Here is a 144,179-nt window from a genome sequence, read left to right on the forward strand (position 1 = left end):
TGGTAAGTGGAGCTGATAAAATGGACAGTGAGTGTAGAAACAAGGGGGTGGTTTTAATGTTATGGCCTTGCTCAAGGGCCCAACAGTGGCTGCATGGCCAAGCTGGGATTTAAACAGATGACAATTCGACTGACAGACCAAAGCTCTACCCACTACCCAATCTCACATATCAATATACTGTATTATTATATAACTAAAATAATTGTTAGTTGAAGCCCTCGCTGCTGTTTTCTTTTTGTCGAGGGGCTTCATGATTCACGAACGATGGTTGTCAGGGTGACATGGTGAGGAACAGAGCAAGGACTGAAATATCTTTCATTATAAACACTGAAACACATTCAAAACCGGCAGAAAATTACATTGTCTGCACGGGCTTGTGAAACGATGCTGCGATTATGGAAACGTTTCCTAAATAAAACAATTTCCTTAATACAAGCTTAAAATAATAAGTGAATGATAATTTCCAGCCTGTTTTAATCAAAAAGTGGGCGCTCGGGTGCTAGCCCACTAATGCCAAGTTCACACTACACAACTTTCAGAGCTGTCAGGTCGCTGTACAGTTCACACAACACGACCGGATCTCTTGTAATCGGGAGTCTTTTAAGTCATTGTGTATTTCACACTGCTCAACTGATCGGCGATAGGGGGTCACACACTATCACCAAGAGAAATCGCAGATGAGTCTGTCTGGTCTCACAAACTACATTTAGTCACGAAAACACACTCGAGAAGTGATGAGGGGTTTAATGATACCTTAAAAAAATGCACGTTGACAAGAAGCGAGCGATCTGAGTTGTTTGTGCGCTGATGTGCAGCTTAAAAGTCAGAGGTTAATAAATATTTTTTGTAATGCAGCGTGGGTGTAATGGTTTGGTGTGGACAATAAGATCATAAAATACTGTAAAGCTTGTGTGTGTGCTGATGTATTCTGATAGAAACTATATTACGCCGCACACATGTACAACTCCTCCCCCGGGTTTCCCCTAACCCCATATCTTGCGTTCTCATTGGCTGTAGTTCCACATCGAACTCGCTGCCACTCGCAACCTACTTTGCAATGCTTTTTATACTACACTATTGTAGCTTACCGACTGGTTCAGATATTTAACATGCTGGATATTTTTCTTGAGTCTGCGAGCACTCAGCGAGCCGCTCGGGTCGAGTTTTTGAGTAGTTCACATATAGCGGTCGAGAGCCGAGTTTCGTTCCCCGAGCGAAAAATCGTGTAGTGTGAACTAAGCATAACACTGACTTCTCGGAATATATATCTCAGCGGTGCTGTCAGCCAGCCGGTCATCTACACAGGCATGATTGGCTATGTTTTAGGATGGCGTTTTTCAAAAAGTTTGGGACGCAGAGAAAAATAATTATAATTAAATAAACTCATTTTAAACACGAAATGAACTTGTCCACGTACGCCCCCATGTGGAGACTTTATGTTACATCTTGTAAACCACAGTGGGACCAGATTACCCTTATTTTTATTAATTAAGTATATTTCACTTTGTGTTTCGTTTTGATGCATTGTTTGTGTTGCCTGGGTCGTGGTAAAAAGCATGGACAAAATGTGGGTCACTTGTTTGAAAACCCCTGTTTTAGGAGATGGGGGTGCACTTGGGTGTGCTCTCAGCGCTGGTCCCAAGCCTGGATAAAATAAGGAGCATGCATCAGGAAGAGCACCCTGCATCAAAACTGTCCCAACTCAGGTATTCAGACCAGAATGATCCACTATTGCAGCTGAAAGAAATAAATACATTAAAAAAATTACTCAAGAAGAAAGTTGTCCAGTTTCCTGTTGATTAATTCGTCTGTACATTTTGTCGATGACCTGACAAAAACAATGGACGTGACTATTTATAACGTAAAAACCGTCTGGCACTGCGGAGATGACCTTTGTGTAAGTGACTCCATCCTTCTACATGTGGTGTCTCAGTAGGATCCCTCGAAAAGGTCCAGCGATGATGGAGTGATTAGATGAAGCTTGCAAAGTTCAGTGACACTTAAACATGTCAATCATCATTTTTATGACAATATTGTTCCATCGGACCTAGGGACATTCTTACAATTGATTTAAAAGGTTTATGGACAAACCAAATATCACATCTGGAAAGGCAGGATTTTAAAGCATGACTAGTGGGATTTAATTACCCACTAGGATTAGTGAAGCTGGACACTGATGAGAGGCTTGAGGTCAGATCAGTTAAGTTCTTCCACACCAAACACAACAAAGCCTTTCTAAATGAAGCTTGTTTGCTGAAACACATTCACTAAATAAACAAAATTAGAAGCTCAGGTGGTGCAGCGGTAAGACACGCTAGCGAACTGAACACATTCTAGCCCACGCTTGGCACTGTGCAGAGTGATTTTATGCTTAAATGTGGATGCCAACCATGGAATGCCTTTAATGTTATTTATAAATAACACATATACGTAGATGTATACACTGATCAGCACTGTCACTGCTGGACTTAGTCCACCAACCAAATATATCCAGCCATCAGCACCCCGTGGGCAGCGTCCTGTGACCACTGATGAAGGTCTAGAAGATGACCGACTCAAACAGCAGCAATAGATGAGCGATCGTCTCTGACTTTACATCTACAAGGTGGACCAACTAGGTAGGAGTTTCTAATAGAGTGGACAGTGAGTGGACACGGTATTTAAAAACTCCAGCAGCGCTGCTGTGTCTGATCCACTCATACCAGCACAACACACACTAACACACCACCACCATGTCAGTGTCAATGATCCACCCCCTTTTGCTGCCCCATACACAACAAACTGTGATGCTCTGTGTATTCTGACACCTTTCTATCAGAACCAGCATGAACTTCTTCAGCAGTTTGAGCTACAGTAGCTCATCCGTTGGATCGGACCACACAGGCCAGCCTTCACTCCCCACGTGCATCAATGAGCCTTGGCCGCCCATGACCCTGTCGCCGGTTTACCACTTTTGACAGATAGTGACCACTGCAGACCGGGACACACCCCACAAGAGCTGCAGTTTTGGAGATGCTCTGACCCAGTTGTCAGTGCTCATAATGTTATACCTGGTCGGTGTATACCCTCCTCAGACACGATTGAGGTCTCCAGCAGCAGAAGACTTTGAAATTGGCTATGTTTAAATTAGGCGAAACCGGCCGCTCAGGTGGCGCAGCGGTAAAAACACACGCTGGAACCAGAGCTGGGATCTCGAATACATCATATTAAATCTCAGCTCAGGCTAAGCGGCCACATGAACAACGATTGGCCAGTTGTTCAGATATGGGTGGGACTAAGCTGGATGGGGTCTCTCTCCCATGACTGGTGCAATTACGACCTCTGCTGGCTGATTGGTGGCGCCTGCACAGAGACGGGAAAACAGTGCTCTCAGGGTGTGTCTCTCCGTACACATTGCTGAGCTGCACTGCACTCGTCAGGTGAAAAGATGCATACGGCTGCTGCCCACGTGTCGGAGGGGGCGTGGGTTAGCTTCGTTCTCCTCAATCAGAGCAGGGATCGGCATTGGTGGAGAGGTGGCATGACGCAATCGGGCAGTTGGACGTGATGAAAAAGGGGAGAAAATGCATAAAGAAAATATTTTTTAAAAATTGGAGAAAAAGGGAGAGAATGCATCAATAAAATAGAAAAAAGAAGTGGCACCCAGTAAAAACAAAGACAAATGTTTTGTTTGATGTTTCATTTAGTTTAGAAAGCTAAAAAAAAATTTATCTCATGATTAAAATTATTTTAATTTATTTTCCAGGCTTGCGTGTGGTTGTAGAAAATAATTCATCCAGTAAATTTCACGTCCTTCAAGTAGTTTTCTGTAACTCAGTGGGCCTCAAGCTTTCCACTGATGTTTTGGCAAATAATTTGTGCAGACGGTGACAATAAATGAAAAGAAAAACAGGCAAAAACTGGCAAGAGTCGATTCATCTTTGCTGTATAAATGAGGCTGCAAAATAAATCCTGTAGATGTCTCATCTCTAACAGTAGAAGACCAGTCGAATATCAAGCTGTTTATTGGCAATATTTTGCTCCCCGCTGGCGCTGAACCCTGCAGCAAAGTGCCATTATATTCCAGAGTGATAATCAGTTTAAACGGCAATAAAGTTTATATGTTCAGATGTTCATGAGCGTCTCTGATGAATGAAGTGTTATTGTAGTTGGCGGTGGATCAGATTCTAATTAATTCTCCTTTTAAAACCTTCATGAAAGTGAAAGAGCTCGTTATATTATCCTCTCATCATTATAATCTCTGTAACATCCTGCCCTTCATCAAGATTTATTTGAGGTCTAATTCATCACCATAATAAACCTAACCTCACCACCCTACACAGACCAAAACATCACGTGTTTTAATGTTCCAAAACTCGGTAATAATAAATATATTTTAAACTTAACATTGTGCTTTGGTCTCGTTATGACCCTGAGCAGAATGAGTCACAGAAATAAACATGTAAGAAAATACAGCAATACAGTTTTGGCCACTCACTCACTCGCAGGGGGGTGCTGAAGCCTATCCCAGCTTTTCAATGGGCACAAGGCACACAGTAACACCCTGCACGGGGTGCCAGTCCATTGCAGGGCAGACACACATACACACATACACACACACCCATTCACCTATAGGACAATTCAGTATCTCCAATTAACCTGGCTGCATGTTTTTGGACTGTGGGAGGAAACCGGAGCTCCCGGAGGAAACCCACACAGAAACGGGGAGAACATGCAAACTCCATACAGAAAGGACCCGGACCGCCCCACCTGGGGATCGAACCCAGGACTGAAGGAGGCCAAATCAACTTAAATAATCAGAGGTGGCCCTATAGAAAAGCAAAACAACAAATAAACAGAATATTTATTTAATTTATTACATGCGTTTTAAATTACAGACAGTTGTAGCCTAGTGGTTAAAGTACTGGGCTAGGTTGCCAGATTGCTGCTGTTAGGCCCTTGAGCAAGGCCCTTGACCCTCAGTTGCTTGACCCTCAGTTGCTTGACCCTCAGAGGCGTCTGCTAAATGCCAAAGATGTAAATGTGTTTATATTTAGGGTGGCACGGTGGCTCGGTGGGTAGCACTGTCACCACACAGCAAGAGGATTCTGGGTTTGGCTCTAAGGTTGAGCAGTTAAGGTCCCTTCTGTGTGGAGTTTGCATGTTCTCCTCATGTCTGTGTGGGTGCTCCGGTTTACTTTAACAGGTCCAAAGACATGCAAGTGAGGTTATCTGGAGCTACTCCAACTAAATATATATATATATATATACGAGGGATTGTCAAAAGGTTTTCTCACTTTTATATTTTGGTTATAAGCGGTGAGGGTGGGAGGAGTAATCGGTCATGACTGAGAGACGCTTATAGTCCGGATTTAGCTCCATCTGATTTCCACCTCTTTGGACGCTCAGAGAAGCTTTAAGGGGAAGAAGATTTTTATGTGATGATGATGTGAAAGCAGCGCTGCATCAGTGGCTACGAGCTCAAGCAAAAAAATGTTTGGCATTAAAAAGTTGGTACGACACTGAAAATTTTTTTTGTAGATATTAGGGCTGTCGCACGTCATCTCTCATTAAGACAGCGTTTCTCTAAGTGTGGGGCGTGCGCGTCTGACTGGTAGAAGCAACGTTTTAACGTCGGACTTGCCACCGTTTCATTTGCGGTTTGTTAACATAATGTAACCGAGCGTCGTAGTGATGCACTTGCTTAATAAAGAAATAAATACATGGTATTCACAAATTATCGGGAGTCATCGCGTTAGCCAAGCATGCTATTCCATGAACTATGGAAGCCCCAAAGGGTCAAAACACACTCACTTCTTGTAGAAACGTCCATCAAACCATTGTCACGATACAACCACGGAAAAGTTACAATAACTATGCCTTATCCCACCTGAAGCACCGCTGATCTACAATGTTTGCTGATGGAGAAATTTTACCCTACAATCTGACATATATACGAAGTCAAGGGTCTCTGCTGGATAGTATTACTGCCTAGTATGTGAGTGAATAAAACTTCCTTACAGTTTTCTCTTGTCCCAGCAGTTTGTAACATAAGTACATTTAACATAAAATGTGTTCACCATTTTAATTGTAACATTTCACTTAAAAATCCTCGTTTTCTATAACATTTACACAGATTTTTTTTTAATGCGATTAATCGCGATTAACTATATGAATTTCTGAGATTAATCGCGATTAAAAATTTTAATCGTTTGACAGCCCAGGTAAATATGTATATATGCACTGATCAGCCATAACATTAAAACCACCTCCTTGTTTCTACACTCACTGTCCATTTTATCAGCCCCACTTACCATATAGAAGCACTTTGTAGATCTACAATTACTGACTGTAGTCCATCTGTTTCTCTGCATGCTTTGTTAGCCCCCTTTCATGCTGTTCTTCAATGGTCAGGACCCCCACAGGACCACCACAGAGCAGGTATTATTTAGGTGGTGGATCATTCTCAGCACTGCAGTGACACAGACATGGTGGTGGTGTGTTAGTGTGTGTTGTGCTGGTATGAGTGGATCAGACACAGCAGCGCTGCTGAAGTTTTTAAACACCTCACTGTCACTGCTGGACTGAGAATAGTCCACCAACCAAATATATCCAGCCAACAGCGCCCCGTGGGCAGCGTCCTGTGACCACTGATGAAGGTCTAGAAGATGACCGACTCAAACAGCAGCAATAGATGAGCGATCGTCTCTGACTTTACATCTACAAGGTGGACCAACTAGGCAGGAGTGTCCAATAGAGTGGACAGTGAGTGGACATGGTTATTTAAAAACTCCAGCAGCGCTGCTGTGTCTGATCCACTCATACCAGCACAACACACACTAACACACCACCACCATGTCAGTGTCACTGCAGTGCTGAGAATGATCCACCAACCAAATAATACCTGCTCTGTGGTGGTCCTGTGGGGGTCCTGACCATTGAAGAACAGGGTAAAAGGGGGCTAACAATGCATGTAGAGAAACAGATGGACTATATTTATATATATACAAATTTTACTCACCTGCCCCCTCACATTCTCAATATTCACATGACTTTAATTTAGCATATCAATGGTATCCATGAGGCTTATAAATGCTTCTTTTATTTCCTGCTCCTTGTTCATAATGGCAAACACAAGAGAGCTGTAGCCGTCTGAGCAGAGCAGAAATGCTATTATCACAGAACACAAGCAGTCAAAGAGGTACAGGATTATCTCCAAAGAGCTCAGCATCCCGGCTTTAACAGTTCGAAATGTTATCTAGAAGGTTGCTACTCATGGAACACTTAAGAACCTTCCAGGACGTGATGGAAAGAGGAAAATTGATAAGAGATCTCTACCAAAGGGGGTTCGGAATGTGGCAAAGAACAAAAAAATACCTTTTTTTTTTTAAGCGACCCACATTTTGTCCTTGATTTTTACCACGACCCAGACAACAGATTAACTTCATTAATAAACATGGTCGCAATCTGGTCTCACTCTGGTCTACAAGATGTAATGTAAAGCCTCCACAAGGGGGGCAATCCTATACAAGTTTATTTTGTGTTTGTGTGATTTAATTATTAATTTTTTTCTCTGTAACCCATTTGTTTTGGCTCACGACCCACCCATGGGTCACAACATACAGCTTCCAGAGAACTTCAGGCTGAGCTGAAGAGATCTGGAGTGATGGTCTCAACCCATACTCTACACCGCACACAGAACACACAGAGCTCTGTTAGTGAAGGACAGGGAGGATCCCACTGCTTTAATTACACAAACCACAGTCCTTCTAAGGAAATGTTCTATAGACAGATGAAATTAAATTAGAGCTCTATGGTAAATGATTACCAGCGTTATGTTTATAGATGACATAAATGAATTAAGCCTACACCGATCAGCCATAACATTAAAACCACCTCCTTGTTTCTACACTCACTGTCCATTTTATCAGCTTTACTTACCATATAGTAGCACTTGGTAGTTCTACAATTACTGACTGTAGTCCATCTGTTTCTCTGCATGCTTTGTTAGCCCCCTTTCACCCTGTTCTTCAATGGTCAGGACCCCCACAGGACCACCACAGAGCAGGTATTATTTAGGTGGTGGATCATTCTCAGCACTGCAGTGACACTGACATGGTGGTGGTGTGTTAGTGTGTGTTGTGCTGGTATGAGTGGATTAAAGAAGTTTTTAAACACCTCACTGTCACTGCTGGACTTAGAATAGTCCACCAACCAAATATATCCAGCCAACAGCGCCCCGTGGGCAGCGTCCTGTGACCACTGATGAAGGTCTAGAAGATGACCGACTCAAACAGCAGCAATAGATGAGCGATCGTCTCTAACTTTACATCTACAAGGTGAACCAACTAGGTAGGAGTGTCTAATAGAGTGGACAGTGAGTGGACACGGTATTTAAAAACTCCAGCAGTGCTGCTGTGTCTGATCCACTCATACCAGCACAACACACACTAACACACCACCACCATGTCAGTGTCACTGCAGTGCTGAGAATGATCCACCACCTAAATAATACCTGCTCTGTGGTGGTCCTGTGGGGGTCCTGACCATTGAAGAACAGGGTGAAAGCAGGTTAAAAAAGCATGCAGAGAAACAGATGGCCTACAGTCAGTAATTGTAGAACTACAAAGTGCTTCTATATGGTAAGTGGAGCTGATAAAATGGACAGTGAGTGTAGAAACAAGGAGGTGGTTTTAATGTTATGGCTGATCGGTGTATATTAAAAAGTGCAATGTTGTGGGGCTGCTTTGCTGCCTCTGGGATTAAAGGCATTGAATGTGTTGTAGGAACAATGAAATAAAGGATTATTATTCATTTAGAGCAAAATGTGATCCAAAGTGTATGAACACTTGGTTTGCACGGGTCCATCCTCAGGATAATGACCCAAAGTGCACATCCAAAAATGGTTAAGAAGGAAAAATGGACTGTTTTAAACTGGCCAGCAGCGAGTCTTGATCTCAGTCCAATTTAAAAACTTTGGAGAGCTAAAATCTGCTATTAGAGAAGGAGAAGAGCTTGAGAGAACTGCAAGGAAAGAACTGAAACAGAGTCTTTTTGGCCTGAAGTACACGCTCTAACTGAAAGTGGATGGTATCTGGTAGCTTTGTGGTTTTGCGTCCCTGCTGGTGTGAGCGCAGGGTTTGGGGTATCAGGTTGACTGTCTGCACATTGTTGAAGCAGAAGTCAGGAAGGACTCTGTGAAAGTAAGGAAACACAGGGGTACCTTGAAACTCAACATCAGCTGGTTTTGGGAATGGTGTTGAGTTTAGAAGACGTTGAGATTCAAGGTATTTTTTCCCATAAGGATGTTTGGGAAACCTGTTAATGCATCCATGGTCCTGTGGAACTGCATATATTGTAGGCTCATGTAAAATAATGGGGTTGTGTTTGACACTTATACACTGAAAATAATACAAATATAATATAAAAACACTGAAATACAATTAAAAACAGTTTAAATATTAATACATTTATTTCTTTATTGTTTCCTTATGCTTCTTAATCGTGGAGTTGCTTGATTTTGGAATACCGTATTCTGTTCAGTACCGGCGCATTCACATAAGAATGCACAAAGCTTCAAGTGACTTATCATACTAAAACATCGAGTGAATTTCATTAGTGGAGAGAACTTATGATCAGTAATAATTAAGAGACGTTTAGTGTTCCTGTGTCGTTCTTATACATTCAGTCACATTAAGCTTTTTTAACGAAGCGTTTTAGACTTTAGGAGAAGCTGATTCTGATTCTCACAATTTCTCAGAACCTCGAGCTGTAACACAAGTTTAAAAGTGAAACAGGGAGGCCGCTCAGGTGGCGCAGCGGTAAAAAGAAACGCGCTGCAACCAGGGCTGGATTCTGAGAAGCGTGGTATCGAATCCAGCCTTGCTTTACCGGTTCGAAGCTGAGTGGCTATATGAGCAACGATTGGCCGGTTGTTCATGTGGGGGGTGGGACAAAGAACCGGATGTGGGTCTCTCTCTGTCAGAATGCGATTGCGTTCTCTGCCGGCTGATTGGAGGCGCTTACACAGAGATGGGAGAGGGTGCCCTTAGGGTGTGTCTCTCCGCATGCAATGCTAGGTGGCGCCAAACTCGTCAATGTGTGGGTGGCAAAGATGCATCTGGCTGCTGCTCGTGTTTCGGAGGGGATACGGGTTAGCTTCAATCACCTCCGTCAGGGCGGGGTTCGGCATAGACAGAGAGGAAGCACGATGCTAATTGAACAATTGGATGCGCTAAAAGGGGAGAAAAAGGGGTAAAAATTTATTTAAAAAAAAAAAAAAAAAAAAAAAAATGTAATGGTACAAATTTCTTGACGAAGGTTGTTGAGTTTCAATGTTTTTGAGTTTAGGGGACGTCGAGTTACAAGGTACCGCTGTAATAATAAGAACAAATAACTACAGAATGTGACAGAGGACCCCTGTATACGTATATACAACAAGGATTTAGAAAAAAACAGAGGAACATCCATTGAATGGATTTCAAATTTAACCAAATATCCGGTCCGATTGTTTACAATTCCCGCAAGAAGCGCACCAAGACCAGTAGTTCAGTAACTGTCCGCTAATCTGTGCACGTCTCTCTGTTTACATGAGTTATAGGCTTTATTTTGTCTGTAGGCTTGTTTTGTTTTCATTCTTTTCTCTGTGTTTTAAGCTTAGTTTTGCACCAGCGCTGCTAAGACTAATAGAGTAATAGAAACTCCCCACTATATGATCACGGCAATAAAAATCTCCTCCGTCACACAAGGTAAATGAAATTCGTCCCCAGTAGTACAGTACACCAATTTTAATATTTATTTATATTTTTTACATTACATACTTACATAGCTACAGGGGATCTTCATCAGTGGCTACGAGCTCAACCAAAAAAATTTTTGCTGATGCCATTAAAAAGTTGGTACGACGCTGCATGGAAAAATGCATCTGAGGTGACTGTGTAGAAAAGTGATGCTATTTGTGTGGAAACTTTTTGATAAACCCTCATATTTACGCTATCCGGGCTTTAACAGTTCGAAATGTTATCATGAAGGTTGCTACTCATGGAACACTTAACAACCTTCCAGGGCATGGTGGAAAGTGGAAAATTGATGAGAGATCCCTACCGAAAGGGGTTCAAAATGTGGCAAAGAAACAACATACAGCATCCTGGGAACATCAGGCTGAGCTGGAGACATCTGGAGGGATAATTTCAACCCGTATCATACGCCTCAAACAGAGATCTGTAAGTGAAGGTCAACGAGGATCCCACTGCTTAAAGAAAGGCATAAAAAGACCAAAATTTTCTTAGACAAACCTCCGTCCTTCTGGGAAAATGTTCTATGGACAGATGAAATGAAATTAGAGCTCTTTGGCAAATTAATTCTAGTGTTATGTTTATAGACGACAAAATGAAGCGTTGTTCATTTTACTGTTTATTCACTGTTTATGTTTATTTTTTTCCCCAAATTTCTTCCCTAATCTAGTCGTGTCCAATTACCCCGATTGCATCCTCCACTGATTTAACCCTCCACCGCTGACTGAGGACGCTTCTCAACGGATACGTGTTCAGTACAGACTGCATTTTTCACCTGCACGAGTCGAGTTCATACACCGATCAGCACTGTGCACGGAGAGCCACACCCTGAACTGCATTATTCCTCAGCCCTGTGCAGGCGCCATCAATCAGCCAGCAGGGGTCATAATTGCTCCAGTTATGAGGACCCATGATCCGGCTTGCCCCTGACCCTGTATGAACAACAGCCAATCGTTGTTCATGCAGCCGCCCAGCCCAGCCGGATGGCAGAGCTGAGATTCGATACGATGTATTTAAAAACCCAGTGGCATTTATTTGACTGTTTATGTGCATGTAATATGTGCATGGTTTGCACTTTTGTGGACCTGAGTGCTGTGTTTTCAGATATTTTCGCACCTCTTTTTCAGACAATTGCGTTTTACAAACCATTACAAACCTTTTAGTCCATTAAATGATGGTGCAACTATTTTTAAATTAATTCTGTCAAATTACTTATAGTTTTATTCTCTTTAACAGGTACATGAATGTTCTTGGTCTGACTGGAGGATATACCCAAGCCAGCATGGGTCCTTTAGACCCAGTTAACGCCACAGGTGACGTCACTAATGGAGAAGGAGACTCCACCGGTTGGCAGCAGGAGCACATGAGCAACGTTAGCACGGACTCCCACAAGCCTGCTTTCGTGGATGACATTACCAAACACTTGAGCGTTCAGATTGCTCTCATAACTGCTTATTCGCTCATAATCCTCCTGGGTCTGGTGGGAAACGCCCTGGTTATTTACATGATCATTATTTACAAGAACATGCGCACCGTTACTAACTACTTCATCGCCAACCTGGCTCTGGCAGACCTGATGGTGGATACCATGTGCTTGCCTTTTACTCTGGTGTACACTTTAATCGACGAGTGGAAGTTCGGGGCGGTGATGTGTCACATGGTGCCTTACGCGCAAGCCCTGACCGTCCACGTGTCCATCCTGACGCTCACGGTTATCGCTCTGGAGCGCTACAGGTGCATCGTGTTCCACATGAACGAGCACCTGAGCAGGTTTGCCAGCTTCACCATCATTAGCCTGACGTGGGTTTTCGCTGCCATTCTAGCCGGACCCTTGGCTATCTTCCGGGAGTACCGGTACGAGGAGATCACCTACATCAACCTACGGATAGCGGTATGCTCTGAAAAATGGCCTCATGGGACCAACCGGGATGCCATAATATACAGCTTCTCCATGCTGGTTTTGCAGTACGTGCTTCCGTTGGGCATCATCAGCTACGCGTACATGTGCATCTGGGTTAAACTGAAGAACCACGTCAGCCCGTGCAACCGTAACGACCACATCATGCGGCGCAGGAAGACCACCAAGATGCTGGTCCTGATGGTGGTGGTTTTCGCCGTGTGTTGGCTTCCATTCCACGTGTTCCAGCTCGCCAGCGACCTCGACCTGGTCCTGAAATTTAAAGAGTACAAGCTGCTTTACACTCTGTTCCACATTGTGGCCATGTGCTCCACCTTCACCAATCCGCTGCTCTACGGCTGGATGAACAAGAACTACAGGAACGGCTTCCTCATGTTCTTCCGCTGCCAGCACAAACCCGACACCATACATCCAGAGGGTTCGTTCCGGACTCGGTCCATGCGGGGCGTGGTTGTGAACGGCTACAATACCAGACAGCCGGCGACTGCTGTCTGAACGACAGACGGACTGGATTTATTTCAGAGATCAGGCCTGCTGTGAATATTCTGAATCATACAACCAAACAGTTGCATGCTTTCCATTCTGATGATGCACTGTGTTCAGAAACCTATTTATTATTGGTCAATTTTACACGTGGTGAACAGTAAAACTGCTAGGTGTCTCTGCATTGCTTATTTTTTGTGATTTTTTAGTTTGTTTTAAGCAGTTATACAGTAATATAAATAAAACTAAGAGAAACAATAGAAGCCTTTTGGAGATATTGGCTGGCGGCTGTTATGTTGTTTGAATCTTTGCGTTTACTGTCAATGACGTACCCCTTCTTGACAGGCAGGTAAAATCTAACTAGAGTGTGGGGGGTTGATGTACCAGGGGGATGCTGGACGGAAAATATAAGGGCTCATATTACAACCCCAAATCAGAAAAAGTTGGGACAGCATGGAAAATTCCTTATATTGACTTTGACTTTTATTTGATTGCAGACAGGATGAACCTGAGATATTTCATGTTTTATCTGCTCAACTTCATCTGCTCAACCTTTATTCCTGCATTTCAGTCCTGCAACACATTCCACATTCCAAAAAAAGTTGGGGCGAGGGTAATTTAGAGCTAGTAATGAGGCGAAAAAACTAAATAATGATGTGATTTTAAACAGGTGATGTCAACAGGTGATTGTAAACATGGTTTGGTACAAAAGCAGCATCCAGGAAAGACTGAGTCTTTGATGAGTAAAGATTCTCTCAGTACATTCTCTCAGTCCTTATATAAAAGTTAGTGCCACAGATGTTACCGGAGCACCCACAGGAAACCCATGCAGACAGCATGCCAAAAAAATGTTTCCAGAGGCAGGGATAGAACCCAGTTCCTTGGGACACTCACTCCACCAGCTGCGCCAGCATGCCACTCTCAGTCGCTGAAGCTTGAGATATTTTTGCTTGTTTTCATACTGAAATTTGCCTTCAGAAGGGAAAGCTTGTGGACTCACTAGACGCACTAGATTTAATCCCGTTTAACTATCAACGTTTAAATAGACATTTTGCACACATAGATTTATTTATATTATTTGAACATGTAAAACACGTGCCAAATCCGGCCCGCCACGTCATTTTATGTGACCCACCAGTGCTTAAAAGACGTATGATTGTCTTAAAATACTGTAAAATCGTACGTAAACTGCATCTCCCACAATGCATGCCGATTTTGATCATGCGGTGTTTCCACATCAGCGTTTAACTGAGGCGATTTTCCAACAAGTGATGTTGAGAAATATTTACAAATAATCCCAAAATGTACAAGAACAGAAGATTGAAGCAGAAGGAGGAAATTTTATGAAAGATGGGAAAGTGAACACAAGTCTGTTCGGTACGTCTCTTGTGTTATGAGGCCGTGTCTGTGGTAAAGGAGGACAATATAAATGTAGATATACATTATAAATATACAGAATAAATTTGGCATTTTTACACCAAACACAGAATTTGTATTACATCCTGGCTACACAAACACCCTTTCTTGTGTCCATTCTATTCACATCAGTATATGTATAATGTGCTCTGAATACAGCATGGATTGCTTTATGACAAGTATAAACCAGTAATAGCTCTGTGCGATCGTAATTGTGCTTTATTACGGCCAGTGTACAATAAAATGATACAGACTCTTCATCTAAAGTCATTAAAATGAGCCGATGTGGTTGTTTGGAAGTCATTACTAAATAGATACTAAAGGGGAGAGAATGGGTCGTTACGCAAGCTATAATTTACTCTGTCACATTCATACAGTTAGTCAGATGACAATAAATATATGATCAAAAGTATGTGGACAACTCTCCTTATAATTGCAATCGGGCCCATTTTCTGTTCCAGTATGACCGTGTTCTTGAGCACAAGACAAGGTCCAGACATAATGACATAATGGAGTTTGGAGTGAGGAAACTCCAGTCTAAACTCCAATAAACACCTCTGTGCCCACAAGTGCTCCTTGAAAAATTCCCTCAGACACACTCCAAAATCTTGTGAAAAGCTTTCCCAGATAAAGCAGAGCTTCTCAAAGTCTGTAGGGGGCAGAACAAATCCACATATTTGTGTATTTACATTGTCAGCGTTTAGTAGACGCTCTTGTCCAAAGCGACTTACAGTACTGTGACAGTATACAGTCTAAGCAATTGAGGTTAAGGGCCTTGCTCAAGGGCCCAACAGTGGCAACCTGGCAGTGAAGGGGCTTGAACCAGTGACCTTTCCATTACTAGTCCAGTACCTTAACATTTTTGCACATGCTCATGGACAGGTGCTCACATACTTTTGGTCAAAAATTGTAAATTAAAAGTTTAATAAAATGAAGTAGTGAACAGTTTGATGGTGAAATGATTAAATAAACACATCACAAGTACCTAAACTATAATCTACTCACTGTTTTATTATCTATTACTGATACAAAAACCCTGCCGCCAGAATCGGCCATAACAGACAACATGCTTACAAAGTTATATTTCTTAAAGGATCTGTACAGAATTTATACACTCACACAATCACTTTCTTAACCGCTTATCCAATCAGGGTTGTGGGGGGTGCTGGAGCCTATCCCAGCTTTTCAATGAGCGCAAAGCACACAGTAACACCCTGGACGGGGCGTCAGTCCATCGCAGGGCAGACACACACCCACCCATTCACCTATAGGGCAATTCAGTGTCTCCAATTAACCTGACTGCATGTTTTTTTAGACTTTGGGAGGAAACTGACCTGGAAAGGACCTGGACCGCCCCGCCTGGGGATCGAACACAGGACCTTCATTCTGTGAGGTGACAGTGCTACCCACCGAGCCACCGTGCCACCCGGAATTTATACAGACACAGCCAATTTAGTGCCTGTAAACCTTCTGGTTTAAAACTGTACTTTATTATTCTTTTGCCAACAAAAATTATAAAAAATAATTAGTAATATTTCATGAATATTAATTCACACTAATTACATATTGTAGCCATCTGATTGCAACCATCAGCAACTGATTGTAATTATGTCAATTGTGTCGAATATGACAATTAGGAGGGAATTCAAAAAGTTTAAAAGAAATGAAAAGATTCACACTGCTCTTAAAAATAGTTGATTTTTAATCCTGAAAGTAAAAAAGTATAAGAAAAGTATAAGTATAAGAAAACAGTATGCTCTCATAATGTGTGTAATAATCCCAGTAGTGGGGGGGGGGGGGCTTTTCTTAAAGAACCCACAAAAAGACATACATTTGACTCATAATGAAAACATGGGACATAATTAAATGTGAAATTTAAACCCTGTGTTTGTAATAAAAGATCTGGTGGAAAAGTTGTGGCTCTGGGTGTGAATTTGTAGGTAAATGCGCCCCCTACAGAAATCACGTGGTACTGCATGCTGACTGAAACTGAACCACTTAAGTTTCTTTGGAAGTTCCTCGAATAATGACTGATACTCTGTTTGATTTAAAAATGTGGTTCTTCATAATCTTCCATAATTATTCCATATTTAAGTAAAAGCAACGAGATGCTCGAATTGTCCAGTTACAAGAAGAAAGAAAAGAGCATATCAGGTGGAGGCATACTGGCCTGAAATGGAACCCTGCTCTCATCCTCTATTTATTCTTCCTAAGAAAGTTCTGCAATCACTGGGTTTAATCCAGTCACGTTTAGGATGGGTTTTGCATGTTCTTACTGTGTCCACATGTGAAAGAGGAAATGGGGTGTTGAGGTACTCTGGTTTCCTTCTACCTCCCCAAAACATGCAAAATGTGGATTGGCTGCTCTGAACTCCCTAGTTTAGAGCAGCCAAATTCAACAGGCCACCAGACCCACTGTGACCCTGAGCACTGTGACTGTGTTGCCCTGCACAGACTTGTGCCCTATTCAGTATGTATTTCTGCTGTGCATCCAATTTGTTTAGATGGTGCCAGATCTACAGCAACCCTACCCAGGACATAGTGGTTGGACAAACAATGCAATAAAGAATGACACTGAATTTAATATATTATAATTTGAAATACTGTTTTTCCTGTCTGGTTGGGTTTCCTCCCAACTGCCAACAATCCAGAAGGTGGATGGGCTGCTCTAAATTGCTTTTAGATGTTAATTAGTAAATGAATAGTAGTGTGGCCTGCCCGTAAATGAACTTGTGCCCAGTACAGTATACTTTGACCACAATGAGACGATTATTAAAAATGAATAAATTAATGAACCTAATGCACCTAATGTAGGAACCCAATTATGATTCACTTTAATCTTCAGCTGGTAGTTTTATCTTTATATTATTTATTATTTATCATTTAAAGCTGCACTTTACACAACTGTAAATATATATATATATATATATATATATATATATATATATATATATATATATATATATATATATATATATATATATTGTGTATAGATAGATAGATAGATAGATAGATAGATAGATAGATAGATAGATAGATAGATAGATAGATAGATAGATAGATAGATAGATAGACTGTGTATATATTGTGTGTACATAGATAGATAGATAGATAGATAGATAGATAGATAGATAGATAGATAGATAGATAGATAGATAGATAGATAGATAGATAGACTGTGTATATATTGTGTGTACATATATATATATACACACACAATTATTAATTAGTTATTTAGCTGCATCTTTACACAATTATAGTTACACTTGTATATTTATTTATTTTAAACGTCTTTATTATTACTGTTATTATTATAATACATACCTAACTAATCCCATTTTTATTCATATGCTTATCATTATTATTATTATTACTATTATGTATATAGTACTATGCACTGTACATAGACATAATACCATATATGTAAATAGCTGTGGTTATAATTATATATTAATCCCAGATATATACTTTTACCATTACTCTCTGTTTTTTGCACAATGCTACTATTTGCACTTCTGGTAGCTGACTGCATTTCGTTGCCTTGTACCTGTACTGAACAATGACAATAAAGTTGAATCTATCTATCTATCTATCTATCCATCCATCCATCCATCCATCCATCCATTTATCTATCTATCCATCTATTAGTTAGGATCGTTCTAGAAAACCGAGGCTCCGTCCCAAATCGCACACTGCTTCCTAAACATCATGTCAAATTTGAACGCAAACCAACAGTGCCGTTACCATGTAAGCTCACTATTTAGTAAAAAGTATGCGATTTGGGACGGAGCCTAAATATTCCATTGAGACTGACCGTTACGTAATTAAGGCTGTGTTCCAAACCATATGGAACCTCACTATACGGTAAGTGAGTACTGACTATCAGAGCCGTAGAGAGAGAGAGTTGCGACACTCCTTGATCTCGCCGCTACGCGGTCACGTGGTTCATGTAACCCTCCAATAGTTCCAAACAAACCCGGCGCTGTCATGTTCTCATATGGGACCGGCAGCAGTGAGTGAAATATTACACATTAAATAATAAACATTTGTACAATTTCTGGGTATTTTCACCTGCCTTTACATTTACTGCATCTGCTTTAATATCAATTTGGTATATAAAGTGGAAGATTGATGTTTATAATGACTTAATAGGTCGTTCTTGTTAACACACAGTACATTATATTAGCATACATTACATAATGCCATATCATTAAGTAGTAGAGACAATATACAGTACAGAGATTAGACAGTTTTTTATGTTTTGCTTTTTACATAAACTAATCTCCCTTCACTTTCCTGAGGATTCATAATAATAATCATTTTGGTTAAACACTAAGCCATGTGGCTGGATTCATAAGGTTTACCTGCACTGAATGAACAGATTCATAAACACACTACCGTACCAATACCTTTAACATTATAGTGCAGGTACATGAAATAGCATTAAGTCATGTCTTATTTCATGAGTAAGTAATAATTTATTCCTACATGTAATACATGAATTAATTCAGAATAATTATGCACTAGTTCATTTTGTCTAATGTAAGTGGTGGACAAGGTACACAAACCATGTAGTTGAGTTGAAGTAGAGATATCCAAGGTGACATATTACTCCAGTAAAAGTAGTAATAAAAGTAAAAATACTCTTTACCTCCACTAAAGTACTAAACTAAATTTACCTTCAAATGTACTTAAGAATGAAAGTAAAATTAGCATGATTTATTATGGCTCTGATGTTGTATTATCATTTCTGTAACAAGACTCTTGATTAATCAACTTTTAATTAATCAATTTTAGGTGAAAAGACTCGTGTCAATAATTTAGCTTAGCTGACTAAGCTACATTCAGTTATACCTATTAATTAAGATAAACATGTAACATTTAGTGCTGAGCAAATGCTAAACAATAACAGTATTAAGTATATTAATGACATCAAATTCATTATTTTTTTAAAACAAAGCAACAAACAGCTAAAAATGCTTGATAAGTAGTGGAAATGAATGGGGCTCTATGGGATGTTTGGAACTATACAGAGCTCCACAACCCGGAAGCTGCACAGAAAATATGTCCCGCCCCCTTTCCAACGGTTCCACTCTGTTCTCTCTACCGCTCTGCTGAGGACGTGCAGGCTTTGGTACACTAGTAATGGCGGTCAAAACGGCACCATGGTGTACACTTTACCGGAAGTGTCGTGTAGTCCATGACCTTCCTCTGGTTCATCACGTAGGAGGGAAGGCTCCTGACATGTCGGACTGGAGGAGATGGAGAAGAACTCAGAGTAAATCCAGTCCTCGATCCTGGTGAGAGTTTAATTCATTATTATATCTATATTGTTAGAGCAGTTTTGTAAGATATTAGCGTGTTTTTCATTCAGAAATCATGTAGCATGTTGGCTAATTGCATCAGCGGTAACCATGTCGGCGGAACCTGCACCACGTGACACCAAATTAATCCGTTTTTAAGGGTAAATGAAACATAATTAAGTCGAATCACGTTTTTAAATGATTTGTTAACAGATTATTTAATGTAGAATTCATTATACAGCCCTTCATATTAAAGTTAACATAACGGTGTTACTCAGTGTGATGACACAGCAACTGGGCTAGTTGTCTCAAACTTGCATTTTAAGCCGTAATATAATAACATAATAACATTTAACCTGCTTTCACCCTGTTCTTCAATGGTCAGGACTCTCACAGGACCCCCACATGAGTGGATCAGACACAGCAGCGCTGCTGGAGTTTTTAAACGACGTGTCCACTCACTGTCCACTCTATTAGACACGCCTACCTAGTTGGTCCACCTTGTAGATGTAAAGTCAGAGACGATCGCTCATCTGTTGCTGCTGTTTGAGTCGGTCATCTTCTAGACCTTCATCAGTGGTCACAGGACGCCGCCTACGGGGCGCTGTTTGTTGGATATTTTTGGTTGGTGGACTATTCTCAGTCCAGCAGTGACAGTGAGGTGTTTAAAAACTCCAGCAGCACTGCTGTGTCTGATCCACTCATACCAGCACAACACACACTAACACACCACCACCATGTCAGTGTCACTGCAGTGCTGAGAATGATCCACCACCTAAATAATACCTGCTCTGTGGTGGTCCTGTGGGGGTCCTGACCATTGAAGAACAGCATGAAAGGGGGGTAACAAAGCATGCAGAGAAACAGATGGACTACAGTCAGTAATTGTAGAACTACAAAGTGCTTCTATATGGTAAGTGGAGCTGATAAAATGGACAGCGAGTGTAGAAACAAGGAGGTGGTTTTAATGTTATGGCTGATCGGTGTATAATACTTGTTAAGCTACTCTAGTTAAAGCTTAATGACTAAGGTACTGGACTAGTCATCAGAAGGTTCTGTTTCAAGCCCCAACAGCCACATTACCCCTGAGCAAATGCCCTTCATCGGTTCACAGAGTTACTTTGGATCAAAGTGTCTGTTAAATTCTATTAAAATACACTTTGACTGTTGTTCTGTACACTTAGAGCCCCCACTGACTAAATGTTATTTGGGTGGTGGACCATTCTCAGCACTGTGTTTGCACTAACATGGTAATGACATGTTCTGGTATAAATGTACTTGGTGCAGCAGTGTTGTTGGGATTTTTTAACAGTTGTAAAAAGAATGCAGTACATGAGGTAGCTCAGGTAAGCAAAGCAGTGGCAGATAAACATCTAAACGGCTACAGAAAATTAAAAACTATAGCAAGTAATTGTCATGAAGTTGCTATTGTTTAGTTACCATCAAGAATGGCGTCACAGCCTCACTTTGAGCAAATTCCACCTACTTTCACAGGTTCCCTTGTACAGCACAAAATCGTGAAGCCTTACCATATTTTTTTGCCGGGCGCGGTGGCGCGTGCCTGTAATCCAGGGCTACCGGGAGGCTGAGGCTGGCCGTAGAGTTCGAGCTCAGGGGTTCTGGGCTGCAGTGGACTGTGTCGATCGGGCGTCCGCACTAGGTTCGGTGTCGATATGGTGCTCCTGAGGGGGCTCGGTCGCCTGAGGTCGCCTAAGGAGGGGTGAACCGGCCCAGGTCGGAAACGGAACAGGTCGAAGCCCCCGTGCCGTGGGACGGGGGTAGCATAGTGTGTAGAGCTTTGGGCTATCAATCGGAAGATTGGCGGTTCAAATCCAGGCTCTGCTATGCAGCCACTGTTGGGTCCTTGAGCAAGGCCCTTAACCCTGTCTGCTCCAGGGGCTTCCAAACAAGCTGCGATATGTGAAGAAAGAATTTAATTGTACTGTACACCTGTATATGTATATATGACAAATAAAGTATTAGTATTAGTTCTGGATTTGAATGTGTATCGTGCCGTACTGTAAGGTACTATGCAATAAAAAAGAGGATTTACACAAAGACCCAATGAGAACTGAATGAAAGAAAATTACAACTTTGAACAGACTTTGTATTAAATATACTTTATTATTTGAAACAGTTTGTGTATTTAGTTTCTTACCTAACTCTAAAATATTTTAAGGAAGATTTGATTAGTTCAGGTTCAGTTATTAATATTTCTTCTTATGTGTTTGATTTTCTCGATAGAGTTCTTCATAAACAAAGACACTGAAGTGGGAACGATGGTGAAATATTTCGGCTGTGTCAGTTCTCTTAAAGGCACATGGGACCAAGTTTCTCTCGCATTCTGGCAAAGGTACCCCAACCCTTACAGGTAAGAACTGCAGATGCAAATTTTAACCACATTTTAAGGGCAGTAATAGCTCAGTGGTTAAGGTACTGGACTAGTAATCAGAAGGTTGGCCGGTTCAAGTCCCGCCACCACCAAGTTGCCACTGTTGGGTCGCTGAGCGAGGCCCTTAACCTTTGGATAAAAGCGTCTGCTAAATGCTGAAAATGTAAATGTAACCAATAAACAACTGTCATTAACCTCCAGTTAATCATGATCATCTCATTAGATATAAATCATATCACAGTGTTTATAATGTCAAGCCTTTATCGAACAATAAAAACAGCGTAAAGTAGCGAGTGTGACAGTGACGTAGAGTTACACAGTTATAAACCTCATGAACAGAGCTATCAGCATTCAAAACGTAGATTTAAAACTAAACGTTGTTGATAGTTAATGGTCAGTTAGATTAAACAAACTAAACAGGTTCATCAAATTGCTGGTACAGCTGTGTGAACAGTAACTCCCCTCTTTCTGATCACCTGACTATATCTGATTTGAGGCTGATGAATAAAACGCGATGATCCTCGAGTAAACATTTTATCTGGTCAGGGTCGCAGTGGGTCTGATTTCCCCAGAATTACTAGGAGTCACCTTGACCACCCCTTCTTTTTATGCAGACACAGCTAATCATATCTGTCATAGCACCTCTGAGGATTCGAACCCTGGATCCCGTTGTAGTGGGCTACCGTAATGTAGCACCACTGTGGCACCAATTTAAGCTTGAGTGGGTGGCACGTTGGCTCGATGGGTAGCACCGTTGCCTCACAGCAAAAATGGTCCTGGGTTCGATCCCCAGGTGGGGCGGTTGGGTCCTTTCTGTGTGGAGTTTGCATGTTCTCCCCGTGTCTGTGTGGGTTTCCACCTGGAGCTCAGGTTTCCTCCCACAGTCCAAAGACACACAAGTGAGGGGAATTGGAGACACTGAATTGTTCATGAGTGTGTTTGACATTAAAAACTTGAACTGATGCACTGAGGAAACTTTTTTCTCTTATTAAGCATATAAGCTGTGCTCACACAGGCCCAGTTTGAGCAAAAAATGATTTCTCTTCAATATATCAGCACATCTGACTCAGTTCAGTTCAGACTGAATGTGTTTATCTCCTGACAAAACAGCTTTTGAAGGAACTGAGAGTTTGCATGTCCCCCCTTCTCTCTTTTTTTTTTTGCTTTTTATCTTTGTAGTGTGTCCTGTGTAGGTTCACCACAGTCACTAGACTTTGACCCTGTGTGAATCTAATCTTGGGTTGGTAGTCAGCAAGCTCACTACTGTCACACCGCTACTGTCTTGTGCTGCACATAATGCACAGATACTATAAACTCTACAGCCTGAATAAACGAATAAGATTTCATTCTTACTGGTATAATCTCACAGCCACTTTAGTTCAGGTGGATGATTAGTAATGAGGGTTCTTAACCACCTTAGTGTGGCATTTCTGGGTTTGATTTTTATACAGAATAACTAACAGCGAACAGCTAATCACAATTCGTTCCTACTAGGTCTGAGGCCACAAGTTTACTTGCTTCTACTTTACTTTTTAAGTTTAACACATTACGAATCATGTATTTGCCATGACAGTTTCTGAAAACTTTAATCTTTAAATATATTAAAGTCATAATTTTTAAGTAGTTGGTGCTACTAAAGGAAGTTTGTAAAGTTTTGTGCACGTTTGTAAAAGGGACCACAGTGTCAGTTCCTCTGTCTTTTCCTTTAAGTTGAATTACATGCTCAGATGACTGGGTGGATATGATGTACTCATCAGTAACTTAAATTTAAACCAATACATAAAATTTGTGGTGGCGCAGCGGTAAAACACACTCGTCCACTACCGTTGAGATCTGGGGTTCGAGTCACACAGCACCACTGCTTACTACACACACACATACACATGATTGGCTGTGTCTGGTGTGTTATTGAACAGCCGAGCCATTGGAAGGTGAACTTGTCAGTGCGCTCTCAGTGCCAGTCCCAGACCTGGGTTAAATAAGTAGGGTTGCATCAGGAGAGTAAAAACGGTGCCAGATCAGGTATGCAAACCAAAAGGATCTGCTCTGGTGACCCCTAAATATGGAAGCAGTCGAGAGAAAGACTGATCGATTCCAGATTCATCCTATTATTAAAATGTTTTTTTGTTGTTGTTTTTTTTATCAATTTTTTCCCCCTTTTTTTCCCCCAACTTTTATCCCCCTTCTAATCGTGTCCAATTACCCTGATTGCTCCTCTATACTGATTCGACCCTTTTGCCACTGACTGAGGACGCCACTTAACTGACTTGCGCCCCCTCCGGCACGCAGTCAGTACAGCCTGCATTTTTCACCTGCACGAGCCGAGTTCACACACCGAGAGACACTGCGCACGGAGGGTCACACCCCCCTCAATGTTATTCCTCAGCCCTGTGCAGGCGCCGTCAGCCAACCAGCAGGGGTCGCAGTCGTACCAGTTATGAGGACCTACGCTCCGACTCTACCCCTAACCCTGAACAACAGCCAAACGTTGTTCATACTGCCGCCCAACCCAGTCGGAAAGGTAGAGCTGAGTTTCGATACGACGCATCTAGAAACCCAACTCTGGTGCGCTAGCGTACTTTACCGCTGCGCCACCTGAGCGGCTATTATTACAATGTTATGCTGATTAATTGATTTACAATTTAAAAAACAGTAATAAAAGCTTTTTGAAAAAGTTATTTATTAAGAATTTAAAACACAAATAACACCACTTTTCTACACAATCACCTTTTGAAGCAGTTTTCTCAGCATCGTACCAACTTTTTAATGCCATCAGCAAAAAAGTTTGTTTGGTTGAGCGTGTAGCCACTGATGCAGTGCTGCTTTCACATCATCACATGAAAATCTTCTTCCCCTTAAAGCTTCTTTTAGTGTCCAAAAAGGTGGAAATCAGATGGAGCTAAAGCCAGTTTACAAGCTTCTCTCAGTCTCTCATACATGACCGATTACTCCTCCTCCACCCTCACTGCTTATAACCAAAATATTAAAGTGCAGAAACTTATTTTCTCCGATGGTCTCAGACTTTTAGCCTCCACTGTGTCTCTGGTTTAAAATCTAGGACATTTCAATCAGATTGCCTGCTTTTGTATTTCTGTTATTTTGTATGTAATAGTTTTGATGTCGAACGTGTGTGATAAAGAGCACAACATAAACTCAAGATCTGTACTTTCTATTTCTAAGCTATAAAAATTCCACATTTTCTTTCTCCACAGTAATCATGTTCTGACTGAAGACATCGTCTTCCGGGAGGTGACCGTAGACAACCGCCTCATTTCCCGGAGACTCCTGACCAAAACTAGCCGAGTGCCTCGATGGGCAGAGAAGTTTTTGCCCGGTCACATGGCACGCAAGGCGTACATCATCGAGGACTCTGTGGTGGATCCTCAGAAAAGGACCATGGTGACGTTCTCCTGGAACATCAGCCATGCCCGGCTCATGGTGAGATATAAGAATGTAGCGGGCACAGTTGTCCAACGAGTCTGCTCGGTGGGAAAAGACCGGACTAAGTGGGTGGGGTCTTCAAACGCTGTGTGAAAAGACCCTGGTTAGCAGACAGAAGCGGATGAGCCTCGTGTGCGAATCCACGGAGGCACAGGCGAAAAAGAAGTGGTCGAGGGACTACGTACGCATCTGAGGGGGCGTAGAGCAGGCGAATATACCCTCCTCGAGCGCAGTCAGGATTCCCAGCTGCGGCTATGCTTAATTGGGAGGAAATGCAAAAATAAACAGAAAAAAGAGAAGTCAGGACTTCTCGAACCCATCTGTCATATGTAGGTGGGCTACATAGACTGTGTTTTCATTTGAGCAGAACAGTGCGTCTAGTCAACAAGGTGGTGATGCGCCTGGTATTGATGCTCCCGGATGGACGCCAAAAAGCTCTGTTGAAGAATTAGGACTAATAGCTCATAATAAAGCCTCACCATACCTTAGCAGTTTGCTCCAACCATACTCTTCATCACGCACTCTCCACTCATTACGTTACCAGCTTCTAAACTCCGTACTGTTGGCGAGCGGGCATTCAGTATTGCTGGCCCAAAACCCTGGAACAGTCGTCCTCCAGAGCTGCGTGCCTGTACATCTGCCACTGTCTTTAAAACCAGCCTGAACACACACCTGTTCCAGCTAGCTTTTGGGTGAACACAAAGTTGTATTTTACCCTTATTTATTTCATTTAGAAATATTTTATATACTTTTTTGTATTTTCCTATTGATATTTAATTCTATATCTTCATCTTTTAGATTATATCATATTTTATCTTTACCATCTCATTATGTCTTAATTTGCCTGTATCTTAATTATTTGTTTCTTTGTATTTTACTATTTTTATTGTAAAGTGTCCTTGGGTGTTTTGAAAGGTGCTTATTAAATAAAATATTATTATTATTATTATTATTATATAATATCCAGAATTTTAACCAGAAATCCACCAGTTTAGGTCGAAAGCTTTTCTAACCTTCACTGATGTTCGGCTCCGGAATGTAATTATGATGAGGGAGGATGTTGTTCTCCCTGCAAAAGTTCAGATTATGTGCAATCTATCATCTGCTCATAAACAAGAGCAGTTACTGCCAGCAGAACAATGTGAACCCTGTCCCGTTAAAGAGTGATTTATTAAAGTGTCGCTTCACGCCAGCTGGCTCTGACTCGGTGGTAAACGTGGTTTGTTTTCTCTCTTCAGACCGTAGAGGAGCGCTGTTTGTACACGGTCAACCCCGACAACAGCAGCCTGACGGAGATCAAGAGGGAGGCGTGGATCTCCTCCAGTCTGTACGGCTTCTCCAGAGCGGTGCAGGTCAGTGAGACGGAATGAAAAGTCACGGCGGTTTTAAATAACCAGGAGGCAGCGAAGTCTCAGGTCTGGAAATAGTAACAGAGATGAGTGTGCAGAGTGTAACTCCACTGACCTGCTGACAGATGAACAGCTGACTGGTGTGAAGTTTAATTGCTGCACTTAACCTGCACATCGTGCACCAACCAACTGTGTCAGGTCAATTTTATTTGTAAACACTTTTTACAGTAGACACGCGGGGTCTGTCTGAACTCAGCAGAGAGGATTAAAACTCATAAGGCAGATTATTTAGACGCACTACTAGACAGAGATTACATCACTTCAGTTTACGTTTACTAAGCTAACACAAACCAGCGAGCTCAGGCAGCACAACCCGCTAGCACGCCACCTAACGTCTCCCTCCGTGTACCGAAAACGCTTAAACTGTCCCTGACGAGCCTGAATTCACAAATAAACGTCACTTATATAATTACACCTTTATACAAGTTAAAATCAATGAGAATTTATTTACATTTGAAAAGAACTCCGTTGGTTGCTCCGCATTCGTCCCCGTGTTTGTCGTTTTTGTGAGAAAAGTCGTGCCGCACTGAATGCTGGGATTGCCTTCAGCGCTGAGAAAGTGTCGGACGCTCCCTCGTCATTCAGTCAGATCATCACTCAGAATTAAGGCGCCTCAGTAGGAGCATTATAAGGAATCTAAGAATTTAGACACGCCCTCTTCTCAGGAGTGTAGGATAATGTAAAATGCGTCTGTGTAGAGAGAGAGCTAGATCCACAAAGTTGAATCAGTTCATCTGGACACAAGTTTGTCGTAGAGATACGTTTCGCCACTCAATCCAAGTGAAGAAGTCATTTCAACTTTCAACTGATTCAACTTTGTGGATTTGTGTACCTGGATTATTGAGCATGCATCAAGAGAGAGAGAGCGCTAGAGTCTCAGACAGACCCGGTGTCTCAAAGCAGCGTTACAGAATCCAGGACAGACAGACTAACCTTAAGAAGAAGCACGGTGGCTCGGTGGGTAGCGCTGTCACCTCACAGCAAGAAGGTCCTGGGTTCAATTCCTAGGTGGGGCGGTCCGGGTCCTTTCTGTGTGGAGTTTGCATGTTCTCACCAGGTATGTGTGGGTTTCCTCCGGGTGCTCCGGTTTCCTCCCACAGTCCAAAAACATGCAAGTGAGGTGAATTGGAGATACAAAAGTGTCCATGACTGATGAATCTTGTGTAACCAGTAACTACCGCCTCCTGTCATGAATGTAACCAAAGTGTAAAACATGAGGTTAAAATCCTAATAAATAAATAAGAGGAAGCAGACTCAGCAGGGACCTCCCTCCTTCTTGGGTGACCTGTAGAATAATTTGAATCACTAGGATTTAGTGAACATTTCTGCTTCTCTAAATGGCATTTTTATGTATTTATTTTCTTAGGAATTTGGTCTCGCTCGATTTAAGAGCAGCGTTATGAAGACCATGAAGGGGTTTGAATACATCCTGGCCAAAATGCAAGGTAAGATATTGGTATAAAGAACGCTGACTTTACTGTCTATATTTTATATATTTTAAGTTTCAGTGTAAATATATTTTTGCGTTTTAGTGTGTTTATTCAATTCTTATATTTTTCATATATTTTAGTGTTTATTTAATGTTTATTGCTGCACCACGGGTCTGAGAGTAACGTAATTTCAATCCTCTGTATGTCCTGTACATATTGCAGTACTGACAATAAAGCTCCGACTCTGAATCAGTGAGTAGGCCTGTCTGTTTAGATCAGGGCTTTCCAGTCGTGAGCCAAAAAAAATAGGTCACAGAAAAATTATAATAATTAAATTAACTTGTATGAGAATGCCCCCTTGTGGAGGCTTCATGTTACATCTTGTAAACCACAGTGGGACCAGATTGTACAGTGATCTAGATTATTACAATATTTTTACAATTGTTAGATTTCTTTCTTTCTGTCGGCTGCCCCTGTATTTAGGGGTCGCCACAGCGGCTCATTCTGGTCCACATACCTGATTTGGCACAGTTTTTACTCCGGATGCCCTTCCTGATGACGGGCACTGACACTCCTCATCCCTCACCCCCAAATTATGTCTGTGTAGGGGCGGCACGGTGGCTCAGTGGGTAGCACTGTCGCCTCACAGCAAGAAGGTCCTGGGTTTGATTCCCAGGTGGGGCAGTTCGGGTCCTTCCTGTGTGGAGTTTGCATGTTCTCCCCGTGTCTGAGTGGGTTTCCTCCAGTTTCCGGAGGTGAATTGGAGATACTAAATTGTCCATGACTGTGTTTGAGATTAAAACTTGTGAACTGATGAATCTTGTGTAACCAGTAACTACCTGTCCTGTCATGAATATAACTAAAGTGTAAAACATGATGTTAAAATGTTAAATAAATAAATAAGTCTGTGTAGACGTCCCACAGATAGATAGAACAGATGTCTGACTGACTGCAGGTCTGTGGCTAAGCTTCATGTCGTTTCTGTACAGGTGAGACACCCACGAGGACCCTGGCAGAGACGGCGACGGAAAAGGCTCGAGAGACGGCGCTGGCTGCTAAAGAGAAGGCGAAAGACTTGGCCTCTCAAGCTCAGAAGAAACAATACGTATGACGTGGAGAGACTTTGAGCATATTTGGACTGATTGTTCAGATATGCAGATCATCATTTTACACCTGGAGTAGTCAGAGTCACTGGAGATCTTCGTCACCCTGATTTTACTCAGTATTTTAAAAGCATTTGGTTCTTTTTCTTAATTGTGTTTGTGATTTTGTGATTTGTTTGATCCTCCGGTTCAGACTGAAAAAGCAACGTTTCCGTCGTCTGTTTTTCTGTGTTTAATTATTTTGGTGCTTCAAATTGAAGTGATACGAGGGTCCACGTTACCGGCAGCCATTGACATCGTAAATACTGCATAATTAGGGGGTTGATTACAGGAGAGGATTGCAGTGGACAACAATGTCTGTGAAAATGCTTGAAACCGTTTGATTACTGTCAATAAACATTTTCTATCAAATGTAGAAATCTGTTCATATCTGTTCAACATTTCTTCAGAATTCTACTCCATTTATCTCTGTCTAGTCATTTACAAACCTGATTGTGAATCCGCTGCTGCTTGCACAACCTGATCTGAACAAGGAAAGCCGTGTTCTATCTATCACCACGTGCTTCCTCTGTCACGTATCCAATCTGCAGCCGCTGCTCATCACATGAAGGTGTCGGGTTCACACACAGAGCCGTATCACGTACACAGAGCGTCATGTGAAATGATATTGGGTCTACACAGACGCACTTTACATCATCCTACACTCCTCCTACTGAGGCGCCTTAATTCTGAGTGATGATCTGACTGAATGACGAGGGAGCGTCCGACACTTCTTTAGCGCTGAAGGCAATCCCAGCATTCAGTGCAGCACCACTTTTTTCACAAGTGTAAATAAATTCTCATTGATGTTTAATTTGTTTAAAGGTGCAGAAGTCGGCCGCTCAGGTGGCAAAGCGGTAAAAACAAGCTGGAACCAGAGCTGGGATCTCGAATACATCGTATCGAGTCTCAGCTCTGCCTACCGGCTACGCTGAGCGACCACATGAACATTGATTGGCCTGTTGTTCAGATATGGGCGGGACTAAGCCGGATAGGGTCTCTCTCTCTCATAACTAATGCAGTTACGACCTGCTGGCTGATTGATGGCGCCTGCACAGAGACGGGAAAAGAGTGCTCTCAGGGTGTGTCTCTCTACACAGTGCTGATCCGCATTGCACTCGTCAAAGTGTAGGTGATAAGATGCATACGGCTGCTGCCCACGTGTCGGAGGGTGTGTGGGTTAGCTTCGTTCTCTTTAATCAGAGCGGGGATCGGCATTGGTGGAGAGAAAGCATGACAATTGTATGCGCTAAAGGGGAGAAAAAATGCATTAAAATAATAATAATTTTTTTTTAAAGTGCAAAAGTGTTGTTTATTTGTAAATTCAGGTTCGTCAGGGACAGTTTAACCGCTTTCGGTACACGGAGGGAGACGTTAGCTGGAGTGCTAGCGGGTTGTGCCGCCTCAGGCCATTCAAACCAACTGTGTTAGCTTAATAAGCTAAAACTGTGGTGACGTAATCACCGTAATCTCTACGTAGTGCGTCTAAATAATCTGCCTTATGGGTTCGATGTCTTATTAGAATCCTCTCTACTGAGGCAGCTGATCAGGTAGGTAGTAGATTTTCGAACAGACCCATTATAAACCTTTTTACTTCACCAAATGAATAAAGTCAGGTGTCGATGTATTTTTAACCCAGCAGATTTCCCCATAATGGAAGAAAAAATGTGAATGATTATGTTAAAAGTTTGGGCCAGCCAATCCACCTACTACTATATGGCCAAAAGTATCTGGACACCTGACCATGAGCTTGTTGGACGTCCCATTTCAAAAACCGTCAATATTAAAATAGTGACCTTTAACGGCAGCCACTTAACTGATACACTCCACATATTTTGTTGCACATACAGATAATAAAAGAGTCCTAACTACAGTATAAAGACACACCTGCCAGGTGGAAACTAGCTACTATATTTTAAGGAGGGGGCTCGACTAGTCTACTTTTTATCCAACATTTTATCTAACATTTTAGTATAAAGGTCTAAATGGCACCAATAATTAGCTTACTTAATAAAAATTTAATAAAAATAGTTACATTAACAGTTTTGGGTAGCCAATCCACCTACACTATATGGCTAAAAGTATTTGGACACCCGACCATGAGCTTGTCAGACGTCACGTCTTAAAATGAAATGGTATTAAAATAGTGACCTCTGTGGGATCTATTCAGCTATAACAACAGCCACTCTTCTGAGAAGGCTTCTCACAAGACTTTGAAGTACAGTATGTCTGTGGGAATTTGTGCCCATTCAGTCAAACGGTGACCACATTTTTAATGGTTGGGCACCTTAGTTGATGTTCCAGTTCATTCCAGAGCTGTTCAATGTGGCTGAGGTCAGGGATCTGTGCAGGACACTGGAGTTTCTTTAAATCAAGCTTTGCTTCACGGAGCACAGTCATACTGGAACAGGAATTTCCCTCATATTATTAATTTATTACACCTGTTAGCACCTGTTGTGGCTGAAACACTTGAATTCAATAGTTAGAATGGGGTGTCCCAATACTTTTGTCCATTTAATGTGCAATTCACTTTGACAGGACAGGACAGATAGTTACTAGTTACACAAGATTCATCAGTTCAAGTTTTTAATCGTCAAACACAGTCAATTCACCTACTGTGGGAGGAAACCCACACAGACACGGGGAGAACATGCAAACTCCACACAGAAAGGACCCTAACGGCTCCACCTGGGAATCAAACCCAGGACCTTCTTGCTGTGAGGTGGCGGTGCTACCCACTGAGCCACCCCAAACTGTATTATAATAGTGACCTCTGTGGGATCTATTCACCTATAACAACAGCCACTGAGAAGGCCTCTCACAAGACTTTAAAGTCTGTCTGTGGGAATTTGTGCCCATTCAGTCAAACAGTAACAACATTTGTATGGCTGGACACTCAACTGATGTTCCAGATGATTCCAGAGCTGTTCAGTGGTCAGGAGGTGCAGGACACTGGAGTTTCTTCAAGCTGAGCTTTTCCTCATGTCTTTATAGAGCTTGCTCATGCTGGAACAGGGAAGGTTGCTGCAAAGTTGGAAGTATATAATGTCCTTTATATAATTGATTTATTAAAGCTGATAATAAGTGTTGTGGCTGAAACACTTGAATTCAGTTGTTAGAAGGGGCGTCCCAATACATTTACATTTACATTTTCGGCATTTAGTGGACGCTTTTATCCAAAGCGACTCGCAGTTGTGGCAGTATACAGTCTAAGCAATTGAGACCCAACAGTGGCAACCTGGCAGTGGTGAGGCTTGAACCAACAACCTTCTGATTACTGGACCAGTACCTTAACCACTAGGCTACAACTGCCCAATACTTTGTCCATATAGTGTATGATTCACTTTGGGATTTGGGTTTAATCCTCAAGTGGTCACTGCGGCATGATTGGCACTAATAATTAGCTTACTTAATAAATGTGAATAATTATGTTAAAATTTTGGGTAGCCAATCCACCTACATTATATGGCCAAAAGTATTGGGCAGTTGTAGCCTAGTGGTTAAGGTACTGGTCCAGTAATCAGAAGGTTGCCGGTTCAAACCTCACCACTGTTGGGCCACTGAGCAAGGCCCTTAACTCTTAATTGCTTAGATTGTATGTCGCTTTGGATAAAAGTGTCTACGTAAATGTAAATGTATTGGGACACGCCTTCTAACAACTGAATTCAAGTGTTGCAACTGACAACCTTCTGATTACTGGACCAGTACCTTAACCACTAGGCTACAACTGCCCAATACTTTTGGCCATATAATGTAGGTGGATTGGCTACCCAAAATTTTAACATAATTATTCACATTTATTAAGTAAGCTAATTATTGGTGCCAATCATACACTATTGACACTTTTATCCAAAGCGACATACAATCTAAGCAATTGAGGGTTAAGGGCCTTGCTCAAGGGCCCAACAGTGGCAACCTGGCAGTGGTGAGGCTTGAACAGGCAACCTTTCGATTGCTGGACCAGCACCTTAACAACTAGGCTACAACTGCCCAATACTTTGTCCATATAGTGTATGATTCGCTTTGGGATTTGGGTTTAATCCTCAGGCGGTCACTGCGGCCAAACCATCGTCTGCATGACCGCGCAGCACTCGCACCACTGCTAAAAAAAAAAAAACACACTAGTCCCAAAATGAACGTGAACCAGGAGTCAAGTTAAATACGTAAAATATTTATTTGTACAAAAGGTTTACAATGATAAAAAATGCTACATATGAGTACAGAGAGGGCAGATAAATATAAAGACGGTGTTCCAAAGTCATACAAAAGTTCATAAGGCTTTTGGTGTTTAATCACATGGACAGTGTAACTGATCAAACTGTTAAAGTACATCGTTAGCATTGTTGCATAAACGCTTCGCTTCAGCATTCTGTTCCACATACACGTAGTAAAAGAGTCCTAACTACTGTATAAAGACGCACCTTCCAGGTGAAAACTAGCTACAATATTTTAAGGAGGGGGCTCGACTAGTCTACGTTTTATCTAACATTTTAGTATAAAGATCTAAATGGCACCAATAATGAGCTAATAATTAGCTTACTTGAGAACAATTAGTGCTGCTTTTTCTCCTTTTTCGACCAAAAACATGCCAGATCAAACCAGCTGATCACTAAATTGTACGTATAGCAAGTTTGGGTGGAATTATTCTATAAAATTACAAATAGCTACCTGTGCTATTGTGCTACACTATTAATAAAAGTGTTCACTACTTTCTTTAAGCCACAGACGACATATTTTTAATACTTGCTGCACAAACCTAAACGTCCACGTGTTCTGGAGCTCATCCCGGAAAGAAAACAAGCTTAATACACCGATCAGCCATAACATTAAAACCACCTCCTTGTTTCTACACTCACTGTCCATGTTATCAGCTCCACTTACCATATAGAAGCACTTTGTAGTTCTACAATTACTGACTGTAGTCCATCTGTTTCTCTGCATGCTTGTTAGCCCCCTTTCACCCTGTTCTTCAATGGTCAGGACCCCCACAGAGCAGGTACTATTTAGGTTATTTAGATGAGTGGATCAGACACAGCAACCCTGCTGGAGTTTTAAATCACCTCACTGTCACTGCTGGACTGAGAATAGTCCACCAACCAAAAATATCCAGACAACAGCGCCCCGTGGGCAGCGTCCTGTGACCACTGATGAAGGTCTAGAAGATGACCGACTCAAACTGCAGCAATAGATGAGCGATCGTCTCTGACTTTACATCTACAAGGTGGACCGACTAGGTAGGAGTGTCTAATAGAGTGCACAGCGAGTGGACACGGTATTTAAAAACTCCAGCAGCGCTGCTGTGTCTGATCTCATCCCAGCACAACACACACTAACACACCACCACCATGTCAGTGTCACCGCAGTGCTGAGAATCATCCACCACCTAAATAATACCTGCTCTGTGGTGGTCCTGTGTGGGGGGCCTGACCACTGAAGAAACAGATGGACTACAGTCAGTAATTGTAGAACTCCAAAGTGGAGCTGATAAAATGGACAGTGAGTGTAGAAACAAGGAGGTGGTTTTAATGTTATGGCTGATCAGTGTATGTCTAAACAACACTGATAAAACGCGTGAATATGATCTGCGAGAGACGTCATCGTCCCGTGCACCGGGCTCCAAATCGAAACGACACAAGGTTAAGTGCTAATGCAGTCGTTTTTGTGCAATTTGGAAAGAAAATGTACATAAAAATCAATCAAATAAACTCACAACAAGAGGAGGAATAGATAAATAAGTGAAAGCTATAAGTGCAAGCAAGTCTGTACTGCAGTTTCTCCGACAGAGCCTGTTAGCTTGAAGTGAGAGGAACGATAAGTGCAATGTGAACAAAGGATAAAATAAGGAAAAGAATATGGCAGAGTTTTTATCGATCGAGTCTGTGTGTGTGTGTGTGTCTGTGTGTGTGTATATCTACAGCACCGATTTATCATCAAAAATCATAGATCTTGATCACCAAAAATTCCAGTCACGCCTGCAGACAGCCCGAGTCTGACGGTTCAATGTTTTTTGTTGTTGCAAACCTTCAGATATTTTGGTGTTTGAAGCTCGTTTTTTGCTCCCCCTCGACCTCGCCGTACTGTTTTTGGAATGTATTTTAGAAAACGAACGAACGAACGAACGCCGGCCGCTTGGAAGCGGTCGTCATAACCAGGAGTGATCGGAGGAGGAGTAACTGTGATCGGCGTCCATCTGCGCCGAGTCCAGAGTCCAAACCACGCTCTCCACGTCGATCTCCACGTCCTCTGTAATGACAGAAAATAAATGTAGATATTTAAGAAGATGTGAGAAAAAAAGACCTGTAGACAGAATCAGAACTTTTTTTGGGGTCTGTTGGCGTGTTCCCTCACCCAGTAATTAGCTCTTCCTATCCTGTATGTGTGTTTAGGTAGTGTAAATGGGCTCAAATTAGCCACTATTGGCTTAAAATCCCAGAGCATCAGTAACCTAATGATTTATAGTGTATAGTTTTATTCATTCATTCACCTAATTTTAATTTTTTTCTGTCCCGTACAGCACATTGAACTACTGTTGTATAACAGGTGCTACATAAATAAAGAGTATTATTTATATTATTGTTAGTATTAGGGCGGCTCAGTGTGTAGCACTGTCGCCTCACACCAAGAAGGTGGAGCGGTCCAGATCCTGTGTGTGGAGTTTGCATGTTCTCCTCGTGTCTGTGTGGGTTTCCTCTGGGAGCTCCGGTTTCCTCACACAGTCCAAAGACGTGCAAGTGAGTCGAATTAAAGATACAAAATTGTCCACGACTGTGTTCGATATAAACTTGTGTGATGAGTAACGACCGTTCCTGTCATGAATGTAAAACATGACGTTAAAATCCTAATAAAATAAATAAATTGTTATTATTATTACTCTGTATGATTATCACTTTGGCTGGTTACCCATGATTCATCAGTTCAAATTCAATGTCAAACACAGTCACGGACAATTTTGTATCTCCGTCTTTGTACTGTGGGAGGAAACCCACACAGACACGAGGAGAACATGCAAACTTCACACAGAAAGGAACCGTTCATCCTCTTAAACGTACCTCTGTCCGAGTCGGATCTTTCGGAGGAAATGGTCGAGCCCAGGCTGTCGTTGCGCATCCTTTCCGTGCCGCTCTGCAGCTGCTGCAGCCGCAGACGCAGCTCGTGCTGCTCCCAGCGCAGTCGGTCCTTCATTACCTCGGCGCGTTCGTTCTGCTCCTGCAGCTTCTGCAAACGATCCAGCAGCGGTGTGAGAGATTTGGTAAACTATACACTCAGTGCTACAACAAACACACTCGTAACAGCACCACACACACTGTGCACAATATCTGCGCTGTGGTGGTACGAGAGGGGGGCAGTTCTGCATAGTACCAGATCTGCTACAGTCATAAACTGTAGGGGATAAAATGACCTTTTGGTGGACATACAAGGTATTTACAATGAAACACGAACAGCTTCAGTCACAGCAAACACTTGCCAGTCACTTTGCTTTTTCATGAGAGCTTGACGAGACATTTACATGTTCGACGATTGGTAGACGCTTTTTTCCAAAACAACTTACAGTACTGTGGCAGTTTGCTGTCTAAGCAATTGATGCTTAAGGGCCTTGCTCAAGGGCCCAACAGTCACAACCTGGCAGTGGTGGGTCTTAAACCAGCGACCTTTTGATTACTAGTCCAGTACCTTAACAGTTAGGGCAGTGATAGCTTAGTGGTTAAGATACTGGACTAGTAATCAAAAGGTTGCCGGTTCAAGCCCCACCACAGCCAAGTTGCCACTGTTGAGCCCCTGAGCAAGGCCCTTAACCCTCAATTGCTCAAAAAAAAAGCGTCTGCTAAATGCCGAAAATGTTAATGTACTAAAGTTAGGCTACAACTTCTATGACCATCAGTAATTTACTTATTATGATTTTTGATTGTCTTGAAATTATTAATAAAAATAAATCAGGTCCAAAAGTTGAATGTATTAGCTGTTTGTGGCAATACGAACGTTCTCACCTTTATGTGCATCTGTGCCCTCCTCAGCAGGTTCAAAGTGGTGTTCCTCGACGAGTCCGAAGACAGCGGAACCTGTTGCTTCAGCTGCTCCAAGTGATGCCGCAACTGTGCCCGCCTGCACGAGGAAACGGAGCAGAAACACACAGATCAGATCGTTACAGAAATGAAATCACTCGTTTAACTGCACACAAGGCAGAAATCGCCCACTAGAACCGAGAGTAAAGTGAGGAAATGCGTCATACCGGTGTTTTTCTAGTTCGTTATGAACTGACCTGAAACAGACAGAAAAAAAAACAGCTGTTATTCAGGGTACAATTATTATTCACTCATAATGAAGGGTTATAACATTACATAAATATATAAAAGTCAAAATTTTGTCTGTGTTTAAAAAGCCAACACATAATACTGTGCACCCTGAATAACAGGTTCATCCCAACCTTGCCTTAACATTTTTTTTTTTTGCAATACCAGATGTGCATAGCCAAACATTTTAATGCAGAACACATCATGAAATGTTGGTACTAGTATTAAATATGTAGATACATTATAAATTGTATACTGAAACTGTACTATATTTGAGACTTTATACTTCAAACTTTTATACTGCATCTTCCTGCACATTCATTTACATATTTAAACATTTGCACCTTGGTTTTGTTTATTTATTCATTCACTCATCCATTCATTTTTGTAGTGTGTACTTTCATTGCTGTATAATGCTACTGGGGCTTTAATTTCCTTCGGGATCAATAAAGTATCTATCTACACCGATCAGCCATGACATTAAAACCACCTCCTTGTTTCTACAGTCCCCCCCACAGGACCACCACAGAGCAGGTATTATTTAGGTGGTGGATCATTCTCAGCACTGCAGTGACACTGACACGGTGGTGGTGTGTTAGTGTGTGTCGTGCTGGTATGAGTGGATCAGACACAGCAGCGCTGCTGGAGTTTTTAAACACCGTGTCCACTCACTGTCCACTCTATTAGACACTCCTACCTAGTCGGTCCAGCTTGTAGATGTAAAGTCAGAGACGATCGCTCATCTATTGCTGCTGTTTAAATCGGTCATCTTCTAGACCTTCATCAGTGGTCACAGGACGCTGCCCACGGGGTGCTGTTGGCTGGATTTTTTTGATTGGTGGACTATTCTCAGTCCAGCAGTGACAGTGAGGTGTTTAAAACCTCCAGCAGCGCTGCTGTGTCTGATCCACTCATACCAGCACAACACACACTAACACACCACCACCATGTCAGTGTCACTGCAGTGCTGAGAATGATCCACCACCTAAATAATACCTGCTCTGTGGGGGTCCTGACCATTGAAGAACAGCATGAAAGGGGGCTAACAAAGCATGCAGAGAAACAGATGGACTACAGTCAGTAATTGTAGAACTACAAAGTGCTTCTATATGGTAAGTGGAGCTGATAAAATGGACAGTGAGTGTAGAAACAAGGAGGTGGTTTTAATGTTATGGCTGATCGTTGTATATTTACTAGTGGCATGAGAAACTTAAAAATTAAAGTTTTATTTATTGCAACTGTTTTATGTGTACTGATTCCATCATATATTGTGTCATGTTGTGGGGCCAAGCAAAGCTTACAGTACTCAAACCTTGTTGTAAGTTATAAGTATAAGTGTGTAAGTGTATAAGTGTAAGTTATAAGTATAAGTGTATAAGTGTAAGTGTATAAGTGTATAAGTGTATAAGTGTAAGTGTATAAGTATAAGTGTAAGTGTGTAAGTATAAGTGTGTAAGTGTATAAGTATAAGTTATAAGTGTAAGTGTATAAGTGTATAAGTATAAGTGTAAGTGTGTAAGTATAAGTGTAAGTGTATAAGTGTAAGTGTATAAGTGTAAGTGTATAAGTTATAAGTGTAAGTATAAGTGTATAAGTGTAAGTGTGTAAGTGTAAGTGTATAAGTTATAAGTATAAGTGTAAGTATAAGTTATAAGTATAAGTGTGTAAGTGTATAAGTGTAAGTTATAAGTATAAGTGTATAAGTGTAAGTGTATAAGGTATAAGTGTAAGTATAAGTGTATAAGTGTAAGTGTAAGTGTATAAGTTATAAGTATAAGTGTAAGTATAAGTGTATAAGTGTAAGTGTGTAAGTGTATAAGTTATAAGTATAAGTGTAAAAGTATAAGTGTATAAGTGTAAGTGTAAGTGTATAAGTTATAAGTATAAGTGTAAAAGTATAAGTGTATAAGTGTAAGTGTAAGTGTATAAGTTATAAGTATAAGTGTAAAAGTATAAGTGTATAAGTGTAAGTGTGTAAGTGTAAGTGTATAAGTTATAAGTATAAGTGTAAAAGTATAAGTGTATAAGTGTAAGTGTATAAGTGTAAGTGTGTAAGTGTAAGTGTATAAGTTATAAGTATAAGTGTAAAAGTATAAGTGTATAAGTGTAAGTGTATAAGTTATAAGTATAAGTGTAAGTATAAGTGTATAAGTGTAAGTGTATAAGTGTAAGTGTATAAGTTATAAGTATAAGTGTAAAAGTATAAGTGTATAAGTGTAAGTGTAAGTGTATAAGTTATAAGTATAAGTGTAAAAGTATAAGTGTATAAGTGTAAGTGTGTAAGTGTAAGTGTATAAGTTATAAGTATAAGTGTAAAAGTATAAGTGTATAAGTGTAAGTGTGTAAGTGTAAGTGTGTAAGTTATAAGTATAAGTGTAAAAGTATAAGTGTATAAGTGTAAGTGTGTAAGTGTAAGTGTATAAGTTATAAGTATAAGTGTATAAGGTATAAGTGTAAGTGTATAAATGTAAATAAGTAAGTGTATAAGTGTATAAATGTAAATAAGTAAGTGTATAAGTGTATAAATGTAAATAAGTAAGTGTATAAGTGTATAAATGTAAATAAGTAAGTGTTCTGGACTGCTTTGCTTGGGGGGGCAAAGACACAATTTGGGGGGGCAATGCCCCCCTCAGCCCCCCCTAGCCCCGGTTCTGGACTGCTTTGCTTGGGGGGGCAAAGACACAATTTGGGGGGGCAATGCCCCCCTCAGCCCCCCCCTAGCGCCGGCCCTGAGTATAAGTGTATGTATGTGTTGGAACTAGCCTAACCTGTAGTAACCTTTATGAACGAAGACAGAGCGGTCGGCGCATGCGCAGTGACTCACCTGCTGTTCCCCGCTGCACCCCGTTTGCTTTTGGCTTTTCTTCTCTTCTCTGTAGATTTATTGTAAAAGGGCAAAACTGAGGCGTACCCATGTTCAGCTTCTGCAAAATAATATATATATAAATATATAAATATAGATACAGATAAACTGTGATAAAAGAGAAACTGTGCATAGTCTGCACTTAAAATAATGAAAAGAGAAAAAATGAGCATTATTAGTAATAATTAATAATAATAATAATCTGTATTAGTGTTATTAGTGCTAATATGCATGCATAACTGAAATAAATGGGATTAAATAAGCACACTGGTTCTGCACTGATGTTTTCTTTTATATTTTGGCGCCACAGGTTTATTCTGCAAATCAATTTCATGCAAAATTTGTGCATAATTTATGTGGGAAAATGATGAGAAAAATATATCAGCTTGGTGTGATGATGTATTTGACTGATTTGATGTTTAATCCCAGTACAACGAGAAGAGATGTTTAAATTTGCCGCGGTTCGCGCCTTTGTGTACAATAGAGGATCTAAAAATGAAGCTCCTACCCACCAGCACACAGAACCAAAAGCAACTTTCTGTACACACATTCTGCAACTGTTCCACCACCACTGTGTAGGTCATGATCATGTATGTCTGCACTGAAATATTGGGGTTGTTTTGCATTACAGTAAACAAGAACCTCTCGACTTGATTGTCTCGAATTGGGGGTTGAAACTCATCAGACTTCAAACCCCCCCAAAAAATGAAAGAAATTTGAATCAATTCACCTCTTTCTCTTCTTTCCAGATATTCAGCAGCCTGCAGAAGGACTTGAATATTGCACACCTGGGCCTCCATGCCGAATATGAAGTTTAATCGCTACTTTAGGACTTAAAAAAAGCCTGAGCCCACACCCCTTCAGCTCTGTGTGTTTTTGTCACTTTGGATTTCATCTGCCACGTTAAACACGTCAGTGTGATCACGCCCTTTGACTCGATCCAACCAGACTCGACTCATATGAACAAAGAATCGACTCCGAGTCGGGCCTACAGGCTCAAAACAGCGTCGTTTGGATCCGTTTAAGACATTTACATTTACATTTACATTTTCAGCATTTAGCAGACTTTTTTTTTATCCAAAGAGACTTACAGTACTGTGACTGTATACTGTCTAAGCAATTAAGGGTTAAGGGCCTTGCTCAAGGGCCCAACAGTGACAACCTGGAATTGTCCATGACTGTTTGTTTGTTTGTTTGTTTGTTTGTTTATTGGGATTTTAACGTCACGTTTCACACTTTGGTTACATTCATGACAGGAACGGTAGATACTCATTACACAAGATTCATCAGTTCACGAGGTTATATCGAACACACTCGTGGACAATTTAGTGTCTCCAATTCACCTAACTTGCACGTATTTGGACTGTGGGAGGAAACCGGAGCTCCCGGAGGAAACCCACGCGGACACGGGGAGAACATGCAAACTCCACACAGAAAGGACCCGGAACGCCCCGCCTGGGGATCGAACCCAGGACCTTCTTGCTGTGAGGCGACAGTGCCGCCCGCCATGACTGTTTGACATTAAACTTGTGAACTGATGAATCTTGTGTAATGAGTAGCTACCGTTTATGTCATGAATGTAACCAAAGTGTGTAAAACATGACATTAAAATCTTAATAAATGATAAATAATACATAAAAGACGCATTTTTCCCAATTTTCCTCCCAATGTAGTTGTAGCCAATTACCCGATCGCATTTCGCTTCCTCCACTGCTGCAGACCTCCACTACAGACTGGGGAGGGTTGTGACCATCGTTGTGCTGCACGAGGCGGGTTCATATGGAGATCAGTATCGCGCACGGATTCTTATTATCCCGTGGTGCAGGCCAATTATTGTCAGTGTGAACGCTCGGTAGCAGAGCTGAGATTCAAACTCACGAACTTGAGATGTCAGCTCGGGTGGGCTAGTGTGTTTTACAGCTTCACCAACCAAGTGCATTTCTTAGTTCTTACTCAGTTTCTGACCAAGAATTTGATGTTAGGACCAATTACAGGATTTTGAGGTTTGAACTTTTTTGCCCAGGAGTTTAATTTGTACAGAATGAGTGTAAAGTTCCTTCAGAGGTCAAGAGAGCAAAGCAGTGGTGCTATTGGTCACAGACATGAATTTGTAGATTAAGGTTAGACAAATTAGACCGAAATTTCACCCATTATTTCATTCACACACACACACCCTTCACACTGGAAGCGGAATTTCAAACGAATTCTAGTGTGACCAGGCCATAATGCCTAATAATTAACTGCTACAGCATGGTCAGAGGCATGGTTGGGCTGGCGCCATTTGAAAATAGTGGACACAAGACACATTCACACTGTCAATGCACTTCCACTTCGTCGACTTATTAACTCATAGCTAAAACAATTTGTAAGGTGTAGAGACATCGACATTTAGAAAAGATAATGTAAATAGGAACAGTACACTTAATATACACCGATCAGGCATAACATTATGTCCACCTTCCTAATATTGTGTTTGTCCATTGTGTTGGGCCAGCCTTCACTCCCCACGTGCATCAATGAGCCTTGGTCACCCATGACCCTGTCACTGGTTTAACACTGTTCCTTCCTTGTACCACTTTTGATAGATACTGACCACTGCAGACCGGGAACACCCCACAAGAGCTGCAGTTTTGGAGATGCTCTGACCCAGTCGTCTAGCCATCACAATTTGGCCCTCGTCGAACTCGCTCAGATCCTCACGCTCGTTCATTTTTCCTGCTTCTAACATCAACTTTGAGGATAAAATGTTCACCTGCTGCCTAATATATCCCCCCCACTAACAGGTGCCGTGATGAAGAGATGATCAGTGTTATTAAACTTCACCTGTCAGTGCTCATAATGTTATGCCTGATCGGTGTATATGAACGTATTACGAAAAATATGCTTTAACATTAATACAACAATAACTAGTACATGTTAAAAATATCGAATATCAAAGAAAGAACAAAACCAGAGGAATTACAAATCATTTAAGGAATCGTGTTCCAATAGCATAAGATATAAAATAAAAGAGACAATAAAATAAAACCCACCTTAGAAATGCGTTATCTTTATATACATCTGTGTGCTTTAGGACAGTTAATAATCTACATAATTTCTTGTTTAAAGAGGCGCTCAAGAAATTTACTGTTTGCAAATATGTAATCAAATCAGCATTGGGAAGCACGGTGGCTCGGTGGGAAGCACTGTCGCCTCACAGCAAGAAGGTCCTGGGTTTGATTCCCAGGTGAAGCGGTCCGAGTCCTTTCAGTGTGGAGTTTGCATGTTCTCCCCATGTCTGCGTGGGTTTCCTCCAGGAGCTCCGGTTTCCTACCACAGTCCAAAAACATGCAGTCAGGTTAATTGGAGATACAAAATTGTCCATGACTGTGTTTGATATTAAACTAGAACTGATGAATCTTGTGTAAGTACCTGTCCTGTCATGAATGTAACCAATGTGTGTAAAACATGACGTTAAAATCCTAATAAATAAATAAATAACAAATCTGAATTTATAAAAGAAATAAAAGATGGCAATTTTTAGCATTTTAGGCTTGATGAATATAGTATTTAGCTAGTAATATAACTAGGTTAATTATATAAGATTGAATTGGCTGAAATAAAAAAAAACAGTCCTCTGTACATGAACTTGAGCTTGACTTTGAAGAGTCGACTCCAAAGCTGTGAAGTCGACTCTTACTTAACAATACTAGGGAATGATGAATCGACTCTTTCCAGCCCCCTTTCAGGATTATGGATGCGCTGCTCGCTATTTCAAAATAAAGGTACAATGTTTCTTAGCTCGGCCTAGCTGCTTTACCGTCAGTCCTGGATGTTCTGCAAAATGTTCTGCAAAACGTCACTTTTCTTCCTATCATGCCTCCAACTGAGTTGAATGCATGATATGTTTGAAAGTCTGAAGCACAGTGAGCTTTTAAGACTATAAAAAAAAAGCCTAAGACTGATTATGAGAAAGCCTGGCCTTGACTGACGCTAGCCAACAAAAACAAAACAAACATTTACACCCTCCATTAATACACCAATTAATTAATATATGCATAATAATAAGTATTCATACTAGAAATATAGTAAAGTTAGGTTCATTTCCCATTTAATCTGTAAAACAGAGTCACTAATTTATCTTCAGTCGCCTTTTCCTTCTGGTCAGGGTCATCTGGCACAAGGGGCAAATAATTCTCATTACAGAACGCCATTTGCAGTACATGACACATTCCTCAGCCAAAAAACCCTGGATGTGTTATACAGAGGTGGGAAAAATGCTTATGCAGACACGAGGTCAACATGCTGAACTACTCACAGGCAGTGAATGTAAATGTACAGTGGGGAAAAATATTCAACCCCTTTTGTTTTAGTTATTTACATTTCTGCTGCTGGGTCTCCACACAGACATGAACCCTAAACACACTTTTTAAACTCCCTGCACTTTACAATGTGAGAATTAGATGTTGCAGTAATCTACATATAATATAAATTATTACAAAAGAATACTGCACATACAATGCTCATAATACATAGGTTAAAAGGGGCGGCACAGTGGCTAAGTGGGTAGCACTGTCGCCTCACAGCAACAAGGTCCTGGGTTCAATTTCCAGGTGGAGCGGTCCGGGGCCTTTCTGTGTGGAGTTTGCATGTTCTCCCCATGTCCGTGTGGGTTTCCTCCCATAGTCCAAAGACATGCAAGTGAGGTGAATTGGAGACACTGTGTCCATGACTGTGTTCGATGCAACCTCGTTTAATGAGTAACTACCGTTTCTGTCATGAATGTAACCGAAGTGTGAAACATGACGTTAAAATCCTAATAAACAAACAAACAAAACAGTGGCCCTAATACGCTGTCGTACTAATTTTCCAATCTATATCATAATATAAATTATTTCAAAAGAATACTGCACATACAATGCTCATAATACATAAGTTAGTAGGGGTGGCACAGTGGCTAAGTGGGTAGCACTGTCGCCTCACAGCAAGAAGGTCCTGGGTTCGATCCCCAGGTGGGGCGGTCCGGGTCCTTTCTGTGTGGAGTTTGCATGTTCTCCCCGTGTCCGCGTGGGTTTCCTCCAGGTGCTCCGGTTTCCTCCCACAGTCCAAAGACGTGCAGTGAGGTAAATTAGAGACACTAAACTGTCCATGACTGTGTTTGATATAACCTTGTGTAATGAGTAACTACCGTTCCTGTCATGAATGTAACCAAAGTGCAAAACACGACATTAAAATCCTAATAAACAAACAGTGGCCCAAATACGCCGTTGTACTAGTTTTCCAATCTATATCATAACATAAATGATTCCAAAAGAATACTGCAGCTGGTTTAGATATAATATTCCTTTAAACAATGCTCATAATACATAGGTTAGTAGGGGGTTCGATCCCATGTTTTTGAAGGATGTTCTCTGATTTGTGTTTGTCAAGGTGTGCATGCCTTTGGGTCTCCATCATTCATTTCCAGAGTATAATCTCCAGCTGATGGTGCAAACACGGCACACTCTCATCCCTCCTCTGTACCTGCCTAAACCATCTCAATGTGGAATTCCAAAATGTCTGTCCCACATATCTGGTGTGATTAGCGCCTTTACCATCATTTTAAACAAACTTGCCTCACAGCAAGAAGGTCCTGGGTTCAGTTCCCAGATGAGGCCTTTCTGTGTGGAGTTTGCATGTTCTCCCCGTGTCTGTGTGGGTTTCCTCCAGGTCCAAAGACGTGCAAGTGAGGTGAAATGGAGATACTAAATTGTCTATGACTGTGTTCGATGTAACCTTGTGTAATGAGTAACTACATGTCCTGTCATAAATGTAACCAAAGTGTGAAACATGACGTTAAAATCCTAATAAACAAACAAACAAACAGTGGTCCTAATACGCCGTCGTACTAATTTTCCAATCTATATCATAATATAAATTATTTCAAAAGAATACTGCACATACAATGCTCATAATACATAAGTTAGAAGGGGCGGCACAGTGGCTCGGTGGGTAGCACTGTCGCCTCACGGCAAGAAGGTCCTGGGTTCGATCCCCAGGTGGGGCGGTCCGGGTCCTTCCTGTGTGGAGTTTGCATGTTCTCCCTGTGTCCGCGTGGGTTTCCTCCCACAGTCCAAAGATGTGCAAGTGAGGTGAATTGGAGACACTAAATTGTCCAAGACCGTGTTCGATATAACCTCGTGTAATGAGTAACTACTGTTTTCTGTTATGAATGTAACCCAAGTGTAAAACATGACCTTAAAATCCTAATAAACACACAAACAAACATAGATTAGTAGTTTTATACCTATAAAGAGCTGATTAGTACGGATTGGGGCTCACTGTAAGAATGGAAACGCTTTTATTTTGTTTGGAGGAAGAGGCTCGGTGACGTCACTTTTGTTATGCACACACCAGCTGATCACCAGTTCGGGGCAGCAACCGAACCGCGACGATGGAAACAGTTTAAACCCGCCGTGTTTGTGCTTGTTTTCTTGCTTTCTGTCGCTTTGTTTGTTTAATTACGTTTAGGGCAGAATTAGGCGTGATAAAAACGTTGTTTAGATGAAGAGCTGGACGTGTGTCGTCGTGTTTTGCAGCACTCATGGAGATTCTGCTGGGCCAAACCAAACTGCAGCTCTGGTGTCATGGCGTCATGTGGATCAGCTGAGAGCATGAAATACTATTCGAAATAAAATATTAATAATATATGAATATTAAACTGGGTGTGACAGGCACTGTCTATTAGAGGAACAGAACAGCAGAAGAGTTGTGCTGTTTAAATCGGTTGCTCCTGAGTGCCAACCAATGTCAGACAAAAAGTTCATATTTAAATCATATTTGCATTTGTTTATAGATCTGGCAAACATTTCAGTTCCATCAGGCTTTGGTAGAACTGTTCTTCCTTTAGGAACTTGCTCTGAGCTGAGCTCCCCCCTACAGCCAACCTTTGCCAGTCTTGGGACTTGAACTCACAACCTTCTGATTAGTACCACTGCTTTCCCATACCACACAAACAGCAATTACAATGTGGTTAAAATTATTCTTCCTGCTCCTTTACTTTGTGGTTTTGTTCATCCTGGCTCGCTTTTTCGAAGCCATGGTGTGGTACGAGACTGGAATATTTGCCACCCAGCTGGTAGATCCGGTCACGCTGAGCTTTAAAAAGCTGAAGACCATCCTGGAGGGTAGAGGGATCGGGTACTCCGGACTGGCCGAGAAGCGGGACGTCCGAGAGCTGGTCCAGAACTCCGGTAAGTTTTATCTTTAGGACCTTGATTACTGTTTTATCTCTTGACCTGTCACACTTGATAATAAGCCTTGTCATTAACTGTTTGAAATGTATGAAGCATTGTATTCTGTTTCTGTATTGTGATATATCTTGATGCGTGCTCAGTAATCCAGGTACACAAATCCACAAAGCTGAATCAATTCATCTGGACACAAGTTTGGTGTAGAGAAACGTTTCGTCACTCATCCAAGTGACCTCTTCAGTCTGAGCTGGTGGTGAATACCCCGACCCTATATGCTGTCGATTTTTATTTACATTTTCAGCATTTATCAGATGCTTTTATCCAAAGCGACTTACAGAAGTGCTTCCATAGTGAACATTACCTTAAACTAGTTTAAAAAGACAACAGTTCGTCACTCAGGTGGCGCAGCGGTAAAAACACACGCTACCACAACAGAGCTGGCATCTCGAATACATCGTATCGAATCTCAGCTCTGCCTGCCGGCTAAGGCTGAGAGGCCACGTGAACAACGATTGGCCTGTTGACTAAGCCGGATGGGGTCTCTCTCTCATAACTGATGCAGTTACGACCTCTGCTGGCTGATTGATGGCGCCTGCACAGAGATGAGAAAAGAGTGCTGTCAGGGTGTGTCTCTCCGTACACAACGCTGAGCTGCACTGCACTCGTCAAAGTGTAGGTGATAAGATGCATACGGCTGCTGCACACGTGTCGGAGGGGGCGTGGGTTAGCTTCGTTCTCCTCAATCAGGGTGGGGATTGGCATTGGTGGAGAGGAAGCGTGACGCAGTCGGGCAATTGGACGCGCTAAAAAGGGAGAAAATGCATAAATAAAATAAAATAAAAAGAATACAAATCTGCTGAAAACCCTGTTAGAACCTAAGGTGTTTTTTTATATATGCAAGAAATAAATAAGAGCATTAGTAAGTACATGTCAGCTTAAGTGCTTAGTAAAGAGGTGATGAAGGTTTTTAATCGTCTTTTGAAGACAGCGAGAGGCTCAGATGTTCGTTCCACCACTCGGGTGCAGGTACAAAGAAGAGCCTTGATGCTCGTCTTCCTTGAGTTCTGGGTGGAGGATCAAGTAGAGCAAGTGTTTTAAACTGAATGCGTGCAGCTACAGGAAGCCAGTGAAGAGAAGGCAGCAGTGGGGTGATGTGGCAGTGTTTAGGTTGGGATAGGTTGGGTCGATTTGCATAAGGACAGAAACCGGCCCGTTGCATAAAAACGGGTCTATATGCAAATCACAATGATCATTAATTACAATGGCCATGTGACCATTCATTACATATCACATCTCTACACCAAACTTGTGTCCAGATGAATTGATTCAACTTTGTTCTAGTTATAATGTGTACTCAATGTGGCTGTGTGTATATAACTGTAAAGTTCATCAGTGTTTGATCTTATCCAGGTGAACTGATGCAGGGGGAGCTGTATTCAGCCATTAAAAATGAAAAGGAAGAAGCGGAATCAGATTCCAGCACCACTTTCAGTGGAGAGATGCACTTTTATGAGCTTGTGGAAGACACTAAGGATGGAATCTGGTTGGTCCAGGTAGATAAACTGCCAATGCAGTCAGCATGCTTTGTTTAATGTTGAAAACTGTATGTTGATTTTCTGTCACCTTACTGCCATGTCTCCAGTCTGAATAATCTACATTCGTAATTCTATTTAATATGTTTACATAAAATAAACAAATGTCAAGCAAAAATACAATTAAAGTGCAAATTTACAATGTGGTACAAAGTACAAATTTAATGTGGAAAACGTGTATTTTGAAAGGCATGTACACTGATCAGCCATAACATTAAAACCACCTCCTGGTTTCTACACTCACTGTCCATTTTATCAGCTCCACTTACCATATTGAAGCACTTTGTAGTTCTACAATTACTGACTGTAGTCCATCTGTTTCTCTACATATCTTTTTAGCCTGTTTTCACCCTGTTCTTGGTTGTTGGACTATTCTCAGTCCAGCAGTGACAGTGAGGTGTTAAAAACTCCAGCAGCGCTGCTGTGTCTGATCCACTCATACCAGCACAACCCACACTAACCCACCACCACCATGTCAGTGTCACTGCAGTACTGAGAATGATCCAGCACCTAAATAATACCTGCTCTGTGGTGGTCCTGTGGGGGTCCTGACCATTAAAGAACAGGGTGAAAGGGGGCTAACAAAGCATACAGAGAAACAGATGGACTACAGTCAGTAATTGTACAAAGTGCTTCTATATGATAAGTGGAGCTGATAAAATGGACAGTGAGTGTAGAAACAAGGAGGTGGTTTTAATGTTATGGCTGATCAGTGTATGTAATGTGTATTAAAATACTTTGATTTGCTGTAAATGTACCAGCAGAAACCTTAAAAAAACCTGTGTGGGTTTTTTTTCTTTTCTTTTCTTCCATAATTTGACCTTTTGTTTGTACAGGTAATAGCACAAAACAGAAATCCACTGCTCAGCACAACAAACTGGGGCAAGATGGTACAGAAAGTCTCTCGGTTTGGCATTCGCACTGGCACTTTCAACTGCTCAAGTGACTCGAGGTGAGGATTCGCTCTCCTAATGTGCTCACTAGCCCTAAAAATCCAAACTGTAGTTAGTGTTGCTCTAGTTCCAGCAGCTTTTAATTCAATAGAACCTGTTTTGGTGCTTCTTGGATTACATTTAACCATCTAGACTAATTACCTGTTGCATAATATGACAGAATAGTCACCAGAGGTGTGCGGGAGCTCAGCTTACCACTGCTGAGAACTGAGTTTCAATATCAGCTGTGCTATCGTCTGGCTGGGCAGCTACACAGATGTGATTGACCAGTGACCCTGACCAGTATAAAGCTATTGATAAAATTGAAATGAAAAAAATTAATTAAATTAAAAGCATCAGAAGTCAAATGTGTTCTGAAGGAAGTGATTCAATCACAGAAACACAATTAAAGAACTTAGTGAAACCCCAAGACTACCTTGAAATACGCTATATGGCCAAAAGTATGTGGACACCTGATCATAAGCTTGTAGGACATCCATTGTTAAAACCATGGATATAAATATAAATTGATAAAATTTTATTTATTTATTAGGATTTTAATGTCATGGTTACATTCACGACAGACACGGTTACTCGTTACACAAGATTCATCAGTTTTCAAGGATATATTGAACACAGTCATGGACAATTTTGTATCTTCAATTCACCTCACTTGCACGTCTTTGTACTGTGGGAGGAAACCCACACAGACACGGGGAGAACATACCAACTCCACACAGAAAGGACCCGGACCGCCCCACTTGGGGATCGAACCCAGGACCTTCTTGCTGTGAGGCGACAGTGCTACCCACTTAGCCACCGTGCCGCCCAAAGTAATAAAATAATATTATATTATAAATTGTGCTGCCACACCCTGTTTGCAGCCTCCTTTCTTTATGGAAAGGCTTTCCACATGATTTTAGGGTGTGTCTGTGGGAACTGGTGACTATTTATTCAAAAGAGCAATTGTGAGGTCAGACACTGATGTAAAGACAGTAAGGTCAGGCTTGCATTCAGCATTCCAGTTTGTTCCAGTTGCGTTCAGTGGGCTCGAGGTCAGGGCTTCTGGCGTGCAGGCAACTGGAGTTCCTCCTTATCAAACCCATTAAATTATGGCTCTGAAGCTTGCTTTGTGAACAGATCACAGTTATGCTGGAACAGAAATGTAAAAAAGCTTTTAATTGATTTTATATACAGTACGTGTTAGCAGAAGGTTTTACTGAATATGAAAACCTTTATTGTTACTGTAACAGTACAATGAGATTCATTGTGCTCCTCTTAGGAAATAGATTAGATAAATGCAAAGTAGTCGGTGTAGCAGTGGAGAATGTATGCAAAGTGCAATGCATCATTTGTACATATGCACAAGCATAAAATATGTGTGTATATGCAAATGAGAAATATGAGGAGCAGAAGGCTGCGGTCCGGGTCCTTTCTGTGTGGAGTTTGCATGTTCTCCTATTGTCTCTGTGGGTTTCCTCCAGTCATGTGATATCTACACAGACATGATTGGCTATGTTTGAAGGGAGGGGGTGGCTAAAGCCCTGGCACCCTGTCCGGTGCATGGACCCACCGTGACCCTGCCGTTCAGGATAAAGCAGTTGATAGAAATGAAATGGACCATGAGCTACTGACATTGAACATTTGTAAGGTCAAGCACAGCTCGCAATTTGTGTTAAAGTTGTTCAGGGGTGGCTCGGTGGGTAGCACTGTCACCTCACAGCAAGAAGGTCCTGTTCTTTCCTTGTCTGGGGCGGCACGGTGGCTTAGTGGGTAGCACTGTCTCCTCACAGCAAGAAGGTCCTGAGTTCGATCCTTTCTGTGTGGAGTTTGCATGTTCTCCCCATGTCTGCGTGGGTTAACTCCGGGTGCTCCGGTTTCCTCCCACATTCCAAAGACGTGCAAGTGAGGTGAACTGGAGATACTAAATTGTCCATGACTGTGTTTGACATTAAACTTGTGAACTGATGAATCTTGTGTAATGAGTAACTACCGTTCCCGTCATGAATGTAACCAGTGTGTAAAACATGACGTTAAAATCCCAATAAACAAACAAACAATCCCCTTGTCTGTGTGGGTTTCCTCCAGGAGCTCCAGTTTCCTCCCACAGTCCAAATACATGCAAGTGAGGTGAATTGGAGACACTAAACTGTCCATGAGTGTGTTTGATAGTGTGTAAAACATGACGTTAAAATCCTAATAAATAAATAATAAGGAGGTTCACGTTTGGCCATGAAGTGTAGATGTCTCCTACAAATGCATGTAATGTTTGACTGTTTATGTTCTTAAAACTAATGATGTTTTTTCTCACTTAATTTGGTAAGATATTGCCGTAAACGTGGCTGGATGAAGTCCACTCTGATCATGTCAGTTCCTCAGACGTACGCCTCCAAGGGAAAGGTCATGCTGAAGGAGTATAACGGTCGGCGCATCGAGACGGAACACATCTTCAAATGGATGACCGCACACGTGGCCTCCCGCATCAAAACCATCCAGTTCTCCCAGCAGCTGATGGACGACTGGTATCAGAGAGACAGGCAGCCCGTGAAGATGTTCCTGTTCGCCAAACTGCTCCAGCCTCCCGCCTTCTTTTCGGCGCTCAGCATCAAATTCACCGGCCGCATCGAGTTCATCTTCGTGGACGTGCGCAACTGGGACAACGTCACCTGCTTGGAGGAGATCGGGGTGCGGCAGACGCCCTCGTACGTTCTTAAAACACCGGAGGGTATCTACAGATATGGCAACAGCACGGGCGAATACATCTCCCTGCAGGCCATGGACACGTTCCTGCGCTCAGTCCAGCCCGAGGTCAATGACCTGTTCGTTTTAAGCCTGGTCATGGTCAACCTGATGGCATGGATGGACCTTTTCATAACACAAGGAGCCACTATTAAGCGCTTCGTGGTGTTGATTAGCACACTGGGCACTTATAATTCTTTACTCATCATTTCTTGGCTGCCCATTCTTGGCTTCCTGCAGCTGCCGTACTTGGATAGCTTCTACGAGTACAGTCTCAAACTGCTGCGCTATGCGGACACCACCACCATCGCCTCCTGGGTCAGGGCCGACTGGACCTTCTACTCCTCACACCCGGCACTTTTTCTGAGCACGTATCTCGCCCACGGCCTCCTCATAGACTATTTCGAAAAGAAGAGGAGGTGTGCCAACGAGGACCAGAACGCAAACAACCTGGAGTGGCTGTCCAGTCTGTGGGATTGGTACACCAGCTATTTGGTTCTTCCGATCGCCTCTTTTCAGAATGAATCCGACTGGGACGACGATCCTAATTTCCTTCTGGAAAGGCTGGCGTTCCCAGATCTCTGGCTTCGGCCGCTCGTTCCCATCGACTACATCAAAAATCTGCCGACTTGGAAGTTCAGGCGCACGCAGTCTGAGAAGAGGGTCTCGCAGAATCCAAAAAATCCGGTGCACGCATCGGTTGACGAACCAGGTACTGACCGGCATCATCACAGTTCGGATGGCACGAAATCCCACGAGTCCTGCTCTTCTGGAGAAGACCTGGACACCGACTGGTCCCAGTGGCCCTGTGGAATGCTTCACTGCACCGAATGTGTCGTATGTTTGGAGAACTTCGAACCTGAATGTCTGATCATGGGACTGCCGTGCGGTCATGTTTTTCACCAGCAGTGCATTGTGGTCTGGCTGGCAGGTGGGCAACACTGCTGCCCAGTGTGTCGGTGGCCATCTTATAAGAAAAGACCGGTCAGACAAGTTTATGCAGATTATCCTCCTGAACCAGAGTAGCTTAAACCATTAATACAAATGAAATAATTCTTGTGTTCATTAGACTGTAGGCCTGGAGATCCATGTTATCATTTTCTTTTTATTTTGGTGGTGTCCACATACATACACGTAGATCTGTAGGTCTGTTCGTAAACCTAGTGAGGTGCATACCTGGATAGCTGTCTCAGCAGAGAGGATTCTAATATCGAACTTCTAAGGCAGATTATTCTATAGACGCACTACTTATACAGCGATTATGGTGGTTACGTCACTGCGGTTTTAGCTTCAGGCCGTTTAAACCAACGGGCTGAGGCGGCACAACCCTCTAGTACACCAGCTAACGTCTCCCTCCGTGTATCGAAAATGGTTAAACTGTCCCTGACGAGCCTGAATTTACAAATAAACGACACTTAATATAATAATCACACCTTTATACAGATTAAACATCAATGAGAATTTATTTACATTTGCAAAGAACTCAGTTGGTTGCTTCGCATTATATTCATCCGCCACGTTTGTAGTTTTTGTGAGAAAAGTCGTGCCGCACTGAATGCTGGGATTGCCTTCATCGGATACGCCCTCGTTATTCAGTCAGATCATCACTCAGAATTAAGGCGCCTCAGTAGGAGCATTTTAAAGAATCTAAGAATTTAGACACGCCCTCTTCTCGGGAGTGTAGGATGATGTAAAATGCATCTATGTAGAGAGATCACCAGGTTTTCGGACTGACCCTATATTGGCCTTTTGGGGGCGTTAGACATTTTTAGTCCATGACTATGGCTGTGTTCACAAAGATATTGTCAGCATCCATCAGAAAAGTCACTGATCTGCACAAACAACCCAACATAGACATGCTCACACACACACACAGTTACGCCAAGCTGAAACCCGCTGTAAGTTGCTTTGGATGTAAACAATGACTGTCATTAGTAGAGACAGGCTCATTTGTCGTCTGTGATAAAAATCGAGGCGTTTTCTTCTTTTTCTCGCCCAGTTAATGAGGTATAAGGTGTGTGACATAAAAAGTGTGTTATTTCACCCTGGATAACTAAATAAAACACACACCTATCAGTATTGATCCTCGTATTTACTTGTTCAGATGCTTTTATTCAAAGCGACCTACGGTACTGTGACAGTATATTGTTTAAGCGATCAAGGGTTAAGGGCCTTGCTCAAGGGCCCAGCAGTGGCAACCTGGACCAGGTGGAGTACCTTACCCGTAGACTACCACTGCCCTAAAACTAAAAACCCTGCTTGATGTGACGTTTACACTGCATTTACATTTTCAGCATTTAGCAGACACTTTTATCTACAGCGACTTACAGTACTGTGACAGTATCAGTCTAAGCAATCGAGGGTTAATGACCTTGCCCAAGGGCCTGACAGTGGCAACCTGACAGTGGTGGGGTTTGAACCAGCAACCTTCTAATTACTAGTCCAGTACCTTAACCACTGAGCTGCAACTACAACGTATAATTAATAATAATAATAGTTAAAAAAACGATTTTGTCCATTGCAGATCTACATTATGCTCACACATATCAAACACATGTTAACCCAGGTAGGAACTGAAGTGGTTCTTCAGTAATGCTAAAAGAAAATTCGGTACAAAAAATGATCATTCATCCTATAACACAGTTCTACATTTATAAATGAAGAACTGGAAATTAGAAATGTCTATTTATTGTTTTTCCTTCCTTCTTCCTTTTTGGGGCACAAAACCAAAGAAATTGATCTGTCAGAATTAAAAGAACTCAGATTGATATCATCTATACCATACAGCCCATAAATGCTAAAAACTGACCTGGAAGTCAGATTTTTGGCATCTAGTCAAATATGCAGCTTTTTTACAAGTCAGCACAGCACAGTGGCTCGGTGGGTAGCACAGCGAGAAGATCTTTGGTTCTTTAGCATGTTCTCTCTGTGTATGTGTGGGTTTCCTTCGGATGCTTCGGTTTCCTCCCACAGTACAAAGACGTGACCATGTTTGATATTGAACTTGATCTGATGAATCATGTGTAACCTGTGATGACCTGTGGCGTCATGAAAAGAGCCGAAAGTGTAAAACACGACGTTAAAATCCTAATAAATAAATAAATACATTTATACTCCACACTAGGGCGGCACAGCTAACTGGGTAGCACTGTCGTCTCACAGCAAGAAGGTCCTGGGTTTGATCCCCAGTGTCTGTGTGGGTTTCCTCCGGATGCTCCGGTTTCCTCCCACAGTCCAAAGACGTGCAAGTGAGGTGAATTGGAGACACTAAATTGTCCAAGACTACCGTTTCTGTCATGAATGTAACCAAAGTGCAAAACATGACGTTAAAATCCTAATAAATAAATAAATACATTTATACTCCACACTGCAGTTTTAATAAATGAGTGATCAAACCAGTGAAATTTTGCTGGATGCCTGAAATGTCTTCGTGAACACAGAAAGTTTCATCTGTACCAAAAACTGGCTTAATAGAAACTAAAAGATATAAAAGCTTACTTATTTATTAATTGGCATCAAATGCCTTTCATGTACTTGGGGTTAAAAAAGAGTTTGTGCAATTGGCCGAGAGGTTGAGAAGTATAAGCACTGACCGGCACTTTTGAGTCATCCAGGTAAGGTGCATAACATGCACAACATTTAAGAGAAGACTAAGTAAGTCTGCTTTTGATGCCTCGCAGACTGTCGATCAGATATTTGAGAAGTCCCTTACATCAGCGTAGCGACCATAGCAAAAACAATGGAACCTAAGAAGCGGCTACAAGCCTCATTTTTCCTCTTGCTTGTAAGACAGATTTAACCTCATTTGCCCAATCATCAGCCTGCTTGTGAGCTTTATATACATGTTCATTGTGTCTTTTTTAATCGTTATCAGTTATATTACATGCTAAGTTAAGTTGCTTAATTTAGATCAGGCAGTCATTAGTAACACTAATAAATAAATCATTAGACACTTCTCAGAGTCGCAGTGCTGATCAGGTTCAGGAGAAAAGGTTTCCTTCGTGGTTTCAGTACACTAAAATAAAATGAGGCACATTATGGAAATGAGGTCTGAAACCACTAAGCAATATACACTACATGGCCAAGAGGGATTCAGCTTCGTCAGCCACACCTATTTTAAAGTAAATACGCTTAAGCATATAGCCGTGCAGTCTCCAAAGACAAACACAGGCTGTAGGTAGTTTAATTGGTTCTACTTTGCCATTGCAACAGAGTTCAAACAAGTCAGTGTAGGAAATTTTGCTCACTAGAGCTGCTATTGTGAAACTGGAGAAAGAAAACAGCCCAGCTACAAAACTCCCAGGCCGATCTAGACTGCAGAGTGCTTAAGTGCTTAACATGAAAAAAAAATTACATTTACAGCATTTAGGGGGCAGTTTTACTCAACGCAGTTTACTAGTGTGGTGAAAACATTCTAAGCTCAAGGGCTTAACAGTGGAAACTTGGCAGATGTGGAACTTAAACCAGCAACCTTCCAATTTCCAGTCCAGTATCTAAACCACTAAACTACCTGGGTATGAAATTTTGCCCACTTGAGCTGCGATTGTGAAACTGAATTCCATCTAGGAGGAAAAAACAGCCCGGCTAAAATCTCCCAGGACGATCAAGGGCGTAGCATTAAAAGAAGAGCATAGCATTTCTCTGAGCTGACATGAGAATGCTTTGAGTCAGGAGCCTAAACTCACTAATGCTTCAGTGGAAGTGAATCCCTGGAGTCACGGTCCAAAATCTAGTTGAAGTACTTTCCAGAAAAATGAAGGATCTTGTAACTGTGAATATGGATCAATCCCATATTAGCACTCGTGATTTTGGCTGTGTACTGTGTCTTGCTCTTGGATGAAGCAAACTGGGTTTTTTTTTGATAAATCGACACCACGAATCGAAGTGTCATTCCAAATATTAGCAAGCAAACAGATGCAAATCCTTTAAAGCACATGGAATAGGGCAAAAATGATGTCCATATACTTCTGCTTGTCTAATTAGCTTTCCACTTTGATCAGATCATGAGTATGTGTGCAATATATATGGAAAATGTGCTAAGAATTCTGCACATTGGAATTAAATTGGCCTTGTGGTTTGTCTGCCTATGTTACTGAGATCTAAGTAAACACAGTCAGGGTTTGGCCCTGATAATTTAATGAGAGAAGATTTTACAAGAGAGATTTTTACCTCCTCTTTATCCTGGTCATGGTTGCAGTGGGCCCAGTTTTACCAGAAACACTTGGCACAAGATGAAATACACCCCTGACAGGGTGACAGGGCACCAATCCTACGGGCTTCAGGGCTATTATCCTGCAAACCACAAATCTCTTTAACAGTTCATGATTTTATTTCATGGTTTTAATTAAACCCACTGCTAAGGCTACAGAAAAGCACATTTTCGAATCTGGCACATACCTAAAGCAATTCATCAAGTGCGCTCAGATCAGTGCTTGTTTTTCTCCCCTGTGACATAATAATCATAAATCTTTTCGAGGTGACTGTATCTGTGCTTGTTTTTATGCAGCTGTCATCAATTAGGCACAAAGTACAGTACAGTCTCATACCCCTGCATTTTCAACAGTGTATTTCTTTAAAGTGATTCTTTTGTTAAATGCACATAGAAAAAATGCACATAGAAAAAATAGGCAAACTGAGTGGTGTAATATTAAAATCCATTAATATACACTTCAGTAATTCTGTTCCGGTGTGTTCTTTTGATTCTTTTTTTAAATGTTGATTAAAAGAGGTCTTGACTTACCAGCATTTATTATTTGAATTGAATTAGATTGAATTTGGAGTACATACAATTGCTGTATTTTGTGTTTCATGCCAACATAAAGATGTTTAAATATGATATGGAATATGATCATTGTATTAGATTTCTGATACAATGAATTTAGAGCCTTGTGATGCAACATTAATGAGTTTATACAGTCTAAGTATGAAACCTGTTGGGCATTTTGAAGATATAATAGGATTTAGCTTTATTTCAGTCATCATAACCTCTGGCAATGTGGACTTACTATTTAACATAAACACCTTAAATAACAAAATGCTCAAAGCTTGCACAAAGAGCAAAATAGCAAAAAATTTAGACCAATCCAATTGTTTCACTTGTGCTGAATTGCTTAAGTAAAGCACGACTGAATCTTTGCATTGTAATAACAATATTAATGTTACAGACTGAATCCCATTGACTTACTCTAATGCTGTAATGAATCTGAAACTGAACCTGGGAGCTTCTGTCTTCTTCTGTGAGGTTTAAATCATTAAAGTAGAATTTTCATGGTTTCGTGTGTTTTCATTCTTGCACAATAACTGAAACCATCAAGTCAATTTTATTTCTATATGACATTTTACAGTGGACATTGTATTGCTTTCGCCTCACGGCAATAGGGTCCGGGTCCTTTCTGTGTGGAGTTTGCATGTTCTCCCCGTGTTTGCGTGGGTTTCCTCCGGGAGCTCCGGTTTCCTCCCACAGTCTAAAGACGTGCAAGTGAGGTATATTGGAGACACTAAATTGTCCATGACTGTGTTCGATATAACCTTGTGAACTGATGAATCTTGCGTAACGAATGTAAAGTGTGTAAAACATGACGTTAAAATTCTAATAAATAAATATTACAAAGTGTGGCTGCAGGTTTATATACCAGCCAAGCACAAGGACACCTGATTCCACCTGTTTAATCAGTTGATCTTGGTCTGCAAACACCTGATCAGCTGTATCAGGTGAATCTCTTGTCTGCTTGGTATGAAAGCCTGAAGCCACACCGGTCCTTTGAGAATAAAATTAGAGACTTAGGCAGTAAATATGTAGAGCGTTGGGCTATCAACTGAAAGGCTAAGGGTTTGAATCCCAGCTTTGCCATGCAGCCACTGTTGGGCCCTTGAGCGAGACCCTTAACCCTTTCTGCTCCAGGGGCGCCGTACGATGGCTGACCCTGCGCTCTGACCCCAACTTCCAAACAAGCTGGGATATGCGAAGAAAGAATTTTGTTCTACTGCACGTCTGTATATGTATATATGACAAATAAAGGCGTTCTAGTCCTTCTAGTGGTGGGCGGGTCGATCCAAATATCGATATTATCGATACCAACATTGGTATTGGAATTGGATTGATACTAGTGTGATGGGACTGATACTTTAGTTTGACTTTTTCTCCGCTACATTCAGCACGTTTCTCCCGTTTCATCAAATCATGTGTGTACAGACTCGCTCCTCTCACATCTTACATACACACCTCGCTCCTCCCCTCCGGCTCGGCTAGGTTCGAATCCATCTTTGGGAAAAATTAAGGTAACACAAGCAGGGCCGGCTCTGTGGGGGCGCTGGGGTGGGCATTGCCCCCCCTCCAGATTTTCTCACTGCCCCCCTAAGCAACGCAGTCCAGAACCGGGGCTGCATGTCAGTGTGAAGATGGATTATGTAAAAATGTTGTTTGCACTACTGAGAAAACATGTTACACGATGTTCTTTATGCATGTTGTTTTGCCTAAAATATGGTTCTGATTTATTATTATAAAGAATGAAAATAATAAATGTTAAACAGCCTAAATAAAACATTTTGATAAGGTTCCTAAGACCCATTATATTTTTTATAGGTGCAACCCTAACCGCCTACGCCCCGCTCCCGCTCAGGTAAACACCCACCATACCACCCCCCACCCTATGCCTTCCGTCAGCCCAGGGTGTTCCTCATTTCCAGTTCCGAAAGTTGGCAACCCTAATTGGAGCAGCTAGCGATCTCGTCAACATGACCACCATTACCTCAGGATCTGCTGCACCTAAAATGAAATGCTGATGAAAACTGAATTAAATTGTTAGTGTGAAGGCTTTACTTCATTTTATGATTAATGGCAAAGCTGGTCTCTCTCCGTGTTCAAAGTTATTTGTGAGGGCAAACTGACAGATGACTTAAGATGTTAATTATTTAAAGCTTTGATTTACCCACTGAACGGGTCACCTTGGCCATCATCGCAACAATTGCCCCCCCCTGAGAGATTTGGCAGGAGCCGCCACTGGTCCTGAACATCGAAGAACAGGGTGAAAGCAGGCTAAAAAGGTATGTAGAGAAACAGATGGACTACAGTCAGTAATTGTAGAACTACAAAGTGCTCCTATATGGAATAGGCCTCCAAATCTCTCCAGCATGCTGCCGAATTTTCCCTTCTGTCACGTGACTCGGATGACTCGTTTTGGCAGTTGGGCCGGCGCAGGGCGCATGCGCGGGTTGTCCAGCACTGAGTGAAGCGGCGCTAGCGCGGGGTGAAACTGCCGTTGACATTTAATCACTTGATGATGCTTTTTCTGCTCTGAGGTGTGAAAACGTTGCTTAGACTCGAGATTTAACGGGAACAAGAGCTGCAATGCTGCGCGCGTGTGTGAAAGGCGCAAACACAGCGGCGCGGGTGAGTTCACGTTTACCTCGGAGCCGCTGTTAGCCGCGGTGCTAACGGTCATTCTGTGGCCCGCACTGTAAGGCCTGGCGTGTGTTCGGTGTCCTTGGGGTGGCGGTTATTTAATCCTCATTTATTTGACATTCATATTTAAGAACGTAAGTATTGTGTTCATTTGCACCGGTGGTGTTTGTTTTGTTTAAGCTTAGCGTGTATCTGCTAGCTGGGACACTTTCTCAAGAGTACGCCAACAGCGTAAGTTGAAGTACAGGGGGCGGGGTTTGCGTAGCCGAGTGACAGGTGGCTAAACCAATTGAATTCGAGAATACCGTACCTCCAGCCAATCAAAAGCTTGCAATCCGTTTGCACGTAACTTCAGGCGGTCCATGTGTGATTCATGTTTTCCATAGTTTCATTTTACCTATTTGTCATTCAGAGACCACAGGGCTGTCTGTGTTAAAAAATACAGTTTAATATGTAATATTTGGAGCAACTGAGGTTTATTTAGGTGCAACTAGATGAAATAAAAACAAGGCACATGTAGATCTAACGTTTTTTTATAGTTTGGTAAGGTGACCTTGCCAGAAAAGTTCCCCCATTAGAGATTTTGTGACTTAAAATAATCCAATCGTGTGGAGTATGCAAGCAGGTCCTGGGTTCGATCCCCAGGTGGGGTGGAGTTTGCATGTTCTCCCCGTGTCTGCGTGGGTTTCCTCCGGAGGCTCCGGTTTCCTCCCACAGTCCAAACACGTGCAAGTGAGGTGAATTGAAGATACTAAATTGTCCATGACTGTGTTCGATATAAACTTGTGAACCGATGAATCTTGTGTAACGAGTAACTACCGTTCCTGTCATGAATGTAACCAAAAGTGTAAAACATGACGTTAAAATCCTAATAAACAGACAAACTAGTGGGTTTGCATGTTCTCCCGTGTCTGCGTGGGTTTCCTCCCATAGTCCAAAGACGTGCAAATGAGGTGAATTGTGTAAAGTGTGTAAAACATGACGTTAAAATAATCATAAATTAATAGTAAATAAATAAACACCTGTAGAGGACGTATATATTTTGTCCATCTTATAATATTAATGATTTTTGCAACCGATCTTTGTTGTGGAACACTCAGTGTCACATACGTTTCAACAACCTTTTTTATTTGTTTGTTTATGCATTTTAGCGTATCCAATAACCCAATTGCATTATTCTTCCTCTCTACTGATCTACCCCGCCCTGATTGAGGAGAGCGAGACTGAAACACGCCCCCTTCGACACATGTGCAGTAGGCGAGTTCCTATGCGCTTTGTATACGGATGTACGGAGAGCCACACCCTGATTAACGCATCAGGCGCCATCAGTCAGCCAGCAGAGGTCGGAATCGCCTCAGTTATGACGTCCCTATCCGGCTCCCATCCCGTATGAACAACAAGCCAATTGTCGTTCATGTAACGTGTTTCACCTCTGTGCCACCTTAGCGGCCAACCACTTTAAATGTGTGCTGTCAAACTAGTTTTGTTTAAAGGGACACAGAAAAGTTCAAGTTTAATGACATTATAGAACCTTCCATGCACCAGTGCATTAGTATTTTAAGTTTGTAAGAGCCGTTGTCACACATTTATTCTTTAAAGGTAATTAGTTTTCGTCAGTCATTGTGTATGTTTTCTTTCTTTTGTGTCCTCAGAAATGCCTGTGCGGAAACGTGGTGGTCCACCCCCCGCAGCAGTGCCGTCGCTACACCTCAGCGGGAAACTCTGGGTAGGAATTTGCGTCGTCATTCAATTTAAAGAATGTATCATACAGTATTATATTAAAATAAATAACATTTGATTGCTCTCCTTGTTTGTGTGGTCCAATTTGCCGCGGCTGAATTATGTGCAAGAGAGGAGGAAAAGAAAAGATGTTTGTGATAGGGTTTCCTAATTAGCAGAGCAGAAAACCAATCAATGCTGATGGGTTTAAACTAGGGCTGTCGAAGTTAACGCGATAATAACGCATTAACACGATCTCAATTTAACGCGATTAAAAAAATAGTGCCGTTAACGCAAATCCGTAGTTCATGTTGAGACTTGACCGTGCACGGCATCTCTCATTAAGACGGCGTTTCTCAAATGTAACCGAGCATCGTAGTGATGCACTTTACTAATAAAGAAATAAATACACGCTATATTCACAAGTTGTCGGGAGCAGAACACTTTTATTACTTCTTCTGTTACGGTACCGAATAGCGGACAGCTAAAATCGTTAGCCAAGCACGCTATTCCATGAACTATGGAAGCCCCAAAGGGTCAAAACACACTCGCTTCGTGTAGAAACGGCCATCAAACCATCGTCACGATACAAGCACAGAAAAGTCTGTTACAATAACTACGCCTTATCCCACCTAAAGCACCGCTGATCTACAATGTTTGCTGATGGAGAAATTTTACCCTACAATCTGACATATATACGAAGTCAAGGGTCTCTGCTGGATAGTATTACTGCCTAGTATGTGAGTGAATAAATCTCCCTTACAGTTTTCTCTTGTCCCAGCAGTTTTTAACATCAGTACATTTAGCATAAAATGTGTTCACCATTTCACTTAAAAATCCTTGTTTTCTATAACATTTACACAGATTTTTTTTAATGCGATTAATCGCGATTAACTATATGAAATTCTGAGATTAATCGCGATTAAAAATTTTAATCGTTTGACAGCCCTAGTTTAAACTATGCTGTATTTCATGTATACTTGAAGTTGGACCGATGTAATTCCAGTAACCCCTCGTAATACAATGCCAGACACTCTTTGCGTCTGTGAGCTCATGTATAAATAAATAAGTAGAGTTAGTTCCTTCTCTAAGATTCTGATTCTTCTGTGAGTCGTTCTGGGAAACTTGCAATCCTAGTCACATGGTGTCTAAAACTGTCGCCTCTGGTTCACAGGTGTAATGTTATAGTTCCGATGTACAACTAAATAACTGTAATAGCAATACTGGTCAAATGACATGTTCAGTGAAGAAGCAGTGTGGCATCCTTGCAGTTATTATTGTTATGGCATGAATTCTATGAGGGTGCAATTAAGTGTGAACATTCTATTTCCTCGGCTGCTCCCGCCGACGGATCGTGATCCGCGTTATTGATCTGGCACAGTTTTTACTCCGGATGCCCTTCCTGACACGACCCTCCCTATTTATCCGGGCTTGGGACCGGCACTGCAATGCACCGGTTTATGCATCCTAGCGGCCGGGTACCTATAGGACAATTCAGTGTCTCCAATTAGCCTGGCTGCATGTTTTTGGACTGTGGGAGGAAACCCATGCGGACACGGGGAGAACATGCAAACTCCGCACAGAAAGGATCGAACCCAGGACCTTCTTGCTGTGAGGCGACACCGTGCCGCCCACTTAAGCGTAAACATTGTTCCCATAAAATGAATCTGCGCTGAGCTGGATGGACGCTTGTGTGTGTCGCAGGTCCGTTGCTGGGAAGATTGTAGCTGCCAGTCTTCTGACAGTCGGTGGAGGTGTAGGCGGTACAATCCTGTATGCTAAATGGGACCCTAAATTCAGGGCCAACATTGAGAAGAATGTCCCCTATTCTGACCAGCTGTTTGAGATGACGCTCGGACCACCTCCACCACCAGTAGTACCATTACAAAAGAAACCGGTAAGACACAAACTCTTACACAATGAATATACAACGATCAGCCATAACATTAAAACCACCTCTTTTGTTTCTACACTCACTGTCCATTTTATCAGCTCCACTTACCATATAGAAGCACTTTGTAGTTCTACAATTACTGACTGTAGTCCATCTGTTTCTCTGCATGCTTTGTTAGCCCCCTTTCACCCTGTTCTTCAATGGTCAGGACCACCACAGAGCAGGTATTATTTAGGTGGTGGATCATTCTCAGCACTGCAGTGACACTGACATGGTGGTGGTGTGTTAGTGTGTGTTGTGCTGGTACGAGCGCTGCTGGAGTTTTTAAACACCTCACTGTCACTGCTGGACTGAGAATAGTCCACCAACCAAAAATATCCAGCCAACAGCGCCCCTTGGGCAGCATCCTGTGACCACTGATGAAGGTCTAGAAGATGACCGACTCAAACAGCAGCAATAGATGAGCGATCGTCTCTGACTTTACATCTACAAGGTGGACCAACCAGGTAGGAGTGTCCAATAGAGTGGACACTGAGTGGACACGGTATTTAAAAACTCCAGCAGCGCTGCTGTGTCTGATCCACTCATACCAGCACAACACACACTAACACACCACCACCATGTCAGTGTCACTGCAGTGTTGAGAAGGATCCACCACCTAAATAATACCTGCTCTGTGGTGGTCCTGTGGGACAGCATGAAAGGGGGCTAATAAAGTATGTAGAGAAACAGATGGACTACAGTCAGTAATTGTAGAACTACAAAGTGCTTCTATATTGTAAGTGGAGCTGATAAAATGGACAGTGTGTGTAGAAACAAGGAGGTGGTTTTAATGTTATGGCTGATCAGTGTATTTATCTTACATTCCACTATACCGTCTTTAAGCTCTAGCTCAGACTCCTGTTTTTTTTGTTTTGTTTCTGTGTGCAACAGCTTAAGCTTGAACCACTGCAGATATCTTCAGTGTCCGAAGCATCGAAAGACTCCAAACAGGCCAAACCGAAAAGCAAAGCTAAAGAAAAGAAGCTTGAAGCAGCACCTGCTGTAGAGGAGACCCCAGCCCAGCCGCAACAGACCTTAGAGGGTGGGTGGGTGTCTGTCTGTCAGAGATCTGTTGTAGTGTTCTCTGTGGCTTTTATATTCGTTATGATCTTAGTTCTTAGCAGTTGTGCTATTTCTTTACAATTTCAATTTGTTTAGGCTTGTAATTATCATATACCTGAGACCAAGAATTACACCGTCAGCAAACGTGGCTTTAAAAGTCTGCAGTTTCTATATTTAAGGCAATTCAGTGCTTTTTATCAATGAGGTACAGAGTAGGTTCAGTCCTGTGAAAGACTCTTAATTTGATGAGGATGATGAGATGTACATAGTGTTGCTGTATGAACTGTGTCAAATTTAAAATGTATTTGTGTAGCGCTTTTTACAGTAGACATTGTCTCAAAGCAACTTTACAGAATCCAGGACCGACAAACCAAAATCCCCTTTTGAGCGAGCCGAGGGCGACAGTAGCAAGAAAAAAACACCCATGAGTTAGACGAAACCTAAAGAGGAACCAGAGTCAGCAGGGACGTCCATCCTCCTCAAGTAGCCTGGAGAATAATTTGACTGAAGTAGACTTACACATACACCGACCAGGCATAACATTATGACCACTGACAGGTGAAGTGAATAACACTGATTATCTCTTCATCACGGCACCTGTTAGTGGGGGGGATATATTAGGCAGCGAGTGATAATTTTATCCTCAAAGTTGATGTTAGAAGCAGGAAAAATGGGCGAGCGTGAGGATTTGAGGGCCAAATAGTGACGGCTAGACGACTGGGTCAGAGCGTCTCCAAAACTGCAGCTCTTGTGGGGTGTTCCCGGTCTGCAGTGGTCAGTATCTATCAAAAGTGGTCCGAGGAAGGAACAGTGGTAAACCATGGGCGGCCAAGGCTCACTGACGCACGTGGGAAGCGAAGGCTCCTACAGACGAGCTACTGTAGCTCAAATTGCTGAAGAAGTTCATGCTGGTTCTGATAGAAAGGTGTCAGAATACACAGAGCATCACAGTTACAGGGCGGTTTTGGTAGCACATGGGGGAACAACACAATATCAGGAGGGTGGTCATAATGTTATGCCTGATCGGTGTATCATACATACACAAAATAATTTAAACTGAAAGTTATGACTAGTGGTAAAAAAATACACAAGCAATTCGAGTTCTTCATTGTTTAGTCCAGTCTGTGATAAAGTCTGTAGTGAGTTCTGGACATTTTCAGTACAAACACGCCAGGTTCATATCTAGAAGGAGCTGCGTTTTTGGCACAGCAGTCTCGACTTGCAGGATTCAACCTCGGGTGGGTAAACGGGTTTCCGTCAGAACCACCTCGGGGTAAAAAGAAGAGGAGACGTAGTCAAAATGTGAGTCCTGCTCTCCTCAGTCAGAACTGGAGATCAGCATCAGTAGAGAGGAAGCGTAATGCAATTGGGTAATTGGATACGACTAGATTGAGAAATTATGAAAAGTAAAATGAGACTCCTAATTATTACAGCATAACTAAAAGGGAGAGCGAGCAGGTAACACAGTCATTAGCGCTTTCACAGGACATCAGCGCCCACCTCCCCCACCGTCATCAAACCTGAGTGATCGGACAAGAGAGGCAGAATCCCAAGCGCTTTTGTCTGTAGTCAGGGTGGGCAGTTCTGGTCCTAGGGGTCAGAAACCAGGCACAGCCAGAAGCCAACATGTAACGGCTAGGAAATCCGACAAACATGAGCGCACCAGACTTCCCAGGCACCAAATCCCCAGGATCTGAGCCAAACACCACTGGTTTGGAAAGACTAAACAAAAGCCTGAGTAAATATGTATGTTAATTCCACATAAACACAAAATCAAAATTGCTGTCTGCTTTGGTACTGCAGAACAGATTCAGATCTCACAGGTTTACGTATTTTTCCCCATCTGAAACATTTTTGAGCTCGTTTCTTAGTTCAAGGACCGCATTCTAATGCAAAGTTCCACTGTTGTTGCAGAAGCCTCGGCCGAGGCAGCCCATATCATTTCGGCCATCAGTGAGGTGCAGTCCGTACCCGCACCGGGCACCCTCGACACACCGACTTCTCCAGCTGCGCACGTGGCAGGTTAGAGGAGCTCTGTGTCCTCCAGCAGCTTAAACAGCACCAGTGAGAAAGCTCTCGCTGTCTCTCTTTTGCACTCTCTGCTTCTGGACCAGCTAATCAGACAGCATGGATACCTGCTTTGTCCACATCTGTGTGATTTTTGTCCAACTCATTAATTTCTACTCATGACTACCCCACTGCTTCATTTTATTCAGCATGATCGTGATCAGAGCACATTTCAATAGTCCAACTAATCTAACTCATTCATTGTTGCTCACTGGGTGTGTTGCATGTGTTAGCGTTTGGGGGGGGGATCTTCAACTGGATTTAAGGTTTTATACCCCTTATCCTTACTTTTATGCTTTGTGTGTTTGTAGGAGAAGAATGTCACGAATGTGCTCACCACGAGCCTGCTCTGAAAGAGCGCTCTGTGGAGGAAGTCACTGCCCGTTTGGCTCAGCAGGACCAGGCCGAACAGGACACTCTGGGAGGTGGGTAGCCTTGTCACACAAACCAAACACGCCTGCTTCACAGTATATGGATGGATGGATGGATGATAGATAGATAGATAGATAGACAGATAGATAGATGGATGGATGGATGGATGGATGGATATATAGATGGATGAATGGATGATAGATAGATAGATGGATGGATGATAGATAGATAGATAGATAGATGGATGGATGGATGGATGGATGGATATATAGATGGATGAATGGATGATAGATAGATAGATGGATGGATGATAGATAGATAGATAGATAGATGGATGGATGGATGGATGGATGGATATATAGATGGATGAATGGATGATAGATAGATAGATGGATGGATGATAGATGGATGGATGGATGGATGGATATATATATATATATATAGATGGATGAATGGATGATGGATGGATGGATATATGGATGGATGGATGGATATATAGATGGATGGATGGATGGATATATATACAGTGTATCACAAAAGTGAGTACACCCCTTACATTTCTGCAGATATTTAAGTATATCTTTTCATGGGACAACACTGACAAAATGACACTTTGACACAATGAAAAGTAGTCTGTGTGCAGCTTATATAACAGTGTAAATTTATTCTTCCCTCAAAATAACTCAATATAAAGCCATTAATGTCTAAACCACCGGCAACAAAAGTGAGTACACCCCTAAGAGACTACACCCCTAAATGTCCAAATTGAGCACTGCTTGTCATTTTCCCTCCAAAATGTAATGTGATTTGTTAGTGTTACTAGGTCTCAGGTGTGCATAGGGAGCAGGTGTGTTCAATTTAGTAGTACAGCTCTCACACTCTCTCATACTGGTCACTGAAAGTTCCAACATGGCACCTCATGGCAAAGAACTCTCTGAGGATCTTAAAAGACGAATTGTTGCGCTACATGAAGATGGCCAAGGCTACAAGAAGATTGCCAACACCCTGAAACTGAGCTGCAGCACAGTGGCCAAGATCATCCAGCGTTTTAAAAGAGCAGGGTCCACTCAGAACAGACCTCGCGTTGGTCTTCCAAAGAAGCTGAGTGCACGTGCTCAGCGTCACATCCAACTGCTGTCTTTGAAAGATAGGCGCAGGAGTGCTGTCAGCATTGCTGCAGAGATTGAAAAGGTGGGGGGTCAGCCTGTCAGTGCTCAGACCATACGCCGCACACTACATCAAATTGGTCTGCATGGCTGTCACCCCAGAAGGAAGCCTCTTCTGAAGTCTCTACACAAGAAAGCCCGCAAACAGTTTGCTGAAGACATGTCAACAAAGGACATGGATTACTGGAACCATGTCCTATGGTCTGATGAGACCAAGATTAATTTATTTGGTTCAGATGGTCTCGAGCATGTGTGGCGGCAATCAGGTGAGGAGTACAAAGATAAGTGTGTCATGCCTACAGTCAAGCATGGTGGTGGGAATGCCATGGTCTGGGGCTGCATGAGTGCAGCAGGTGTTGGGGAGTTACATTTCATTGAGGGACACATGAACTCCAATATGTACTGTGAAATACTGAAGTAGAGCATGATCCCCTCCCTCCGGAAACTGGGTCGCAGGGCAGTGTTCCAGCATGATAATGACCCCAAACACACCTCTAAGACGACCACTGCTTTATTGAAGAGGCTGAGGGTAAAGGTGATGGACTGGCCAAGCATGTCTCCAGACCTAAACCCAATGTAACATCTTTGGGGCATCCTCAAGCGGAAGGTGGAGGAGCGCAAAGTCTCGAATATCCGCCAGCTCCGTGATGTCGTCATGGAGGAGTGGAAAAGCATTCCAGTGGCAACCTGTGAAGCTCTGGTAAACTCCATGCCCAGGAGAGTTAAGGCAGTTCTGGGAAATAATGGTGGCCACACAAAATATTGACACTTCAGGAACTTTCACTAAGGGGTGTACTCACTTTTGTTGCCGGTGGTTTAGACATTAATGGCTGTATATTGAGTTATTTTGAGGGAAAAATAAATTTACACTGTTATATAAGCTGCACACAGACTACTTTTCATTGTGTCAAAGTGTCATGTTGTCAGTGTTGTCCCATGAAAAGATATACTTAAATATCTGCAGAAATGTGAGGGGTGTACTCACTTTTGTGATACACTGTATATTAGGGCTGTCAAACGATTAAATTTTTTAATCGCGATTAATCTCAGAATTTTACATAGTTAATCGCGATTAATCGCATTAAAAAAAATCTGTAAATGTTATAGAAAACAAGGATTTTAAGTGAAATGTTACAATTAAAATGGTGAACATGTTTTATGCTAAATGTACTTATGTTAAAAACTGCTGGGACAAGAGAAAACTGTAAGGGAGTTTTATTCACTCACATATTAGGCAGTAATACTATCTAGCAGAGACCCTTGACTTCGTATATATGTCAGATGCGTAGTTATTGTAACAGACTTTTCTGTGGTTGTATCGTGACGATGGTTTGATGGACGTTTCTACACGAAGTGAGTGTGTTTTCACTAGGGATGCATCGATACCATTTTTTCCCAACCGAGTACAAGTACATGTATTTTTGTACTCGCCGATACCTATTTAGAATGATGCAATCTGGAGCATTATGGAATAGTGTAGTTTTTAGTGTAAAATAGTGCAGTGGAACAGTTGCTTGCCATCACTAATTGTAAAAAAAAAAAAACACCACACAGACATTATTGAGAAAGCTTCTGACAAGCTAACGTAAACGTTCATTAATAAACGCACGTAATTAACGTTGTGCACATCATACATGCGATGCGATTCTGCTGATTGAAATATTTACTTTAAAAAGATAATACAGTCCGATCCCATCTGAGCCGATTCTATCAGCACGTTCGTGGTTCACCTCGGTAAATCGTAAACGACTCTGAGTCGACTCCCGCTCTGTGGTAATAACCAGTATAATTAAGCCTGAGCTTTATAAGGTAAGCGAGTCACACAAAATGTTCTGTAGTATTTGGTGTTTATTTACAACCGCATCATTCATTATAACAGTAAACACGGAGAGATGACTGAGAAAAGAAATTTACGCTGCGCTTACAATGAATCGATTCCTGAATCACTTGTATCGACACTGTGAACAGAGAATTGAACACAAACAGCGGTCGCTGCTTTTGTAACCGGTTATCTTCACTGTTAGCTCTATTTTTAAGGGGTTTTTTTGTCAAACGGAACTAAATAACATTAAACGTGCGTGTGAGCGTGGTCAGTGAGAATAATTCAATCTGTCTCCCGTGGGTGAAAAATGAATTGCTTTAGTTTTAGAAGTGAAAAAATCTCGTAATGTAATTAGTGCGTTAACGGCACTATTTTTTTTTAATCTCGTTAAATTGAGAATGCGTTAATGCGTTATTATCGCGTTAACTTCGACAGCCCTAATATATATATAGATAGATGAATGGATGATAGATGGATGGATGGATGGATGGATATATGGATGGATGGATGATAGATAGATAGATAGATGGATGGATGGATGGATGGATGGAATGAGATGGATAGAATGAGATGGATGGATAGACAGACGGACGGACGGATGGATGGATAGATAGATAGATGGATAGATAGATGGATGGACGGACGGACGGACAGACAGACAGATAGATAGAGACAGATAGATAGACAGACAGACAGACAGTTAGATAGTTGAAAGGAGGGAGGGAGAGAGGGATGGATGGATGGATAGGTAGATGGTAGATAGATGGATGGGAGAGAGGGATGGATGGATGGACGGATGGATGGATGGACGGATGGATGGATGGACGGATGGATGATAGATAGATAGATGGATGGATGGATGGATGGACGGACGGACGGACAGACAGACAGATAGATAGAGACAGATAGATAGACAGACAGACAGACAGTTAGATAGTTGAAAGGAGGGAGGGAGAGAGGGATGGATGGATGGATAGGTAGATGGTAGATAGATGGATGGGAGAGAGGGATGGATGGATGGACGGATGGATGGATGGACGGATGGATGGATGGACGGATGGATGGATGATAGATAGATGGATGGATGGATGGACGGACGGACGGACGGACAGACAGACAGATAGATAGACAGACAGACAGACAGTTAGATAGTTGAAAGGAGGGAGGGAGAGAGGGATGGATGGATGGATAGGTAGATGGTAGATAGATGGATGGGAGAGAGGGATGGATGGATGGACGGATGGACGGATGGATGGATGGACGGATGGATGGATGATAGATAGATAGATGGATGGATGGATGGATGGAATGAGATGGATAGAATGAGATGGATAGACAGACAGACAGACAGATAGATAGATAGACATAGATAGATACAGACAGATAGATAGATAGATAGATAGATAGATAGATAGATAGATAGATAGATAGATAGATAGATAGATAGATAGATAGATAGATGTGAGAGAGGGAGGGGTGGATGTGAGAGAGGGAGGGGTGGATGTGAGAGAGGGAGGGGTGGATGTGAGAGAGGGAGGGATGGATGGGAGAGAGGGAGGGAGAAAGGGATGGATGGATGAATGGATACTTTATTGATCCTGAAGGAAATTAAATAAATTTGGTGGCAAAAAATCCCATCATGGCAGTAAAGCTATTTCATATTTAGCTATTTATTTTTATAGCTATATCAGGCACAACTCTAAGTCATTTTGGACAAAAGCATCCTCTAAATGCCAAATACGTCACTCATGTGCTTTGATAGGTGCTGGACTAGTAATCAGAGGGTCCCTAGGTCCCTTAGAGCATTTTGCATAAACCTTTTGTGTACTGAAAGTTTTTTCCTGTGTAGTTTTAAGAGGATTATTGTGTCTCATTAAAGTGCTATCTGTGCTCATCCAGCTTTGTCATCTGGCCTGGAGGAGGCTCTGGGTACCTCTGCCAAGCTCACTGTAAATGCTATCGGGGCCCAGGAGGCAGCACTGTCAGCCATCAGTGCCCACACACAGATACTCCGAGAGGTCATGGACTCAGAGGTGAGTCGTCCTTTTCTCTCTCTCTCTCTCTCTCTTTCAGGAGAATGGGCATGTAAAAGCTGTGATAAATAGAAGGGGGACAGGTATACAGTGAAGTCGATAAAGGATTAGAGTGATATGAGCTCAGCTGATTTTTCAGAACATTAAAGAACTCGAGCAGCAGAATGTTAAACATATTGAATCTTAGGGTTTTAACCAAGGCCTTAATATGAGGTTCAGAGGAGACGGAGGAGTCAAACAGCACCCCCAGGTTGCGAACCACCGGAGATAATCTTACAGCCACACCATCAAAGGTCGGCTTTGGGCCAGCAAGCAAAACTTCAGTTCTCTTTCTGTTGAGTTTAAGAAAATAAGCCTGCATCCAGTTTCTAAGATTAGAGCTGCAGGAAATAAGGGCAGAGGGTGGCAGAGTAGAGGTCGTTTTAGTGCTCACATAGATACTGTGTGCATAACAAATGCCTGTATTTGCAGGATTCTGAAGATAAGCAGTCTGTTGAGCGGAAGGATCTGGAAGACGCGCTAAGCCATCGCTCACATGCTGTGGACCGAGCCAGCCAGGCTCTCCTTCAAGCCAAGTAAGCAATTCTGCCTGACAGATGATTGAAAATAATGCACATTGATTTGTGTAAAACTGGCAAGGTTTACCCACAATGCAATCTGGAGCTTTGGAGCCTTTTTAGTGTTAGTATAGATCAGTATGGCAGCACAGAGGCGCAGCAGAGTCAGCCAGTCACCCTAATAATTAAGGAATGTGGATAAATGTTGGGTCTGTCCACACTTCTGTTTGTTTGGACTAGATTAGGCATAACATTAAAACCACCTCCTTGTTTCTACACTCACTGTGCATGTTATCAGCTCCACTTACCATATAGAAGCACTTTGTAGTTCTACAATTACTGACTGTAGTCCATCTGTTTCTGTACATACCTTTTTAGCCTGCTTTCACCCTGTTCTTCAATGGTCAGGACCCCCACAGAGCAGGTATTATTTAGGTGGTGGATCATTCTCAGCACTGCAGTGACACTGACATGGTGGTGGTGTGTTAGTGTGTGTTGTGCTGGTATGAGTGGATCGGACACAGCAGCGCTGCTGGAGTTTTTAAACACCGTGTCCACTCACTGTCCACTCTATTAGACACTCCTACCTAGTCGGTCCACCTTGTAGATGTAAAGTCAGAGACGATCGCTCATCTATCGCTGCTGTTTGAGTCGGTCATCTTCTAGACCTTCATCAGTGGTCACAGGACGCTGCCCACGGGGCGCTGTTGGCTGGATATACTTTTGGTTGGTGGACTATTCTCAGTCCAGCAGGGACAGTGAGGTGTTTAAAAACTCCAGCAGCGCTCGTACCAGCACAACACACACTAACACACCACCACCATGTCAGTGTCACTGCAGTGCTGAGAATGATCCACCACCTAAATAACACCTGCTCTGTGGGGGTCCTGACCATTGAAGAACAGCATGAAAGGGGGGTAACAAAGCATGCAGAGAAACAGATGGACTACAGTCAGTAATTGTAGAACTACGAAGTGCTTCTATATGGTAAGTGGAGCTGATAACATGGACAGTGAGGTGGTTTTAATGTTATGGCTGATCGGTGTATGTGCCTAATGTGATGAATTCTCACTGTCGATAATGTGGTCTGTGTTTTTAGGACAGTCTAAGCACATGTTATTACTTGGTAATGAACCTTTACTAGTTCTGACTGCTGTGCTATATTTAACACATCTGAGTCTCCCCAAAACCTAATTTCTGTCTGTTTTGTGTGTGTGTGTGATCAGAGAACAGCTTGAGAAGCTTAGAGTTATCATCAGCAGTGCCAAGAAATCCAAAATCGATGCAGCCAGACCCCAGATCCTGGCTGCTGAGGAAAACTTGCACGACATGGCCGTGGACTTAGACAAAGCTGTAAACAAAGTAAGTTCTGGCATCTGACTCGCACGTGCCATACTGAATCCCTTATAAAGAAAAGTAAGTATTTAAATAAGCTTTAGGTAAGCGTTTTACCATCTCTACTTCTGTTCAGGTGCGGATGGCCCAGACCGAGGCGAAGATTGTATCTCAGTACAGTGAGCTGGTAAAGGAGGCCAAGGCTCAGTTCCAGAAGGAGCTGAGCAACATTACACCTGAAGTACAGTCCAACTGGAAGGGTCTTGGTAAGCTCCTGCACACGTACACCTAACCACACACACCCTTCTGCTTTAACATGGGCTTTTCTACCAACGCAGAAGAGCAGTGTTAATTCTCCTGACCTAAATGCAACACTAAGGGCGCATTAACATGTCATCAAATTGCGAATATTAGTGTGGAATTAGCATCAAATCCAGTGTTACAGCTCCACATGTATCTGTGTTTATCTGGATTTTCCTCCCTGTTTCACTTTTAAACTTGTGTTACAGCTCGAGCTTCTGAGAAACTCAGAATCAGTCTAAAACATTTATTGTTAAATAAAAGCATAACGTGGTTTAAAGTATTAAAAGAAGGAGACAGGAGCACTAAACTTCTCTTCATTATTACTGCTCAGAAGTGTCTCCACTAATGAAATTCCTCGCTCGCTGTTTTAGTACAATAGGTCACGTTAGGGCGCCCAGGTGGCACAGCGGGATATTCCGCTAGCACACCAGCGCCGAGATTCTGAACTCCTCGGTTCGAAATTCGGTGTTGCCACCGGTCGTCTGTGCGCTATCTGGTGGGCATGATTGGCAGTGCCTGCAGCAGATACTAATTGTCACCATATCCGCTAAGGAGGGACGACTGGACTACGTGAAGGTGGGGTCTTCATACCTTGTCTAAGGTGGAAGAGGAGACACCTGTGCAGAATGCAGGGGCGAGAAGAGGAGGGCTGTGCTCTTCTCGGATGCAATCGGGTATCCCTCAGCAGCGGAGGACAAATTAAGGGCGCTAAATCAAGAGGAAAATGCATTAAAAAAATTATTAAATAAAGAAATAGTCACGTTAAGCGTTGTTTGTACTAGGGGTGGGTTTATAAAATCGATTTTTCGATTCTAATGGATCTTTATTTGAACGATCCGATATCGATTCATATAAACGCGAGATCGATCTTTTAAATACGCCCCTTTTTACGGTGCACACGGAAATGTGTTACCCCCTTTAATTTCGCGTGACCAGCCAGTGGTTTTTTCATGCAACGAGATCTGACCTGCGCATCAGTTCAGCATGGCAGAAGCTCAAGTTATGACCGCTACACAACTTTCTGCCCTGATTTTCGCTCGCTCGGATTCGGGAGGAACTCGGTGTTCGCTCTGCGATCAAAACTCGGCTCTCGATCGATGTGAGAAACAGCGAGGGGAAACACCAAACAGGTGGTGGAGAGCAATATAGTTTCTATCAGAATACATCAGCACACGCGAGTTTTACAGTATTTCTGACCTGATCGTTCTCTACAAAACAAAATATTTATTAACCTCCAACTCACTATAGAACGATCCATGCTGCTCGCGTTGCCAAATCCACTCGGATTCATTTATTTCATCAGCGCGCACTTTTTGATCGCTCGCTACTTGTTTGGACGTGGTATCATTAAACCTTTCATCACTTCTCACGTGTGTTTTCGTGACAGAACGTAGTTTTGGAGAGCAGAGAAGCTCGCCTGTGATTCCCCCTGGTGATAGATGGTGTAAAACCCCCCATCGCCGATCAGTCGTGTAGTGTGAACATTACAGCGACCAGGTGTTAATCAGTGTCGTGTCGTGTAAGTTTGGTATAAGCTGTTCAACAGCCAGGTGTATGTTTACATTACATTTACACTGTTGTAGCGTGTCAGACATATAAAATAATAATAAAAAATGAACGTTACTGTTTTCTGTTTTGGATTCATTATTTATGTAAACAAAATACACAAATATTTTTAATGATGAGTGTTTTTTGTACAATTATCACATTCGTTCTCTGAACATCTGCACATATTTAAACAAAACCTGTTAATGTAACTCAAATATGCCTAAATGTGTTGAATCGAAGATCGAATCGAATCGGGAAATTAGTGGCGATACCCAGCCCTAGTTTGTACAGCCCGAGTTTTTTTTTTTACCAGGTCATATCAAACAGTTTGTCTCACTGGAGGCGCTTTGAAAAGTCAGCGGCAAACTGGGTCAGAGTTCAATCAACTGCAAACCCAGTGTGTGCGCCAAAAGTGCACGTGCGCGCCACTTAGGCAAGCGCAGCAGCAAGCTAAGCAGCACCGCTACACTCCATAACAAACAACGGCACAGTCGGCGCAAAGGCGGTTTCACCTCTTCTCATGTGAACGCGCCCTAACGCGCCCTAACGCTGTCTGGTCAAGGCTCTGGCACAAATGAGCTTCATTACAGAGGAGCACGCAGTTGCTGTGCCGTCACCGTGGGGCACCCAGCCAGTGCCGAGACAATAGACCACTGTGCCATCTTTCGTTTTTTGTACTGGTCTCTCTCTCTAAGCATGAACTCACATCCTTTATGTTTCGGCACCTACAGCAGGGAAGCTGAGCCCTGACGATCTGAACTCTCTGATTGCTCACGCTCACCGCCGGATCGACCAGCTGAACCGCGAACTAGCAGAGCAGCGGGTGCGCGAGCAAATAAGCATCGAGACGGCACTCGAGCAGCAGAAGCAGGAGAACCAGACGGCCGTGAAGAGGGCAGTGACCACTGCACTCGACCACAACCAGGAGCAGATTAGACTCGAACAGGAGAAGAAGGTACGGGCTTCAAACCCCTGCAGGTCCAAGCTATTATGGATATTTGCCTTATAAAAAGAACTATTGTACAGCTCAAATGTGTGAGCTAGATGTGAGATAAGATATTATATGGAAGATACACTATATGGCCAAAAGTATATGGACACCTGACTATGAGCTTGGCATTAAAATAGAGTGACCTCTGTGTGACTTTGAAGTATGTCAAAAGATGACAGCATGTGTATGGCTGTGCACAGATGTCGGTCAAGGAAGCCTCAGTTGATGTTCCAGTTCATTCCAGAGCTGCTGAGTGGTGCTGAGGTCAGGGCTCTGTGCTGGACACTGGAGTTTCTTTAAACCGAGCTTTTCTTCATGTCTTTATAGATCTTGATTTGAGGGGCACAGTCATGCTTAAACAGGCAATGCCCTTCCCTAAACTGTTGCTAAAGTTGCAAGTATAAATTTTTCTTTATATGCTTGATTTATCACACCTGTTGAGGCGTGTCCCAATACTTTTGACTTGGCACAGTTACACCAGATGCCCATCTTGACGCAACCCTCCTAATGTTTATCCAGGCTTGGGTCCAGCACTATGAGTACGCTGACAAGTGCACCTCCCAATGTCTCAGCCACCCCACCCACATTAGCCAACCAGCCGATAGCACGACTAGGATTCGAACCCCTGATCTGCGGATCTCCGTGGTAGTGGGTAGGGCTGCAACTAACGATTATTTTAGTAGTCGGCTAATCTGACGATTATTTTTTCGATTAGTCGACTGGTCAACGATTATTTATGTCCTACCCTCCATCTCTGCCTTAACAAAACAAAACTCTGTTATGTTATTTAAGTTCCAATATCAAATTAAAGTAATGACCCATGAAACATGAATATGAAACTTAAGCTTGATAGTTTGATTAAATATATTTGAAACATTAATACACAATCACAATAAAAAAAATTCAATGAAATAAGAAAGCTTTGGACAGAATTAGAAACTGTTATGTTTCAGAAGTCAAAAACATTTATAACATGTGGTTGAGAAACATGTGAATGCTCTCTGTGAAGATCTCAGCCATCTGAGGGGAGCATGACCCTCTTCTCTTCTCATCCACACTCCACTGCTTAGTGCTATTAATAGAAAGAGCAAAAGAGAAAGCTGTATTAATGATCACAAACTGAAGGCTATGTATCATAGTTTATTACAAATAGTGTACCGGCTATGCCAACTAAACCATAACAGGTTAAATATCTTAACTGAATTATCTGCCGAGCTAACTAGCGATCATTAAGTGGAGGAGGTTTAAAAAATATGGAAGACGAGACAGGGTAACGTTAGGCTATAATGTTAAGTTATATAACGTTACTCGTATAAATGACTGATTAACTATTGCACTTAATGCGTTAGCTAGCTAACAAACCTGAAAAACAGCGAACTCTTAGATGGTTTTCCGACAAGTACTGAGGGTGCTGGCGTTTCACCGTAGTGCTGGTGTGAAACCACGACTCTGCTCTGTAGCGTCTGTGTCCAGCTCGTTTCTTTGGGTTATTTTGGCTGAAATACTTTAGAAAGTTTCTTTGCCTCTCTGTCTTCATAAACTCCCCGCTGCGCCATGGAAGCGATGCTGCGCCCCCTGCAGTCCCTTTAGTGCGTTGCAATAATAACGACGCGCCGACAATGAAATTCCACGTCGACGAATTTTTATAGTCGACGTAATCGATTATGTCGACTAATCGTTGCAGCCCTAGTAGTGGGCTAGCTTACTTTCATCGCTGTACCACCTAAGCGCGCCCACTTATACATTTATATCAGTGTATACAGTGTGTGTGTGTATTTATATCAGCGTGTGTGTGTGTGTTTTAGGTGCAGGAGATACGGGATGTAATGGAGGTGGAGATGAGGACTCAGCTGCGTAGACAGGCGGCCGCACATACTGACCACCTCCGTGACGTACTTAAAGTGCAGGAACAGGAGCTGAAGGAGGAGGCCCAGGAGGTGAGGGTCCCAATAAGCAACAGGGAATTGGAAACAAATCAAATCTCCGCTGGTGGTATGACCACAAATGACCACAAATGTCCTAATCGTTTCGATATGATGCCAACTAAATAAACCAGATGTTATTAATGTTCTGAATAAACCGACCAGGCATAACATTCAAGACATCCACCTAATATGCTGTCAAAGAGCTCTGACCCGCTAAGACATGGACTCCACAAGACATCTGGTGAGTGGATCAGACACAGCAGCGCTGCTGGAGTTTTTAAACACCGTGTCCACTCACTGTCCACTCTATTAGACACTCCTACCTAGTTGGTCCACCTTGTAGATGTAAAGTCCGAGACGATCGCTCATCTATTGCTGCTGTTTGAGTCGGTCATCTTCTAGACCTTCATCAGTGGTCACAGGACGCCGCCCACGGGGCGCTGTTGGCTGGATGTTTTTGGTCGGTGGACTATCCTCAGTCCAGCAGTGACAGTGAGGTGTTTAAAAACTCCAGCAGCGCTGCTGTGTCTGATCCACTCATACCAGCACGACACACACTAACACACCACCACCATGTCAGTCTCACTGCAGTGCTGAGAATCATCCACCACCTAAATAATACCTGTAATAAGTTATGTAAAAAAACATATGGACTACAGTCAGTAATTGTAGAACTACAAAGTGCTTCTATATGGTAAGCGGAGCTGATAAAATGGACAGTGAGTGTAGAAACAAGGAGGTGGTTTTAATGTTATGGCTGATCGGTGTTTATTCGTGTGACCACGCCTTGATCTCCGGGCTCCTTCACTTTCTGTACAGGCACCCTGGGCTACTTACTGGAGTCCTTACACATCGTTGAAGACCCCACCCTCTTTTCGGTCCAGTCTTTCCCCAATCAGCAGACGTAATGGCCAATTTTGCTTTCTGCTGCAGGCATTTGCCAGTTATGCCCGCTAGGGGGCGCTCAGCTGATCGGTAGCAGGGCTGAGTTTCAAACTCCCAGCACTGGTGTGCTAGCGGAATATCAAGCTGCACCACATGGGCGCCTGACGTATTTAAATAAAACGCCGTTACCTGTTGGATTAAATGTAGATCCCATACCAAACGTAATCGACGCAAACCGATGTGTTGGCAGATTTACAGGTTTGTTTTACTGCCGTTCTTACTTCGTAGGCTCTGAACGGTGAGCTGCAGGAGCAGGAAACGCGCTTCCGCCGCCTGGCCCAGGAGCAGCTGGACTCCTTCACCCTGGACATGAACTCTGCCTATGGCAGACTCAAAGGCATTGAGGACGCTATAGACAGTGAGTCTAATTTTAATCAGACTTGCGACTGTTTAAAAAACAAAAAAACAAACGAAATAGATCTGTCTGCTGCCCCCTACAGGTCACGCGACTGCAGAGGAGGAGGCCCGTAAATCTCACCAGCTGTGGTTATCGGTGGAGGCTCTGAATCACGCCATGAAGACCGCCGCCGCCGATTCTCCCACCGAGCCTCTAGAAGGCGCCGTGCTGGCCGTCAAACAGAGCTGCGCTCACGACGAGTTCGCCCAGGCCCTGTCCTCGGCCATACCCGAAGAGTCGCTGAAGCGCGGCGTCTACAGCGAGGCCTCGCTACGCGCGCGCTTCTACGAGATCCGCCGGCTGGCGCGCCGCGTGGCGCTGATCGACGGGTCGCGCGACAGCCTGTACCAGTACTTCCTGTCCTATCTGCAGTCCGTCCTTCTTCTCGAGAAGGAGCAGGCGGTGCCGCCTGGCAAGCTGGCCGCGGAAGACCTCGACGCGTTCAAGCTGCTGGCCTACGCCACGTACAGCGTGGAGCGGGGAGACCTCGAGCTGGCCGCGAAGTTCGTGAACCAGTTGCGGGGCGCGGCGCGTCGCGTGGCTCAGGACTGGCTCACGGAGGCCCGGCTCACTCTGGAGACCAGACAGGTGGTCGGTCTGCTGTCGGCGTACGCCAACGCCGTAGGTTTAGGCACCACGCAGGCTTCCTAAGACCCGCCGCGGCATTAAAATCTAAATTAATAATAACTTAGGAGGACTGATGCCCATCTGATGCCCGTCTGCTGCTAACAGCAAGCTGCCGCTCCTGATTAATTTATACATCGTGGCATATCGGCCGTGTTTGGTTTCTTTTCTTTATATTTGTTTAAAGCACTTTCGAAAGCAGCTTTCGCTCACAGAATTATGGCCTTCCATCCGAACACGCTGTCCTGAACGTCTGTGCACGACTCCCAGTTAGAGATCTCTCAAAGGTCACTGTTGGCAAGGCGCTCAACACCCCGCGGTTTAATTTTGTGAGGGTGTTTAGCAGGCAGAAGGTCCTCTGGGTCACTGCTGCTGTTGATGTTAGCTCCGTTCATCATCTAGAAAGGTGTCGTTTCAGGTTCGAATCCAAAATGTTTATTAAGCAAAATGTTTGAAATGATTCAGATCTATTTTGTCATGCTATGATCCTCCGCATAAATACTGGATATCAATAAATCATGGATGTTGACGACTCGTTTTTTTACCTTATTGAAAGAATCACTTCACTAATCAGTCTTTGGTTCGGTTCAGTTCATTTTCATCAGACGACTCGTCGCGGCGGGTTAGCGGGGAAACACTGGGTTCAGGGCAGGAATAACTTTGGCCTCACTGGTCTCTGTGTATTGTAGACCCCAAGTCCTCATATGGCAAGCGGCCCACACACCCAGGATATGCCAAACATCCAGCGACATATTCCTGTGGTGACAGCTCAGTTTATACCGAGGACAATTATCTGGATCTGGTCTCTCTGGAGTCTCCTTCATCATCCGGTACCACCTTGGATGATGATGAGGAACAGACTTACTCAGCGCTGACCTACAAATCAGTGACTGAGGTCTTCAATACACAGAGACCAGTGAGGCCAAAGTCATCATATGGCAAGAGGCCCACCCGCCCAGGATACGCCACCTTTGTTACTGATAAGGAAAAGACCTACACATCAGTGAATGAGGTCTACATTACACAGAGACCCGCTAGGCCAAAAACATCATATGGCAATAAATCATGGATGTTGAAGACTCGTTTTTTTTTTGTTTTTCAGGGTTAGCGGGGAAACACTGGGTTCAGGGCAGGAATAACTTGAAGATGTGATTGGAACACAGATGTTAGACTGCTGTTCCACCAGAATGCATAGTTTTGGCTCAGTTTTTAACTTATGTACATGTTCTTTTACCCCCAAAAAGATATCTAGCCAACAGCGCCCCGTGGGCAGCGTGACCGACTCAAAACGGCAGCAATAGATGAGCGATCGTCTCTGACTTTACATCTACAAGGTGAACCAACCAGGTAGGTAGGAGTGTCTAATAGAGTGGACAGTGAGTGGATTTAAAAATTTAAAAACTCCAGCAGCGCTGCTGTGTCTGATCCACTCATACCAGCACAACACACACTAACACACCACCACCATGTCAGTCACTGCAGTGCTGAGAATGATCCACCACCTAAATAATACATGCTCTGTGGGGGGTCCTGACCATTGAAGAACAGGGTGACAGCAGGTTAAAAAAGTACGTAAAGAAACGGATGGACTACAGTCAGTAATTGTAGAACTACAGAGTGCCTCTATATGGTAAGTGGAGCTGATAAAATGAACCGTGAGTGTAGAAACAAGGAGGTGGTCATAATGTAATGCCTCATTGGTGTATGTTAGTATCGATAATTTCTAAATAACTAAAATAATAGAATATAATAGCAATAAAAGATGAATAAGATATAGAAGCTTTATTGCTGTTAATCTCAGCCACTCTGCAGCACTGTGGAATCTAGTGATGTCACAATAGTGCTGAGCTCTATAAGCAGTCGCGCTCCGTCAGGTTCCCTCATTCTTCAACTGCGCATCGTGCTGTTCACATCCACTAAACAAGTACCGTTGGAAAGACTATGGCGAAACGCCGCAACAAGCTAAAAATCCACCCACTGCCGACCGAAAAGATCAAGGAAGGGCAGCAGGAGGTGGTGAAGGAAAAGAAAGAAAACCCATTTCTGGCTGCTCTGCTGAAACCATTTCGGAGGATGAGAGCGGCTCTTCTGAGCAAAACATCGACATCCAGCAACACCGTGAGCTCCCCACGTGCTGGATGTTCAAAAGACTCCCGAAAGGAAAAGACTCACCCAGACTCTTCTGATAACCTGAGGTCTGTTGGATGGTCTTCTGTCAGAGCCAGATCACACATCGATGAGGAGACGAGCTCAGGTTTAACTGAGGACATCGTCGAGAGAGATCTGGCTCTTGAGTCCTTGGAGTCGTGCTCTCTATTTTCCAGAGACAGCTCAGTTAATACTGAGGAAATAAATGAAAATGATCTGGATCTGGTCTCTCTAGAGTCTTCTTCATTATCCAGAACCACCTTCATTATTGAAGAGGAAAAGACTCACCCAGAGCTGACCTACCCAGAGGTCTACAATACCCAGAGACCAGTGAGGCCAAAGTCCTCATATGGCAAGCGGCCCACACACCCAGGATATGCCAAACATCCAGCGACATATTCCTGTGGTGACAACTCAGTTTATACTGAGAAGAAGTATCTGGATCTGGTCTCTCTGGAGTCTCCTTCATCATCCGGTACCACCTTGGATAATGATGATGAGGAAAAGACCAACTCAGCGCTGACCTACAAATCAGTGACTGAGGTCTTCAATACCCAGAGACCAGTGAGGCCAAAGTCATCATATGGCAAGAGACCCACACACCCAGGATACGCCATAAATGGTGGCAGCTCAGTTTATACTGAGAAAAAGTATCTGGATCTGGTCTCTCTGGAGTCTTCATCATCATCCGGTACCACCTTGGAGGATGATGATGAGGAAAAGTTTTACTCAGCGCTGACCTACAAATCAGTGACTGAGGTCTTCAATACACAGAGATCAGTGAGGCCAAAAACATCATATGGCAAGAGGCCCACACACCCAGGATACGCCACCTTTGTTACTGATAAGAAAAAGACCTACACATCAGTGAATGAGGTCTACATTACACAGAGACCCGCTAGGCCAAAAACATCATATGGCAAGCGGCCCACACACCCAGGATATGCCATCCATCCATCATCATATTCCTGTGGTGGCAGCTCAGTTTATACTGAGGAAATAACTACAAACGATCTGGATCTGCTCTCTCTGGAGTCTCCTTCATCATTCTGTACCACCCTGGATATTGATGAGGAAAAGACCAACTCAGCGCTGACCTACAAATCAGTGACTGAGGTCTTCAATACCCAGAGACCAGTGAGGCCAAAAACATCATATGGCAAAAGACCCAGTCACCCAGGATATGCCATACATGGTGGCAGCTCAGTTTATACTGGGAAAATAAATGAAAATGATCTGGATCTGGTCTCTCTAAAGTCATCTTCATCATCCAGTACCAGCTTGGATATGGATGAGGAACAGACTAACACAGAGCGGACCTTCACATCAGTGAATAAAGTCTACATCATGCATAGATCAGCGAGGCCAAAATCATCATATGGCAAGCGTCGCACCAGCCCAGGATATGTTAAACATCCATCTACATATTCCTGCGGTGACGGCTCGGCTTTCCCTGATATGCTTTTCAAATAGCAAATTCTTCTGTAAATATTCATCTATTATAGCAAATAAAAATACCAAAAAAAGCTTCTTGTTTGTCATTATTTAGTCTTTGAGCTTATAGGGCAGTGGTACCACAGTGGTTAAGGTACTAATGAAAGTAGTAATGAAAAGGTTGCCCCACCACCACCACCATGTTGGGCTCCTCAGCAAGGCACTTAAGCCTAAATTGCTCAAATCGTGTTCAGTCATAATGGTAAGTCGCTTTGGATGAAAGCGTCCGCTAAATGCTGCTAATGTACAGTCATGTGAAAAAGTTAGGACACCCCATGAAAGCCTTTGTCTTTTTGAACATATTTAAACATGAACATTTGAGCTTCATTTAAACAGTACTGAGAGGTGGAGTTTATTAGATTAGATTAGATTAGATTCAACTTTGTCATTGTGCAGAGTAAAGTACAAAGCCAACGTAATGCAGTAATATTATATAACTAAACAAATAAAATGTTAAAAATTACTATTAAACTCAAGTAGTAAAATGTAATGAACAAAAATGGAAATTTATTGTGAGGAAAAAGTTAGGACACCCCCACTTGATTTACTACAGTAGACCCTAGACTTACAAATTTAATTGGTTCCGAAGGGCTGTTCTCAAGTCAAAATGTTCGTTAGTTAAACCTGTTTTTTCCATAAGAAATAATGTAAATAGAATTCATTTATGCCAGACCTCCCAAACCCCCCCTTACCCCTAACCTTTCTAATGTCTTAAATGGTGTTTTGTTATAAATACAAGTATATTTTCCCTTAAATCTTAAATTATAGAATAGATGTTACTGTAATAAACAATAATAAACAATACACAGTAGTACTGTACATAAACACACACCACATTTCAGTACAGTACGTGTGCTTTACCATACACCATACCTTCTTTTTATATAAAATGTATCTACCAGAAACAACAATAACTCTCATATTTCTTTATTATTTCCTTCTTTATTTCAGTAGTGTTGTATTTTGTAGGTGTAATTGCACAAAAGAAAGAATACTTTACTGAGCCGAATTCCTTCTTCTCTCTCACTCACTGTCCCCTCTGTCTGATACACAGTGACACCTACTGGCAGGAGTAATTAAACAACAACAAAAAACTGCGCTTTCTCTGCACCTTCTTTGGGGACATTTTAATATTGAATTTTACAAAATATAAAGAAAACACAGAAAAAACACTGTCCGCTGTCCGAATGTTCGCTCACTGTATATATATATATATATTCTAACATCCGAAATCTTGGTGTAATTTTTGATAGCAACCTCTCTTTTGACCGCCATGTAAATCACATCACCAAAACTGCTTTCTTTCATCTAAAAAACATAGCACGTCTACGTCCATCACTCTCTTTTTCTGCCGCCGAAACCTTGATTCATGCTTTTATTACATCCAGAATTGATTATTGCAATAGCATCCTTTATGGTACATCTAACAAAATCCTAAAAAAACTTCAGTATATCCAGAATTCAGCTGCTCGCCTCCTTACTCATACTCGCTCCCGTGATCATATTACACCTGTTCTACAAAAACTTCATTGGCTTCCCGTTGCTCAACGCATTCAATTCAAAATTCTTCTATTCACTCACAAAGCTCTCCATAATCAGGCCCCATCCTACCTCACCGACCTGCTCCATCAGCACATTCCCTCCCGTAGCCTTCGCTCTTCTGAGGCTAACCTACTGTCCATACCCTCTAGGACCAAGCACCGGACCTGGGGTGACAGGGCCTTTTCCATAGCTGCTCCATCTTTATGGGATGCTCTCCCCAAACACCTACGAGATTGTCCTGACCTGTCCAAATTCAAGTCACTTCTCAAAACTCATCTATTCAATATGGCATTTAACTTGTAACAACACGAAATAAATGCTTTTATTTTTGCTATTCTTTTTAATAGTTTTTATACTTAGATCACGACAGAAATGTGAAGTCCTAGATCCTAAAACTTGTAAAGTTTTCAGTTTCCTGATTGCATGTAAATCTGTCCTGTTTCTGTCTAATTTTAAGAAATTGTTCTATATTTGTTGTTCTCTCTCATAATTTAGCTAATTTTTAATGAACTGTCTTATGCTGCTCTCTTTGTTTTTATCTGAATTATTCTTGATGTTGATGTACTATTTTGATTTTGTACTATGATTTGTATGGTGTATGTACGTATTTGTTTTGATTATTTGTCTTATGTAAAGCGTCTTTGAGTATCTTGAAAAGCGCTATATAAATAAAATGTATTATTATTATTATATATACAGTGTATCACAAAAGTGAGTACACCCCTCACATTTCTGCAGATATTTAAGTATATCTTTTCATGGGACAACACTGACAAAATGACACTTTGACACAATGAAAAGTAGTCTGTGTGCAGCTTATATAACAGTGAAAATTTATTCTTCCCTCAAAATAACTCAATATACAGCCATTAATGTCTAAACCACCGGCAACAAAAGTGAGTACACCCCTTAGTGAAAGTTCCTGAAGTGTCAATATTTTGTGTGGCCACCATTATTTCCCAGAACTGCCTTAACTCTCCTGGGCATGGAGTTTACCAGAGCTTCACAGGTTGCCACTGGAATGCTTTTCCACTCCTCCATGACGACATCACGGAGCTGGCGGATATTCAAGACTTTGCGCTCCTCCACCTTCCGCTTGAGGATGCCCCAAAGATGTTCTATTGGGTTTAGGTCTGGAGACATGCTTGGCCAGTCAATCACCTTTACCCTCAGCCTCTTCAATAAAGCAGTGGTCGTCTTAGAGGTGTGTTTGGGGTCATTATCATGCTGGAACACTGCCCTGCGACCCAGTTTCCGGAGGGAGGGGATCATGCTCTGCTTCAGTATTTCACAGTACATATTGGAGTTCATGTGTCCCTCAATGAAATGTAACTCCCCAACACCTGCTGCACTCATGCAGCCCCAGACCATGGCATTCCCACCACCATGCTTGACTGTAGGCATGACACACTTATCTTTGTACTCCTCACCTGATTGCCGCCACACATGCTTGAGACCATCTGAACCAAACAAATTAATCTTGGTCTCATCAGACCATAGGACATGGTTCCAGTAATCCATGTCCTTTGTTGACATGTCTTCAGCAAACTGTTTGCGGGCTTTCTTGTGTAGAGACTTCAGAAGAGGCTTCCTTCTGGGGTGACAGCCATGCAGACCAATTTGATGTAGTGTGCGGCGTATGGTCTGAGCACTGACAGGCTGACCCCCCACCTTTTCAATCTCTGCAGCAATGCTGACAGCACTCCTGCGCCTATCTTTCAAAGACAGCAGTTGGATGTGACGCTGAGCACGTGCACTCAGCTTCTTTGGACGACCAACGCGTCTGTTCTGAGTGGACCCTGCTCTTTTAAAACGCTGGATGATCTTGGCCACTGTGCTGCAGCTCAGTTTCAGGGTGTTGGCAATCTTCTTGTAGCCTTGGCCATCTTCATGTAGCGCAACAATTCGTCTTTTAAGATCCTCAGAGAGTTCTTTGCCATGTTGGAACTTTCAGTGACCAGTATGAGAGAGTGTGAGAGCTGTACTACTAAATTGAACACACCTGCTCCCTATGCACACCTGAGACCTAGTAACACTAACAAATCACATGACATTTTGGAGGGAAAATGACAAGCAGTGCTCAATTTGGACATTTAGGGGTGTAGTCTCTTAGGGGTGTACTCACTTTTGTTGCCGGTGGTTTAGACATTAATGGCTGTATATTGAGTTATTTTGAGGGAAGAATAAATTTACACTGTTATATAAGCTGCACACAGACTACTTTTCATTGTGTCAAAGTGTCATTTTGTCAGTGTTGTCCCATGAAAAGATATACTTAAATATCTGCAGAAATGTGAGGGGTGTACTCACTTTTGTGATACACTGTATATACAGTGTATCACAAAAGTGAGTACACCCCTCACATTTCTGCAAATATTTCATTATATCTTTTCATGGGACAACACTATAGACATGAAACTTGGATATAACTTAGAGTAGTCAGTGTACAGCTTGTATAGCAGTGTAGATTTACTGTCTCCTGAAAATAACTCAACACACAGCCATTAATGTCTAAATGGCTGGCAACATAAGTGAGTACACCCCACAGTGAACATGTCCAAATTGTGCCCAAATGTGTCGTTGTCCCTCCCTGGTGTCATGTGTCAAAATCCCAGGTGTAAATGGGGAGCAGGGCTGTTAAATTTGGTGTTTTGGGTACAATTCTCTCATACTGGCCACTGGATATTCAACATGGCACCTCATGGCTAAGAACTCTCTGAGGATGTGAGAAATAGAATTGTTGCTCTCCACAAAGATGGCCTGGGCTTTAAGAAGATTGCTAACACCCTGAAACTGAGCTACAGCATGGTGGCCAAGGTCATACAGCAGTTTTCCAGGACAGGTTCCACTCGGAACAGGCTTCGCCAGGGTCGACCAAAGAAGTTGAGTCCATGTGTTTGGCGTCATATCCAGAGGTTGGCTTTAAAAAATAGACACATGAGTGCTGCCAGCATTGCTGCAGAGGTTGAAGACGTGGGAGGTCAGCCTGTCAGTGCTCAGACCATACGCCGCACACTGCATCAACTTGGTCTGCATGGTCGTCATCCCAGAAGGAAGCTGACGCACAAGAAAGCCAGCAAACAGTTTGCTGAAGACAAGCAGTCCAAGAACATGGATTACTGGAATGCCCTGTGGTCTGACGAGACCAAGATAAACTTGTTTGGCTCAGATGGTGTCCAGCATGTGTGGCGGCGCCCTGGTGAGAAGTACCAAGACAACTGTATCTTGCCTACAGTCAAGCATGGTGGTGGTAGCATCATGGTCTTGGGCTGCATGAGTGTTGCTGGCCCTGGGGAGCTGCGGTTCATTGAGGGAAACATGAATTCCAACATGTACTGTGACATTCTGAAACAGAGCATGATCCCCTCCCTTCCAAAACTGGGCCTCATGGCAGTTTTCCAACAGGATAACGACCCCAAACACAACCTCCAAGATGACAACTGCCTTGCTGAGGAAGCTGAAGGTAAAGGTGATGGACTAAACCCAATTGAGCACCTGTGGCACATCCTCAAGTGGAAGGTGGAGGAGTTCAAGGTGTCTAACATCCACCAGCTCCGTGATGTCATCATGGAGGAGTGGAAGAGGATTCCAGTAGCAACCTGTGCAGCTCTGGTGAATTCCATGCCCAGGAGGGTTAAGGCAGTGATAATAATGGTGGTCACACAAAATATTGACACTTTGGGCACAATTTGGACATGTTCACTGTGGGGTGTACTCACTTATGTTGCCAGCCATTTAGACATTAATGGCTGTGTGTTGAGTTATTTTCAGAAGACAGTAAATCTACACTGCTACACAAGTTGTACACTGACTACTCTAAATTATATCCAAGTTTCATGTCTATAGTGTCGTCCCATGAAAAGATATAATAAAATATTTGCAGAAATGTGAGGGGTGTACTCACTTTTGTGATACACTGTATATATATATATATAAAGAGAGAGAGAGAGAGAGAGAGAGAGAGACAGAGACGCTTGAGTCAACTTGTTCGCGACGTCACGTGTTTCACAAATTTCGGTTCTTAATCCAAAATTTGTTCGTACGTTCTAACTCGAAATGTTCGTATGGTAAACTGTTCGTAACTCAAGGGTCTACTGTACTTAAAATGTCTAAAATTAGAATCCGGTGCACCACATCAGCTGCAATGATTAGACAATCGTTAGAGGACATTGGAGTTTTATTTACACCTCAGACATTAGTTTGTTTTGTTCTTGATTGTTGAAGTGAGTGTTATCACTGTGGTGAGATCTAAAGAGCTCTCTGAGGCCTTCAGAAAGAAGGTTGTAGATGCATATGAGTCTGGGAGGGGATTTAAAAAGATCTCAAAACATTTAAAACAACTGCCAACATGGTCAGGTCAGGCCGTCCTAGCAAGTTCAGCCCAAGAGCAGACCGCAAGATGTGTAAAGAAGTCTTCAATAATCCTACAGTGTCATCACGGGACCTACAGGAGCTCCTGCCACAGTTGATGTCAAGGTTCATGCATCTACCATCAGAAAGAGACACACAAGTTTGATTTTCATGGGAGGTGAGCAAGGAGGAAACCCTTGCTGTCAAAAAACACCTAGACAAAGACCAGGACTTCTGGAACAATGTGCTTTGGACAGATGAATCCAAAGCTGAATTATTTGGGCACAGTAAAAGAAGACATGTTTAGCACAAACCAAACACAGCATTTGATAACAAGAACCTCATACCAACTGTGAAGCATGGAGGTGGAAATGTCATGGTTTGGGGCCTGGCAAGCTCTCCAATATAGAAACCACGATGAATTCTTCACTGTATCAGAGGGTGCTTGAGGAAAATGTAAGACCATCTGTCCAAAAACTGAAGCTGAAGCGGAGGTAGACCATGCAGCATGACAACGACCCAAAACATTCCAGTAACTCCACCAAGGAATGGCTCAAAAGAAAGAAATGGAGAGTTCTGGAATGACCAAGTCAAAGCCCGGATCTTAATCCTATCGAGATGCTGTGGGCTGATTTGAAACTGGCTGTGCATGCAAGAAACCCCTCAAACCTCACACAGCTGAAGAGATTCTGCATGGAGGAGTGGGAAAAACTTTCTCCCAGTCGATACCAGAGACGGTAGATGGTTATAGGAAACGTCTTATTGAGGTTATTTCAGCCAAAGGGGGAAACACCAGCTATTAGGGCATAGGGTGTCCTAACTTTTTCCTCACAATCACTTTCCATTTGTTCATTACATTTTACAACTTGAGTTTAAAAGTTTTTTTTTTGTTTTATTTGTTTAGTTATATAAGCTCCATCTCTCAGTACTGTTCAAATGAAACTCAAATGTTCATATGTTCAAATATGTTCAAAAAGACAAAGGTTCTCATGAAGTGTCCTAACTTTTTTACATGACTGTGTGTGTGTGTATACACATATACACACACACACACACAGATAGATGTATAAAGTCTTAGTAGAGAAACAAACAGAACACATTTTAATCACAAATGAAAGGATTCACACGTTTACAGTTGTGTTTTATTATTGCATTGACATTAACAAATGACATCCACTGTGTTTTAATCAGTCATGTCTGTGGAAGACTCCAACTCTGATAAGATGTTCCTGTTGGGGAGAGAAAAACATAAAACATGAGTCTGATTCAATTAAATACAGTTGAGATAAAAGGTTTATTTGTTTGGAGGGGACATGAATGTCAAACATTCTGTGTACAAACACACACTATAATGAATTGGCCTTGTAATGTCATTAGTAGCCAGTCGGGCATCTGCCCGGACGTGATTGGCTTGTTGTTCCCCAGCCTGGATGTTTGTTTATTTATTAGGATTTTAACGTCATGTTTTACACTTTGGTTACATTCATGACAGGAACAGTAGTTACTCATTACTCACTCACTCACTGTCTTAACCGCTTATCCAATCAGAGGCGCCTTGGGGGGGGGGGCATTGGGTGCTGGAGCCTATCCCAGCTTTTCAATGGGCGCAAGGCACACAGTAACACCCTGGACGGGGCGCCAGTCCATGGCAGACACACACACACCCATTCACCTATAGGGCAGTTCAGTGTCTCCAATTAACTTGACCATGTTTTTGGACTGTGGGAGGAAACCCACGCAGACACGGGGAGAACATGCAAACTCCACACAGAAGGGACCTGGACCGCCCCACCTGGGGATCGAACCCAGGACCTTCTTGCTGTGAGGCGACAGTGCTACCCACTTAGCCACCGTGCTGCCAAATTGGCCTTCCTAATGTCATTAGTAGCCAGTCGGGCATCTGACCACCAGTAGTAGCCATGATTGGCTAGTGTTTGGAGCGGCCAAATGGTCTAGCAATTGGTAGGTGCACTTGTCAGTGCAGGTCCCCAGCCCAGATGAAAACAGGGTTATGTCAGGAAGGGTATGCGGCGTAAAACTGCCAAAGCTGGTGACTTCTCTCTCACCAAGGACAGGAGGAAAACCTGAACTGTCACCTTAGGTTCAGGTGTCAGTGCTACGTTTGTACTAGATGTACTGAACCGGTCTGTAATGATCTGGAAACGGTGGAACTTGGATGTTACTGAGCTTGGAGGCAGAATCAACACTTCAAAACTTGACTGTAAATTGTTCCTAATGATATTGACTCAAAAAAGCACGGGGGGGGGGGGGGGGGGCAGCTTTGTTGCTTAGAGCCTCTAAACCTGAACTTTTTTATCCAAACATTTAATCACAGAACAAGAACAGTTGCAGAAGTCCCACACTTCTCCTGGCTCTTACTTTTGCTCCTCTGTTAGCTCAAACTCCTGCTGCACTCGGTCGATGAGTTTTGGGGTGACGGGCAGGCAGAAGCTGGCAGAGATCTGGACCAGCTCCACAGCTCGCTGAGCATCATTGCTCACCTTTATACACTCCAAGAACTCATTCATGAGGTCCTCACTGAGAAGAAAAGAGCAGAGGATGAGATTATAATCCAGAAATCTGATCAAAATAAAAACATAACGGTGTTTATAGAGGTCGGAGAGTGCAGGTTTACTCACGACGGAACTCTGTTGTTCACTTTGAACAGCTTCAACATTTCCCTAAAGAAATAATAAATACAAAAGAATTAAAACACATCAGCGACGCATCTTTCATGCACTGATGATGTGACTGTCGAATGCACCAGCCCACTACTGTTGAGCTCTGGAGTTTGAATCTCAGCTGTACTACAAATCGGCCGGGTGTCCAGACAGGCATGACAGGCTGTGTCTGAGGGAGGGAGGGCTGAAGACACTAGTGTGAAAGTGATGGCTCATGGAGCAGGACAGAGTGGGTCTGTGCATTCCTCAGTCAGAATCAGAGGCATTTACAATTGGGGAATTGGAAAGGGGAGGGGGGGGGGGGGTAAGCAGACACCTGGTACAGTTGCTAGGTAAATACTGGGTTGGTTAACATGTTATTAGCAAGCAGTACTTTACCAGGTAAGTAAAACACACAAGTAGCTGCAACATACATGTGGAAACAGTATTTACTTCTGTTACAGCTTTTTAATGTCCATAGTTTTTAAACTCAGATTTTAGGAGAAACTGTCCAAACAGCATTTCCAAACGTGTCCATATACTTTAGAAATTCATCATCCATCAGACATGTGGAATCTTAAACACATCCATACAGGGTTTGTGTTACCTGGAATTAGTTTCAGGACTTCGTCACGGTAAATAATAAGAGACCATATGGCCAAAAGTATGTGGACACACATTGCTAACCAGTTCATGGCAATAATTTGGGGAAGGCCCTTTCTTGTTCCAGCTTTAAACCCAACTGAACCCCTTTAAAACAATGACTTAGAGCTTAGAGTCAATTTCATTCCTATCAACTGCTTTACCTGTTCGGCAGGGTCACGGTGGGTCCATATCCTGGACAGGGTGCCAATCTATAGCGAGGCTTCAGCCACCCCCTCCCTTAAAACATAGCCAATCATGTCTGTGTAAACATGATTTGAACCCAAATCTTAGTGAAGTTGGGCTAGCAAAATACTAGTTCTTCTTATAAAGCATTTTACATTCAATCAGATCCATCACAAGTGGGATTATTTTGACTTGATCATGTGAGACCCGTAATATTACAGTGTATAACACCATGTTTGAGACTGAATAGCATTCAGCTGTTGGTGTTTACTGGTAGGTTTGGAGAGCACAGTTCTCACCAGGCCTCTGATGCTCTCTCTGCAGCCAGCAGGATGGACGTGATGCAGCTGAGGGAACTTGCGGACCAGCTCAGTGGAGCTTTGACCCGGTCGGTCTGTGTGTACAGAGTCTTTACGTCCAGAGCGCAATCTGCAAACGCCTGCTGCACCTAAAATAATAACAAAAAAACAAGTGTAGCATCAGTCGTCCACATTTCTGGTACTTTACTCCATTCAGTGACCCCTTGTGCCCAGTGAATTTTCTGTCCCTTTGCTGCTCTGGACTTCCCTCTCTTAGAAATGACCAACTGTGTCTGTTAAGCGCCTGGCCAGGGCAGTAGCGAGCGGTGCCACCCAGTAACAACACATTTGTTTTTCTTTCTCATACAGATCATTCTGGTCTGGACTTGATTTGGCACAAGATGCACTTCCTGTCGCAAACCCTCCTTATTTTTTTTGCACATTTCCCTCCAATTTCCCTCCCTATGAACTTGAATCCAATTACCCAATCATATCTCACTTTTACTGCTGCAGACCTTCCATTCCTGTGCATTTTCTCCTAATTTATCGTAGTCAATTTGTCTTCCGCTGCTGGGGGATCCCTGACTGCAGTCCAGGTGGGTATATTGCTGCTCACGCCTCCTCCGACCCACGCGCAGCCCTTAGTGGAACCCTTTTTCACCTATGCACTCTGCACAGGCGCCTCTCTATCTGCCAATCACATAGCCCGGTCTACCCGCCCTGCAGGCGCTGCCAATCATGCCCACTAGATGGCGCCCAGCCGACCGGTGGCAATGCCGAATTTCGAACCGGGGAGTTCAGAATCTCAGCACTGGTGTCCTTGCGGAATATCCCTCTGCGCCACCTGGGCGCCTAGACCTTCCATTCCTGACCAAGGAGTGCAGAAGCAGGTCCATGTGGAGATACGCATCATGCACAGCGAGTCTACTTTATCTCCCGTCTTTATGCAGATGCAGTCAATCAGCCAGTAGAGGTCATAACTGCAGCACTCCCTCCCCTGGACAAGCAACCGTCCTTATTTTTATCCGGGCTTGGCACCGGCACTGATGAGTGCACCTCCCAATGGCTAGGCTGTTCAGCAACCCAACCTCGGCTCAGACATATCCAATCCTCTGTGTAGACGGCAGCTGATGTGATTCAAACCCCGGAACTCAGCAGTAGTGGTGCAACACTAATGTTTACTATGAATTTACTATAAATACATGGATCATCCAGCCAACTCCAGCAAAAAATGCACAAATCTATTTCCTCGGCTGCTCCCGTTAGGGGTCGCCGGCGGATCGTGAGCCGCATTATTGATTTGGCACAGTTTTTACGCCGGATGCCCTTCCGGACACGACCCTCCCTATTTATCCGGGCTTGGCACCGGTTTATGCATCCTAGCGGCTCGGTACCTACAGGACAATTCAGTGTCTCCAATTAGCCTGGCTGCTTGTTTTTGGACTGTTGGAGGAAACCGGAGCACCCGGAGGAAACTCACGCAGACACGGGGAGAACATGCTAACTCTGCACAGAAAGGACCCGGACCGCCCCACCTGGGGATCGAACCCAGGACCTTCTTGCTGTGAGGCGACAGTGCTACCCACTTACCCACCGTGCACAAATAAATGATGTTGCTCTGCTCTTTAAAGTCGTACCTCTGGGCTTTGCTTCTCTCGGGCCATGAGGGTCAGCATCTCCTCCAGCAGCTCCGTCTTATTGTCCTGACCCAGCCGTTTAATATCTGACAAACAAGCAACAATAAAGCAACAGTTCAGATACAGATTTCTTCTGTGTTCATCAGAGACAGACAGACGTGTAAATAAAATAATAATCTGAATAAATCGAGCATCTGTGAGAGCAGGATAACAGGATTAATCTCTACAATTAGTGACTGATACGTGTACATTTACATTTTCGGCATTTAGCAAACACTTTTATCTGAAGTGACTTATAGTACTGTGACAGTATACAGTCTAAGCAATCGAGGGTTAAGGGCCTTGCTCAAGGGCCCAACAGTGACAACCTGGCAGTGGTGGGGCTTGAACCAGTGACCTTTTGATTAAAGTCCAGTACCTTAACCACTAGGCTACAACTGCCCTGATAGATGTTGTACAATCTGTATTAAAGACAGAGCAGCTCCAGTGCTGGGAACTTGAGTTTTCAGGTTTGAATTTCAACTCTGCTATCAGCCAGCCGGGCGCCTACACAAACACACGAATGGCTGGGTGTATGTAGGAAGCGGGACATTTAGATTTTTGGCATTTAGCGACTTACGGTTGTGACCGTATACAATCTAAGCAATTGAGGGTTAAGGGCCTTGCTCAAAGGCACAACAGTGATAACCTGGCAGAGTTGGCCCTTGAACCGATAACCTTCTAATTACTAATCCAGTACCTTAACCACTAGGCTACAACTACGATCAGTCAGCAAAGGTCGTAACTGAGGAAACCCTGCTCAGCCAAAGGTGCCTGTACAAAAATGGGGATCGGTGCGCGTCTCTCCGTGCACGATACGGATCTCCATATGAACCCGCCTGGTGCAGGTGAAAAGATGCGGTCAATACTTCACACGTGCCGGCGTGCGCGTGTGACTGTTATGACCCTCCTTAGTCAGGATTGGAGGTCTGCAGCAGTAGAGACACTTGCGCGTCTTTGAACTGTGTGTGGGTTTACTACGGGAGCTCCGGTTTCCTCCCAGACATGGGGAGAACATACAAACAACACAGAAAGAACCCAGACCACACCACCTGGGAATTGAACCCAGGACCTTCTTGCTGTGAGGTGACAGTGCTACCCACTTCATACCCATCTCCATATAAACCCGCCCGGTGCAGGTGAAAAGATGCGGTCGGTACTTCACATGTGACATGTGAGGGGTTGTGTGATGGTTGCGACCCTCCTCAGTCAGGAGTGGAGGTGTGTAGCAGTAGAGTCAAATGATCAGGTTATTTGATATGACTAAATATATATATACTACATATACGGAGCGGCATAGCGTGTCTCTCTGTACGCTGTTCGGCTCTGTGAGACTCAGGGTCCCAGGGTCAGCGAGCTCGTCAGAGGGGTAGAAGGTTGGGAAAACAAAAGACATCCTATAAAAATAGCCGACACTCACCTTTCCATATCTGAGGAACGAGATCTAATCTGTTGTCGGTATCGAGCGCCTGAAGCAGGTCTCTCATCCCCTGAGAATTGGGGTAGTACAGCTACAACACGTCACAAACACAGACCAGGATTTAGAAGGACAGTCAGAAATACTGTACGTGATTTAAAATGCTCAGTGTTTACTTTTATATTCTGTACTTACAGAAGGAATGAGCTGCTTGTACCACTTCAGCACCACGTCGATGTGCTCCATCATACACAGCAGGTTAAAGAACCGGCCACTGAGAAGGAGAGACGGGTTTAAACCTGGTTACATGAATGTCACTAAGAATCATTCATTTTACCGCTGCTTTATCCTGCTCAGGTCATGATGGGTCTCTCAATCAGGCAGGGATAACTGTGTCTGTTAATCTACCGCTGACACTCGAACCCAGGTTTCTGCCACCGGGGTTTACTGTGATTTCTGGAGTCCTTACTAAGCTAATACTCACTGGTAGACACTCTGATGGTAAGAATCTCCCAGAAGTTTCCAGTTGTCCCCTACTTCCAGCAGACTGTGCACCCTGTAAGCCTGTTCCATGTCCTTAGTGTCCAAGCACTGCACAGAACAAGGACAGGAACATGGTATCATTTTATTTTATTTCATAGGAAGCGAGGGTTTAAATGTTACTGTAGTAAATGAGAAGGCACCTACAGCTCTCATGGCACTCGGGAAGAACAGCACTGCAAAACAAGAGAAATTTATTTATTATCAGTAACATCCACGTGACATAAATCTCAGTGGTACCCACTGTATTCGAGATCCCAGCTCTGGTGTTCCAGTGTGTGTTTATAGACACTCTTTTGAGAAGGCTTCTCACAGGACCTTAAAGTAAAACTGTGGGAATTTGTGCCCACCAAGCTGTTTTGATAGCATAATGTCTTGGCTCATCATTGTAAATTTACAGGCTGTGATGAGAACGCAAATAAATTAGGCTCCTATCTTTCCAATACATGCCACAGTCTCATATCCATCCATAATAAATCAAAATACACCCTCGTACTGACTGGATCATCAAACTGGCAGTCTCACAATTAGCAAGCAAAGTTTTTTTTGGGTCTTATGGGTTACTAGAATTAAATCTTTGGCTTTTGTTGGCCTTTTTTTAAAATATATTTTGTTTATGCATTTTCTCCCTTTTTCTCCCAACTTTAGCACAACCAATTGCCCGCTGCGCTGGTTCCTCTCCACTAATGTGGACCCCGGCTCTGATCGAGGAGAACGAAGCTAACCCACGCCCCATCCGATATGGGCAGCAGCCGTATGCATCTTCTCACCTACACTTGACGAGTACAATGCAAATCAGCACTGTGTACAGGCAGACGCACCCTGACAGCACTCGTTTTCCATCATCAATCAGCCAGCAGAGGTCGTAGTTGCATCAGTTATGAGAGAGCCCCTGTCTGGCTTAATATCCCATCCATATATAAACAACAAGCCAATCGTTGTTCATGTGGCTGCCCAGCCCAGCAGGCAGGCAGAGCTGAGACTCGATACGATGTATTCGAGATCCCAGCTCTGGTGTTCTAGCGTGTTTTTACCGCTGCGCCACCTGAGCGGCCGGCTTTTGTTGGTCTTACCATCATCTGGGTCCTGTGGGGTGAAGCTCTTCCCCTCCATCTCATTTAGCACTTCCTGTAGGATCTCAGTATGTCCTTGTGCTGAAGAAGCTGCAAACACACAAAAAACCCTAAATAAAACTTCAAATTAATAAAAACAAATTAGCTATAAAGACCTGATGTACACTATATGGCCAAAAGTATCTGGGCACCTTAACATGAGCTTTTCTTTATTATATAAAATGTGCCACTCTTCTGAGAGGGATTCTCACAAAACTTTGAATATGTCTAAGGGGGTTTGTGCTCATTCCATCAAAATATGACACAATTTTTTGCCTATCCCAGCTTTTCAATGGGCGCAAGGCACACAGTAACACCCTGGACGGAGCGCCAGTCCATCACAGGGCAAACACACACACACACACACTCATTCACCTATAGGGCAATTCAGTGTCTCCAATTAACCTGACTGCATGTTTTTGTACTGTGGGAGGTAACCGGAGCTCCCGGAGGAAACCCACACAGAAACGGGGAGAACATGCAAACTCCACACAGAAAGCACCCGGACCGCCCCGCCTTCTTGCTCTGAGGTGACAGTGCTACCCACCGACCCACCCCCATGACTGCAAAACATAAATTCAAAATTAAAATGGGTGTCCCAATATTTTTGTCCATATGGTGTATTTTGAACTAAGTAATAATGTTTTGTGTAAATCAGGTAGGTCAGTGTGTTTACCTGCTTTATAAAAGATGCTGAGGATGTGATTATAGGTGGCCAAACTGGGCTCTAAATGAAAATAGAGACAAACACAGTAAAGCAACAATGTAATATAAAAATACACCATGTTAATAAAGATGCAAAATCAAAAATTGCTCCAAGAATCTACAACCCCGAATCAGAAAAAGTTGGGACAGCATGGAAAATGCAAATAAAATAAAAACACAGAGTTTCTTACATTTACTTTGACTTTTATTTGAAGTCAGACAGGATGAACCTGAGATTTTTCATGTTTTATCTGCTCAACTTCATTTCATTTATTAATAAACATAAATTTTTTTTTCAAAAAAGACCTGGAATGCTGATTCATCTGACCACAATACACGTTTACACTGTGTGATGGTCCATCCTAGATGCCTCCGAGCCCAGAGAAGTCGACGCCGCTTCTGGACATGGTTAACATAAGGCTTCTTTTTTGCACAGTAAAGTTTTAAGTGGCGTTTCTGCAGTAACTCTGTATTGTAGTGCTTGATAAAGGTTTGATAAACTAATCCCTCACCCAACTTTTTTGGAATGTGTTGCAGGTCTGAAATGCAGGAATGGATGTTTATTAATAAATGAAATGAAGTTGAGCAGATAAAACATGAAATATCTCAGGTTCATCCTGTCTGACATCAAATAAAAGTCAAAGTAAACATAAGAAACTCTGTGTTTTTATTTTATTTGCATTTTCCATACTGTCCCAACTTTTTCTGATTTGGGGTTGTATGATACGTCTGCATAAATCTGCCTTTTTAAACAAATGTCTCTTTAACCTTTGACCTCCTGTAGACAAGAATGAGACACAAACCAATCCCGAGGGCCTTCATTTCGTTGAGGATGGGGAAGGCCTGCATTTTGCCTAATGAGCCGCATCGTCGCAGAACCTTCAGCACGGAGTTAAACGTCAGCAGGTTGGGCTTCACCTTCTGCTCGACCATCTGCTTCAGCAGCTCCTACACACACACACACACACACACTTATTTACAAAACTCAGTAGATGATGGACGGGATCAGCAAGGAGTTTATTAGAGGGATGACACGGGTAGGATGTTGTGGAGGCCACACTGAGATGGTTTGAGCATGTGCAGAAGAGGAATGAGAGAAGTATAGAGAAAAGGGTGCTGAGGAGGAGGAGGTTTATGGATGCAACAAGGGTGTGATTGAGGAGAATGTTCAAGACAGGGCGAGATGGAGATGAATGATGGGCCATGGCAATGTCTAACAGGAGCAGCAGAAAGAGAAAGAAGAAGAATGACATGGAGAGATTTTCAAAAACAAGCAAGATGAGAACCATCAGTGTCAAGACAGGACAGAGAGAGAAAGACCAAGTGACTGAGCGAGATCCGGGTTCAAATCACAGCTGTGCTAACGACCGGCCGGGAGTTCATGCCAAGTTCACACTACACGACTTTCCAAGTTGTCAGGTCGCTGTACAGTTTACACTACACGACTGGATCTCTTGTAATCGGGAGTCTTTCAAGTCAGTGTGTATTTCATTCAGCGTTGGTGTTATGTGTTGTAGAGAATGATAAGGTCAGAAATACTATATTACGCCCCTGTCCCACTTTTTTACACTCCTCCCATGCGTTTCCCCTCACACCGTATCTTGCGTTCTCATTGGCTGTTCGACATAGCACTCATTGCCAGTCGGGCGACTCCTATCCAGATATTTGACATGCTAGATATATTTCTTTAGTCGCCGAGCCGAGTGCTCACCGCTCGGATCGAGTTGTTGAACAGTTCACACATGGCGATTGAGAGCCGAGTTTCAATCGCCGAGCAAACACCGAGTTGCTCCAAGCCAGCAAATCGTGTAGTGTTTTTTTTTTAATATAATTTGCACATATGAACACAAAAGGAAAGAAAACATAATGATACAAAAAAAAAAAGAATGTGCAGGGAAAGTACAAAAAGCCCAATGGGCTTATATAAACAAACTTTCCCTTAAGAAAAAAAATATATATAAATATAAAAAAAAGAAACAAAATATATACTGTACATATACTGTATGTATACACACACACACACACACACATACATGTATGTAAAACATACCAATCAAAGATCAAGTGAGAGTGCTTAAATTACATAACTATGAAACATTCAAACAAACAACAAAATAAAAAATAAAATAACATATATAATATTCATGTCACACATAAGAATGTCAGTGACAGGAAATGAGCTTTGATCTGTTTTTTTAGGTTACTGATATTATTACATTCATTTAGATGAGGTGGTAGGTTGTTCCAAATTATAGGTCCTCGGTAAGAGATGGAAAACTGACCTAGTGAAGTCCTAAAGTATGCTGTATGGAGGTTATTAGATGACCTTGTGGAGTAATGGTGAACTTGAGAATTGTAATGGAAGCTAATTTCAAAGCAATCAGGCAGAAGGTCATGTAGATAGGAGTAGATAAACAGGGATATCTGAATTTGGTTAATTTCATAAACATTCAATATTTGTAGATTCTGGAAAAAAAGGTCGAGAACTTGAAAGATAATTTGATGTAGAGATCATCCTAACAAAACGTTTCTGAAGTACATGTAAACAGGTAATATTACTTTTGAATGTACTGGCCCAGATAATATTGCAGTAGGAAAGATATGGATAGATCACTGTATAATACAGATTGATGAGTGTTTTTTTTTGGTAGGAGAAATTTGAAACTGAACTAGGCATTACACACAAGCTGGAGTCACTATGTCTCTAAGGGGCACAAAAGATGACAAATTCACAGCTGCAGTAAAATAGCTGCCCCTGCTGTTTGGTCAAGACAGCTGCACTAGTGATGGATGATCTAGAAGATTTTAGTGAGTATCGCCTCCATACTGGCCCACACAGAAAGGACCAAAACCGCCAACCAGGGAATCAAACCCAGGACCTTCTTGCTGTGAGGCGACAGTGCCACTGTGCCACCCAGACTGGGAGCAAATGAGGGGAAAATTCTACTGTGGTGAACAAACAGTAACATAAAGTGGTGCGGTGGGGCAGGATGAATTTATTTTAACTTACTACGATCTGGTCCCACTTTTCACTGTGTTTGTCCTTCACCTCCGGTACAGCACTGATGAGAGCGTTAAAGGTGTGCACATCAGCTACAGGGGAAAACAACGATATGGTCATTTTTACTTATTTATTGTGCATTATTATCCTACCTTTATTATTTTAATACTATAGCATGAACCTATTTACATAAACTGACATTTAGTCTTTGTACAGAAGATTGTAATGAATGTACTATATCAGAGGTCCCCAACCACTGGGGCTATTTATTACCAGGCTGCACAGAAAGAATAAATAATTAGAGATCGCTAGAAAAGCAGTTTGCACTGCCTCTATTTCAGGTGTTTATTGTCTTTTTGTCACCTCTAGGTGGGAGCAGCGTCTCATTGCAGTGAAAAAAAAGCTCATTTTACACCGTTTGTAAGCGATATTATTAAATCCTCCTGCCCCCGCCGGTCCGTGAAATGATATCTTATATGAGACCAGTCCGTGGTGCAAAAAAGGTTGGGAGACGCTGTCCTACATGCTTATTAAGGCTGCTGTGGTCATTCATTCACTCATGCATTGTCAGTTTTACCACAGATTCATCCTGGTCAGGGTTGCGGTGGGTCTGATTCATAGGGTGAAAGACCGGATACACCTCGGACAGGTCGTCAGCTCATCCCAGGGCGAATACACACACACACACACACACACACACACACATTCAATCTTAGGGCAATTTTAGTAGCTCTAATTAGCCTGACTGCATGTCTCTGGGGGGAAACCAGAGCACCCATAGGACACACGTGCAAACACAGGGAGAACATGCAAAATCTGAACAGAAAGGACAGCCAGGGAATCGAACCCAAGCCCTTCTTGCTGTAAAGCGACAGCACTACCCACTGCGTCAATGAGCTGCTCCCATTTACAGTGAAGGTCAAAAATAAATGCTTTTGTTCAAAGCGACTTACAATTGAGACATAATACAATCCAAGAAACGGAGAGTTAAGGGCCTTGCTGAGGGGCCCAAAGTAAAACCTTAGCATTAGTGGAGCTAGAACCAGCGAAAATACAAAAGTAAATCAATACTAGAATTCGTACCAGTCAGTCGGTTGTTCAGGAGGTCTGTGTAAACGTTGAAAGCTTTGCCATGAGCACCAAACTGTAAACAAAATAATGCTGGTAAATCTACAGTGACACAATGTCATGTGATAAAACTACAACAGCGACTCTACGTACCTTCACCATGCCTCTGATCAGAGCAGCATACGACCGACTGTTTCGCTCCGAGATCAGGTTAAAGATCCTTTCTGCGTTATTGTTCTCCCTGTTGGTTAAAGGTCAGATTAAGAAGATTCAGGTCTTGATTTGAAACCATTAAATAGGGAATATTTCAGTTTGCCCATCATGCTAGTAGAACCGACCTCCATACAATCTTCAGTAAGTCGGAGGCTCTTCTCGGTCGTCCTTTTCTTCTCATCCCGTCATCTGGTTCCACTACCTATAAAAATATTATTAGATATATTTATACAGGGCGAATGGGAGGTGCAGCGGTGAAACATTTTATCAGCTCCACTTACCATATAGAAGCACTTTGTAGTTCTACAATTACTGACTGTAGTCCATGTTTCTCTACATAAGTCTATAACCTGCTTTCACCCTGTTCTTCAATAGTCAGGACCCCCACAGGACCACCACAGAGCAGGTATTATTTAGGTGGTGGATCATTCTCAGCACTGCAGTGACACTAACAGTTTTTAAATACCACCTAAGTGTCCACTCACTGTTCACTCTATTAGACACTCCTACCTGGTCGGTCCACCTTGTAGATGTAAAGTCAGAGACGATCGCTCATCTATTGCTGCTGTTTGAGTCGGTCATCTTCTAGACCTTCATCAGTGGCCACAGGACGCTGCCCACGGGGCGCTGTTGGCTGGATATTTTTGGTTGGTGGACTATTCACAGTCCAGAAGTGACAGTGAGGTGTTTAAAAACTCCAGCAGCGCTGCTGTGTCATCCACTCATACCAGCACAACACACACTAACACACTACCACCATGTCAGTGTCACTGCAGTGCTGAGAATGATCCACCACCTAAATAATACCTCTGTGGTGGTCCTGTGGGGGTCCTGACCATTGAAGAACAGGGTAAAAGGGGGCTAACAAAGCATGCAGAGAAACAGATGGACTACAGTTAGTAATTGTAGAACTACAAAGTGCTTCTATATGGTAAGTGGAGCTGAAAAAATGAACAGTGAGTGTAGAAACAAGGAGGTGGTTTTAATGTTATGGCTGATCAGTGTATATATACATTTCATGTAATAACACCAGGGTCCGTCCTCGCCTCCGGTCACTCGGTGTGAGGAGTTTGGCATGTTCTGCCTCCTTCCATAATCATGCAGAAAGGGAACTGGTTGCTCTAAATTGACACCCTGTCCAGATTGTGTTTCTGATCAGGATGAATAAATGAATAGACAGAGTTACGTTTCCATTCATGACTTAAAGTTGTGACTGAATACATTGCAAGCAAGTGAAGGTTAAGGGCCTTGCTCAGGGGCCCAACAGTGGCAACTAGTGACTGTCCGATTAACAGCCCAGTACCTCAACCACTGAGATATTAAATACATTTGTTAAAGTTGATTATCCTCTGTTTTTTTCTTACCAGATCTTCAGTTCTCTGCTCTGGTGCATCATCTCGTACTGGATCCCGATCGCCGTACAGACAAATCAGATCCAGCAGGTCATTGGTGAGATCCAGAGACACTGGAGTGCCTGTGCAACATTAAACGAGCAATTTGCAGACTAGTGTTTTCAGTCATTTTGACTATTCTGACAAATATAAGTTGAATGGAAACATATAATAGATATAGGAATATAAAATATGGGGAAACCGGAGACTGAGGGATGTCACGTTACCTGCCTGGAGCAGCTGATCGTACATGTCCACTGCGGCCTTGACCTTTCTAAGCTTGATCCGCTCCACAAGAGCTGCCTCGGACACCTCCTCTATCTGTAGCTCCACCGTCTCCGGCATTAGACACTTTCAGGGAAAAGAAACATGGATTAGGGCTGGGCGATATTAATAAAAAACTCATATCTCGCTATGTGTTATGCTTCCTCTCTACTGATGCTGACCCCGCCCCGATTGAGGAGAGCGAACAGACACACGCCTCCTCCGCCACGTGAGCAGTAGCCGACTGCATTTTTTCACCTGCACGAGGCGAATTTACATGTGGATCAGTTTTGTGTATGAAGAGCCACACCCTGATCAGCATTATTCCTTGAATCTGTGCAGACGCCATCAATCAGCCAGCAGAGGTCGCAATTGCATCAGTTATAGGTTCCCTATCTGGCTCTCTCCCTGGATGAACAACAGCCAAACGTTGTTCATGTAGCCGCCCAGCCGACTCGGATGGCAGAGCTGAGATTCGGTACATTCGGTATTCGAGATCCCAGCTCTGGTGTGCTACCGTATTTTACCGCTGCGCCACCTGAGCAGCAGTGTATAATGTTTAAGTATCATTTTATTATATTTATATTTAGTAATTTAGTATTATTTGTAACAACAAAAGAGCATGCTGTATTATAACTGTAACTATCAAACTGTAATAATAATAATAATAATAAACATAAGACAATTGCACACCCAGCATAACCTAAGTAAGGTTGGTTGCTTCCGTTCTGTAGTCCGACTTCCTGCAGAGCCTCAATAAAGCCCTTCTGTGCCCCAGAATACTTGTGGACTTCTACCGCTGTACCACTGAGAGCATTCTAACAAACTGTATCTCTGTGTGGAATGGCATTCGCTTCACAGCTGCCTGAAAAGCTCTTCAGCGAGTGGATCAAACTGCCCAACGCATCACCGGCACGCAGGTACCCACCATACCGGACATTTATTACAAACGTTGCCTCTCACCAGGACAAACAAAAATGTATACACCGACTAGGCATAACATTATGACCACTGACAGGTGGTCTCTTCATCACGGCGCCTGTTAGTGGGGGGGATATATTAGGCATTAGTGAACATTTTATCCTCAAAGTTGATGTTGGAAGCAGGAAAAATGGGCGAGCGTGAGGATCTGAGCGAGTTTGACGAGGGCCAAATTGTGATGGCTAGACGACTGGGTCAGAGCATCTCCAAAACTGCAGCTCTTGTGGGGTGTTCCCGGTCTGCAGTGGTCAGTATCTATCAAAAGTGGTCCAAGCTAAAAACAGTGGTAAACCGGCGACAGGGTCATGGGCGGCCAAGGCTCATTGATGCACGTGCGGTCCGATCCAACAGACCAGCTACTCACTCACTCACTCACTTTCTTAAACGATTGTCCAATTAGGGTCGCGGGGGGGGGGGGGGGGGGCGCAAGGCACACAGTAACACCCTGGATGAAGCGGAAAAGGTTGCCGGTTCAAGCCTCACCACCATGTTGGGCTCCTGAGCAGGGCCCTTAACCCTCAATTGCTTAAATCTTGTTCAGTTATAATGGTAAGTCATTTTGGATAAAAGTGTCTGCTAAATGCTGCTAATGTAAATATAAACATACATATCATATTGGGAAAGAGAGCGAATAGACGGTGAAAATGTTAAGCTGTGTGTTAGAGAAGGATACTGCTGTGGCAGTCAGAGACACCATGAACGAGTGAAAGAGACCTGAGTGAGTGTGAATAATGTAATGAAAATTGTGTGTGTGCAGTACTTTTTCGCTGTTTTAAACATACTCGGACGATAACGTGCTTGTCCAAGGCACACTCCCTCTTTTCTCAGATTTTTCCCCCAGTTTTCTAATCAGCATTATTCCTCGACTCTGTGCAGACGCCATCAATAAGCCAGCAGAGGTCGTAATTGCACCAGTTAAGAGGAACTCTGGTCCGGCTTTCCCATCCCTGAACAAGAGCTAAGCGTTGTTCATGTAGCCGCCCAGCCCAGTCGGATGGCAGAGCTGAGATTCAATACGATGTATTTAAAATCCCAGCTCTGGTGTGCTAGCGTGGTTTACCGCAGTGCCACCTAGGCGGCGAATATGGTCATTTTCAATATTGTGTAAAAAATAATATCGAACTTATCGATATTTGCGATGTACCGCCCAGCCTTAACATGGATTCTTTAATAAGTGAGTGAAAAATTTATAAAATAAATAAATAAAAACAAAGAATTGCTACTGACAGTCAATTAACCTAACTGGAGACAAAATGACTGGTTAAGTGTTAAAACCAAATACATTGAAATAGGAGATGGGCTAATCCTCATTTAGGGTTAAAAATAACACAATTCTGAGTAAAGTGTTATCATTCAGAAGTGTCCAAACTTTTTGTTTCATCAATTCTTTATTGAATGTTTCCCCCCTTTTTTCACCCAACCTAGTCGTAGCTAATTGGAGCTTGTCTTTCTCTCATCGACGGCTGAGGCTGTCACGCACAGCCATTGATCGCTTCTTTTCACCTACCACGTGATCAGCCATCCCCTGTGCATGCACCTCGACCGGTCAGGAGAGGCCGCATTGCCCCAGCAACAATGAATCCTGTTTTAGCCTTTGTCCATCCCCCTACAAAAACAATCGTGCCTGTGTGGACGCCTGGCCGGCTGATAGCAAAGCTGAGATTTGAACTCAGGAGCTCGAAATCTCAGTATTGCTGGGATAGTTTCCAAACTAAGAAACACATTCCATATATTGGACAAAGAGAAGTATGGACTGATTTTGCTCCATCTGCTTTCCAGCCTTTACCTAATACACACTGTGCATCAGTTTAATTGGTCCTACTTTGGTGTAAAATGCAAAACCGCTTCTGCTGATACTTACTGGAATATGAGGTTCAGCAAAGTCCTTCTGGAAGTACTTGGGGCAGGTGTTAATGAAATACTTAGCAGCATTTCTGCCCGATTCCTGGGATAAGGAATACAGTTTCTGTGGAGAGAAAATAGTTTTAAACAAATAAGTAATTTATTTAACTCAACAAATAACTCTACACATTTTCCGAACCATTAAATACTTACAAACTCCCCAGATGTTTTTGGTGTTAGATAAGAATCATCCTGAAACATATAATGTGATGCGGTGGGGTCCTGAAAAATACACACAGCCTCAATTTAATCTCTATATCAAACGTGAGATGCATCTCACAGACGACTTTTACATTATAAAACACACAAAACCAGAAGTACCCTGTTCACTATGGACGCCAGAGCTTCTAACACAGCCTCTTTACTCCTATTGAATGAAAAACATGGCATGTAAATAATAAACTCAAGTACTAAGAATAATTCCGATAGTAAAATCTGATACTGAAAACAAAGTTCACCATGTTTTCTTCTGTGGGATAACAATTTCCTCTGATGAAATAAAGAAGTGGGTTACATTTCAGACAAAAGAGCTGAATGTTTCACAAAGTACAGGTCGTTCAGCAGAGCAATTAATTCACACGAAATGAATCAAATCTCTCTAACCTGACAGAGCAGCCGCAGGTTCCTGGCAGACAGCAGGGCTCAGTCCGAAATACCTGATTTTATAAACAAGACATAAATGCTCAAATGGCACAGGAGATAGACATATCACAACTTTATTTCACATGTCCACACACGTTCTTGCCTTAATCTGAAATAGATGCCTTGTGAAAATATCACCTACAAAATTGGTTGGCAATGTAATAATTTAAAACCCAAATTTAAACAGCTGGATGTTGATTAGATGAGATAAGTGCTTATTTAATGTGCACTAGTGATTATACACCGATCAGCCATAACATTAAAACCACCTCCTTGTATCTACACTCACTGTCCACTTACCATATAGAAGCACTTTGTAGTTCTACAATTACTGACTGTAGTCCATCTGATTCTCTACATGCTTTTTTAACCTCCTTAAACTCTGTTCTTCAATGGTCAGGACCCCCACAGAGCAGGTATTATTTAGGTGGTGGATGATTCTCAGCACTGCAGTGACACTGACATGGTGGTGTGTTAGTGTGTGTTGTGCTGGTAAGAGTAGATCAGACACAGCAGCGCTGCTGGAGTTTTTAAACACCTCACTGTCACTGCTGGACTGAGAATAGTCCACCAACCAAAAACATCCAGCCAACAGCGCCCCGTGGGCAGCGTCCTGTGACCACTGATGAAGGTCTAGAAGATGAGCGACTCAAACAGCAGCAATAGATGAGCGATCGTCTCTGACTTTACATCTACAAGGTGGACCAACTAGGTAGGAGTGTGTAATAGAGTGGACAGTGAGTGGACACGGTATTTAAAAACTCCAGCAGCGCTGCTGTGTCTGATCCACTCATACCAGCACAACACACACTAACACAGCACCACCATGTCAGTGTCACTGCAGTGCTGAGAATGATCCACCACCTAAATAATACCTGCTCTGTGGTGGTCCTGACCAGGGCCCAACAGTGGCAGCATAGAGCCGGGATTCGAACTCTCAACCTTTCGATTGATAGCCCAAAGCTCTACCCACTTAGTATACTTCCTTACAATGTTTTCTCCTTAGTGAGGTCTTTTACACAGATCCAAATACAGATGTCACTTTACTCGTTCTGTTCCTATTGAAACCAGTTCAGCTATGTTCGTGATGAAGCTCCTGCCATCCATGTCAACAATAAACTCTCTTTTAAAGTCGGTTGGATTTTTTCCTCCTACCATCCTAATCCAGAATCAAGGGTATAAGGGTCTGTTGGGCATTCTGTACATGCCAGGAAGTATAGGAGGGTGTTAACTGTGTCATGCAATACAACCAGCACATAATTTTCTCCATAGTTCGTCGCCAGTTTGTATGTACACAATTGTATACAATTACTGACTGTTGGTGCAACCATGCAAAACATTAGATTAGATAACAGATTAGACTGTGTATGCTAAGTTAGCCCATGTACAGACACACATGTACAGGCACAAACACATCAAGCATTTGGGATTAAAGACAAGACGTGACCTCCATCATCACATTGAGCATCACTGCCCTCTATTTAAATACAATATAAATTAATTACTTTCTATATGACAACCGAACCTTCTTCTGAGTCCCCTGCACACATACCTGCGATGCCATGTCTCCTTAAAGTTGGTATTAAATATTCTCCCAGTCTTACAGACCTGTCGCCCTACATGCCTACAGGAGGACGCCATGTTGTTACTCAACAGCACACTAGGTTGGAATAAACTACGTGAACAGTCGTGAGGGGGGATAAAACCATTTCCGTTACAAAACCTCACTAGGTTTTGTAATATTAATCCACACTGATTGAGCTCCTAATCTTGTATTAATTTCATTAATAAAACTGAATACGTGTAAACATGTCATCTAGTTTAGTTGTATTAAAAGTTTGTTTGGCTTGTGTCCCCTTTTTCGTGATTGGTTTCGTCCATTTTGGTTGCGCATTTAGGATCTTTTTAATGAACAAAACATCGACTCATCTTCAAGAGTCGATTCTTTTGAGTCTTCGACTTTCAAACTTAGCGAAAGTTAGCGAAATAATAAATAATGATGATTTATTTTGTCTATCCACAGCTACAATTATAAATAATCATTTGTTCTAAATGATAATTTACCAAAATATGGTTAAATTGTAGTGTTGTTATGAATTAAGTAAACAAACGTTTTATAGACCATAGAAATCAGTTTAATATGGTTAAGGTTAATTTATTTTGTCTGTCTACAGCTAATATTATAAATTATAATTTACTCTACCTCATTATTCACTAATATAAGGTTTAACAAAATGCAGTTTTGTTATTAAATAAGTAAACAAACATTTTACACACCATGAATCTTTTATATGTGAGTCGGCTCCCTGTGTTTACCAAAAAAAGAATCAGTTTAGAGAGTCGTCTCCTTCGACCGTTTGCTCGGTAACGCGCTGCTCCAGAGAGGATCCCACGTGAGGGTGAAAGTATGCTAAGCTAACGCAGCTCAGTGTGAAATGTAGTAAACTTGCACGGTTGTACATACATTACTAAGGAATGATGTTATTTTCGAAAGAAACACCATGGAGGCGACTGGAAGGCATGACGTTTGGCATGTTCTCGCCCGAAGAGATAAGGTAACACCACAGCTGACAAACATAAACATCAACAAATCAGTTTACTTAGACAGCATGCACTTTACAGATAACAGTCTTCCGTACAGTTATTCTAACATTGGATGTTGTGTTTATATTGTATTTATATATTTTTTTCCCCCCTACTTTTTAGAGAACATGGTTTGTAGTGCTATTACTGCTATTTGTTTAACTGACCCACACATGGTCACTGAAAATGTAACCTGAACTGGACGCTGGCATGTATGAGGTGTGCGGAATACTGTGACCAGTTGCCACTTTATTAGGTTTTTAAAACAGGAAACCAGAGTACCAGGTGGAAATCCCACGTGGACAGAAAAAAACATGCAAAACCCTTCACAAATGGTGACTGGAGGTGAGAACCAAACCCAGGTCCCTAAAACCCATTTTACTATGTGGCACCAACTCCATGTAGTACCACCCTGCCTCCCCATATACTTACTGGCTCTCACCCATCTGTTAGCTTTCTTTACACCATTTACCAGTGTAAAAGAAACCACCACTAAGTAGATGGTTCTTACCTGCTGGTTCATTTTCACAGCACTGACATGGTGGTGATTATTTTATTGTTATTATTATTTATTATTGTTTTAACGTCATGTTTTACACTTTGGTTACATTCATGACAGGACAGGTAAGATTCATCAGTTCACAAGTTTTAATGTCAAAAACAGTCATGGACAGTTTCGTTTCTCCAGTTCACTTCACTTGCATGTCTTTGGACTGTGGGAGGAAACCCACGCAGACACAGGGAGAACATCCACATAGAAAGGACACGGACCGCCCCCACCTGGGGATCGAACCCTGCTTGCTTGAGGTGACGATGAGCTACCTGGATCGACATAGTGTGTCTCTCTGTAAGCTGTTCGGCTCTATGAGAGTCAGGGTCCCAGTGTGTGCGAGCATGTCGGGGGAGGGGGGGGAGGGGGGGGGGGGGGGGGGGGGGGGGCAAGTCGTTCATTCCCTGAAAGTTTGTTTGTTAGGATTTTAATTCTCATTACACAAGATTCATCAGTTCACAAGTTTAATATCAAACACAGTCATGGACAATTTAGTGTCTCCAATTCACCTCACTTGCACGTCTTTGGACTGTGGGAGGAAACCGGAGCTCCTGTAGGAAACCCACACAGACATAGGGAGAACATGCACATAGAACTTCACACAGAAAGGACCCGGACCACCCCACTTGGGGATCGAACCCAGGACCTGCTTGCTGTGAGGTGATAGTGCTACCCACTGAGCCACCGTGCCGCCCCGATTATTTTATTGTTTGTGTTGCACAACCTGGCACCTGTCTCTGGGTTTTAAATACCTTGTAGTGACAGTTGTAGCCTAGCGTTTAGAGTACTGTAGTAGTAAGCAGAAGGTTGCTGGTTCAAACCCCACCATAACAAGTTACCACTGTTGGGCCCTTAACACTAAATCGCTTAGACTGTATAATGTAAGTCACTTTGGACAAAAAAAGCATCTGCTAAATGCCGGAAATGTAAATGTGAATACAGCCAACAGCATCATCAGATGAAGATCTAGCAATGAAGGTGCACAGAAAATGATAAGCAGTCTCAAACTGTACATCGACACGATGTACCAACAAAGCAGTCATAAAAAATATCGTACAACATGTTCACACTGTTTAGAACCGTGCCAATTCTGTTTTACACGATACCACAGCGGCACGGTGGCAAAGTGGGTAGCACTGTCGCCTCACAGCAAGAAGGTTCTGGGTTCGATCCCCAGGTGGGGCGGTCCGGGTCCTTTCTGTGTGGAGTTTGCATGTTCTCCCCCTTCCATGTGTTTCCTTCGGGAGTTCCGGTTTCCTCCCACAGTCCAAAGACGTGCAAGTGAGGTGAATTAGAGATACAAAATTGTCCATGACTGTGTTTGACATTACACTTGTGAACTGATGAACCTCGTGAGTAATGAGTAACTACCGTTCCTGTCATGAATGTAACCAAAGTGTAAAACATGACGTTAAAATCCTAATAAATAAATGATAATGGTCTGCCCCCAAATACCTGTAGTGGTGGGCTAATGGTGGTCTATGTTATCTTGTACACTGCAATGGTTCGCCTAGTCAGTAACTGTATACTGGGCCAGTGATAGCTCAGTGGTTAAGGTACTGGACTAGTAAACAGAAGGTTGCCGGTTCAAGCCCCGCCACCACCAAGTTGCCACTGTTGGGTCCCTGAGCAAGGCCCTTAACCCTCAATTGCTCATTGTGTAAGTCGCTTTGGATAAAAGCGTCTGCTAAATGCTGTAAATGTAAATGTATACTTAAAGGTGCCCTCCTCAGCTAGGTACAGGCACATCCGAGGTCTTAAGTGGTGTTTTTATGGGAAGAAGCCTCTTTACAATAATAAAGTAGCTACTAACAGACCTGCAATTTCTTCCCTTACAGAAAATTGAGCATCAAAGGTATCACCAATCCTCTGCTCCTGGACAACGTTGGTAATGCGGCTCCTAACGGACTCTACGATCTGTCCCTGGGTCCAGCAGACCTGAAAGAAATCTGCACAACATGCATGCAAGACTTCAACACTTGCCCCGGACACTTTGGTCACATTGATCTGCACCTGCCAGTCTACAACCCTTTTCTGTTTGATGTAAGTTTTCTGTTGTATATAATACATAGCTGGACATCCGACTCCGGTTCACAGCACTAACAGTTTGGTGAATTGTCTTTATTGTTGTTATTCTTTTGTTTACCTTTGTTAGAAACTGTACATGCTTATCCGGGGTTCCTGCCTGTCGTGCCACACGCTGACGTGTCCAAGGGCCGCCATTCACCTGCTTGTCTGCCAGCTGAAATTATTAGACGTAGGAGCGATGAAAGAAGTCTGTGAACTTCAGGTTGTTCTTAATCAGGTGAGCATCAAGAAATCATGGATCAGATTTGGTTACAGGTCTTTATGATCAGTGATGAAACACTGTAGCACACCAGCGTTGAGATTTCGAACACGTCGTTTTGAGACTCGGCTCTGCCATCCGGCTGGGCTGGGTGGCTGCACGAATAACGATTGGCTGTCGACGATCGGCGCTCCTCAGTCAGCCCGTTGTATCGGTAGAGGGGAAGCGTAATGCAATCGGGTTGATTGGATACGACTAGATTAGGGAGATAAATTGGAAGAAAATTGCAAAAAGAATGTTAATCGCACATTTTTAATAGAATTTTGCTGAATAATTGTATATTACTTTAATTGTATAATAATAATTGTATATTACTTTATTTATTTGACGAGTACAGGTTTATAGTACACGGTTGTTGTTTTTTTTAAACATTTTTTACTGCAACCCAGACAACACAAACAATGCATCAAAACGAAACACAAAACAAAATATACTTAATAAAAAAATTTGGCAATCTGGTCCCACTGTGGTTTAAAAGATGTAACGTAAAGCCTCCACAAGGGGGTGATCTTGTACAAGTTAAAATTTGTTTGTAGGGCAGTTATAGCCAAGTGGTTAAGGTACTGGACTACTAAACAGAACATTGCTGGTTCAAACCTCACCACTGATAAATTGCCACTGTTGGGCCCTTGAGCAAAACCCTTAAACCTCAACTGTATTATTCTGCCGGCGCACACCAGTGCCGAGATTCTGAACTCCTCGGGTCAGCTGGGCGCCATCTAGCGGGCATAATTGGCAGTGCCTGCAGGGAGGGATGGCCGGACTACGTGGGTGTGGTCTTCAAACGTTGTGTAAGGACCCTGATTGGCAGATAGAGAGGCGCCTGTGCAGAGTGCACGGGTGGAAAAGGGTTCCGTTAAAGGCTGCACGCGGGTCGGAGGAGGCGTGAGCAGCAACATACCCACCTCGACTGCAAAACAAAAATCGGGGATCCCCAGCAGCGGAAGACAACGGGAGAAATGGGCGCAAAACTCATAAAATTGCTTAGATCAGACGGCCCCAACCTTTTATGCACCACGGACCGCTTTCATATAGGATATAATTTTTTTTACGGACTGGTGGGGACGGGAGGATGTAATAATATTGCTTAGAAACGGTGTAAAATGAGCTTTTTTCACCGCAAGGAGACGCTGCTCCCACCTAGGGGTGACAATAACACCCGAAATAGAGGCAGTGCAAACTGCTTTTCTAGCGATCTCTAATTATTCATTCTTTTTGTGCGGCCCACTGGCTTAGATTGTATACGGTCACAGTACTGTAAGTCACCTTGTAGTCAAGTGTCCACTAAATGCAAAATTATATAAATGTTTATTTAATTCTTATTATTTTTCTGAGCAACCCATTTATTTGAAAAACCTTCTGTAGTAGTCTGCTGTTGTTGTTGTGTCTTTATTACCTGATTTGTTCGTTTAGTAAAATAATGGTTTTCTTTATTAATGAAAGTTTTTAGACGACTGTCCTCAGGCGTCAGGAACAGAAATCCAAGAAGCTTTGGAGGAATTTTGTTCTCCTATCATCAAAGCCAACCAAGCCAATCAGGGCTGTGCACCAGTGAGTAACACGTTAACGTTTGTAATTGATGATAATATAGTTTATTGTCGGAGAAGTTATGTGTTGATTTGTTTGTTTGTTTTTGGCTCTATTATTGAACAGATTAAAAATATTTGCGAGATGAAAAGCAGCCTCATCGGTGAATTCTGGAGGGTCCACATGGGGTCAAGAAAATGTCCCAACTGCAAGTAAGAAAATGAGTAGTGTAGATACGTAGTGGTGGTTTAGTGTAGGTACGTATTGACACGTTTTTATCATGTCTTGATGAAGGGCGAGCAAATCACAAGTACGCCGAGAGCACAACAGCAAACTAATCGTCACACGCGCCAAACCCAAAGATGGTGCAGAGGAGAAAGAAGGTTTGTCTTCTGTTCGTGATGTTTGACTGTGTGATGAGCTTTTTTGGGGCTGTATTTCAATACTTGACGTTAAACCTGCGTTTTACTTCTCAGATGACGTTTACATGGGAAAACGAGGTTATCTAACTCCAAGTCTGGGTCGAGATCATATCATTAAGCTTTGGGAGAAAGAAGGTGAGCTGCATTTGGTTGGATCATAGATTAAACTGAACTTCATTGTCATTGTGCATAGTACAAGTACAGAGTCAGTGAAATGCAGTAGCATCTAACCAGAAGTACAAGGTAGAGATTATTTACATATATTACAGTTAAAGTGCAGAAGTGACCAGATAAGTGCAGTGAGGAGACATACGTTAAAAAAATATTAAACAGATAATGCTGATTGTACAGTGTATAGACTAGTATATAATTATAGAGTGATGAAAGGTGAATAGAAGTGGCTTAATGAATGGGTAATCAATGAGATTAAATAGAGTATAGCAGATATATACATTATTATAAATAGTGTGATAGTGCCATGTGCAAATTTGCAAGTGCTGATGGTTTATACAGATAAAATGGTACACTTGAGAGTAGTACAGAGTTCAGTGCGTTCCAGAGTGCAGTGATTCTATAGCCTAAAAAATAAATAAATAATTATCTGCCATTACAATGCTACCTTGAGGCACTGGTGTGTATAACAGTTTAAAAAGTAAGGGTCCTGGAATGGCGCAGAGGTCTAATGTGTTATTCCACTACTGCTGAGAGTTTAACTCTGGCTGTGCTGTTGACCTGGCTGGGCATCCACACAGGCATCCACACAACTGGCTGTGCCTGGGAAGGGAAAGGTCGATTGGGTTTATCATTGCGACTGCATTTAGGTGCCTGCAGGAAAGATGGTTAAATCAGAGATAGCAATGCGTGCTACCGTACAGGTGAAAAGTGTGTGTATGGAGGGTGCTCTGCTCAGTCAGGGAGGGGCAATTTGGGGATTCGACACAACTAGATTGGGAGGGTAGAATTTTAAAAAGTGGGATATTCCCAGATTCTGAACTCCTCGGTTCAAAACTCGGCGTTGCCACCGGTCGGCTGTGCGCCATCTAGCGGGCGTAATTGGCAGTGCCTGCTGGGAGGGATGCCAGGAATATGTGGGCGGGGTCTTCAAACGCTGTGTAGGGACCCTGATTGGCGGATAGAGGCGCCTGTGCAAAATGCAGAGGTGGAAAAGGGTTCCGTTAAGGGCTGTGTGCGCATCGGAGCAGCAATACACCCTCCTAAACTGCAAGAAATCGGGGATCCCCCAGCAGCGGAAGACAAATTGACTACGCTAAATTGGGAGAAAAACGTGTTATATGTATATATACAAATATAAAAGGGCGTAGTAACACTTTATTTGGATCAGCTGCATTCTACAGTGAGGTTTTATGTGTTTTTATTGCTATTTTATTACATAATTATTAGATAGTTGGGTGTTTTTATGCATTAAATTTATACCTGATCATCTCTTACAGGTTTCTTTTTAAAGCACTTGTTCTCAGGCCTGGCGGTGAACTGTCCCAAAGGTTTCAGTCCGGACATGTTCTTTTTAGAAATACTAATGGTGCCTCCTTGCAGGTAAGCTTATGTCGGCCTGGCGTCCAGTTCTCTGTTACTTTTCTGACCCATGAATCTGTCTGCTTGGCTTCAAACTTGACCTAACGATGTTTTCTCATCGAGCAGGTATAGGCCGATTAATCGATTAGGGGATCAGATGTTCACTAACGGACAGACGGTGAACCTGCAGGCGGTTATCAAAGACAACATCATTATTCAGAAACTGTTAGCCCTGATTGCTGCCGAAAAGGCGAAGGAAATAGAGGGTACTCCGACAGAGCCGGAGGAGGTAAAGATGTCTCATATTTGTACATCTGTTATTATAACAGAGCGTGGTAAAAAGGTGTTATTTATATTGTTGTACTGAAGTTTGCTGTTCTTCTATTTTTTATTATTCTAGCCAGTTCAGACAGAAGAGACCGGAGTGACAGACCTGACGTTTTTAGCCGGCCTGGTCGGAGTCACTCTTACAGATAAGCTCTATAACACCTGGATTCGCTTGCAGAGTCACGTCAACATTGTATTCGACAGCGATATGGACAAACTGATGACTGAAAAGTTTCCTGGCATTCGTCAGGTTCTTTTATTTTTATTATTTTTTGTGAAGTGTTTTAACTCTATTTAGGAGTTATTCAAGACATAATGTCACTTTTTGGTCTGAGGGTTATGGAAAATTATGATTCTCAAATGTTATAAACTTCCTGTCTTGCTTTTTCATTTATTCAGGAAGAAATTAATGTTAAAAAAACACATTCATCATTCTTAAATGAGATAGTCCCAATAGTCCCAGTGGTTTGAATCCCTGCTGTGCTCACAAATACAGAAGGTGCTTGGTGCAGCGGGATAATCCACTAGCACAATCCACTAGCACACCAGCACCAAGATTCTGAGCGCCGAGATCCAGGTTCGAATTTCGGCTCTGCTGCCGTCTAGCAGGCACAACTGGCCTTCAGTCTGCTTTCTGGGAAAGACCGGACTAAAGGGTGGGATTATCAGCGCTGTGTAGGGGACCTTGGTTGCCCAGGGAGGAGCGCAGTGATCGGGGTGTGGCTCTCAGTACGCAAAGCCACCAAAGTATGGGTAAATAAGACTGCGCACATGTCAGAGGGAGTGTGTGTCAGGCGAGGTCCTTGGATGTTGTGGGGGTCCCCAGCAGTGGATTGGGAGGGAAAAAAAACAAATACAGAAGGTGCATGGCATTACGTGAACCCGGTCATGGGGCAGCGCGGATAAATAGCAGGATTGCGCCAGGAAACGGCATCTGACGTAAACACTTTGACAATTCAAGTATGTGGACAAATTATTTGTTCATATTTGTCATTCTTAACCCCAGAATACAACAGTAACCAACTATTGTTAGAGTATTTTAGTATGTTTGTATCAACTGATCAATGCTTGATTTTGTTGGGGATTTTACATACTTTCAAACATATGGTAAGGGCGAGACACTTGGGGAGATCATAGTCACCAGCTAAATTTAAGTAAAAATGAACAGCCTGAACTAGGGTTGGGCGGTATTACGGTATACCGCGGTATTTAAAAATAATGACGGTATTTAAAAATGCTGACGGTATTTTAAAAATGTGAAGCGCCAAATTTCTGCTTAAGGTCCACCTTGAAAACGGAGACTTTAAGACATGCGCGCATCCACAATAAGGGAGGGGCGGGAGTTGTAGGCAGTTGGAGCTCACTGATTGGTTGTGGAGGTGCTCACTTTTTGAGGCGAGAACACAAAAGCTAGGGAGCGCTCTACATAGGGTGTGTTCAAACACCTAGTGAGCTGCCTTGCTGTCTTACTGCCTACATAGGCAGCTGCCTCAGTAGAGTGGATTCTTATAAGTCTATGACTTATTTTAAGGCAGGTTATTCGAACGCGCTACTTAGACAGCGATTCCATCGGGTTTTGCTTGCTAAGCTAACAGTTAGTATCTTGCCATTCAAAACCATGGTATGGAGTGGCACAACGCGCTAGTCATGTCACTATAACATCTCTTTGTACCGAATACGGTTACATTCACTGACAAGCCCGAACTTGCAAAAAAACACACTTGTGCAAGTTTATACAATCTAATATTATCTCTGTGTGTGTGTGTCGCGCTCACTCTTCATTCTCATTCCGACAATAAACAGCTTTAATTATGACTGATTAATTCCCCGTACTGATGTCCAATAAGAACGGCGCAAAAATGAAAAGAACATATAAAACATATATATAACGGTTCCCAGAGATGCGACTCGGTTCATTCGAAAGAGCCGTTCAATAGAGTCGGATCGTTCGCTAACAACCCATTACTAACAGAGACACGGGTATTTTATGAAGACGGTATGACGGTATGAAAATCGGCAATATCGCCCAACCCTAGCCTGAACCAGGAACTACATTTAGGAATAAATTATATTTACTCCTTTTATTAGAGTGTTTAATTTTTCTTTTTTTTACATTTTCATAGTGAACATTCTCCCACAGAAGTCTGTGCTTCGGTATAGATCGCTGTCTGGTGGAATCAGAGATTCAGCTTCTTAATTCCCGCCAGTACCTGAGTTCGAGTGTAAGAGTGGCATTGCGTCCCGCTCAGGTGGCGCAGCGGTAAAATACGCCAGCACACCAGAGCTGGGATTTCGAATGCGTCGTGTCGAATCTCAGCTCTGCCATCCGTCTGGGCTGGGCGGCTACATGAACAACGATTGGCTGTTGTTCATACAGGGTGGGATGAGTCGGACCAGGGTTCCTCATAACTGGTGCAATTACGACCTCTGCTGGCTGCTGGGATAATGCTGATCAGGGTGTGGCTGTCCGTACATAAAGCTGATCCACATATGAACTCGCCTCGTGCAGGTGAACAGATGCGCACGTGTCAGAGGGGGTGTGTGTCAGTTGGGAAGCTCCTCAGTCAGCAGTATAGGGTTGTATCGGTAGAGGTGAAGCGTAAGCAATCAGGGTAATTGGATACGACTAGATTTGAGGGGAAAATTGGAGAAAAAAAGTGGCATTGCGAATATTTATAGCGGTACGAGCAATATGTTGAGAATTAATGACAATTCATGTCTTGTGCCAGCTTTTGGAGAAGAAGGAGGGTTTGTTTAGAAAGCACATGATGGGAAAGCGTGTGGACTTTGCAGCTCGATCCGTCATCTGCCCTGACATGTACATCGGAACCAACGAGATCGGAATACCCATGGTACGGATAATGTACTTTATACCAATAATTAATTGCTATTTCTATTATTTATATTGTTAAACTGCCTTGTAATTGGTGTTTGTAACTCTAAACACTGCAGTAAATTGTTTATTATTTATTCATTGGTCTGCAGGTGTTTGCCACTAAGCTGACGTACCCGCAGCCTGTGACTCCGTGGAACGTGAAGGAGTTACGCCAGGCTGTCCTGAACGGGCCCGACGTCCACCCAGGAGCCTCTATGGTCATCAACGAGGACGGCTCACGGACCATCCTCAGCCGGACCAACTTAACCCAGAGAGAAGCCATCGCTAAGCAGCTCCTAACGCCCAGCACAGGCCAGCACCGCATGCCCATGAAGATTGTAAGCGCACATAAACATTTATGGATGAAATTGCTCGCCTGCCCACCAGGGATTTGATATTTTTTTACGTGTCTCTTTCCCCCGAGGTAAATCGACACATCAAAAACGGAGACGTGCTTCTTCTGAACCGCCAGCCGACGCTGCACAGGCCGTCCATCCAGGCTCACTGCGCTCGCATCCTACCTGGAGAGAAGGTGCTCCGGCTGCATTATGCTAACTGCAAAGCCTACAACGCTGACTTCGACGGCGACGAGATGAACGCGCACTTTCCTCAGAGCGAGCTGGCACGTGCCGAGGCTTACACACTCGTGAGCACGGATCAGCAGTACCTCGTACCCAAAGTGAGTCTCTCTCCTCATTAATAGACAGACAGACAGATATAGGTAAATAAATAGCTAAACAGACATAGATAGATAGATAGATAGATAGATAGATAGATAGATAGATAGATAGATAGATAGATAGATAGATAGATAGAAAAAAAGACAGATAGATGGCAGATAGATAGACAGATAGAAAGACAGACAGATATAGATAGATAAATACAGATATATAGATAGATAGATACAGACAGACAGATATATAGAGACAGACAGATATATAGATAGATACAGACAGATATATAGAGACAGACAGATATATAGATAGATACAGACAGATAGATAGATAGATAGATAGATAGATAGATAGATAGATAGACATAGATAGATATATAGAGACAGACAGATCGATAGATAGACAGATAGATAGACAGATAGATAGACAGATAGATAGATAGATAGATAGATAGATAGACCAGACAGACAGACATAGATAGATATATAGAGACAGACAGACAGACAGACAGACAGACATAGATAGATATATAGAGACAGACAGACAGACAGACAGACAGATCGATAGATAGACAGATAGATAGACAGACAGACAGACAGACAGACAGACAGACAGACAGACAGACAGACAGACAGATAGATAGATAGATAGATAGATAGATAGATAGACATAGATAGATATATAGAGACAGACAGACAGACAGATCGATAGACAGATATAGAGAGATAGACAGATAGATAGACCAGACAGACATAGATAGATATATAGAGACAGACAGACACAGACAGACAGACAGACAGACAGACAGACAGATCGATAGATAGACAGATAGATAGACAGATAGATAGATAGATAGATAGATAGATAGATAGATAGATAGATAGATAGATAGATAGATAGATAGACTGACTGGACACACCAGACAGACAGGTAGACAGACAGATAGACAGATTGATAGATAGACAGACATACAGGTAGATAGCTATTTGCATATTTGGTGTTAGGCCTATAAACTTAATAATATATACATAATGATAATAAGAATAATAGTAATAATAACAAGTATAAGAATAGGAATTGGAATACTAGGTATGGATAATAATATGTATAACAGTTTACTCAGGTTGCTTTGCTTGGCCTTTGTGTCAAAACGAATAGAATTTAACTCTAAGTGTGTTAGACTGGTGGATGATTTGATAATATGGACAGTTTTGTATGACAGTTTTTTGTTTCTTAACCCCTAAGCTCCTCATGGCTTCTCTTGTTAATTCTCCTGAACAGGACGGGAAGCCCTTGGCTGGACTGATCCAGGACCACATGGTGTCGGGCACCAGCATGACCATCCGTGGCTGCTTTTTCACACGGGATCAGTACATGGAGCTGGTCTATAGAGGTCTTACTGATAAAAAGGGCAGGGTCAAGCTGCTCCCCCCTGCTCTTATTAAACCGCAGAGGCTTTGGGCTGGCAAACAGGTATCTGCGCTTGGTGTGTTTCATAGGTGGGGCTGTTTGCTGTTATTTGTCGCCCAGCGGTGAATGAATTAGACACACGACTAACGGGTGTACTACTGGTGGTTTGGCCTTAGTCGCTGTTGTGAAATCACAAATTCAGCGCATTAATCTTTTTTTTGTCCGGGTTTGAGTGTAAAAGTGCGCATTGCGTATATTCATAGAGGTACGAGCATCTCTAGTCACCTTGGCAAAGCAGTGTGCCATCTAGCGGGCATAATTGGCAGTGCCTGCAGCAGACACGTTTCTGCTAGGGTGGGATGACCGGACTATGTGAGTGGGGTCTTTAAAATGCTGTGTAATGACCCTGATTAGCAGAGGCGCCTGTGCAGAATGCATTGGTGACAAAGGGGTGCGGTAGGGGCTGTGTGCTGGTCAGTGGAGGCGTGAGCAGCAATATTCCCACCTCGACTGCAATCAGGGATCCCCAGAAGCAGAAGACAAATTGACTGCACTAAATTGGGAGAAAATGCATAAAATAAAATAGAAAAAATAAAATAAAGGTGGCACAGCTGGATATTCCACTAGCACACCAGTGCGGGGATTGTGAAGCTCAGCTCTGCTACCGGTTGCCTGCAGCAGACAAAATTGCCTGCCACCAGTCTGCTGTGTGGGAAAAGATCGGACTAATAAGTGGGCGGGGTCTTCGAGACTGTGTAAGTAGCAGCCCGAGGCACCTGTACAGAAGTGGAGGAGCATGGAGATCGGTGTGTGTCTCTCCGTGTGTGATATTCAGCCTCCTGTGCAAATAAGAGCGGGTTGAAGGACTGTGCACGCGTCAGAGGCGAATATAACCTCCTCACATGAGATCAGGATCTCCGGCAGTGGAAGACAATGCATAAATAAATTAAAAAAGAATAAACAATAAACTTGATTGAGGGTACACATGAACCATACATACGTTGAAAAGATTCCTAAATTATTCTAGGGGAATTTTTAAGTCTTTAAGGTCAGAAGAAACCAAAAGTACATAAAGCACATCATATTTACAATGTTTTTGGTGGTTTCCTTTTATTTTTCTTAAGGTTGTATCCACACTATTACTGAATGTGATTCCGGAGAAGCACATCCCTCTGAACCTGACCGGAAAGGCCAAGATCCCCAGTAAGGCCTGGGAGAAGGAGCCTCCTCGATCTGTTCCGGGCTATAAGCCTGAAACCATGTGTGAATCTCAGGTGAGACTCAGATCACTCATTTTCTAAATGATGATCCAGGACATTAGACTCATTTTGTAGGAGTTTAAACTATCTGATCTTTTTTTCTTTGCTCTTTTTTAGGTGGTTATTCGTCACGGCGAGCTGCTGGTGGGAGTGCTGGATAAAGCCCATTATGGAAGTTCAGCGTATGGACTGGTGCACTGCTGCTATGAACTGTATGGAGGACAGACCAGTGGCAAGCTGCTCAGCTGTCTGGCTCGACTCTTCACCGCCTACCTGCAGCTCTATCGCGGTTTTACCATGGGTAAGAGTCTCATCGTTAACATTAAAAGTGTTGGGACACCAACACGTGTAATAAATTGATTGTAGAAAGGAAATTATATGCTTCCAACTATGCAGCAACAGTCTAGGGAAGGTCCTTTCTTTCCCGTGCACAACACAAGCTCTAACAATACATACACAAAAGCTCGGTTTAAAGAAACTCCAGTGTTGAAACTGGTTTCAGCTTTGGAGTGAACTGGAACATCAACCGAGGCTTTCTTGACCAACATCAGTGCCCAAATACAAATGCTTTTGAACTGAATGGGCAGAAATTCCCACAGACGTACTTCAAAAACCTGTGAGACTCATTTTTATGAACATAAAGAGGCAGATTTTTCATGAGCTTGTTTTTATTTGCTCGTTCTGTGATGGATGACAATTCTATTAGTGAAACAGATTTCATGTAGCTAAAATGAGATGATAAAGTTCCTGTGGCTTCAAATCAAGTAAAAAAAAAAGCACAAATTTAACAACAGTGATCTCATAAAAAGGGGCTCCCAAGTGAAACAGCAATTTTGCGTTATCGTGCACGGATCTCAAATTTAATTTCTAGCCAGAACGTTTTTCCCAGTGAGCTACTAATGCGCTGATGCTAATAAGTCAGTGAAGTCATATATACAGTGTATCACAAAAGTGAGTACACCCCTCACATTTCTGCAAATATTTCATTATATCTTTTCATGGGACAACACTATAGACATGAAACTTGGATATAACTTAGAGTAGTCAGTGTACAGCTTGTATAGCAGTGTAGATTTACTGTCTTCTGAAAATAACTCAACACACAGCCATTAATGTCTAAATGGCTGGCAACATAAGTGAGTACACCCCACAGTGAACATGTCCAAATTGTGCCCAAATGTATCGTTGTCCCTCCCTGGTGTCATGTGTCAAGGTCCCAGGTGTAAATGGGGAGCAGGGCTGTTAAATTTGGTGTTTTGGGTACAATTCTCTCATACTGGCCACTGGATATTCAACATGGCACCTCATGGCAAAGAACTCTCTGAGGATGTGAGAAATAGAATTGTTGCTCTCCACAAAGATGGCCTGGGCTATAAGAAGATTGCTAACACCCTGAAACTGAGCTACAGCATGGTGGCCAAGGTCATACAGCGGTTTTCCAGGACAGGTTCCACTCGGAACAGGCTTCGCCAGGGTCGACCAAAGAAGTTGAGTCCACGTGTTCGGCGTCATATCCAGAGGTTGGCTTTAAAAAATAGACACATGAGTGCTGCCAACATTGCTGCAGAGGTTGAAGACGTGGGAGGTCAGCCTGTCAGTGCTCAGACCATACGCCGCACACTGCATCAACTCGGTCTGCATGGTCGTCATCCCAGAAGGAAGCTGACGCACAAGAAAGCCCGCAAACAGTTTGCTGAAGACAAGCAGTCCAAGAACATGGATTACTGGAATGCCCTGTGGTCTGACGAGACCAAGATAAACTTGTTTGGCTCAGATGGTGTCCAGCATGTGTGGCGGCGCCCTGGTGAGAAGTACCAAGACAACTGTATCTTGCCTACAGTCAAGCATGGTGGTGGTAGCATCATGGTCTTGGGCTGCATGAGTGTTGCTGGCACTGAGGAGCTGCAGTTCATTGAGGGAAACATGAATTCCAACATGTACTGTGACATTCTGAAACAGAGCATGATCCCCTCCCTTCGAAAACTGGCAGTTTTCCAACAGGATAACGACCCCAAACACAACCTCCAAGATGACAACTGCCTTGCTGAGGAAGCTGAAGGTAAAGGCGATGGACTAAACCCAATTGAGCACCTGTGGCGCATCCTCAAGTGGAAGGTGGAGGAGTTCAAGGTGTCTAACATCCACCAGCTCAGTGATGTCATCATGGAGGAGTGGAAGAGGATTCCAGTAGCAACCTGTGCAGCTCTGGTGAATTCCATGCCCAGGAGGGTTAAGGCAGTGCTGGATAATAATGGTGGTCACACAAAATATTGACACTTTGGGCACAATTTGGACATGTTCACTGTGGGGTGTACTCACTTATGTTGCCAGCTATTTAGACATTAATGGCTGTGTGTTGAGTTATTTTCAGAAGACAGTAAATCTACACTGCTATACAAGCTGTACACTGACTACTCTAACTTATATCCAAGTTTCATGTCTATAGTGTTGTCCCATGAAAAGATATAATAAAATATTTGCAGAAATGTGAGGGGTGTACTCACTTTTGTGATACACTGTACATATACAGATGTACAGTACAATGAAATTATTTCTTCACAAATCCCAGCTTGATTGGAAGTTGGGGTCAGAGCGCTGGGACAGCCATTGTACGGCGCCCCTGGAGCAGAGAGGGTTAAGGGTCTTGCTCAAGGGCCCGACAGTGGCTGCATGGTAGAGCTGGGATTCAAACTCTCAACCTTTCAGTTAATAGCTCAAAGCCCTACTCATTAAGCTACCGTTGTTCCCATACCTGGTGATTTTACAGTTTTACTCAAGGCCTCTTCTGGTTAGGATTATATAAAACCTGACCTGCTTTGCAACAACTTCCTCAGGTGTGGAAGACATTCTGGTGAAACCTGGAGCTAACAAACGGCGGAAGAAGATCATCAACGAGTCGGTTAACTGTGGACACAAGGTTAGTGAAAAAAAGCCAACAGTTTAGATCTAGACACTTGTATTAAAATAGAGAAAAGAGTCGAGCGCTTGGGTGGCCCAGATTGCCCTTCCTGACACAGCCCTTCTTATTTTTCCCGGGCTCGGGACTGGCACTGAGAGCGAACTGGGAGAGTGCGTTTCCCAATGGCTATGCTGGTTGGCCATTTAAGACCCCCATCCCCCTTCTGTCCCCTAAAATAGGCTGCCATGTCTGAGTAGACACCTGACTGGCTGATAGTGGGTTAGCATATTTTACCACTGTACCATCTGAGTGCCCGGACATCTATAGAGTCTGCATCAGATGTTCGATCAGTATTTGCTGTTGCCCTCAGGCACTCGGGGCCGCCTTTAACCTGCCCGCTGCAGCCGGGGAGAGTGAAGGTCGAGACCTGTGGCAGAACGCCCATCTGAACGTAGACCAGCGCGACTACAACATGGTGGACCTCAAATTCAAAGAAGAGGTCAATCAGGTCAACAACAACATCAACAAGGTATGACGCGAGTGTTCATTAGCTGTTGTGTTCGGTTGTATCGGTCGTGTCTATTCGTATTTATTTCCATTGTTTGTGAAGGATGTTCTCTGATTTGTGTTTGTCAAGGTGTGCATGCCATTAGGTCTCCATCGTTCATTTCCAGAGAATAATCTCCAGCTGATGGTGCAGTCAGGAGCTAAAGGTTCCACCGTCAATACAATGCAGGTAATCCTCGTCGTAAACACGGCACACTCTCATCCCTCCTCTGTACCTGCCCAAACCATCTCAGTGTGGCCTTCCAAAATGTCTTTCTCACATATCTGGTGTGATTTAGCGCCTTTACCATCATTTTAAACAAACTTGCCTCACAGCAAGAAGGTCCTGGGTTCAGTTCCCAGGTGGAGCGGTCCGGGTCCTTTCTCTGTGGAGTTTGTATGTTCACCCCGTTTCCTTCGGGAGCTCCGGTTTCCTCCCAGAGTACAAAGACGTGCAAGGGAGGTGAATTAGAGACTTGAACTGATGAATCATGGGTAACCTGTAACTACCTGTCCTGTCATAAACGGAACATTAGTATCAAGCATGACGTTAAAATCCTTATAAAACAAACAGCCTGAAAGAGACCAGTAAAAAATAATCCTCCTGTATGTGTTTTTAGATTTCATGTTTGTTGGGCCAGATCGAATTGGAGGGCCGTCGTCCTCCGCTAATGCCTTCTGGGAAATCTCTGCCGTGTTTCCAACCGTATGACCCGCAGCCTCGTTCTGGAGGCTTCGTGACCGGCAGGTTCTTGACTGGGATCAAACCTCCTGTAAGTTCAGCTTTAAGAGCTGTTATAACCCAAAGTATCAACAGACTCGGTGACTTTACGTTCAGAACATAATGACGATGCTGATGCTGATTTTTTTTTATTGCTGTTGACTTTCAGGAGTTCTTTTTTCATTGTATGGCTGGTCGTGAAGGTTTGGTGGACACTGCTGTTAAAACAAGTCGTTCTGGCTACCTGCAGAGGTGAGACAAACTCAAGACTGTTAGTGTGTGGGATCTTCACTATCGTTTTTATTTGGACGAAATGTTTGAGCATGAATCTGGTTGGCTGTATGGCTGTCGCGGTGAAATAATTTCCCCTTGCGGTATTCAGCGTGGTTCAACACCGCGGTATGCAGTAATATCGCCTTTTTTTTTCTTTTTCTTAAATGTTCTTAATTTATCTGGATTTTAGAGCTATATAAACAAGCTTTATTGTTAGGCTATGATTCTGTATATTATTGCTTTATAATGATGAAGATGAGACAGCTTTAAGACAAATCAAATGTGTGTTTATTGTTAAATACAGAACAGAGCAGGGATGCACAATAAGAATGCACGTCTTTTCTCTATTAAAAAAAGGTTTAAATTTAGCTCCTAGGCTAGATTTACACTGTGAAACGAAAAAAAAAAGTGTTTAGGCAAAATATTTTAAATGCACATCTTTTTTTTTTTTTTTTTTATATCTTTTTTTCCCACTTTTTCCCCCAATTTTTATCCCCATTCTAGTCATATCGAATTACCCTGATTATGTCCTCTATACTGGTTCAACCCCTTGCCGCTGACTGAGGACGCCACTCAACCGAATTGCGCCCCCTCCGGCACGCAATCGGTACAGACTTGCATTTTACACCCGCACGAGCCGAGTTCATACACCGAGAGACACTGCGCACGGAGGGTCACACCCCCCTCAATGTTATTCCTCAGCCCTGTGCAGGTGCCGTCAACCAACCAGCAGGGGTCGCAGTCGTACCAGTTAAGAGGACCTATGCTCCGACTCTACCCGCTAAGCCCATGAACAACAGCCAAACGTTGTTCATACTGCCGCCCAACCCAGTCGGAAAGGTAGAGCTGAGTTTCGATACGATGTATCTAGAAACCCGACTCTGGTGCGCTTAAATGCACATCTAATCAAAATATGGTAAAAAAAAAAAAAATAGAATAAAGAATAAAGTCTGTAAGACCTTAAACCTGCGTTAACACCAACATGTTCACCTGATGTGGTTCCAGAGTGGATCTGAGTGGGGTAGCGATGTTCCCGGCGGCACTAACAGTCTCTCTGATGGTGCACGCTGCACTAATACACAGGTGTACTGTACCTGCATGTGACTTTAGAGAGCAGAGCAGATCTAGCCTGGTTATTAATGCGCCACTATTAACCATCTATTTATTAGGTATAATTAACATAACAATATATACTACATTTCAAGTTATTATTCGTTTCAATACATTTTTATTCAACGAAAAAATACATTTAAATCACTCCAGCAAGCCAGCAAGAGAATATTTGCAGGCTGCAATGCCATATTAATCGTCATTAAGTGTTTTAGTACGCCAAGGCTGTTTGAATAAAGTCTTTTATTTATATAAGTATTTTATTGAGTGTGAACTCAATTTGATCATTAATAAACTTGCCTATAATTCCTGTTGCCATTGTTTCCATCTTAAAACACAAAGCCTGACACTCGGCAGCAACGCATGTCAACAGGTTGCGGGAAAATGTCGCTCTTAGCTCATTTTCATTATGAATTTATTTAACATTTATTACGCCCGAATGTAAGCGAAAAACAAGATGGACCCTGCAACAACAAAAAAAAAAGAAAGAAAGAAAAAACGTGAACATCGCGGTGTTGCGGTTGCTTGGCATGCCCTGCGGTTGGCTGGTCTATACCGCGATATTTCAAAATTGCGGTTAGCGTGACGGCCATAGTTGGCTGCATCACTGAAAATGTAAACGCGCAGTTACTTTTAGCAGCCTGAAACGCTTGTTGTTGCCAGCTAGTATATTTTTCTGTTGGTCTGTTTCTAGACCTGAGATTTTAACTTCAGTAGCTTTCAGTTATACTTTTCATGCTGCAGATGTGTGATAAAGCATCTGGAAGGCCTGGTGGTGCAGTATGACCTGACTGTGAGGGACAGCGATGGCAGCGTGGTGCAGTTCCTCTACGGTGAGGACGGCCTGGACATTCCCAAAACTCAGTTCCTACAGTCTCGCCAGTTCCCTTTCATCAAAGAGAACTACGAGGTAAGACTCACCGACATCATGGTTTTTTAACATGTCTCTTCCACTGTTTCTGCAGTAGAATAATAATGATTCTTTTTCTTTGGAAGGTTATCAGAAAGTCCCAGTGCTTGGACGAAGTTCTGGCTAAACTCGACCCAAACGCAGCTCAAAGTCACTTTAGAGCCATTAGAAAGTGGAGGGCCAAACATGCGAATGTGTCGCCCAGAGATGGTGCCTTCCTGCTCTTCTCTCAAAAGAAACTGGGACAGATAATGGCTGAGAGTGAAGGACTGTCGGGAGAGTCGGTCAACGGTAGAGATAATGCTACTCTACAGGTAAGTGTAAATGTTTTAACAGTCTAGTCATATCCAGTTACCCAGATATATCACCCATCACTGCTGCATACTGTTCTACCTAACACACACCCCTTCCTACACCAGTGTAGGAGCCAACCGCTTCTTTTCACCTGCTCGACTCGCTGATCATGCACTGCTCTCCATTATTCCCTGTGTCTGTGCAGGCGCTTTCGAGCTGCCAGCAGAGGCCGCAATTGCAGCAGTCATAGCCAATCACGTCTGTGTAGGTGCCTGAGTGGCTGATAGCGGAGCTGAAATTCGAACTTAGATCGCACTACTCTCTGCCAGTCCAGGAAACACCTGAACTTGCTTAAAACAAACTCCAGAACCTGATTTATTTATTTATTTGTTTTTTGCGGACAAGGATTTTGGTGTACATGGTGTCCAAAAGGATTTGGGTAGAAAAGACCAGGGGCGGCACGGTGGCTAAGTGGGTAGTCGCCTCACAGCAAGAAGGTCCTGGGTTCGATCCCCAGGTGGGGCGGTCCAGGTACTTTCTGTGTGGAGTTTGCATGTTCTCCCTATGTCTGCGTGGGTTTACTCCGGGTGCTCCGGTTTCCTCCCACAGTCCAAAAACATGCAAATGAGGTCAACTGGAGATACTAAATTGTCCATGACTGTGTTCGATATAACCTCGTGAACTGATGAAACTTGTGTGAAGATAAACTACCGTTTCCTGTCATGGATGTAACCAAAAGTGTAAAACATGACGTTAAAATCCTAATAAACAAACAGAAAAGACCAGATCAGATTTAATTCTCATGCATGGTGTTAATATTGTTGGTTACATTTAGTTTAAAGATGTTAAAATTACTGCCGTCCCATTTGCCGTCATACTGCACCTCCTGGAAGCACATAAGTCTTATTTAGCATTTTTTGTAGCTGCTGGATTTGTGGAGAACTCTGAACGACAGCAAGCGTGCTAAGTATCTGAAGAAGACGTCACGCTGTCCAGATCCGTGCCTGGCAGTTAACCGTCCCGACATCAGTTTTGGTTCCGTGTCTGAAACGTTCGACTCTGTAACTGAAACCTACCTGAGTCAGTACAACATCAAGCAGGAAACGTACACTGCGGCTGAACTGCTTGACCCGGAAAGGTGAGATTCTTTGTTTCTTTTACTGGATTTGCTTTGAGTGTGATATTCTCTTTATATTTTCATTTACAGTAAACTGTTTGCACTCATCAGTAGTCTGAAGGAGTATCTGAACTGAATGATCTATGTTATCTATCTATACTTTAAGAGATCACAGTGGGCTAAATAGTTTTACATAGACAGTTTAGTGGGTGCTCATGTGGCACTGCATTCTGTTGCGCTAGCACACCACTGCTGACTGTATGAAGACATTTGAGACATTGTCTGAAAGCGACTTTACGTAATCCAGAACTGACAGACCAAAAACCCCTGATGAGCAAGCCAAGTACAACAGTGGCAAAGAAAAACTCTTAAAATTACAGGAAGAAACTCCCACCAAGTGGCAGTGCCTGCATCAGACACGTTTGTGCTAGGGCGGACAATGTGGGTGGGCTCTTCAGACGCTGTGTAAGGGCTCTGATTGGCGAATAGAGAGGCGCCTGTGCATAATGCATGGGTGAAAAAGGGTTCCCGAGGCGTGAGCAGCAATAAACCCACCTCGACTGCAATCAGGGATCCACCAGCAGTGGAGGACAGATTGACTGCACTGAATTGTATGAAAAATGGGATAAAATGCATAAATGAATAGAAAAAAATGTTAAACCTACCTGTTGGTTCTGGTTGTGTGTGTCTTTCTTTATGTGGTGCAGATTAAGGCAGCTGTTGCAGCTGAAGTGGCAGAGGGCGCTGTGCGAACCAGGAGAAGCCGTTGGGTTACTAGCTGCTCAGAGCATCGGCGAACCCTCCACTCAGATGACCCTCAACACCTTTCACTTTGCCGGCAGAGGAGAAATGAACGTCACCCTGGGAATTCCCAGGTCGGTGTACTGTATACTGTACTGTTTAAGTGATAAGACTTCTGCCAGAATGCTGGCGTAGGGCAGAATCTGGGGTGCCCAGGTGAAATTCCTCTAGCACACCAGCGCTGAGAATCTGATCTCCCCAGTTTGAATCTCAGCTCTGCTATTGGTCGGCTGGGCACCCCCTAGCGAGAACAGTTGGCAGTGCCTGCAGCCGAAAAAATTGGGCATCAGTCTGATGGGTGGGAAAAGCCCGGACTAATAATTAAGTGGGGTTTTCAAAACGCTGTGTAAGGACCCTGGTTAGCAGCCCGAGGCGCCTGTGCAGAAGTGGAGGAGCATGGATATCGGTACGTGTCGTTCCGTGCACAATGTTCGGCCTCATGTGAGAATCCACCGAAGCACGGGCGAATAAGAAGGGGTCGTGGGGCAGGCAAATATACCCTCCTCGGGCGCAACTGGGATCCCCAGCAGCAGAAGGCCAATTGGCTACCCTAAATCAGAAAACACATACTGATAGCATGCAAAACACTACACTCAGAAAGACTGAGATTTTTTAACGAAAACAAAATACAAAATGTGCTTTTGCACCAGGGAAAATAATGCATTTTTTAACATATTTAAATCTAAAACATCTTTTATAATTTGTTTAAATGACACAAAAGGAAAAAACAACTTGAATACCGCCGTATAAATGACCCCAGTGTGTCGGTATGGCGTTAAAAACTAATCAATCAATCAAAACCCTAAATCAGGACAAAAAGGAGACAAAATCTGTTGATTTCCTCTTTAAGGAATCTAGCTTGTGTGTTATTTCTAAATCTTCTCACTGTGGTTTTGTTTGTTTGTTTGTTTTTTATAGGTTGCGAGAAATCCTCATGATTGCCAGTTCCAACATCAAGACCCCCATGATGAGCATTCCTGTATTAAGCAGCAAAAAAGCCGTGAAGCGAGCGAAGACGCTGCAGAAGAAGCTTTCCCGCGTGTGTCTGTCTGAGGTACGTATGCCAACACTTAATCATTATTTATAAGAACTAGTTGGTGGGTAACAATGTCGCCTCACAGCAAGAAGGTCCTGGGTTTGATTCCCAGGTGAGGCGGTCCTTTCTGTGTGGGTTTCCTCCGGGTGCTCCGGTTTCCTCCCACAGTCCAAAGGCGTGCAAGTGATGTGAACTGGAGTTACTGTGTAATGACTGTGTTTGATATAAACTTGTGAACTGATGGATCTTGTGTAATGAGTAACAACCGTTCCCGTCATGAATGTAACCAAAGTGTAAAACATGACGTTAAAATCCTAATAAACAAACAAACAATCGATTACAGTGCAGTTAATAAAGGTTTGCATTGTCATAGGACTCACAGGTCCTGTTAGGTTTTTACTCAGTCACCCAAAGTTCTGTCCCTTGAGCTAATAGTAAGAACTTAACCAGGAGAAGAATCAGTCGTTGAATCTCGTGCACGAGGAAAGCACCCAGACAAGACACCAAGTCAAAGTATGAATGCCTTCGTTTATTGAAAGAGTTTTTATAAACACAAGGAAAGTGTGGGTAAGAGAATGTGTGTGTGTGTGTGTGATGGCTAAACTACATGAGAAAACGGTATTGATTTAATTAAATGTTATTTACATTTACATTTTCAGCATTTAGCGGACGCCTTTATCCAAAGCGACTTACATTAGTGTGACCGTATGCAGTCTGAGCAATTCAGGGTTAAGGGCCTTGCTCAAGGGCCCAACAGTGGCAACTTAGCAGTGGTGGGGCTCGAACCAGCGACCTTTTGATTACTACTCCAGGACCTTAACCTCTAGGCTACAGCTGTCCCTATGTTATGAGCTTCAATTTCTCATTCTGTTCTAAAATTAGAACTTTTGAAATGTTAGACGGCTGTTTCAATAATAATCGGCGTACTTCGATTCTGGTTGCGACGTTCTGCAGGTGTTACGCAAGGTGGACGTGGTGGAGACACTCCGGGTGGAGGCCAAAGGCCAGAAGAAGCGCATATTCACCATCATGTTCCAGTTCCTTCCTCCAGAGTGCTACCAGCAGGATAAGTTACTCGCACCCCAGCGCATCGTCCGCTTCATGGAGGACCGGTGAGTTTTCCTCTCTGCTCACATTAATGCAAACCATTGCTTTGTTCAGCGCTCGGCTTGAGCGGTGCAGTTAAACATCATCAAAGTGTGAATATGAGACGAATCTGCATCAGTGTGGAATAACCGTCAGATTCAGTCTAAAAGCTCCACATGTATCCGTGTGTATCTGGATTTTCCTCCCTGTTTCACTTTTCACTTGTGTTACAGCTCAAGGTTCTGAGAAATTGTGAGAATCAGAATCTGGTTTTCTGAGAGTCTAAAACGCTTCTCGTTAAAATAAAGCTTAACGTGGTTTAATGTAGTAAAAGAAGGAGACAGGAGCACTAAACTTCTCTTCATTATTACTGCTCATAAGTTCCTCCACTAATCACGTTCCTCACTCGCTGTTTTAGTACAATAAGTCACGTTAAGCTTTGTTTGTACAGCCTAAGTCGCTTTTATCACCTCATATCAAACAGTTTGTCTCATTAGAGACGCTTTGAAAAGGTCAGCAGCCAGCTGGGTCAACTTACGATTTAACTTCTGATTTTTATACATCCAGGTTCTTCCAGTTGCTGCTTGAGGCCATCAAGAAACTGAGCGCCAAGCTGGCGTCTATAAATGCAGTGGACACTCGCAAGGCCACTTCGAAGGACAACGACCAGGAGGAAGGTTCCTCCAACAGACAGGCAGGTTTCAGAACATCAGGTTTGAGTAGGGGTCAGGTCAGCAGAAGTGAAGGAAGTGTAGTTGGGTACGACTAGCTGTGGGGAAGAAAAACAAAAAAAAAACAAGTTTGAGTAAAAAGTCTGAGCATGTGAGCATGTTTTGGTTCTCAGGGAGACGAGGGTGAAGACGAGAGCCAGGTAGTGGATGACGAGGCGGACGAAGGGGATGCAGACGCCTCTGATGCCAAGAGAAAGGAGAAGCAAGAAGAGGAGGTAATAAATGATCGAGTCCACCTCACCATCAGTCAAAGCTATTTTTTGTTTCTGTGTTGTTTAATATTAATGCAAAGAAAAATGTCTTTATCGTCCAGTAATCATTTAATGCAGTGAGGCTTTTAATTCTTTGATTCTACAGACACACTGTGGCAGATAGAGTGCACATATTTCTAACTAGAATTACGCTTTGTGAGCTGGTGTGGCGTAATGATAAGAGCCACCAGCAGCGCCAGAGTTTCGGGGGTTTGAATCCTGGGCTGGGCTCACAAATGCAGAAGGTGCATGGCATTATAAATCCAGAGAGACAAAATGAAAAAGGTTCCTATACGATGGTTGTTTACATGGTGCCCTACAGAATTTAATTGTGCTTTAAATGCAGAAATTCAGAGATTGTCTGTTTTATGTTTCTAAAACTTCCTTGGCACATGATGCCCATTTCAATAGACTTACATTAGACATAGAAGGACCACATTTGCAGACTCGTTTATTCATGTGGGCTATCGATAATTATATGGGGAATTTTTGGAAGGTTTGCAGCATAAGCAATCGCAGTCGACATGCGTATGTACAGAAAACATGTAACAAAAATTAGTCAGTCATAAATGCATAAAAATATAAAGTCTTTGTGTCTCCCTGTGCATGTGATAGCCAATATACTATATCTAGCGTACAGTACAATACTATGTAGTGTAATTTACAGTTCTTGTTATTTTTTCCGTTATTATTTTCATCACTGATCTGTCCTGGTCAGGGTCACAGTGGGTCTTATTCCATTGACATTTGCAGCATTTAGCAGATGCTTTTATCCAAAGCGACTTAAAGTTGTGACAATATACAATCGAAGCAGTAGAGGGTTAAGATTGCCTAATCTGGTAGACGTGGGGCTTGAACCTGCAACCTTGTGTTACTGAGCTACCAGTGAAACACTGAGCGGAAGGCAGGAACACAACCATTGCAGGGATTGCCATCCTTCTGCTCCCTCCAAACATAGGCAGTCATGTCTGTGTGGATGCCTGGCTGGTCGATAGGACCACTGAGATTCAAACCCAGGTCTCAGCGGTGGTGGGCTGACGTAATACACGCCTAGTACACCACCCAAGCGCATATGTACTTGTTTTGTGTGTTACATATGATACAAATTATTAGTGTTTAAGGGTTTGGGGGGCCTAGAGTTATTCACATTTTTTGATGTGCATATGTTGAGAGGCTGTACTGCAATCATCACCGAAATCTAATGCTGATGTGTTTTAACTATTGCAACTGGGACAAACTGGAACCAGTGTTAAAAAAAAAAAAAAACAGGAAACAGTTTTTGCACATTTTGATGCAACTGTTGTTGCAGGTTGACTATGAGAGTGACGAGGGAGAAGAAAGCGGATATGAGGAACAAGAGGAGGGGACTGAGGAAGCAGAGAAGGAACTGGGATCACAGGGGCCGTCTGAGGAGAGCCCTGGATCCAGTCAAACCTCCAAATCTGAGACCGAAGACACACAGGACTCGATGAGGGTCAACAAAGTTCTTCAGATCAGTTCCAGCATCGAGGGCTACAAATATGACGCCCAGAACGGCCTGTGGTGTGAGGTAGAGTCAGACTTTTTTTTTTTATATTGTTTGCATGGCATCAAAAGTATTTCTTGAATGTGTAATCTGTCAGATTACTATTTTAGGTTTGGAAATCATAGTTCCGTACATTTCTATTTAGGGGTCTGTCCGAAAACCTAGTGAGCTGCCGTGCTGCCTACCTGATCAGCTGCTCCCTCATTATTCAGTCAGATTATCACTCAGAATTAAGGCGCCTCAGTAGGAGCATTTTAAGGGATCTAAGAATTGAGACATGCCCTCTTCTCGGTAGTGACACTAGGGTGACACAAGATGCATCTATGTAGAGAGATCACCAGGTTTTCTGTTACCGTTAGGTGTTACCAGTGCTATTTCCTGTAATCTGGTCGCTTTCCATGAAACACATCTCACAATCCTGACTTTGGTCTCTTTTCCAGGTGACTCTGGTGCTACCGGTCAGCAAAGTGCACTTTGACCTCACCTCGCTTGTGGTGGCTCAGGCCCAGAACGCGGTGATCATGGAGACCAAAGGCATCACGCGCTGCTTACTCAATGAAGTGACCAACAAGCAGGGCATCAAGGAGCTCGTCCTGAACACAGAGGGCATCAACATGCAGGAGATGTTTAAGCATGGAGATGTGAGTTAACACAAACCTGAAATGTTAAAAATTATTGAATGTGATGATTTGAGGTTATTGTATTAACAAAATCTAAATTTTTCTAAACTATGTAGTCAGTCATTATTATTGTAATTAATAGGCGCTTGGTTGGCACAAAGTAGCTCTAGTGCTCTCGAGTTTGAATCCTATCCCAGGCGGTGCTATTGACCTAGCTGGGTATCCAAACGTGTACAGTCGGCTGTGCCTAGGGGAGGCCGGTCGACAGGGTTTCATTGCCACTGTACATTTGCGTCCTCTGCTGTCTGAACGAGGCGCCTGCACAAGTGATGGATGATTTGCGGAGTGTAGAGCATTGCTCTATGTGATACTTGGACACTGGCAGGTGAAAAGATGTGGCCAGAAACTGCACACGTGTCGGAGGGGGCACGTTACTGTGCCGCAGTAACTCTATACAGCATCACGGAGTTGGTGCAAGTGGCAAATTACCAGATTGAAGGAGAATATGGTGTGTGGGGGGGTGATTAATGACTAAATTAGTATATTTTAAACATTCCATCATATTCATTCTGTATTCTAAAGTTCACAAAGTCTTGGAAAAAGACTAAATACAGAAGGTTTTTTTTTTTAAATCCCAAATATTTGTAACGCTTATGTGCAGGAGTGTATTTAAAAACAATTAATTGTCACGTTGACGCTGCATCCCAACCAAATAATACATTTATTATTATTATTATTGTTGTCAAGTGCCGTCAAATTGACTGACCTCTGGCAACCATGTGTTTCTCCAGAACATTCTGTCTTTTGTTTGGGTCTCCAGGCTTTTTTAATGGCTCGTTTATTGATCCTCTAATTGTATCTGTTTATCTTATTGCTTGCCATCCTCTTCCTCTTTTACCTTCAACTCTTTCAAGCATTATTGTCATTTCTAATGTACTGGTTCCTCTCATAATGTGTTTAAAGTTAATGAGCTACATGTTAAATAGTATATTAAGCTATATAATAGTATATTAAGCTAGGCTGTCAAGTCAACCAAGTATTTTAAGGTGTCAGTACTAATCAAATAATGATGCATTTATTTTCAATTTCAGTGTGTATAAAATCCAGAGCAATAGAAACACTATTTGTTTTTCAAATCCGTGTTTAAGTGGTTGCTAATCTAGACTAATCTAATAGAGTTTTAATGATTACATTGAATTCATTTATTTTATGTGTTTTAAGATTCTCAGCTTGAATCGTCTGTATTCTAACGAGATCCACGCCATGGCCAACACATACGGTATCGAAGTGGCTTTGAGGGTCATTGAGAAAGAGATTAAAGATGTGTTCGCTGTTTATGGTAAGTCTGTTAAGTTAACTTGGTTGAGATCCCTAACCAAACATTTTTGGTGTTAAAGCAGAACAGATTTGATCTGAAGTGTTTTCCTGCTCTTTTTCTCAGGTATCGAGGTCGACCCCCGGCATCTCTCTCTCGTGGCGGACTACATGTGCTTTGAGGGCGTGTACAAGCCCCTTAACCGATTTGGAATTCAGTCCAACAGCTCCCCTCTGCAACAGATGACCTTTGAGACCAGCTATAAGTTTTTGAAACAGGCCACTATGCTGGGTATAAAATTATTTTAATAATGTGTGTAATTATTGTTTTATAATGTGATGATCATGATGTTATACTGTAAAATGCCTAGTCAGGCATCTACACAGACATAATTGGCTATTGGGGGGGGAGCCGAGCCATATGGGGGTGCACTTGTTAGTGCACTCTTAAGTGCTGTTCCCAAGCCTGGATAAAAAAGAGGTGGGTAAACAGACTTGGTGTTGGGCCAGTGCATTAGACCAGCGATAAAAGAATGTTGCAGGTGATCCAAGCTTTCAACAAGTGTTCAACATTTATAAATATTCGGTTTGATAAGAGGAAAGAAAACCAGAGATATGAACATGTGATTTATAACCTTGTTCTCTTTTGCTTTATAGGCTTGAATGATAAGTTGAATTCACCGTCAGCTTGCTTGGTGGTGGGAAAGGTTGTAAAAGGAGGAACTGGACTGTTTGATCTGAAGCAGCCCTTACAGTGATAATGGAAGACGACTAGACCTGCCTGCACATATCTCTGTTTTAAACAGGAAAATACAAAAATATTTGGTGTTTATCTGTTGTGCTTTAATCTTTAATAAATATTTTAATAACAAATGCATTTCTCTCTTATATTTGTACTTTTTGGAATTACACTCACTAGCCATAACATTAAAACCACCTCCTTGTTTCTACACTCACTGTCCATTTTATCAGCTCCACTTACCATATAGAAGCACTTTGTAGTTCTACAATTACTGACTGTACTCCATCTGTTTCTCTGCATGCTTTGTTAGCCTCCTTTCATGCTGTTCTTCAATGGTCAGGACCCCCACAGAGCAGGTATTATTTAGGTGGTGGATCATTCTCAGCACTGCAGTGACACTGACATGGTGGTGGTGTGTTAGTGTGTGTTGTGCTGGTATGAATGGATCAGACACAGCAGCGCTGCTGGAGTTTTTAAACACCTCACTGTCACTGCTGGACTGAGTTGGCACCAACCAAAAACATCCAGCCAACAGCGCCCCGTGGGCAGCGTCCTGCGACCACTGATGAAGGTCTAGAAGATGACCGACTCAAACAGCAGCAATAGATGAGCGATCGTCTCTGACTTTACATCTACATGGTGGACCAACTAGGTAGGAGTGTCTAATAGAGTGGACAGTGAGTGGACACGGTACTTAAAAACTCCAGCAGCGCTGCTGTGTCTGATCCACTCATACCAGCACAACACACTAACACACCACCACCATGTCAGTGTCACTGCAGTGCTGAGAATGATCCACCACCTAAATAATACCTGCTCTGTGGTGGTCCTGACCATTGAAGAACAGGGTGAAAGCAGGTCTAAAAATGTATGTAGAGAAACAGATGGACTACAGTCAGTAATTGTAGAACTACAAAGTGCTTCTATATGGTAAGTGGAGCTGATAAAATGGACAGTGAGTGTAGAAACAATGAGGTGGTTTTAATGTTATGGCTGATCGGTGTATATCCTTTTGTATTTAGGATTGGCATTTGACAAAAGCAGAAGGTTATTAATTTAGAGCAAAATCTTTTACATGTTGTTGACGTGGTAATTATAAAAGATCTGAATTAATTTCTGCAATGCATAATGCATTAATGACATCAGTTTGGGTTTGTTTTTATTTATGAAATCATAATATTACCAAAAAACTGGTGTTGACAAACTAAACATTGACAATGCAATACGTTAACCTATTTACTGTATTAATGTTTCAGAGCTCAGGAAATTGTTTCAGTTCATTTGTATAAAGAATCTCGCCTCCCAGAAAATGTCGAATGGCACTTGACCCCTATATGTTATATTTTAATCTTGGTTGGCACTTAGGTGACTCTCAGTGGTAAATTATGCTAACCCACTAATGCTGGGATCCAGTGTTCAAATCCCCAGAGATGCTCTAGGCCAGCTGGGCGTATACATTCAGACATGATTGTGTTGCCGCAGTGTATTGGTGTCTTTTTTGGGGTGTGATTCTGCATTGTGCCCAAAGAAGCTGGACCCACTGCAACCCTTGTATATCATATTTACTGATTTGTACTAATCACAGTGCATAAAGCATTTGAAAAGTGATTTGGTAATATTTACACACACGGTTGAGTTTTAGATGAAAATCTAGGTATTTTATCACCTGACATGATAAACTTGACCAACGTAACAATTATTTGTGTTTTTGAAAAGGCTACTGACCTTATAACTGCACCAAAATATCACTTTGTACACTTTTGTAAGATATCATTTGACTGATGCTTTTATCCAACCCTGATCTCTGAGGCTGTGTGGCAACAATCACAGTCTCAAAGAAGTAGAGAGGGGTATGTTATGTTTTCCATGTTTACCCCTTATTGAGTATGGAGTGATTCTTTAACAGAGCAGTGATAGCCTAGCGGTTAA

The 144,179-nt window shown here is 42.8% G+C and overlaps 7 protein-coding genes across 8 annotated transcripts; 5 read left to right on the forward strand and 2 right to left on the reverse strand.

The window, feature by feature from the left end:
• Nucleotides 1-12,012: 12,012 nt before the first annotated feature.
• Nucleotides 12,013-13,380, forward strand: npy7r (neuropeptide Y receptor Y7). Its single transcript, XM_063000153.1, has one exon. It carries the CDS (start codon nt 12,013-12,015, stop codon nt 13,183-13,185), a length of 1,173 nt encoding a protein of 390 aa, XP_062856223.1. The 3' UTR covers nt 13,186-13,380.
• A 6,403-nt stretch (nt 13,381-19,783) lies between these two features.
• prelid1a (PRELI domain containing 1a) lies at nt 19,784-30,078 on the forward strand. The gene is made up of 6 exons (XM_063000154.1): nt 19,784-19,889; nt 22,137-22,263; nt 25,497-25,722; nt 26,964-27,077; nt 28,501-28,579; nt 29,554-30,078. The coding sequence occupies exons 2-6, from the start codon at nt 22,172-22,174 to the stop codon at nt 29,673-29,675; spliced, it is 633 nt and encodes a 210-aa protein (XP_062856224.1). The 5' UTR covers nt 19,784-19,889; nt 22,137-22,171; the 3' UTR covers nt 29,676-30,078.
• A 5,393-nt stretch (nt 30,079-35,471) lies between these two features.
• Nucleotides 35,472-41,667, reverse strand: mxd3 (MAX dimerization protein 3). Its single transcript, XM_063000155.1, has 6 exons — nt 41,588-41,667; nt 40,819-40,918; nt 37,934-37,963; nt 37,692-37,806; nt 36,756-36,921; nt 35,472-35,949 (listed from the first exon to the last, which is right to left on the reverse strand). Exons 1-6 carry the CDS (start codon nt 41,655-41,657, stop codon nt 35,849-35,851), a joined length of 582 nt encoding a protein of 193 aa, XP_062856225.1. The 5' UTR covers nt 41,658-41,667; the 3' UTR covers nt 35,472-35,848.
• A 5,917-nt stretch (nt 41,668-47,584) lies between these two features.
• rnf103 (ring finger protein 103) lies at nt 47,585-59,602 on the forward strand. Its single transcript, XM_063000859.1, has 4 exons — nt 47,585-48,068; nt 49,479-49,621; nt 50,497-50,612; nt 52,917-59,602. The coding sequence occupies exons 1-4, from the start codon at nt 47,843-47,845 to the stop codon at nt 54,355-54,357; spliced, it is 1,926 nt and encodes a 641-aa protein (XP_062856929.1). The 5' UTR covers nt 47,585-47,842; the 3' UTR covers nt 54,358-59,602.
• Nucleotides 59,603-61,525: 1,923 nt separating this feature from the next.
• On the forward strand, nt 61,526-83,063 carry immt (inner membrane protein, mitochondrial (mitofilin)). Of its 2 annotated transcripts, XM_063000860.1 has the most exons (14): nt 61,526-61,720; nt 63,385-63,458; nt 65,156-65,348; nt 66,279-66,429; nt 68,364-68,471; nt 68,828-68,941; nt 73,776-73,909; nt 74,381-74,484; nt 75,693-75,828; nt 75,938-76,067; nt 78,384-78,607; nt 80,449-80,580; nt 81,742-81,871; nt 81,954-83,063. In XM_063000860.1, exons 1-14 carry the CDS (start codon nt 61,679-61,681, stop codon nt 82,559-82,561), a joined length of 2,280 nt encoding a protein of 759 aa, XP_062856930.1. In that variant the 5' UTR covers nt 61,526-61,678; the 3' UTR covers nt 82,562-83,063. The 2 variants fall into 2 exon arrangements, with proteins under 2 accessions (XP_062856930.1, XP_062856931.1); XM_063000861.1 differs by lacking the exon at nt 68,364-68,471.
• A 10,129-nt stretch (nt 83,064-93,192) lies between these two features.
• Nucleotides 93,193-112,408, reverse strand: ptcd3 (pentatricopeptide repeat domain 3). Its single transcript, XM_063000156.1, has 24 exons — nt 112,320-112,408; nt 110,729-110,781; nt 110,584-110,614; nt 110,447-110,492; nt 110,279-110,347; nt 110,085-110,189; nt 107,206-107,329; nt 106,952-107,061; nt 105,713-105,789; nt 105,528-105,615; nt 105,390-105,450; nt 104,316-104,398; nt 102,109-102,253; nt 101,277-101,327; nt 100,562-100,651; nt 99,636-99,664; nt 99,433-99,539; nt 99,144-99,222; nt 98,952-99,042; nt 97,493-97,578; nt 95,856-96,004; nt 94,708-94,749; nt 94,448-94,606; nt 93,193-93,297 (listed from the first exon to the last, which is right to left on the reverse strand). The coding sequence occupies exons 1-24, from the start codon at nt 112,406-112,408 to the stop codon at nt 93,252-93,254; spliced, it is 2,010 nt and encodes a 669-aa protein (XP_062856226.1). The 3' UTR covers nt 93,193-93,251.
• A 761-nt stretch (nt 112,409-113,169) lies between these two features.
• On the forward strand, nt 113,170-142,381 carry polr1a (RNA polymerase I subunit A). The gene is made up of 34 exons (XM_063000862.1): nt 113,170-113,322; nt 115,739-115,943; nt 116,056-116,205; nt 117,691-117,798; nt 117,901-117,986; nt 118,069-118,157; nt 118,251-118,331; nt 119,648-119,750; nt 119,856-120,018; nt 120,130-120,306; nt 122,786-122,908; nt 123,042-123,269; nt 123,356-123,610; nt 124,887-125,078; nt 126,140-126,289; nt 126,392-126,575; nt 129,109-129,191; nt 129,544-129,702; nt 129,811-129,909; nt 130,340-130,492; nt 130,610-130,692; nt 132,568-132,733; nt 132,820-133,047; nt 133,951-134,165; nt 134,852-135,019; nt 135,864-135,999; nt 136,936-137,093; nt 137,635-137,765; nt 137,916-138,013; nt 139,359-139,598; nt 140,015-140,215; nt 141,416-141,533; nt 141,636-141,800; nt 142,166-142,381. The coding sequence occupies exons 1-34, from the start codon at nt 113,243-113,245 to the stop codon at nt 142,264-142,266; spliced, it is 5,076 nt and encodes a 1,691-aa protein (XP_062856932.1). The 5' UTR covers nt 113,170-113,242; the 3' UTR covers nt 142,267-142,381.
• The last annotated feature ends 1,798 nt before the right edge of the window (nt 142,382-144,179 follow it).

The sequence above is a fragment of the Trichomycterus rosablanca genome, chromosome 8 (assembly GCF_030014385.1).
Source record: "Trichomycterus rosablanca isolate fTriRos1 chromosome 8, fTriRos1.hap1, whole genome shotgun sequence".
In the NCBI taxonomy this organism is placed as follows: Eukaryota; Metazoa; Chordata; class Actinopteri; order Siluriformes; family Trichomycteridae; genus Trichomycterus; species Trichomycterus rosablanca.

Coding starts and splice junctions, on each gene's coding strand:
- npy7r (XM_063000153.1), top strand. CDS start 12,013: ATGAATGTTCTTGGTCTGACTGGAGGATATACCCAAGCCAGCATGGGT.
- prelid1a (XM_063000154.1), top strand. CDS start 22,172: ATGGTGAAATATTTCGGCTGTGTCAGTTCTCTTAAAGGCACATGGGAC. Junction 25,723..26,963: donor TCAGCCATGCCCGGCTCATG/GTGAGATATAAG, acceptor TTCTCTCTTCAG/ACCGTAGAGGAGCGCTGTTT. Junction 27,078..28,500: donor GCTTCTCCAGAGCGGTGCAG/GTCAGTGAGACG, acceptor TTATTTTCTTAG/GAATTTGGTCTCGCTCGATT.
- mxd3 (XM_063000155.1), bottom strand. CDS start 41,657: ATGGAGGCCCAGGTGTGCAATATTCAAGTCCTTCTGCAGGCTGCTGAA. Junction 37,807..37,933: donor AACGAACTAGAAAAACACCG/GTATGACGCATT, acceptor TTCCTCGTGCAG/GCGGGCACAGTTGCGGCATC. Junction 36,922..37,691: donor GGGCACAGATGCACATAAAG/GTGAGAACGTTC, acceptor GATCGTTTGCAG/AAGCTGCAGGAGCAGAACGA.
- rnf103 (XM_063000859.1), top strand. CDS start 47,843: ATGTGGTTAAAATTATTCTTCCTGCTCCTTTACTTTGTGGTTTTGTTC. Junction 49,622..50,496: donor ATGGAATCTGGTTGGTCCAG/GTAGATAAACTG, acceptor TTGTTTGTACAG/GTAATAGCACAAAACAGAAA. Junction 50,613..52,916: donor AACTGCTCAAGTGACTCGAG/GTGAGGATTCGC, acceptor TAATTTGGTAAG/ATATTGCCGTAAACGTGGCT.
- immt (XM_063000860.1), top strand. CDS start 61,679: ATGCTGCGCGCGTGTGTGAAAGGCGCAAACACAGCGGCGCGG. Junction 74,485..75,692: donor CAGGCTCTCCTTCAAGCCAA/GTAAGCAATTCT, acceptor GTGTGTGATCAG/AGAACAGCTTGAGAAGCTTA. Junction 76,068..78,383: donor GTCCAACTGGAAGGGTCTTG/GTAAGCTCCTGC, acceptor CGGCACCTACAG/CAGGGAAGCTGAGCCCTGAC.
- ptcd3 (XM_063000156.1), bottom strand. CDS start 112,408: ATGGCGTCCTCCTGTAGGCATGTAGGGCGACAGGTCTGTAAGACTGGG. Junction 110,782..112,319: donor AAGGAGACATGGCATCGCAG/GTATGTGTGCAG, acceptor TTATAAAATCAG/GTATTTCGGACTGAGCCCTG. Junction 110,493..110,583: donor ATCCCACAGAAGAAAACATG/GTGAACTTTGTT, acceptor TTCATTCAATAG/GAGTAAAGAGGCTGTGTTAG.
- polr1a (XM_063000862.1), top strand. CDS start 113,243: ATGATGTTATTTTCGAAAGAAACACCATGGAGGCGACTGGAAGGCATG. Junction 113,323..115,738: donor TTCTCGCCCGAAGAGATAAG/GTAACACCACAG, acceptor CTTCCCTTACAG/AAAATTGAGCATCAAAGGTA. Junction 134,166..134,851: donor GAACTGCTTGACCCGGAAAG/GTGAGATTCTTT, acceptor TATGTGGTGCAG/ATTAAGGCAGCTGTTGCAGC.